A 144179-nucleotide genomic window follows, 5' to 3' on the forward strand; every position below is an offset into this window, starting at 1 on the left:
TTTCTTTCGTTAAAACATATGCTTGAAATAAATTTTTTTTCTTTTAAAGTTAATATACAATCGGTATAATATGTATTATATATATATTTTCTATTATTATGCAAATTCGACATTTTTCATTTTAACATATATTTTTCTTTCTTTTTTCTTACAAAAGAGAGAACATTTTCTTACAAGTAAATATATACAGTATATAAAAATTTAATAAAAATATCTTGAAATCGATTTGGATATGTAGACGAAGAATGAAGAAAATAAATTTAAAATAATAAATAAAATTCCACATATCTTCTATAGTTCATCTTCTTGATTATATTACTCACGATCTGGTATGTAGACCTTCCTCATCGTAAAATCGTAAATTTAAATGGAATATTTATTTAAAATAATAATAATAATAAGAATGTCATCTGTCTAGTATTAGAATAGCTTATTGAAAAAAATTAAATTTCAAATTATTCCTTTTTTTAATTAAATAAAAGCAAATTTCTACTTAAAAAAACACCTCTAAATAGCGCTTATTTTTTTATAAATGCATACAAAATATCCTTCAAACAATGGCCGTTGTTAACAGGTTTGACAGTAATTTAATTAAGAATTTAAGTACAATTTTTATATTTTATAAAGAATTAAAATACATATTTTAATTTGAATTAATTTTATAACTGTTTATTAATTTATTTTTAGTACGCGTATACATTTTTTTTTAAATTAAAAGTTATTTAAATTATCAAAATTAAACGTTAGTAAAAGATAGTCGACGTTACGAAAAGTTTCAATTAATATAAAAATAATAAATTAAGAAAATAAAAAAAATATTCCTTTTATTTTGAAGTTTTCAGCTATCTTCAAGAATTTGGTTTCGACATAAATCTATTTGAAGAAGGAGAACAGAAGAGAGAATATTTAATGAGAGAGTTACAAAAGTGCTTTGAATAATAAATATGCTTCGAAGCTATAGAGAATAGCTTAAATATTAAATTGTGAAATATTGATTATTCTCTCTAAATAAATTATTAATCACTAAAACTATCTTTCCGACAATAAAGAAAGTTTACATTCTAAATTGGCACGAAAGTTTAATTTAATTATTCTTTTGATAAATTCTTTTATAAATGGTTCGTTTAAATGTTTGTGTATCTGTTGATCGTTTTGATAAGTTTTCAGACAAATATTACAAAACTTTTATTGGTAAAATTTTATTAATAAACATGCCGAAAATATAGTTTATACTGTTAAGTATTAATTGTAACGATATTTTGTGTGATTTCTGTAAAAAAGAATGAAGAGAAATCGTGCTTCAGAGAATCTTTAATTTTCTATATACACTTGTGTTACAGACTTGATAACGTTAAGTATAAAATCAAAGAGAGAAAGCAGAGATATGAGAGCACCTGAAATATGCCGTCAAAGGTAGTAATCTCGGAATTCTCTGAAGTGCACATCAGAGTTCATTGCACAAAAAAGAATTCAGTTCCATTGAGATATAATCCTTATCCCTCTACCTGGTATCTTGGTTCCATTGCTTTCTTCGTCTCAAACACAGTTTTGGATGATTGCTGTTGAAAATTTATGACTATATTAGACTTTCAATCGCCTACACAACTTGTGGATAAATTTTTTTTTATTAGAATTTATTATAACGAAATATAATCCTATGACACGAAAATATCAAATTTAGATAAACAAGATAAATAAAACTACTACAGATTGGCTAAAAGTTCCATCTTAATTTTGAAAATGAATATTATAAAATCTGTTAAGATTATAGAAAAATATCTTGAAACTTATCTTCTAAGATCGTTGACTTTCAAAATTTATTAAAACTCAGATCAATTATAAAATGACAAATGAAAAATAATTAATCATAAATTGTTTAAATTAAAAGAAAACTGAACATGACTTTTGATGAAAGATAAACTTTTTGCTAGTTCAATAGGTTATACTCGATAACTGTTAGACAAAATAATTGAAAACCAAAGCAATATTGAACCATCTGTAAACAAAATGAAACCTAACTAACTTTTTCAATAAAATTTATTTGTTATTTTCTTGCCTTTGGATACTTTTTTCTTATACATCAAACCTCCGGAGACTATTTTTTAATTAACTTTTTCCACAAAAAGTTTCTAATTCCTCACCATATTCTAAATATTTTCATTTAAAACAAACTTTGTATTCATTTTCAAACAAAAGATAGATCCATCTTGTACATATAATTTTAATATAACTTACATAATTTTGTTAGTAAATTAAAAGATAATAATCTTACCTATACATGTATAAACCATCTACTAATTTAAACACATCTTATATTTATATTTTATAAATTAAATTACCTTATAAACAAAAAAAACAGGCAATTTTTATTTTATATCGTTCTATTTATTTTCCATTTATTCACCTTTCTAGAATCGAATTTTAAGTTATATATTAACCAATATAATTACTAAAGATCGTATCTAAAACTCCATTAAAAGCTAATTCACTCCAATAGAAAGAAAAAATTTGTTATTCCGATAAAATCACTAATCCTCTTGAAATATCCAGAAACAATTTCGGTAGAGAATAGATAAAATCTAGTGTTATTGGCACAATCTAAGATGATAGTGGAACCAGAAAATGACTAGTTTGAAAAACTCAATTTACTGACTAGAACTGGTATATCAGAAGAGAAAGTAAACCAAACCAGTTTCTTTCTTTTTTTTTTTTTAAATAAAATGAATAAATATAAAAACTTTTGGCATATATTCCCGTTAGAAACTGTACGGAAAACTCACGAGAGCCAAGAGAAAATTGAGCATTAATTCTCAAAACACGCTTCATTCCCGGTTTATTGTCTTCATTGCTAAAGTCGGAGTCTGTATGACGAAGGGAAACTTGTGAAAGATAATTTCTCTTCCCATTAACTGCTCTAATGTGCTGTGACCGACCACCCTTTTAGCCCAACACTTCGTATTTGGATGTCGTTTATCTTTTAGCTTCATTACATCCGCTAAGATGAGGAAACTACAGAAAGAATAACCAAATATTGTTAGCAAGATACCGTACTAGCATGGATGAATGGAAATGCACCACTCCCAACAATTGAGATGATTCAAAAATTAAAATAGAAGCACAAAATGAAACATTATACTTATCTTCATTCGTTCGGTTATTATTAAACCTTTTTTTTTTGTTTTTTAAATATTGTTACACACATTTTACAGAATTAAAAATCCATTCGTCGTAGCGATAAATGTTACTGGAACAACGGAATAATAGAGAGATAAAGAATAAAAAGTTTATCTTCAAAATTATTATTTTCTTTTTATAATAATGTTTTTGTATATTTTATTTTATTATTTTTTTCCGAAATTATTATAATAATAATACCCGTAATTTATTTCCAATCTTGCGTGTTGTAAAAATGTCTAACAATAGGAACTGTTAATTAAAGTTTTTATTTTCTTTCCGACAGAATATTTTCGCGTTGAAAGTTATTTAATTCCAATAGAAATAACGTCGATACTCTGTTACAACCGACACTCACAAAAGATTTACTAGTTTTAAAATAAATAAAAAATCCGCTATATAAATTCAGAAATGCATTTAAAATATAGAAAAGAACATTAATTAATGAATTTTTTTTGGAATTAATTCTGTATGCCTAATTACAATAAACGTTATTGTAATTAAGCATACAGAATTAATTACAATAAACGTTATTGTAATTAGTTTTGGATCGTTTTATAAAGAATTTCGAACGAGTTTTGTAAAGTCGCAGTGAAAGGAAATTTTCGAAGAATCAACCAAAATATCAGGTGAGATCTTTCAACACGGAATTTTTGCAGTTACGCCCACGAGATCGGTTTGAATTGATTTCGTACCGTGGAATGCCTTAAAGATAATAAACAGTATCAAAGAGATAAATTGTGAGACAATAGAGACAACCATCGGAATTTCCTCCGTTTTCCACGATCTGTCACCATTAGGATCTCGTCACCTCATAAAGGCACGATTGGCTTTCATCCAAAAAAAGAGATTATGGAGTCTTCCCACGACCAAAATCTCATTGTCAGTTATCGCAAGTTCTTCTGATAACATCCAAGTGTGAAATGAAATTTGGAGACTGGCAATAGAAAAAAGAAAAAACCCATACTCACTATTACAAAGACAATCTCCGCTGGCAGTGAAGATGTAACAAGGAAAAATCCAAGAATATCAGTAGCATGAGAAGCACTTTATACAAAGTTTGTTTTCCCATTTTCTTATGGGATAATTTTAGTACATTTATTTTCTTGCTAGAAATTTTCTGTTGAGTAATAATATGACAAACTGAAAGAAACAGATTTACAGTAATCGTCCACTTAACAACTGACTTCACATTTTGTTTGGGTCCCGATTTCATCACTTGGCGTAATTTGGCACGATCCAAACAGTAGGATGTTCCATCAGGGCACTTTGTTCCACGTATTAGCTGCAATAACGACGAGAAAAATTAATTAAGAAACTTTAAAAATAACAAACATTAAATTTAATTTTATATATTCTCTTGTTAACTTTTATAATGAATATTGAACGAGAAAAGTTAAGCCGTGAACAATGTTTAATCTTTTGTCGTAAAAATACCTAAAATAATTAAAGATAAAAAAGGAAAAAAAATGTCGAATTTAAAATTATCTCAAACACGAAATTCCAGGACATATTCATATTTATTTATTTAACATTTTTTAGTATATATATTTGAAATTTTTCTTAAAAATGCAGAAATTCTTTTAAGTGCTTGTTTGCTTTTTTATGTATATAAAAACACAAATATTTGCATAATTTAAATTCTATAGAATAAAAAAATATATATATATATTTTGTTCGGAAGCAAAACTTTTTCTTTTTTTTCTATATCAAAAAACTAAACATCGATATAATTAATATATTTTTGATAAAATTAAATTTCCTTTTTCTCTATACGTTTCGTAAACGTATTTACAAAACTTAATGCAGTTTTAAATGCGCAAAAATTATGTAATAGATTTTAATAGAAAAAGGAAGATGTATATCACATAATAATCTTTAAATTTTTATATTAGACACGTTGTATTTTTAAATTAAAAAAGTCGAAATTATAAGACTTTCTCAGATGTTTTTATATTTCAACTGTAACTCAGTTTAGATGAGAAAAATCGATTTTACATTGCTTTAGGATATTAAGTACAAAAGAAAAGAATGAAACAGTGGATATTATTTATAAAGAATCGATTTAATATAACTAAAAATCTTCATTTTTTTTTACATGTGGTATATTCATCATTAAGTAAGAGTTAAAAGTAGTTCAATGAAGTTATAGTTTAGTCTAAGAGATGCATTTCTGAAAGCACTGGTCTATCTTTTACTTATTTTTTTGAATCCACCCCTGACCGAGTGGATAAAATACTGTACTTAGTCGTGGGTTCGCATCCCACCAATGCGTGGTGTTTCCCTAGTTTTCGCCTGTCTAACACCTAAATATGAGTCAGTTTCCTATAGAAAATCTCTCATAAGGTCTTTCTACTGGCAGCTGGCTCATATTTAGGTTTGTTGGAAGATCGCCTAAGTGTTGAGTTGCATTATTCCATCAATCCAATCTTTTCTCTTATTTCTATAAAAACTTTTATCAATAATTATAATAAAAATATGTAGAAATGTCAAAATTAAACGTATTTTATTTTGTCATTTTACGTAGTAAACATGAAACAATGAGATGATCAACGCGTGACATCGTCCAGAAGTCACGCTAGTCATCGATCATCGATGTGTAGCTATATTTGGCTTGTAAGAGAAAGATCGTATGTCATACCACCTCCTATATATTTAACATTATGCTCAATACACAATGATAATTACACTAATAATATTTGTCATTCATTCATCATATTATTTGAATTATTGGATGAATAACTAAACCAATTCCGAGCATAACAAATTTAAAATATAATATTAAATAAATAAAATTCCGATAATATAAGACGAAATTTTTAGAAATAATACGATTTTTTTTAAAATATAACGTTAAAAGATTGCTCTAGTATGAATCTATATATCATAATTTTGAGCGAAAATGTCAAAATTTCCATTTGTTCGAGTTATATTCGATCTTTTGTGCGCTAAATAGCACAATCAAAGGAATGACAGATTTCTCGCGTCAAGATTTTCACATAAGAAATAAATTTATATATTTTAAAGTCGATAATTCAATTCTGGTTCAATTCTATTGAAAAGTCTTCTAAATATACGCTTAGAAAACGTACAGAATCAAGATTTAATTGCTTTAATTGGTTGCAGAAATCCGCAAGAAATCTGCCAATCTTGTGGATTTTAGATAACAAGAAGGCAGACGGAGCAATTTAAATATTTAATTTCCACTGAAAAGTGGAAATAAATTAACTTTAAAGCACCCTATTTTACTATTTATTTCTTTAAACTTAACGACAAGAATTAAATAAAAGTATTTCATTAAAGACTAAACGAGTATTAATGAACGAATTTAAGCTATCAACAGTTACAGTAAATAAAGATTTGGAAAGAAAATTTCGTGCAAACCTTATTAAAATACTCTTTAATACTCAAGTAGTCATGTTTGTAACATTTCATTAAAATTCCAGGTAAAAGCCAAAATGAACTAAGATGCTTTATAATTAAATTTCCTTTCATTTAATATTTCAAAAAGCAAATTCGTTGAAAGGAACGCCCTGGAGGTCGTTTTAATTTCAAAACAATGCATGAAGAATTGTAAATAGAAATGTTACTAAATTCAACATTCAATTATTTTGATTTATGATTTGCAAGTTCGTGGCAATCTCCAACGATAAAGTTTTGATTCATTCTTTATGTAACATTTAGTTATTTTTAGAATTATTTACAAGTATAATTTACGAATAATTATCGTTAATTGTTCTTCAAACATTACAGTAAGATATTCTAGACGTTTCAAGAATAATTCTCTCTTTTTAATTAAAATTACCATCATTTAATGCGATGGCTTTATGTAAATAAATGACAAATAACTCGCACAAAACATTATTATTTGCTCAAAAAAGGGGGAGAAAAATGTATTTAATTTAATCTTCGCATCTAATTTCTTGTATAATTTAAATTAATTAACAATTTTATATATTTATATATAAATATTAACAAATAATTACCTTGATATTGCATATCTTTATACAAAGTAGGACAGGTTTTGCCCTGTATAAAAAGAATTAAAAAAAGCGTTTGAAATTATTGAAAATGTTTTTAAAAAATGAATTTATCGATTTAACTTCATTAATTACAAATTTATTAGAGAAGAATTATTAATGTTTTAGGGTGTTGCAGGCGACTGCACACACATATATGTATATAGATAGATGAAGTAGTTCCTGAGTAATATCCACAAGAGAGCAAAATGTGTGACCTACATTCGGCCGGGAATCTGCGATGATCTGAAACTAAGAGATAAAGGACTTCTGCAGTTGAGTAAGAGTAATAAATAATACAAGAAAAATACTGAGAATCGAAAGTCGATTTGGTAGGCAGAGCAGGCACTGGATCGAAATAGCATCTTAGGTGGAAAGTTAAAATTGATAAGAAGATTTAAAAGAAAATTCTTTAATGATTGTCTAAGTTGGTCTCTGTGTTATTTTTAGGTAAATTTCGATTAGAGACTTTGTCTGTTTTCATCATTTTCATATTGGAAAGTCGATTAATAGCAGTTTCCTTGGTAATTTTATTATTGCACCAAGATTGAAAGTTAGGCATTTAACAAAAATATTGCCGTTCAAATTGTATAGCGTTGGAAATTTATCACTGAAAATAGTTTTTTGTAGTTCAATACGGGAAGAATATTTTAAAATGAATCAAAGGAGATATATTTTGTAGAAATGGCATCACATACCTCGCTCCTTCGAAAGTCTATGTTCGTCCTGATAACGCGTTGGTTTAGTGGTAAACTAGGTCGATAGTTGTTCCCTAATGGAGCTTTGGGATTTTTCTCATCACCTTGCATTAATTTCCGAAGTATGTGTAACTATATCAAAGAAAATTAATAAACTTTACATTAAATTATCGATCGGTAACTTATAATGAATTGCATTGTGTTAAAAACAATCAAATGAAATTTTACAGAAACTCATTTAAAATATAATTTATCCCATTCTTTTTCTCGGTTATAATACCTTTATTTTTTTTTCTTAAAGCTCGGTTTATATATGAAAACACAGTTTACATAATGATCTAATATATTTCTTCATTTCATACAATATAAGTTTATATGATAAAGAAGATACTTAATCGATTTAAAAATAAAATATTTATAGCTGATGCATCGGAATCCTTTTATTATTTTAGGAAAAAAAGTGTAGAGAGGATCATTTAGAAATTATTATAAAGCTGCTTCGTATCCTATGGGATATGACTTACTTTCTCATTATATGAGAATATAGGTCTATAATTTTTTAGGCCTTATGAAATTTGTGTTCAGAGTTGCAGAGATATTCTTTTTTGGAATTTCTATCAGAACCGACCGAAAAATAATACTATCGTAATTTGAATCAATGCTATGATGCCGCATAATTTTATCATTAATGGATAATCATCATATTGATGACTTTCCAATTTATTCGAAAATAGACTATTGATTTCTCATCAAATAATCTTTCCATATTTTATACAATTGAATAGAAGGGTTTCAATTTGTAAGTCAATTTTAACTATAATGATCAGTTTCGAATATATTAAAACTATACTTTTTACATTTTACTAGTTTTAATCTCTATTAAACTAGATTAAAATAAAAATTTCCTTCACTACTTTGCATGAAAAAATGATTAAAGATTTCTCTTTACTCTACTTTTATTTCTCATTAAATTTCTGTACAAAGCTCTGATGAGTTCTGAATCTATACATATGAAGTTACGTATAATAAATTTAAAATATTAACCGAATAGTTTGGCATTAATGCAATATAATATTAATGAAAATGGTAAGAAATCCGATTCTAGTTGATATAAATTGCAATTTATTACTCAAAGTTCAAACAATAATCAGCGTACAAGTTCTTATAAATGTTCGACTTTTGCATATTAGATGAGAGGATAGATTCTGTTTCATCTCAATATTCGTCAACTATGCAATCGACTTAGATAATTAATAATAATTATAGAAATCACCTGCAATTTAGCTTTGATGTCAGTAATTAGAATGGTGAAGAGTTGTTAGGTAGTTGCTTTAATGTTCGGTCATCTAATGCATTTATTTCGTTTATTATTATACTATAATCAATAAACTTATTATTGCTATAGCTGTAATCGGTGAGGACACGAATACTGATACTAAAATAAATTTATCGATAATATCTTTATAGAAAAGATTGAAATATTTATTACCTTAAGTTTAATTACTTCGTTAATTCGAAATTTTAGATGTAAATGATGGAGTTAAATGTATTTATTTAAATAATATAATTATATATTTATTAAGAACATTTTTAAGTTGACATATTTGTAAGGTTTTTTTTTAATGTCAAATTATTACTGGATTATGTGTGACATTAATGATAAAATTTTAGTTTTTATTTTAGTATAATTGACAGGACTATTCTTTTTTATTTTATTTTTTAAAAGAATTTACTATAAAGAATAAAGTTTTCTAGATAAAAAAAATGCAAGAATTTGTGTTAAAATTACATCTCTCTCTCCCTCTCTTATAAAATCTGCTTGAATTTAAATATTTTATATGAAAGTTAATTTCAGTCGGCTGAATTTTATAGTAGCATTAAATAAAATAATTTAAACATTAATTTAAAACATAATTATATGAAATATATTTTAATAAAAGTTGTAAATAGAATCCTGTTATTTAAAAATAACTTTTAAATTTATTCATTTTAAAAAGTAAATTAAAAGTTACTCCTCCTAACAAATATTTACTAAGCATATAAATCTTAGTGCTTTTATGCAGTGGAGTAGCGACAAAATTTAGGACCTATGACGAAAATTATTGCTTTTTTTTATTTATTTTTCGATATATCTATATGTATATATATCAAATTTAATATTAAATTATATATAATTATTATTGATTTAATGAATAAAATAAAAACTGTTGGAACTTCCGGTCAATTGACGTCAATGGCTGAAACCACGCTGAATATACCCTTGATTTTGTGGTTTAAAAGTAAAATTTATACTTATAAAACAAAATTGAATAAATATTGAATAAAAGCTATCCAAATTTAATCAACAAATACAAATGGATATAAAAAAAAATTGGTGAGAGTAAATATATTAATTTACTTATAGAAAGTAACTTTTTAAGTTTAAAAAAATACAAAGTTATCAAAATTTAATGAATAAAGAATAAAAATGAATGATTAAAATAGAAGGAGCTTTATGGTCACGAGTTACGCTCGATGTTAGTTTTAATCTAAAATGACACATCTTCTGCCGAAATCCTGCTGCGTACATCGATTGGTCTCCTGCAGAGTGACAACAATAACTCCTAAGAGACAAATTGCTTTGAATTTGGATTTATTTAACAGAAGCTGGTGACATCCGATCACATTAATAACTCAGTTATAGAATCATTATTGTACAAACCAACAAATAACAGTATTTGCCATGTGAAAGCTATTAATTTTCTCTATCTTCCCTAACAGAAATCATTCTTCCTTAATGAATTTCTACAGAATCTATTTCAAATTTTAATTACTTCTTTATAACTATAAATGATTTTTAAGTATCGTTTTTTTTTAAACAGTTATTTATTTATTTACTAAAAGAAGGGATGATTTCTACATAAAATTGAGTTGCCTCAAGTGCAAACTTCTTAATCAATGGTCCGTAACGTTAAATGAACATTTGCACACCACCAGATGAGCTGTTGGCTGTAAAACCAATTTCGCGCACCATCTTTCATGTTAATAAGATATTTTTATTATACTACTTTATATATATATCACTGATCCATGAAGCATAGAAAATATAACGGTCCAGTATTCCGGCTTCTTTGACCTGGTTAAAAATTACTGCGCCATTTTCTGACTGTGATATGGCTATCATATCTTATTGAGAATGAGAGATTTACCCCCAAAGGTACACTAGTGTGGTATATGAGATGGCACGTACTTAAAGAATGTGGTCTAATAAAAAAGAAAGTCTATGCCAAAATATATTTTATTCATGGTTTAATAGTTTTAAAAATGCCAAGTTTCTATCGATATGTTGAAAAATCACTTAAAATAAGAAAATAGAAAATAAATAATGCAATTTTATCAAGAAAAAACCGTATAAAATACTTTTAAAGTTTCGTAGAAAGAATTAAGGTTTGAAATTAAAATTAATTTTACTATTTTACTTAAACTCGAGTTGATTAACACGTTTGCTGCTGTAAATGAATATAATATTCAAATTTTAACACATAACTTCTTAAAATGTATAATTTAACGATAGCTACTGACGACGGTCGCTTTTATAAACTAAAAGAATATTTAATATATTAAGATTTGACGTCATATACAGTTAATATATGCCTAATTATTCTGATTTTAGAATCTAAACAGAATTTTTATTCATAAATGTTTTCGCATTTGCCCGATTTCACGAATTCGCTTTTATAACAAATGCAAAAATTTGTCTAAAATCGGAAAATTTGCTTCGATTAGCCGTAAAATAATTTGCATAATCGGGCGAAACACAAGAAACGAAAGATATAACGTTTGTTGACTCCTTGGTTTAATGGCTATTCCCCAAATTTGAATAGCTGTAGACATCATTTCATGAAACTATTTAGTATTAAACGTTCGAAGTCGTAAAGATTTTATATTTTACAATAGAAACATTTGGTATAAAAATATATAAGAAAAAGAAAAATACACTAACCTGCTGTCTGGTGATATAAATGGGCTTGTTCATTACTAACCATGTAACTGTTTCATAGCATCCAGGCATTGTTAGAGAACCATCATATGTCATGAAGAATTCCGTGTCTGGAAGCAATCCGTGGACGGACAAATGTTTCATTGGTACCTCCTGACCTAAAAATCGGGAAAAGTATTATGTATAATCCTAGATATTTTCTGGAATTCTGTACAAAAGAGAAGAAGAAAGGGGAGGGGAGGAAAATGAGTAAATTTATAGGAAGTTAAGTGAAGACAGCTTAAAAGAAAAGTTTACTGGTCGTTAGGAGACGAAATGCAGTGGAGACAAAAAGATTTTACTTTCTGGCTCAACTAACAATGCTTTAGTTATACTAACTGGGAGAAAGTCTATACTGTTCAAGATTCTAGTAATGGAAACAACACTGTCCATTAGAGTTACAATCTCTTTAGTACTCGTTCGACAGGATAGCATCTATTGATGTCGCAGTAACTATTGCTCTAGGAGAACGAGGGCATTTGTGACTCATAAGGAAGTCGAAATGGATAATGATCGACAAAACGTTAAGAAAGCAGAATAAAGTAAACACTTCAAACAGAATGCTTGTTAACGTTGGAAAATGGATTTTGATGTTATTATGAAAGAGTTCTTTTTCCCCCTTTCTTCTGCGAAGAAAAAATATTGCACTTATTAAATTACTTTTAACAATAAAATGAAATTCCAACAAATTTTTAACACTTCAACTATTAAATTATTATTATTAAAAAATATTTTTTAAAGGATAGAATATTTTCGAATTATATTAGTTTGCTAAAGTAAAATAATTTACTGGAGTTAGAACCGATTGTATTAATTATTTTCCCTTTGAATTGTTTAGTGTAATTGCTCTCCGGAGAGTTGTTAGAAAATCCAACTATACGTTATGTAAATGGTCGAGATATATTAATTAAAGAATATCGAGCAATTAGTAAAGTTTTCTAATTGTTTATTTTAATTTTACTTTATTGTTTTAGTTAATGAAGTTGCGTTCAGAACTCAGATACACGTCAATAATACCGTAAGGAATCAATGAAAAGTAAACTCTCAAAGGAAATAGTCTTGTCAAAGTGTTTCCTTTTTTCCTTTTCTTACAACGCGATATCTAAAGAATTTCCAGTCGGAATTACAGAAAGAGAAATCTTTTAATTTAAAGACCTTTTCTTTAGTTTATTAACAAAATTTTAATACTTGTAACAAATATTCAACCTTTTTTTACAATTACAATTCATGATTAATCGTTTAAGACCGAAGAAAATATTACATTTGAAATCATAAATTTCATATCGAGTTAAATTAAATGCCATCGAAACTACTGTTCCGTGCAATAAATGAAGAAAATGAAATTTATTTATTGGATTCTACTAATGTAGCACAGTAATCTTTTATGAAGAGTATAATTGTAGATCATAAACCTTTATATGATTAGTTAGCCGAAAGCTAATTGTAATTATCAAGAATCTAATTCAAACTTCTAAGGAGTACTCGAGTCAAGTATTAGAAATTTTCATGAAGTTTAATTGGTGATTAACTAAATACGGTTCTATAAGATTCTAAATTGAACTTCGAATGGACCAAATCTTAAAATATTGTAGGCGAATTACAATTTCATATTGTTTAGTAATTTCGATTGATTTTCAAAGAAGGATCGTCGAGTTTCGAATGATTGAAAGTAGCACCCGTATTGGATTTACCAAGTCATTTTCTTTATATCGACGATTTTCTGTATACAAATTTCTATTTATACAGCGGTCGCAAGAAGGTTGTAGACTGTGTATTTGGGTAAAAGTTTTTCTACGAACATCTGCGCTAGCACAAAACACAAAAGTAAAAAAAGATTCTATGTAAAAGGAACTTATCAATTCTTTCTACTACAACTATTTTTTTGTGTTAGACACAAGAATGGCTTTCAAGAACTTCCAAACAGGAATTGTATAGCTGGAATAAATTTTAAATAAGCGTAAAATATTCTTTTACCGAATTCAAAAGTATATAAAATTATTACTAATAATAGATTTTATAATAATTGATTCTCTTCGATTCATTTATATAATATGAATTTACATTTTAAGAAATTAGAAGATATTCTCCACAGATTTCGGTTTATAGATTAACATCGAAGTTAGCGAACCGTGCTAATCTGAGAAATTTCAAATCATCTGGAGAATTACTGGTTCCTCGATAGTAACGTACTAACCGTTACAATCAATGATGTCCATCTGGATGAGTATACATGGACTAATTATGGACGGAAGATATGTCATCCAAGATGGCTGCCATCCGTGACGATCTGTTCGGAAATGCTCGTTAATTATATGACTTCCTATTACCGAATCCGGTCTCTAATTAGGAAACGTTAGACAGGTAAAGAAGATCTCTTTACAGGTTTCCGAATAAATCAATTAGAAATACTGGTTAAAGTTTTCTCTAAACTTTAAGATTTATGAAAAGGAAGGACATACAGCAAGGTTAAATAAATCTACCTTTTAATGAATTTTTACTTATAAATGAGTTTGTTGGGAATTTATAATGTATTAAAACAAATCATCTCCAAAGAAACATTAAAATTAATTACCAGAATTTATTGATGTCAGTTTGCATTTGGAATTCAATGGATATCATTTCTAAACAGGGCATTGTTACAAAATTCAGGTGAGTTTAGTGCTAATTAAAATATGACATTTGAAATAAATCGCTTAAAATATCTTCTTTTAAATAAATATAAAACTTAATTAATAATGTTTACAAATTAAACTTTCATAAAATTTTTATCAGCTTACATATCGAATAGTCGTCTTCAATTTCTTGTAGATTAATAATATAAGACTTATTTAAAATATAAAATCATATGAATTTGGGTTTTATAGATTTAATGGGCTTTACACCTGAGATTATGTTGATGAATTTATGAAATCTGCTGATTATTTCTATACGAAATTAAGTTATTAGAATTTACAATAACATTTTTTTATATAAAACTGTATGATTTTTTGTAAATTAAAATAAATTAAAAACTATTTTGCTAAATAAAAGCATTTTACGGATAAAAATACAGCATAAAATTAATTATACAAATTTTAAGATGAGAGTTTTTACGTAGAAATCTATCATCAACAATTTCTGATAATTGGGTTTGATTTCTTAGAGATTAAATTCTAAAAAGATTACTTCGAGTAAAAAATATATCTTTTTCCCCTTAAAATTAAAAACATAAAATATTCAATTTACATATTATATTAGAAATGAATATACACGAATCGTTTCAAAAGTATTAGTTAATGTATATGTATAGTTTATAATAACAAATTTCTTTGCAAATGTTTAATTAAGCTAGACTTCAACAACAACTCCTTAATCCACATTAAGTTTAAATTAATTATTTATTGATTTTAAACACAAATTTTATATATATTTTCTGTCGTCAAACTTCTTAATCTTACCTTAATCTTCCATCTGTTGTTATATCTGCCTATTTAAATATGAATATTCTTAAATTATTCAATGCTTTACCTTTCCAAAATAGAAAATGCTATTTGTCTTTTGTTTATATAATTAAAGTAGATAGATTACATTTTAATTCTTCACTGAGAAGTTTGAAGTTATGATTACTTTTGCCTAATTTTAGACAAAATTAGCCTATACTTATATCAGTATATGGATAACTTCTATATATATATATATATATACATATAGAATTGCTAGAAGGAAAGAAATATTTTCATCAGAACTATAGAAATATGGATTTTTATTAACGCTTAACAGGTTAGAATGGTAATATATCGAAAAAGTTTAGTATTTTGATGACAACAAAACATACTCACTTCATTACTGGATTGATGAGGTTGTGTCAACAGGCAGCTGTTCTAACCACACATTGTTTTTTTGAGGTGGAAAAAAGCAATGTTATTACAGCAGGCGTCAATGACGTCATAAGGTCGTATAAATAACGGCTTTTGTTAGATCGATCCTTTTACAGGAAGAAAGTTGTATTTTCTAGAGCCAAGAGCTGATCAATTGCATCTACAGTTACTCTGCTACGATCAATAACGTCCCAAAGAGGAAAGTAGTCAATAGCTTCTGCTTCTGCACAGTAGATATTTGTATTCCATCTTTCTCTGATGCAAAGAAATCGACTGATATAATTTTTGTGGCAAAACTTTTTCTCTTTGGAATCGAGATACTTTATTGCTTTGTTCTTGCATTATTTCTACTGTTTTTTTTTTCTATAACGTATTTAATACATAAGTGAAAAATAGAAAACGTACTGTACATTCAAGCAAAACCTGTTGAAACGTCGCAATTAATTAAAATCGAGTGTAATCCAGAAGTAATTTTTACTAAAATGTGTAAATAAAAATTAGGAAGTGAACATTTTATTTAAAAAAATATATATTTTTTCGAGTTATTCTGAGTTGTTTATTGATACAAATATGTATTTAAGAGTGGAACATTACGAGAAGATGGGGTTATAAAATATCCATATAGAATTCTTAGGTGGTTCATCAATTTATACGTTCTGTCTTTTGCCGTAGCATTTATCAAGCAGACATTTTACACTAGTAGTAGACGTGGCGGATATCATACATGGCAAGTAAGATAGATAGCAGTGTACAGCTATTACCAGATACACACAGAGCTGCTAGAGTTGTGTCCTTTTTCAAAAATGATACCGCTTGATACGTAGATAGTCGCCGGACTTGTATGTTATCTTTATATTTGCGCGAATAATAATGAACTATCCTCGTAGTGATAACATCTTTTGCCGACACATTGCATTGTTATCGTCACATCAACAAGTTGTTTAATGAATTTGAGCCGCTGGCGCATTTTCCTGTCATAAAAATTGAATTATAGTGCCTCTGGTTGAGTTACTGCATTAATATTAGTCCAGAATTAAAATTTTAATGTATATATATAAATTTGTTTAAGAAACATATATTAACGATTGCTTAAAGCGGAATAATTTGATTTTTATACAATAAAGTATTTAAAAGGTTTAAATTAAGTCATATAATTTATAAGTTTCTTTTTTTTTTCATTGAAGATAACCAGCTTCCAGTATGAAGAACCTTAATAAAACGTATTATTCGATTATACAGGGAATAGAAGCCGCTATTAGAATGAAAATTGCATGTTTATAATTTGGTTCCATGCTTAAAAAGAAAGTTTCACTACCTAACAATTTTCGTTTGTAGAAGATAAGAGAAGTAGACAACGTCTTTAAATTATAACGACGAAGTTCCATTCCACTCTCAAAACATCTAATTATGATCGCAGTAGTCTTGTTTCTGTAAAATATAGTTGGCTAACAGTAAAGTGAGTTCCATACATCATTTGATATGTCATCTTATTAAGAAGTGGGATAAAATAATTCCTTCGAGATCAACATAAACTTCAAAAATGATAAGCATGCATTTCTCTACAAGTTCTTTTGTTCTAGAACAAGATTTAACGGCTTTGCTATTATGTTGAAAGTTATGCCATTTATCAAATAAAAATAATACATTATATTTAAGAGGATAGGAATCATTTTTAGAGGAAATTTTACAATTTTTACTTTCATCCATTCTACGAAATTAAATGAGTATAATTTAAGAGATTTTAATGAGTATTACAGCTATTGATTTTTCTAAAGAATATAATTATCCGTGTAACTGAGAATAATTATATCTCTACGAATATCTCAACGAATAATTTATCAAATTGAAATTAATTATGTAAATTAATGAATATATGTGTTTGTATGTAATCTTATACGTTTATAAATACGTTTAAAACTTTACGGCAATGTAATTTAATAATAATTAAATTCAATTTTTGAAGCAACTTTTATATTAAATTTATTATTGATTTATTAATTTTAATTTATAATTTAAATGCCACTTTATTCAAAGATTAAACGATGGTTATATTTTAAAATTCGTATCAATTTTAAGCGAAGTTTAGGAAAAAAAAATTAATATAATTTTTAATTTAATTTCATTTTTTAATCCAATAAAAAATTTTAAAAAATTATTTTATTATTACTTTAATAAATTCTATTTCATTAATTAATTTTTTTTAAATAAATTTAATTAATATTAATTTTAATTTTTAAAGAAAATTATATGCAAAAAAGCGATTTATGTAGTGAAATGCATTACAGAATAATTATTTTTATTATTATTATTTTCCAAATGGAGAGAAGAAAATTTAAAGCGAATTACAAAGATTTATTCTAAAAAAGTTTCTTTTCTTATTAAGGATTAACGAAAAAGTCATTTTCATTTTTATAATATTATGCATTAAATTATTAAAAAGTCTGTAGCACTGCACTAAAAATAATAACATACGTTTACATAAGATCAAAGAATTTAAATTAAAAAAAAAAATTATTTAAAATTTATCGAATGATGAATAAATAGGAAATGAAGTAAAGGAAATGATTAAAATTTTAACTGAGAAATTATTTTAAATAAATTTATATATCATTTAATATAATATTAAAATATTTATAGTTTAATAATTACTGAAACCAAAGATGCAAAATCAAATTAGTACTCTGAAAGGATATGCTAATGCCATTTATTATATACAGTAGGGTCAAGCCTCTGACAACAGCCATTGAGAGGAACCATTGTGACCATTGTTCGGAGGTTATTTTTGTCCAAAAAACAGAAAAAAATACTAAAAAATGACCGCTGTTTTAAGGTGGCCATTGCTGAGATAAGGTCGTTTTGACTGTATACTTATTATTTTCAGTAAAAATAGAATAAAAATAATAAGTGTAACTAACAATTTTGTTAAAAATATGCGTACTTATAGCTGTGTACTTCTATTTAAATACACATATTTAGTTTATATAACATCATTAAAAGCATATGCCATAATTATGAAAGGAAACCATAAAATTTAATGAATTATACAAAATTATTTTACTAGTCTGTTCAATTTTTAATTAAATGTACGGTACATATGTATAATTTTATCGGAGAAGAGCATATTTCAAAGTTATTCTAAGAGTTTATATAAAAATCTAAGGCTTGTTCTTTCGGATTGTAACGTGTAAACTGTAGTAAATTGTGGACCTGTTTGTTACTGCAAGACTACAAGCTTAAAGTAACAACCAGGTCTACAGTTTACACATTTTATTAGTAAAACAGAGTATATGGTTGGGTAAACATGCCATTCGCTGCATACAGCACCAGACTGCTAACAAATTTCGGGACGGGAATATAGCCTACGGCAAATATAGACCCGTGTGTATGTGTATATCGTCGGTCGGATGTCTGAGCGATAAACGGCTCAGGATCGTATCCAGGCGGTCGAAAAAACCCCAGAAATTTTTTGAGGATTGAATTAAATTAATAGGATAGGGAAATCGTAAGGGAAAATGCCTCTTGGAAGGGCTTTCTATGGGAAGTGGCCCTATTTAGATGTTACACATGTGAAGCAAACCCGGAAAACTCCATACGGCCAGATCGTTGGTGAGGCGCCAACCAACGTTCAGTGGTTTTATCCACTGGTAGGCGTTTTTTTTTTCGGAGTGGTCTGTCCTGGATATATGAACTCGTCTCTTGTCACTCGATCACCCTCGTAACGGGACTGACCGGTTGAACCTATGAAGAACTTGAAAAAAGGCTCTCTTAGTGTCCAAAGCGCTGAAAGAGTAAAAATTAAAAATCATGGAGGCCTGCGGTTCGAGTTGTGATCAGTTATTTGCAAAGTAGAAGTTACAAAATGCACATTGTGATGGGAGAATATCATTTTGTACGGGCCGTTCTACGGTGGCTCAATCAAACTTTCAAGTAATACATTGCGCTTGCCGTAAGCCAGATGTCGTTTTGTATGGGACGGTCTGAGTTAAAATAAAACTTTAAATATAATAAATAGACAGCGCTTGTATTTTGTCTGTTAATTTATTTTTCTAGCGTGAAATTTAATGTATATTCAAATAAGGTAAGACCGCAGAACAAGGGCTAGTTCATCATCGGTTACAAACAAATGTAAACCTAATATAGTCATTTTCCTATCAAGATATTTTCACTTTGCTTTATCAAAATTATTCTTTCAACCTAAAATAAATAAAGCTTGATATAAAGTTACAAAAGCACGCTACTTCATAAATTTTGATGTAATTTTATCGAGTCACAGCTGTTTATTTTATAATAATATTTTCTAAACTCCTTTATATACATTATTCCAGTCTTATGGAAGTTTCTAAATTTTATCAATTTACTTTAAGTTTAATATTTCTTTAAAAGTTAGAGACTTTATCGTAGAATTATTTATAAAATTCACATAAATCTGATAAAAAGTTAAACAATATTATATTAGAAACGTCGAAAGTTATATATATTTAAAATAAATAGAAATAAAAGAGATCAGGAAACAAAACAAAAAGTATAATTCCACTTTTTTACGGTGGATTTATTTTCTATTACCTTATGATTACATTATTGTAAATCGAAGGACAATGCATATCTCCTAGAGAGTTCCTTTCATCCTCAAAAGAAGATAGGAAAAAATACAGATATGTTTTCCAGAAATGTTTTGACGTTACAAATACCGAACAAGCTAAAGAACTATTGAATAAATGACAACCATTCAATATGACTGTCTCCGTTTAAGTGTAATGACGTTTTGTCTGAAGACATTTTGTTTGTCTAACACTTTGGACATTCATTGGATCTAAGGGATTGTCAAATCATCGCTATATCACTTCCCACTTGATCCTGCTCGTAATTTGTTGGAACTGTCAAAGACGGATCTATAAGAATCGCCAAATAGCTTAATGGGCCTATCTGTGTTTGGTGTAAGAAGGGTCATAACATCGAACAAACTACGAAGTCATTTGAAAGACAAGCAGTTTTTCATGTCTTTATTTATTTATTTTTTGTTTTTCTAGTTGTACCATCGAAGACGTACGATGATGTTTCTTGGCAAATAAAACTATCCATTGGAACTCACTAAGACTTAAAGGAGAATTAACTCTGATGCTTCTAATACTTCAACTTGATTACATTTTAAGGATATTGGATAATCGAATTTAATTTGATGAAGACAAGAAAAAACACGGTGTTACGGATGTTTGCACGCATCAATCGCATTTAGAGATACGGAATAAAAATAATAATGATTATTGAAGCTTAGAGGTTATGCAAATAAATTCACATTTACGTGCTTCGTGATCGTTTTATATGTGAGATCGAGGTGTGAATTAATCAGACGGCGATTGTTCGCCACCTAATTGCACATGATGGCAGACAAGTCATTACACGGTGCAATAATGAACAGTGCAAAATGGGTGTGAGAACTCCAACCGAACCAAGACGTTGGGAGGAGGTGGCCAATACCGTTTGATGACGATAATTAATGCTGCCTTTCAGCTGTATTACGACCCATTTACACTAAAGAAATCTATTTTATGTTTTTATACAAATATTTTATAAGATAAACCATGAAATGATTGCCTTCGTATGTTTATATTTTACACAAATTTCTGTTTGCATAACTAAATTAGTTAAGCGCTTAACTGTTTTTTTTAATTAAATGATCAAATTAAATATTCATTAAAATGAATTGAAAACAATTTTTATTTTATTTCAGAAGTTTAAAAATATTTACTCCATTTTATCACATAATTATCAAAGTCAATAAATAAATATTTAATTTTGAGAAATTTAATTCTTTATAAAAGTGAGGATTAAAACGTTCTCTTTTACAAATTAAAAATAAAATTATAGTAAAATATTTTCTAATAAATGAGCCGTAACTTAAACCAGAATCAATAAAAATGTTTTCGTTATTGTACATTACAATAAAGAATATTAATAAAAGAAATTGCTCATTGGACATCGACATGTATCTTTTGTAATTACACAGATAAATAAACAATAAATAAAACATCCAATTAATACGAAAAGATTATTGAAATAACAAGAAAAAAAAAGCTTTAATAGTTGTTTAATAAAGAAAAATTCCTTTCATTATTATTAATATTTATTTAAAACAAATTTTCTGATGTATTATAATACATTTGATTACGTTATTTGATATTTTTGATGATCTACAAAACGAAAAAAAAAGTATATATTTTTCCAGCTATTATTTAAATTTTATCTTAATGGATCTAACAAAGAAAACAGAAAGAAATTTAAAAAATAAATTTAAAAATTCTTATCAAGTTGCATTAAGCAAGTAATGTTAGTCAATGTTATAAAATCCCAGGTCATATAAGAATAAAAAAATTAATTCAAGAAATTTATATCGTTATATTGAAAAAAAAAAAGAAAATATACCGAATAAAATCCTTTATTTAATCTTTTAATATATATATATATATATATATATATATATATATATATATATTTCTTTTGTCTTTATTTAAAACTATTGTTTATAGAATTTAACTTGTTAGGAAAAAAAATTTCTAATCATTTTGCAACGTAAAATCAAGTGTTTTAGTTAGACTTTTAAAATTCCATTTTATTTATTTCTATTTAATCTTTAGTTTGAATACCTAATGGAAACTGATAGAGCAAACTTAAAGAATAAGAAATCCCATTAAAACAATCCTATTAAATGTAGAAGTACTTCCACTTTTATACAAGCAAAACATGAAATTTAATGCAATGACGAATGAACATGAAAAATTTCTTAATAAAAAGTAAGCAAAATAATTTGTAGAAGGATTGAAAAACTTTTTAATTATAAATGATATTTATTTATTTATTTTTTTCGATTTTTCAGTGAAAGAGTTTTGTGACATTATGCAGAGATTTTTTTTTTCGGAAGTTCATGGTTAAGATCTCTCTCTGCTTGAATTTCATTTAAAATCTGGAAATGTCTTAAGAGATCTTGTTTTAATTGAAATTCAATTTTAATGGTACAACTGTAATCCAAGCTATAGAAATCATTCATTGTGAGAAAATTCGAATTTTAATTAAAACAAATAACATCAAATACATTTCGAAAAAGAATTTTTAAAGGTTTGTAGAATTTTAATTGCGTGTTACGGTATTAACATTTATTTCATTGTATTGCCGAAGAAGTAAATTTAACGGAATATAACGGAAAAATAATTAATTAAAACTAATAAATCGGTTAAAAAATACGATCAGATTTTAATTTTTTTTCTACCTGATAATTTTTTAAATGAAATTTTAAATAAGAAAAAAAGGGTTTAGAAATATTGAATTTTTTCTACTAAAAGTAAAGCTCTAATTCATTTATATTGAATGGAAAATGAATTTATATAATATATTTAGAAGGATGTAAAAAAGACCAAATGAATATAACCTATGACCCCTCGAGCAGAATTTAAATAATAGAAAAAGGAAATGGACCTGAAACTCAAAATAAAGGATAATTTTTAAACAGTTATTTAATTAAATTAAATAAATGTTTATTTATTTTTTAAAAATATAAACCGGATAAGTAAATATTATAAATATAACTAGATTTATTAAAAACTTTTAAATTAATAATTATAAAATTAAAAATAAACATAAATATTAACAATTATTAACGTTTAATCTAAAAAGTTTTTCAGCTAAAAAAAAAAATTAATTAATTAACATTCGTGTTATGTTATTGTCCTACGAGACAATTATAACAATTATATTATTTGTACAAATATTCGTACAAATAAGGAAAATTAATATTATATTGTTTGTTTGATCAGTAAAACTATTAGATTGTGAGTTTCTTCCGATGGATTAAGACCTTAAGATAAGAGAGAAGAGAGTTTGTTTAGGTCTCTCTTATCACAGAAAATAAAAAAGAACAAGGGAAAAAACAAGATATTGGAACGAAAACAAAGCTTGATTCCCAAATTAAGAATCTTTCTGTCTATTTAGTTACCATCATATAAACAGAAAAATATTGATTAAAAACTCTTGGGCAGAATGTAAAATGACACAAGAGAATTCTTTTGGTTTTATTAGACTGCAATTTAAAAAAATTCTAGACCTATAAATTTGTACTGTCGTTCGTCTGTTTGTCTGTCCTTCCTTAATCTCGAGAATGGTGTTAAAAACATAGACTTCAAGACCAGATATGTAGATACTAGGAGTAGAAGTTCCTGATTAACTATGTATAAACTTCAGATTTAAACCGAAAGTCGCGTTATTTCAGTTCAAACTTTCCCTGGGAAGAGTTAGATAGATGACCTGCACGACTCTATTGTTAAAGGAAAAGTATGATGTACAGGGGCAAGACACTACTAATTTGAGATCGAGAGCATATATTTTAAATTAAATAAATTAAAAATATAATCACAAATTGCAGCATTATGACGATGTCACGATAATTTTTGCTCGTTCTTTATGATATTTTTATGTAAAAGTTCTTTCTTCATATAAAAACGAGCTTAAAATATTCCAAATCGTATTTTTATAGATTGTACCTTCGAAAATTTGATTTTAATTTTGTATAATTAACTTACAAATATCCAAATATACATTGTATCATTATAATTTCTCTTTATACATTACAATTAATATCTATGCTTTTGATAGATGATATTCGCTCATCAAATTTATTAGTCGAACAGTTTATATTCATTACTATTCATAATGTTGCTCGTTTATAGAAATAAATTGAAAGTCAAAGCGATGGAATTCAGATTAAATAATTAAATCACGCGAACTAGAATTACGATTAGTCTACTCCAAATGTAGAAAGCCGTCCTTTATCGGATAATCTTTCAGAAAATAGATTAATCATGAAAAATTTATAAAAATATTTATCCTTTTCATTAAGGAAACGATAAGATATACGAAAGCTTAAAGATAACTATTAAATATTTACTCTAGTCATTATTATGTTAAATCTTAAAAATATTTTTCGAGATAATTACATAAATAAAGTTATAATTAACTAAAGAAACTGCTGAATACTGAAATCTTCCACTTAAGGAAGCAGATAACTTAAAGTCACTAATCTAAATATATAAAACAGTTGATATATAACCCAACGAAACTTCTAGGAAAACTATTAAGTTGTCGAGATTTTCTGTGCCATTATATTTTTATGAATAATTTTCAAAATTATGTATTCTTTATCATATATTTTACTATTTGTTTAACGGTAACCGAAGCAGAAAGACGAAGATAATTAACATTCTTTTTACAGATACCAGAACGTTAATACAGCTTTAAACATATTGAAGGAAAAAAAATTAATGTTTTAAAAGTTGATTTGAGTAAATTACTAACAATAATTAATTAGGATTATTCAGAATATACAGAATTTCTACTCGGTCTCTCTATACGGGGTGGCCCATAAACGAAATAGATGGTTCAATTAAATAGTATTAAAAATATATCTCGGTTCACTGCCTTTTGGAACAACTTATATGAAAAGTCTAATAACGAAAAATATTGAAATTATGTTATTTTTACTATAAATTAGTATTTTTATGTAGTGGTATATAAGTTTTTCAGATAAATTAATACAAATATTTTAAGGTTTATAGGATTAGTGTTGTAAGGAAAAAATAAAAAAAAACATGTTCGACTTGCAACTGAGCTCCCTTTTTTTGCATGGAATTTTATGAAAAAAAAAAATTATTAAAAATTAAAGAATCTAACTTCATTACTGATCAAATTTATATCGCTGACGAAGCGGTTTGCTAGAGTATTTCATCATTAAAAAATCTTGATCAGTAGCAAGGAGAAAAAGTTTAAAAAAACGAATTGCATTTATGCTACGTTCAAACTATAATTATGATTGATTCCATGCATTAAATTAGTAGATATCGAAGAAGAAAATAACCAAAGGCTTTCGATAGTTCTCTATTTGTAACATACAAAAGAACAATCTATAGTTGGATGACAAGAGATTTATTTCTTGATTGGTTTCATCGAAATTTTATTCTGTTTGTGCAGAACTAAAGAAAATAAATGAATGAAAGTTGTCTAAAAAGATTCGTTTTTTTAAAAAAAATATATAAAATATTGAATAAAAGATAAGAAATTGATATAAAGTTTTATTCATATTTTTTCCTTATTCGTAATATGTTTAAAGACTAAAAACAAAATCATGCAGACGAAAATTAATTGTTAGAAAGCATTAATGAATATGGACAAGAGGATGAATTTTCTTCCATAAAAATTACTGACTATTTAATATATAATGAAATGACGAAAGAATGTTTTATAGCTCTACAGAAGAAGGTATAAAAAAAATAAATATTTCGAAATTTTAAATGATAATGAATTCATCGAATGCTTGCTAAATGAAGCGCAGGAAGAGAGAACGGATGTTATTACCGTTTCTTATAACTTATTATAATTGAACTTGACATGTAGCTATCTAGTTTCAACAGGCTCGAAGTTGTTTAGCCAGCGAAATTTTCGTGATATAAAAACATTCCACTTTCAATAAAAGAAATTTATTAAATCGAAAAATAGAATTAAGTAACGGTATTCCAAAGCAAACAGGAATATAAATAAAAGTAATATTTTATCATTTTAGATAAATTTTTATTTAAAAAAATAAGTGAAAAATATCAATAAAACTTTCTTGCGATTTGTAATCTTGCATTCCTTTAAAAATCTAAGTAAGGAGTTTTGGAAGGAAACATTCCATCTCCTGAAAAGTCAAAACGTGCGACGAATATATCGAAGCAAGGTTTCAACTTCACTCACAGAAAACTGCATATTCTGTTAGTATTTTGCCCACAGGCTGATAATTTGTCTTCTCTCAACTCGGGGCAACATGGTGACACATTTGCCTTCTCTCAATCTTTTTTACCAACTTTCTTATCAACTACGTCCTCGGTCTCTTTCTCTTTTCCTATACGAGTCTTATCTCATATATATTTTCTTTCTTTTTCTTCTTACCTTATCCCAGAAGTAGAATAACAGTACAATTCGTTATTCTAAAGAAGCCTAGTAACGAATCTGCTGCATTCATAAATCGACAATATAACTCTATTTGTATAACGTCTTATAAACAAAAATATAAAATATACATCACTAATCTGGCGTTTTTTGAAACAATATATTGCTTTGTTAAACAAAGATATCTCCAAAATATTATATAAACGAATAGCTTGAGGAAGTTTGTAGAGCTTCGCGGTTGCTGTAGGCTACAGTCAAATGCAGTTGTTGACACACAGTGGAGGGAGTATTAATATATAACAGAGTGACAGGATGCTGATGGATTTTTCTTTAAAAAAAACTGCGGAGTCTTAAGGATATCTGCCCACTATCCCTTACTAAACAAAATGGAAATTAATTCGGCGAATCGAAAGAAAATGCTGAGGTATCATTAAATAAGTCAATTAGTGTCATAAAGTTAAATTCCAGTTTGATACGTTAATGCTCAAAAGAGTGAAAAGTGCATCGGGAGAAATTATATTCGTACCATAATAGATATTATTTAATCGAAACTTGAGTAATAACTAAAATTCTAATTAATTTATTAATTTTCTAAGTTTGATAGTTTGCTTGAACTATTTTAAAAACCTTATTAAAAAGCAAAGTTAACGATTTCTGTTTTCTGTATATCTTTCATTACATCTCGGATGCATCCGGAAATGACAAGAGACAATTTCCTGCACGTCCTCTTCCACTGGATCGATTTAAAAAGTTACAACGTACGACTCGACGGCCGTTGTTACTGTTTACATGACTTTCTGTTTAATCACTTTAAAGTTTTCGTGTCTTTTCCTATACAGCTGATGCCAAGATAGCTGACAAGGTTAAAGAAAGGGATTTGCATTCCAATCTATACGACTTTTTCCTACTCAATAAGGAAAAAAAATGCTAAAACAACTTGTTTAGGAAATGACTATTTGATTGACTAGCAGAAAAAAGCAATCATTGTTTTTTTTTTTTTTTAAAGAATTATACATTAATTATTCATATGCATTTTTGATAGGTGAAAGAGAAAATAAAAAGACTAAGGTTTTATTTAAATTCCAGTAATTTAAACGCATAAATTATTAAAAATCTAATAAATCCAAAGCCTTAAATACTAAGGAATATGCTTACAATAATCTAAATCTGTAAAAAAAAAAAAAAATGACATTTGTAACAATTCTAACGCTTCGGACACACTTGTAATTAGAACTTTACCATCATTTACTGCTATTAACAAGTTTCTTAATAACAATAAATGATAACTTTTCTATAATTATAAGTAAATTTCTGTGATTATTACAGGCTTCCGTGCAAGTTTGTAAGGAGTATTTTTAATTATAACACTTGCCGCATAACGTATGCTTGCGTACAAGTGATCATTTAACACTTTTAATTGATTATAAATCATATATTTAACTACGTGATACTTGCAACTAGCAGTTGTAAACAATGTTCATTATTATAAAAACAGGATCAAGAAGCTGGCAATTAATTTAGCCATTTAATTTTCCTTACTAAATGCTTTAAACCTCTAAATTTCAACAGTAAAAAAAGAAATTCAATATTTATAAAGTGCGCTTACGACTATTTCACTTACGCTACATATCAAGTTAATATTTAATGTACACAAACAAATTTCGCATTTTTCACGTACATAATTTAGAATATTTCGAACTTATTCAATTAAACAACATTTACAATTACATTATTACCTTCAATGCGAGAATTGTAATCATTAACATTCAAGGAGCAAAACAATTACATTTATATACACGTTTAAGTTTGATTATAAAATATTGGAGAATAAGAAAAAAAAAATGTAAATTAATTTCATTCAATAAGATGAAAAATAAACATTTGCATGCAAACCGCGGAATATATTTGTGACATTTGCAAAAGAGGAAATTTCATTAGAAGGCACAAAGAGTCTAGACCGAAAATTAGTAAGTATACGTGCAATTAAATAGAATTAAAACTTAATAAGGAATAGTGCAGATGACAATTATTAGTTATATAATAAACTTGCTTTAGTGTAAATGGCATTTTCGTCGTAATGCAAAGTAAGAAAAATTATCTACGTGTTTTAAATATCAATTTGAATATTTAGAAGATGAAATTAGACGATAGTTATGAATAAACATTGCAGAATAATCAGTTTTCTTACTTTCTAATTCTTTAAATGTTTTAAAAATTAATTTACTACATTATTTTCACTTCATTCTTTTAATTACTTTTATGTATTTTTGTGAATAAATTCATTAAAATTTTACAATTAAAAGTAACATTAAATATTATTAAACCAAAGTAAAAATTATTTACTAATTTAAAAAAGTTAATTATTTTTAAAATTTACAATACAATCAAATTTTTGTAATACAATAAATTTTTGTAATTCCATATTTAGAAAATAAAATAAAATAAAATATTGACGAATAAATAATTAATTAAAATATATAAATAAATATATTTTAATGAGAAAAATGATACATTTTCATTATGTTCTGGATATTTTTACTAATTTTCCAGGCGATTTATTTTCATACTATCCACGGAAGATTTCCCAACCGTTAAACATTACATATTACTGTTATAGTAATGACAATTAAAAGAAAAAACGATAATAAAAATAATTAATTCAGAATTTTTCGTTGTTTTTTTCCCCTCTTTCTTCCGTATGCTAAATATATTATACACTTCAGAAACATTATTAATTATTGATTGGTAATTTAGAAATTTTATAGAGCTACACCCAAAGGATAAACTAGATGGATGATAACATCATGACATTTAGGTTAATAATTCAGTTAAAAACACAAATAATTCTAATTATAATTAAGTTTCTTTTCATTATAATTAAAGTTTTGAAACTGTTGATATTATTAAATTATCTGTAAATATGATTTACCTTTATAAATTATATGAGGGAGTTGACTTGTGAGAATTCTCAGTTCAGAATTTGATAAATCACCAGTCTATAAAAAAAAGAGAGTATATAAAATTAATTAATTCTGAATAAATATTTTTTACTCGTTTAAAGTCAATTTTAATGATAAATGAGTTATTTATCTAAGTTTAAATAACTGGAATTTATGTTATTAATCTACATTAAGCATCTATATTATTCATGTTTTAAAGTTAAAAAAATAAAAATAAAAAGGAAATAATGAAAAGAAAACTTTCCTTTTATCATTGATATTCTCCAATTATTGAGGTTCGAAAAGCTAACAGAGTAGAGTAAATTTATGAATTATAAAGTAATGATAAGAAGAGAATAAAAGCTTTCTTTATATAATTTTTTGTCGTAAAGAAAATGTATAAGAATATTCCGAACTTCAAAGAATTGCCCAGAAGCTAAAGACAATAAGAATTAAAAGGTGCACAGAAGAAATGAAAAGACCTTTTGTCACTATCTGAATATTCTTTTCTCAGTTTTCCGAATGTAATGTGAAGTTGATGCATAACTAATATAACCTTATGCCCTGGAGAAAAAAACGTGTCCACAATAATGGATGACTTCGATTTATATTCTTTGTGCAAAAACATAAAACACTGCTAAAATATCGCGTTCCAATCTCTATGGATGATGTTTTTTTTCTTCTTATGTATCATCTCTAAAGTGTTTTCTAGATAGAAAAGGTATTGACTATATTCTTTTTTCAACAAAGGAATCAAAAAATGTTATTCTTTCCATGGTTAAAAATATCTTGATACATATTTTTACATTAAACAAGAGTTTGAATTTCTTAATTAATAAAGAGATAATTCTAAAATTTTTTTTTCCTTATTCTTTTGCTTCTTAATCTAACTTGACTTTCGATATTTTTTAAATAATATTTTTGAACTTCTCATTAACCGGATTCCCATTCATTTTATGAAAAGAATTAAGTCAATGGTCTCACTAAGAGTAAGGACACGTGAAATATTGCTCGTTATTTTTCTCACTTTAATTAGTTTTATGCATTTCTGAAAGATTTTACTTTATTTTATTTTAGTCTTTTTAAGGTGCATGCAACCGAATCGAAGATGAAAAAAATAATGGGTATTTGTTTTACTAGCATTTGATATTACTTACACATTTGTATATATATATATATATTTATTTATTTATTTATTTATTTTATTTTTTTTTGCATCTTACTATTCACCTAAGGCGTTAATAATTCTTTTGTCTGCATCTTTTTTTTTTACAGAAGGATACATTGTACACATTGTTCTTCTTTGTCTTGAAAGAAAACAAAGAAGAGTATACTTTAACAATCGGACTGTCCATATTCTTAAAACTGAACGAACATGTTTACGCTGTAAATACCTCAGAAAATGATGTCTACCGTGCAATTTCAAACTCATTACTAAATCTTAACTACACCAATATTTCCAACTTTTCTTAAAATCGAATGATGTTTGGAATTTCTTTGTCTTCATTAAATTATAAAGAAATAACCGACTGTTCTCTGGCGTCATTTTCTTTTACTTGTAAAATAATGAGCATGATGCGGTATTCTCTTTTCATTTTGAAGGCAGAAAATAACAAGAAATTTAGGGAAAAAAATTGTCCTTTATATAATTCGATTGTAGAAAAAAAAGTAGAAATGTCTATAAATCAATTTTTAATATCTTTATTTTTACAGAAATGTCAGTAATAAGATAACTACGAAAAAATGTCAAAAGAGGAAAATTAAGATCAATGAAGCAAATGAAATATTTCTTTAAAAAAAAATTGCGAGTACTTTTTACATTAGTATCAAATTTGCGTAGAAAATTTAATTGAGATATTGTTAAGGTACTGTACCGTACAATGGTACAATTTTTTAAACGTCCGATTTACACTAATTGATGAGTAAATTTGTGAAAATTCGTATCTAATTTAGCCGTATTACTTACATTTTAATCAAAATCTCTAATGTTAAATGAACTTATCTCATAAATATCTGAAATATTAGGTCGCTAATATTGCATAATAAATATAACCGACGTAAAATATTTATAATGTCACCATCTGTTGGTAAAATTTAATGAAGTTGGTTCCTAAATCGATCGTTACTTCTCTCATCACGTGACTTTTTCCGGTTACTATCGTTAATTACCAAGTGATTGTGAACTATCCTCTTTTAAAGGGAGGGGGGTTGAAACGGGGATTAGTCCATCCGCATTCTAAAACCCGAAGAGAGACAAGATATTTATCAATTCTGTCTGACCACACCTTTTCGTTGTAAGGTATATGACGGTTTATAACCATTCTTGAAATATAAATTATGATGAAGATTGTTGAAATGTTTCGTGTAACTATTCAGTTAATAAAGAAACATTGGTCATTTGTCTTAAGTTTCTTCCGGATAAATTTTTCTTGTGTTAAAATTTTGATGGTGAAAAGTATAAAATTTCTTTTGATCTATTTATAACGTTGTATCCAACCAATTTTTTTTCGGGAAATAATCCCGGTTTTTAGACTTTTATTACCTGTAAGAGAACGGCAATACCAACAACACCTTCACTTCTCCTCAATGACAATGCTTCTGTTAGATTGTTGTACAGATCGCAATTGTAGCCGAGTATTTGAAGCTAGAAATAGAAGAAGAAGAAGACATAAAAAAAAGTAATTTTAAATATTTATAACATCATCTAAAGTTATATTCAAAATTTCTTATTTTAAACTTTCGTTTTGTAATTTATTAAATTTGGAACATTTCCATTAAAAAAATCAAAGTGAAAATTTATCGAAAAACTATTATACAAGATAAAGGAAAAATTTAATATTAAAAATTTTTATAAGATCAATTTCGAATGAACATCCGAGACACTATAATTTTTATTCAGTTTCATCAACTCTTAAAACCATTCTGTATTGATTTCGAGCTTTACCATTATCGGGTGGGATGGAGAATTGTCCACCAAAGGAAAGAGTTGAATCGATTTTGCACCTTCTGTTCGCAAATATTGTTTTCCTATATCACAGTGACCGTAAGTGCTACCCCTGAGAGTACTCTTTCATATACAAGCCGCACTTGATATCTTTATTTGTGCTCTGATAACATAATATGTAAAATTATACCATTATAGACATTTATAGAATGACGATTCGATTGAGAATAATCCTCTCTGATCCTATTTTATCCAATTCGCATTACGATCGTGGATAAGCAATAAGTTTCATTCTGAACCTACTGTAATGTTCTTATAGAGCCATACGAGTGAGTGTTAGTATCTATTTTAAGGAAAGAGATAAATTTGAATACCTGTTTTATGTATAATGGTATTAATAATGGCCCGGACGTTTAATATAATTAAACTTTTATTAAACGGGATATTCATTCGAGCGAATAGGAAGGTTTTTTTTTCCTCTTTTTTTTAAGCGTAGATGGGCCATCTTCCGAAATATATTATGTGATCCTATTGCTTTAAATTGAACCACGTCCAATTCTTCTTCTTCTTCTTCTTTCAATGTTCATTTCTTGGAGAAGATGAAAGGCTCGGGTCATTTCAGATTTTCCAATTCGGCAAAATGACTCGGGAAATTAAGATTTAATTTTCACTTGCCAATAAGACTCGAGGAAATAGATTTAGTTTGAATTGTCATTTTGACTGCTTACACCTCTTAAACAATCTTACAGAAAGAGGGCCGATCTTTGCTATCATCTTTAAACTTCAACACTCGACCTCATTCAATGGTAGAAGGTGGGGGATTCGGTAGAAGAAATCGTTCTCAAATGCTTTACCGTAAGGTGAATGGGGAATCGAATTCTCAAATTGTTTTCGGATATCTACGAAAATGCCTAAAAGATTTTTTTAGACAAAAAAAAAAATGTATCCATTCTATTCTTGCGGAAAATATAGAAACTCATTGTCCATCCGAAGTGCCCTCGTTTTCTAAAGATGTAGCATTCAATCGATAAAGAGCGGATACAGGATACTTATATAATCGATTAGAGATTCCTAAAAGAGAGTTTAATATAAGGAAAATTTCTTTGATACTTCTTACCATTGATAATTGTAAGATAAAGAAAGTTAACGAAGCATTATTATTAATTGAAGAATAATAAAAATTAATCAAAGAAAATTCGAAAAATTTTCATGCGAGAAATAGAGTCTCACGAAATTGTATTCTTTTAATATAAATTTCGTTACATTTTATCACGCAATTTTATTTTATTAGGCATCAAACAATTGGAAATCAATCGGAAAATGAATAAGAAATGAAAATATAAAAAAATAATTGAAAAATTTTTAATAATTTTTGAATGTTTCAATAATTCAAAAAAATTTTACATTTTCATTCATTTTCTGGATAAGTTTTTTCCCCTTTTCTTTTTGTTATTCATTTCTTTCAGAATTTAATTCTATGCATCGATAACGTAGAATTTAATTCTGAATGAATAATAAAATTGAAAATTTTAAATTTAATCAGTGGATGAATGAAAATTCGAAATTTTTGAATGATTGCCAATTTAAGCTGAACCAAAAAATGAATGAAAATTGAAAATTAAACCAATTTTTTAAAATTTAATTTATAAATGGACACGAAAAAAAAAATTTGAATAGTAAAAAGGTTAAAATTAACTAAAATATTAAGGAAACTTGACAATTACGACTAAAATTTCTAAATATTAATAGAATTTATCTTCAGTATGTATTAATAATTTACATTCTTTTATCTTTTCTAACGTCATAAATGCTAATTCATTCAAATTTCTGTGCATTTATTACTTTACTTTTAATTTTTATTCAGTTAAATTCAAAATTTATTTTATACATTTCAATTAAATTTTAAACTTTCAATTATTTAGGAAAAGAAAAAAAAATGATCAATTTCCATTCAGTTACTGATTAAATATTCGTTGAGTACATGCGAAGTACAATTTCTATTATTATATTATTTTTAATATTAGCAAAATAAAATTGCGTGGTGGAACGTAAGGAAAAATATTCAACACATTTGTATTTATATTTTTGAATTTTAAAGATGGCGTATGTAAGAAATTGTACTTGTAACACAAGAATACGAAAACGTGTAGGTATGTGTATATATTATATGGGATTTTTTAGTATAAATCAGATCTTGCACTTTGCTTTTTCTGATGTAGAAGAATTCGGTCGATTTGTTCTAGTATCTAGTTAGGTTCCCAACTCACGATGTCAGAACGTGGAAACACAACAAATATAAAACGGAAACACCACATCAACCCAACGCTATCCTTGTTAGAGGAGAAGTGCAACATTCGGTCTCAACGTGGCGCAGGTGTGTGATTCTCTAGGGGATAATTGGCTTCAAGAAAACGATATTATGTCCCAAGTGTACTTCCCTCCATCCCACAGATCCCGTAAATAAAGGGGATGGGGTAAGTTCTTTCCCTATTCACTTCACTCGGCTCTAGAATCCGTGTAATGGAAGGTGAATGAATCCCTGGAGAGTAGAGCAAGAGAAGGCTGCCGGTTGCCTGGCAACGGCAAGTTGGAAAATGACCGCAAATGGGGTCAGTTAATTAACCAAGTCCATCTTTTCTCTTTTTCAGAACCAATGGTCAGCAAGGTAAATAACTCAAGAAAAGATTCACTACCAAAAAAGGAAAGAAGTTTGATTTTTCTATTCTCTTAAAACTTTTTTCTGTACGGAAAAACATTACATATTTATTTATACCTTTTAAATTTACTCAAATTTAAATTAATAGCGATATCTAAAATTTCGGGTTTATTCTGTTTATTTGAATTACTATAATATATTGTAATTAAATTTGCAAGTTTTATGGGGAAAAAACCCGTCTTTTTACATCTCATTTTGGTAAAAGCACTTTAAAAACTTATTCTTTGGTTTATAAAGTAAATTTTTTAAAAATAAATAATAATATTTAATATATTTATAGAATCCAAAATTAATATATATTGCTTTAAATACTGTATAAAATAACAATGAATTAATTACATGAATTTAATACTCAAAAATTCTATTATAAACATTTTTAAAAAATTTTGTGTGTTTTCTCTTGGCAATTGACGGCCTTTTTAATCATCCCATTGTGGATTCGGACAATGAGGGTGGTGAGGGATGGGGCCCGATATATTCGGTACAACATATCGGGCCCCGCTTATAAAAACATTTTTGGAAGAGCTGGGATCGATCCTAAAGAGGAGCCAAATGGCCCCATTATAAATATTTCAAAAAAATTAAGATTTTAATGCTGTTCATTTACGTTCAATATTGGAGAAGTTTAACATATTATTTAACATTAATAAAGTGATGAATAGTTTAAGTTATATTCTCATTCCATCAAGTTTTAGTTTTATTGACGTTTAGTTCTGTTATGTTATATTATAATAAATTATAAATTACTGTGAATAGTGTTAATAAAGTTTATATGTGCCTATTGCAATTTTACCTCTGCGGGAAAGGCATGTCCAGCAATAATGTGTTCCGATCCTCGATCATCTGTCCGTCCATAATGTAAATGTAGTTCTTGAAATCGGTACCTGTAGGATAAAGGACCGCCAGTGATGTTTACTGTTGAAGTAGGTGCTAATGATCCCACTCGGAAGAGGACACCATGACCCGTGTTTGTGATCGTACCACTAACCTACAGATTAAATAAATTACTCTTAATATAAACAGTAATATATTTATTATATGTTTAAAAAATTTTTAAATACATTTATTATTTTTTTTTTAATTTATCAAATAAAAGCACACTTAATTAAGTTTCATTAACTAATATATAAAATGCACTTAATTATAATTTTCAAATTAAATTCTCAGTTTTACATATTAAATTATAATCAATCGATCTCTCGGTTAATAAATCAAATTTTATTAATTATTGCATATATTTTTAATGACAAAATTTCGGAAAAAGTATACAACGATTCATTAAAGAAATAGTGCACAATATTTCTTAAATGGTGCAATAAATATATAATTATAATTATTTTTTAAAAAATCCTTATAATTATTAATGTTCCTTGTAAAAATTGCTCTGTTGAGTATGAAGATTGTCTTACAATTTGTTTAAATTCCTATTCCTATTAATACGTCATGAGTTGGAAGTTGTATTGTTCTCGCTTGCTTGTCACCTGGGATACAGAATTTCGATTGAAAATGAATTAAACAATTTTCATTTCAATAAAATATCGAAATCTTTACAAAATTCATTTCCAATTACACGTAAACAAAATTGATGCATGCTGTAATTAAAAATAACGTCACGTTTTAAAATTGTATTAAAAAATAACACTTTATGAAGAATTTCTTTTTTTAATTTTATGAGTTAGAAAAACTTTCCTTCGTTAAATTAAAACTCTGTTTAGTCAAGTTAAGAGGAAAAAAATAGGAGAAAAAATATAAAATAATGTGGTAAGTACTTCCAATCCGAAATTAAGAACGGGACTTCATTTGAATCAACGTGATGTTAGGTACTGTAGATCTCACAGAAAAAGCAATTCTTTTCTCTTATTTCTTTTATATTTATTTAGTTTTTAAAGATTATGGCTTAGTGGAAGTAGTCGTTTAAGAGAAATGCCATAATAGATATATTAAATGGAGAAGGATTAAGGGAAACCGAAAAAGAGATAAACAGATAATGAGAGATAAACAAGATTTATTTACGGTCGAAAAACTATTTATATAAGAAATTACCTTCGCTGTCTTAGTGAAGAGAAAGCAGATTATTTAACACCATAACAACTACTGAACAATAGGAAAAAAATTAGAACATTTCGTCATTGTCTAATTGCTGAAAAATCAGTCAACTTTAATAAAATTTTATTGAATTTTTGATGTGATTGTTTCGACTACAATTACTTTAAAACGTAACTTAATCCACGCACTTAAAAGGTAACCATTCTTGTTTATTACCATAAATAAGAAAGAAATCATTGAAAATCAAGCAAGATTTATTTTATTCAAGTAGATTCAAATCCGAAGGCTATAACAGTCCATTTGACTAATGGTGTAACCATTCCGGACCTTACTACAGTCGCTGTAAACCAACATTAATGTTTGTAGTAAGGACACATGCCACCTTAAATCATCTCAAAGTAACCAAGTGCAATTCCCCGAGTGCTACCTGCGGAAAGGACCTCAATCCATTTCCGAATGGAGGAAAAAAAAAGACAGATAAACTTAGCTGTATTGTCACGCTTCCTACATTTAGACCTTTTTTCTTAGCTTTCTAGAAGTTGCTAAACTTTCCCTTTTTTTAAAGCCTTAACACCATTTATATACGTATATAAAGAAAAAAATATATATATATATTAAAAATACACAAAATTTAAAATTATTTTTAAAGTTTTACAGAATAATTTTATCGATAAATGTTTTAACAGTTGGAGTTTAAAATTTAAAAATTGCGATAACAAATTGTTTAAAAAAAATTGCTTGTTATGCATGGAGACATTGGTTTATTTTGAAAATAAATTTTCTAGAATTTCAGAGTTGACTCGGACTCCTATCGAGTGAGACATTTTGCATGGTTAGTGGGCCTAAGTTATCAAACTAACCTACTTTATATTCCGCTTTCATCTAGGATGAGTTCAAATCGTCGAATTATCCATCGGATGCACACTCGAAAAGTATTTCAAGTAAATTTATGTTATTTGCATAAGTAAATATATTTTATTCTGATTTAAAGTATATTTAATTCCTACATTACGCATTAACTTTCACGTCGTGTAACCTTATCAGCTCTTGATGTATATATTGCATGCCAGACTTTTACTCTCTGATTCATAACATTCTCTGGCATGAGTGGAATAATATATGATTTTATGCTACATATATATTTCAACAGTTAAAAATAGCATACTAACAACAAACATAAATATATTAATAGTTTACATTTTTATAATGAATTTTAAGCATTGTTTTTTTTATTAATAATTTACGATGTGTTATATTTAAATGCGTGCTCAAAATAACGAAAGATTTAATTGTTTAATCACGTTTTAATTCGAAGAAACTTGAAAAACTGGAGTAGAATTTAAAATATATATTCGTGGCATTGTAATTTTATTTTTTTTATTTCAGATAATTTTTTTTTAAATATAGAAATACAATTGTGGAATTTTTTAACTTGCTGAAAGAAGGATTCTTCATAAACACATGTGGATGAAGATTCAAACGGTTTAACATCGATTTAAAAAAAAATAAAAAAGAACTGTTCAATTCACATCAAGCAACCAGGCGTGTTCTTCAAAAACCTCTACGAATGTTCGTCTCTTTTTTTTCTTTTGTTACCACAAATCGCTTTTTTTCTTTACCTCGTCTCGACTTCTTGCAAGTTTTTTATATGATGGTCAATTTACAGCAAACCATTGTGATAAATACAACGATTCTGAAAATTGCTACTTAACTCACCTCCACGAATTACTATCTAAATTTATTCCCTTTTATATATTTTAGAAACAATTTTAACTTCGTGTAGCATAAACCCGAAACAATTTTGTTTATTCATAAGAATGATCTACATACAATAATAATAATAATAATGTTAAAATATTATATACATTTATAGCAATTTTATTTACTTTTAATATCATACAGTAATATATTATTAAAATTACATAAAATTGTTTAAAATATGTATTATATTTTTAAAGTTATCGAGTCTAGAGAACACGAAAATAATATTATTTATTCATAAAAATAAGCTAAACTCAATAATATGTTACACGATAACATTAAGAATAAATAAAATTACAATTCTAGTAAATAGAACTTTTTATTTATTTATTTTTATTTATATTCTTTTCTAAAGTCTAAACGATGGGATTTAGCAATATTCTTACAAGATATTATTTTGTCTTTAAAATTAATATTAATAAGTGAATTAAATCTATTTATTTTAATTGTTTTTTTTATTTATTTAAAAAGTTATCAAGTTATTCAATATACCAAGTATAAAACAAATTTTAAATGATTTTCTATAAAAGAATAAATTTTAATGTAACGTATAGTAAATATGCTCGTTCTTATATACTGTATTGAATTCTTGTTAGAGTCACGAAAGAGATTTCAAACATAATTTAATATAAAAGATAAATATATAATATAAATAACCTGAATATAATAGGAGCCATAAAAAATCCACTTATAATGCTACAAGTCTAATTTTATCATTTTATCTTCTTTCATTTTGAAAGGGTTCTCTCTACATTCAAGAATGGAACAATAGATTGTGTGTATAAAAACTACCGACTTTCAATCTAATATATTTTGCCAGAGGAAATATGTGAAAGTATAACGGAAAAGATAAAAGTTTATTCTATATATGACCCACTATTTTGATTTTTTAACCAAAAAAAAAAAAACTGTGACGGATTTAGGGGGCAAGTTTAAAAGTTCCATTTCGAGAAGCACTAACTAAAACATTTTTTTTTTTTTTTTTTATAGAAGCTATGCATTAAATATTCTTCGAAGAATATACGAATAAAAATCAGTGACCTGAAAAATAAGAAATCTTAATTTTGTTCTGGATAAATAGCAATGATCTTGTAAGCTATTTCTGCTGAAGTATTTTTAATACTTTGGGAGTAAACTCATTGATTTTTCTTATACAGTTATTTAAATTTTATTTTCTGGAAAAAATGAATAATAGTTCTTGTTCTTTATTCAAAATCCGTTCAACTTTTATCAATATTAACAATTTAAAACGTTGACAAATATTTGAAATGATTTATCAACAAAATTCTTAATTGCGGTTTTCTGTTTGTGTAATAACTTAATGCAAAAGCAAGAATATTAAATAGAATATTATAATTTTCATTTGTTTACTTAGCATTTTTCAATTTGAAATAACTAATTTGCTTATTTCGTTTAAAGTTTTGAAGTTGTAGAATAAAATTATTTGCTTTTCGAACATTTTAATGCAATTTAATATCAATGAATCGTAATGTTTCTGTTTTTCATTAAAAAAAATCATATAAGCATAATATACATAATTATTCTATAATTAATGAATTAAATATAAATTATTTTTTTTCATTTAATAGTAAAATATTAAATTTTCAAGTACACATTACATAGAAATAGTTAAAAATTACCTTAAATCAGGAGTTCTTATCCTGGTATCCACGAACCTCTTAGGGGTGGATTTAAGAAATCCGTGGATAAAGTTCAACTATTCTATTAACTTGGAGAAAAATTAGGTTTATTTTCACTAACATCTAACTATAATTTAGCATTTATTTCAATTATCTATGTAAACAACAAACCACAGTAGTGTTAGATAGAATATCTGTGATTTTGTCACCAACAGAAAGCATAATTATATTCATATGAAATTATAAATTCCACATCAATTATTATACCCTTTTATAACTGTATTTTAATATAATTGTTTCCTTTATGATCATACATACACATTTATTTTTATGCAGTTTTAAGTATTATTCTGAGAAATGGACCATGGGCCTTTCATCAGTTTGCCAAAGGAGTCCATAACACAAAAATACCACTCTTTAAACATAATAATTGAATAAAAATAGTTTATATCGTATTAATTAATAACTTTAGAAAAATATATTTTGTTTAATTTATACGTAGGTTTAAGTTATAAACATTGATAACATTGGTAGGATTTAAATATAAAAATAAATATTTTTTTGTTGAAATACAATCCGCTGTTTCTTCTATTTTCAAATCCACTTTTGTCTATATTCTTCGAAATAAAAATATCTTCCGAAAATTCCTTATATTATCATATTGAAAAGTATAAAACCGCATCAATATAAAAAGTGAGTATTCTATAAAAATTTTTATTTTAGATATTTCAAAAAATATTTACATATTTATATGGGATAGTGATAAAAATGTGAAAATATTATAGTAAATATGCGGCATATCTGATATATAAACAAATAATAAATAACACTAATATTAAAAGAAGGAAAAAATACAGAAATATTTAAGATTCTTTAAATCCTTCTTTTAATTTTAGAGTGACTTTTAAAATATTGAAAGAAACACTAAATATTCAAAAGAAATATTTGATTTTTAAAAAATAAAATTCAGATAAGTTTTTTTTTCCTTCTAAATTTAACTAAATTTTAAATTTGAATTTTTTTTTCCTCCTTTATTGATCTTATACAAAAATTCGCTCTAGTAAAACTAATTTTGTAATTCTGTATAAAATCAATTAGAGCGTAATAATAATAATAATATAAAAAAAAGATTTCTAGATTTATGTATAATGTATATTAATTAAATAGATCAAATCGCTTTAGTCGTGTTAATTCATGCATACATATTGTTGGTTAATATATAGGGGAAAAAATTAAATATCTGTATAGTTTAATTCATATAAATATAGGTTTTATAATTAAAAAAAATTATGTTTAGTATAATGGTTGGATTTTAAGATTTTAAGAGAAAGTTATTAAAAGGATGGAAATGTTTTATATAAGAGTGCATTACTGTAAAGAAGTATTTCGATTGATTTCAGCGTCTTTATTATTTGCTAACCCAAGAGTAATATCAACATGACGACAGTGTATACCTTTTCCCTTCATGCTAACCGAGAGCATATTGACTGCTTCCTGTGCAAAGACATAGACAGTGAGTCCAATAAGTCACAAAGAAGATTTCATATTCTAAAATTTCCAACCGAAAAAACTGTATAAGAAACAGGTGTATTAAAATTGAACCGATAAAATTTCTTTTGTAAAATAAAATAAAATATAGGAAGAATTATTTATCCAGCATTTTTCTTGTGGTCGATCCATACATCTGGTTCTGTTTTGACTAAGAAACGGATCTAAGGTTAATTAATTTTAAATCCCTGCCCTTCCATTAACTTCAATCGTAGAGATATATGTAACAATTATCTTAGAAGGTATGATTACTGCTCTAGCGTAGTATTAATCGTCCATTATCCAGACCACTATAGCAAATTGGCCGTTTGTTTTGATTTCCTGGAAGTCGGCTTCTCTGTTTAGAACATTATTATTATTATTACTGTTATAAACAGTATTTGTTTTCATATGCCGTAGAAACAATTTCCCGAAACAGTGTTAATAAAATAGAGTGCGAGTGAACGATGTTGTGACGACACGCCTTATTGGATGTCGAAAGACGAGGAAAAGAAGTTAACGTTTTGCTTATCCTGTATGCTGACGTTATGTCTATCAATCATTTCCGTGTTAAACAACTTCTCCTTTCGATTGTACGGCATACCACGTGATCGATGGTAGTCAAACAACTCTCTTTCCCCTTTTTGTCTGTGAAACCGCTAACGTTATCGCCGTTTCTTCAGTAACTGATTGAATGAGATCACGAAGAAAAATCGATGATGCCGCTCTTTGTCTTTACTATTTTTAGCTATTGTTTTTCGTCCGAGTTCTTAAAAGACTTCCTAATTTTCTCTTTTGTATTTAAAAAATTCAATGATTAAGATTAGCCGTGATAAATGAGCACTCATTGTGTTTCTTTGATCGTTTCTTTAAACATTTTATCCTCATTAAAAAAGAGTCGCTTGTAATTACGCCGGAGGACGTATGAACTTATTTATTCGGCGTGATTCTCGTGAAAAACAAATAAAACACGGTCTATGTAAAAATAATTTGCCGTGAGTTCTTCGGTATCTCAGCCTTTATAAATTATCTTAATAACACAAAAAATGCGTATAATTAAATATAAAAAATTTTATAGATGAAAGCTTACACAATGTTTAATCCAAGTTTCAGAAAATAGTTATTTTCTTTAATAAAATTATATTTAAAATTAGGAAACATTTAACTACATAAAAAAACAATTAAGTAATAAATTATACATATATAAAATATAGACTATAAGAGGAAAAAAACAACCCGAAATTGCCAAAAAAATGTCACCAAGAAAAATATTAAACTTATCAATAACAAAACTATTCCGTAATTATAATTATATAAATGTTATTTTCTATACAAAGAATATTGAATAAATATTATATAAGCTAATCGTAGATAAAAATAACTGGCAAGAACCTATCTGACACAATATAAATGAAGACAAACGGTATTAGAAATGTACGGTGCATCTTATGAAACAAACAAGTTAATACGTTATAAATAAAGCTTAGTAGAAAGATGATGTAAGAAGCAGCAGCAGCAGAATTCATACATTTCTGATAACTTATCTTATTTTGATCCAAATTTATAAAATATTAAAAAATGTAGAGTAAAGAAATAAACTGTTTATAAGTGAAAACTATGAAAAAATTACTTTTTATATTATTATTATAATAGACATTTGTGAGATACAAATGTATTTTGATCAAAGCAGAAACTTTTATTTGAAGGATCTTTCGCAAAGAATATGTTTTGTCGATCCCTATAGACACGCTTAGTTGATTCTTTTGACATCGATCCACAAATCACCAACTAAGGGAGCCAATTATCTAGGGCGCCTCTCTATATAATCAGATTATGGGTTCCAAACTCGACAATTTTCCCAATACTTCTTCCTCAGCAAAAGTTTCCTCGAATTTCTGAACTAGATTAAAAATTAAGGAAATTTAATTTTGTAAAATGATATCGTTACCCGTATACGGTTTGGAATTTTCATAAAGATTTCAATATACGGAATTGTCTTATGATCTAGTATATTTTTTCCTATTGTATTTTACAATATTCTCTTTCTTTCTTGTCTAAAGTTGTATAGCAAAAATAACACGACTATTGAATTTTTATTCTCGGAGGATAGTGAAGAAAACGTCATGGTTATCTTTCACTTATCCACTACTCGCGGATAATGCTTATTCCCAAGACTTTTTTGTGTGTAGAATCTCAATCGTTTCACCTATCGAATGAAACAAAAATAAAGGGAAAAAAAGGAGTTTTTCGTTTGTTAAGTTTTATTCAATTCATGTCACTTTAAATTGTCAATGAATAGTGAAACAAAAAGTACCCGTTTCTCTTCTAAATCTAAGCTGGAGGAAAACAAATTTACTATAAAAATATAAATAGAATTATTGATCAATTTAACTTTAAAATTTTTAAATCAATTTTAATATCGACTTTTTATCAGTAAAGATCTAGAAAACTAATGTCGAAAAATTTTTCCTGATATTCAAGATAATTATTATTATTATTATTTTTATCTTGGAAAAGTTATACTGCTGTATTTATTTTTAAAACAAGAACAAGAATTTCTATAATTTCTATAATGTTTCCCCCTTCGTACTTAACGATACAAACTATAAATATCGGATTTTTCAGTCTATTTTATTGTTAAAACTTTATATTTATTTTCTATAAAATTAAATTTCGAATACGTTATCTTATTATTATTTTTTTAAGATTTTTCTTTTAATTACACAGAGAAAGAATAGAAGATTGGACTAGAATTAAAAGCGATAGCGTTATCTTTAAACTATCTGAACATTTTCCATTATAGATCAAGCGGTAAATATTTATGAAACGAGCTGTCATAGCATGAAAACCAAGCAACTGTGATACATTGCTTAATTAAAATTACAGTAGTGAAATCCGACATTATTAAAGTAAATTACCTGGCAAATAAATATTAATTGAAGATCTCAAAATAAAATTTCTTAGCAAGATTTGACAAAATTTTTGTATTCTACACTCGTTTCAAAAGCTTGTTTTATAGAAATGAAGGGAGGTTGAGAAGTTTTAACTCACTTTATAAGAGTCAATTCAATATAAACAAGTTTTCGTATGCCAAATGAAATATATGTTTTGAAAGAAAAATTTTTCTGATATAACGTATATGAAGTGGGTCTAGTGTGGGAGCAACAACTTCTTGTATTGCCAACATATTCCCCAGAGACCGGCAGATCCAAGCCATAAAACCTAACTGCACAGAAGGTTCTACAGTAGAACGAGAGCAGCAGGTAAGTGAAGCAAGTCCAAGAGTACTTTTACGTCTTTAATTTCAGACTAGGTTTCCTTTCCCACGGGATCCAACGCCTAAAACAAACTAATAAACAACGTACAAGTGCAAAAGGTTCACATCTTTCTCCCTCGCTCGCTGATTGATTTCTTATTTTATTTTATTTTTTATTAAGATATTAAATTATAAATTAATTGTTTACATAAACTGTAGAATATTGTATTTTATATTGTGTAAATATGTAAAAATTGCGTGAAAAAATCCTCTATTTATCTAATTAACACTTCACAATCGTATAATAATTTATACGACATTACTGTATATTGTGTAAATTCTACAATTTCGTCTTAATGTATGATCTTCGTACTTTTTTTTTATTTCTTTTAAAATTCTGCATTTTTACTCATTTTTAATTTATAAAACTTTTTTTGTACAAAAAAACTTATGAATTTATCTAAAATATCGATTAGAAATTCACAAAAATGTATTCGCTTTTACAGTTTTTAAACTTTAAATTTTGTTTGATCAAATTCATTTTTTATTGCTTTAACCTATCCTCTGTACTAGCAAAAATATTGATAGATTTTTTTAAATATCCATTAAATCTTTATAACTGAATTTTTATATTGGAAAACAAGCACCCATAAAGCTCTCTGAGCGTTAGGCTTTAGCAGAGAATTGAATATTTAGGGAAATATTCTACGAATTTTCACTATGTGTCATGGGATAAATCAAAGTGAATGTTTTTATTTTTTATTTTTATTATTATTTTTTTTCATCTCGTACCCCTTAACATCTATTTTTCAGTTTAAAATTTCACGCATTGCAGAGAAGTTGCAAGTGTTTCTATTATCACTCCCGAAATAAGATTTACAGAGCGAGTAATTCTCGATAATTTCTTCAGCACTCAATAAAAATCGAATTAATTTACAGAATTGCATTTAAATTTTGATCAATATAAATCAGGCAAATTTAAATTTAAAAAAATTAATTAATAATAAAAGGCTTGAGATAAATTAAAACAAACAGAAAAGAATTACGAGAAGATATTTTTAACAATTAAAAAAGAAGGGAGAAAAAATCCAAAACTAAAATGAAACTTAAATATTTATTTTATTATATATTTTTTTAAAGAATTACGTTTAAAAACTGAAATAAATAAAAAAAATTATGATTAGAAAATAGTTATTATTTTAAAAGATATAAAAATAATTGCGATTTTAAACTTTTGTTAAGCAAACAGATAAAAATAAGTTTTATATAGTTTCTATTAAATTCAACAAGAAAAATAATAATAGAAAATTTCTAGATATTTGATACTTTCTATAATCTATTGTACAAAGTTTTGAATAGTTTTTTTTTTTTGTTTTTTTCATCCCTTTTTTGTTCTTTCATATTACTTTCCACGTGTAACTTATACGTTATTTTTATGTGGCCATAAAAATATCTGACGTATATCCATCAGGAAATAGGAAATCCAGCAATAGGGAAAAAAAAAGAAAAATAAAAAGAAACCCGAATAAAACCAAGCCAGTATTATCCAAATCTTACAGCTTATGGGAGTGTGAAGGTCACTATCGGGTTCAACTATGTTCTATCGCTCTTACGTCAACACGGGAACTATCGGAACGATATGAAAAGCGCGGACTTTGCACTCTCATCCATCAACACGGTATTGAATGCTTTTCTTTTAGAAATTTCTCTTATCCTAGAATTTCAAGATGAAACAATGCAAGTGGAAATAGATACAGTGGTAAACTTTACTCGGTTTCTACGAATACAAACAGGTAGAAGATATTTTTAGATCTGTACTTTGTCAAAGATTCGCAAAACATCAAAGTAATAGAAGAGAGTGATGCGACGGAATTTATTTTCTTGTTTTGAAGATGATAAAGTTTTGAATTAAAGAACATCCGGTATATAAATAGTTTGTTTATTTTCCTTCTTACTGTAAACAGCAGTATTGATAGAGTGATAAAAATCTGAATTCCATTCGGGAAAAACTTTTTATGTAAAATGTAAAAAAAAAATTGCATTAACGTCTTGAATAGTGTTATATACAGTAAAATCTGTGTAAACCGGAACGAATATTTTTCCAGTTTGGCAGATTTCCGCTTTAAACGGGGTTTTTTCCGGATGCAATTTAGACCTATAAATTCCTACTGTCTGTCCTTCTTTAATATTGAGAATGGTGTTAGATAAATGAAAGTCGAGACCGGATATGGACGGTTTAGGAGCAGGAGGCCTCGATTAACTGCAGTTACTTTATAGATATGATCCAGAAGTTACGTTATTTAAATTGAAAAATTTCTGTTTAAACAGTTAGATAAAATGACAGACATGACTCTATTGTTAACAGGAAAAGTATGATGCACAGGGGCAGGGAGAAGATACTACTAAAATCAAAGCCTATATTTTAAAAGTAAATAGATTAAAAATTGCACCCCCGCATTGTGCCGACGTAACAATAAGTAATTGCTCGTTTTAACAGAAAATCGCTCCGTTTCGAAAAATTTTTCCCCTTTTTATTCCGGTTTTACTGTGTATATATAGAATTTTATATTATAAGAATAGTAAGTTTAAATATTTTAACTTAAATTAAATATAAATTTTTTAAAATAATAATTTATAATTTTGATTCATTTTCTTGCATTTTAAAATATGAAAACAATTTATTTTTATTATATTGATAATTAATTACTGTTTACGTTAAAATTGCTACAAACGGTATAGAATAATTCATTTTGCGTCAACTGTGATATATTATTAGGGAAAAAATCTTTGTTTATTTATATAAATTATTCGTTAGATGTATAGTAACCAATGTATTATTTACTAAATTATAAAAAGTTAATAAAACAAAAACAATTATATGTCTCATCTTTGATATATTTTTAATAAAGCAAAGATAATCTTTTTATCGCAGCCAATAATTGATTTACAAATTAAATTAACGAGAATTCCGATTGAATAATTAATTCCCCTGTTTTCTAACGAAATTATTTAATAAAGAAAACGGAAATATTATATAATATTCATATGTATGCATCACCTCGTAGTATTTACAGTATATATATATATACAAATACTATGCGAAATATTGACGTTAGTAATACATTTCAAAGCTACTTTTGTCATTGGAAGTAAGTCCGAGAAAACAGAGGCTGCATGTTTTGCTTGTGTTTTCCCACTGTTTGACCACAGACAACCATTTCCCACATACACTGCTTAAGTCCACATAGTGACAGATGGTTGGCAGACACGGGAGATTGGAAAGATGCTTCGGTGTCCAATATCTTTCTATCTCATCGATACCTATCGAATCCGGAAACTTCTGCCTCTGGATATTGAACGTATGCAAGAATTTTGTAACAGCATCGACTCGTTCCAATCCCAAGATTATTTCATGTTTTTTTCGCAGTTTAAAAAAAAATGAAACCTTGAAATTAAGTTCGTATTTCTATTTTGTTTTTTCCCCCTCTTAAATTCGAAGATCCTTTGTTTAACATTTACTTACAATTTTTAATTATATTTAATTTAAAAATAAATTTCTATATGCGGTTTCGATTTTCATATATCTAAATCCGTTCTCGAGATCAACGAAAAACAGACACACAGACGGACGACAGTGGGAATCTATAGTCGGAAATTGAAAAATTGCAGCCAAATTAATTTATAAATCCAATTTTATAAAGAATTAAAGTATAAAAATTTATAAAACTAATTTAAAAAAAAACTGCATTATAAAGAATTCATACATTTCTATATATTATATTCTTCAGAAAAATATTTATAAAATATTCTATAATATATCATTTCCCGCTTTTATTTATTATTTGAAATTCAAAAACGGATACAACACATATATATCACCCTATAATAACAAAGAATATGTCTTGTTCTTTCGAATTTAACACTTATCCACAGTTTTAAAACAGAGTTTTGAAGAAAACATTGGATGATAATTAGAAGTGAATATAGTTTGGAAGAATTAATCAGAGATTAAATGTTGATTATGTTTTTAAAATTAAGTACAAAAATATATAAGGTAAACAGTGAAATACGATATACGAAGCCGAGTAGATTGGTCACTGACGTTGGTCGTGGTTTGCACCTCGCAAACGGGCTGGTCACGTGGAGTTTTTCGGGTTTACAGGCATAAATAGGGGCCCCACATACTGTACAGTGTTGACCAGACATTTTTCTTTGGGAAACTCTTTGGGGAAAATATTTTCTTATAAAAGATTAGTGTTGGTGGGGCTCGTAGTCTACCGCGCCACTGGAACCAGCTTCTAGTAACAGACCTCCTAGGAAGCATTTCCTTTCGGCATATCTCAACACGTGTCGAATTTTAAAAAAATATATATATGGAAGTACTATAGAATTTGCATTGCATACAAACTTTTAAAAATGATAAAGAACAGCCCGAATTTAAGAAGCATCTCAACTGAAGACTCATCCCAACTTGAAATTTGTAGGAAAAAGGTATCTTAAACTCGAATTTTCTAGCAACATCTCCATCTTAATTTACTTGTCATTACCAATATGCAGCAAAACGCTGTTTAATATTGATTACACGATAAAAGTTTCCGCTTATAGAATTCCAATTGTTAATACAGTATTTCGAAATAAATTTCGACTTATTTAAAATCGTATTTATAAAAAATTTATATATTTTTGATTGTATTCTTGAATAAATTTATAAATTTATTTAAAATAAAATATAAAAAAAAATAATAATAATAATTTTTCTCTTCGGGGAGGAGGAAAAAATTAATATTTTCATAAATAGCGATCCGAATAAGAAAAAAAATCTCATTAAGGATCATCAGTAGCTAGTAAGAAACTTCCATATTTTATGTGTTATTACTAGATTTATCTCATCTATTTAAAAGTATTGACTTTATAAAAATGATGGGGGAGGGGGAAGTTGCAATTTTCGTTTTCGTATAACAAATTGTCTTATTAAAGTTTGCTTTCTCAAATTATTTAAAGTGGTTTTTTCCCCTCCTGTTTGTTATTTTCTGTAACTTAATGAAGTAATATTAAATAAAAAAAATGTATGAAAAAAATAAAATAAATAAATAAAATAAGCTTCAATCTCGTAAGAATATTTTTGGATTGAAAAATATATTCTAGAATTTCAGCAAGAGCAGAAATGAAAATAATTACAACAATATTTTATGCAAAAAAAAAAATTCACATATCTTTTATAAATAGCGAGTATAAAATTAACGTTAAGTAGTTAATTGATATAAATGTAATGTTTGAGTTTGCTAACTAAATTAAAAAAAAAGAAAAAAATTGTATTTTTATCCAATTAAACAATGCGCTAATTTATTTTTAATGTCAAGGAACGAAATTAATAAAAATTTATTTTCTCATTTAAAAATTACTCTTTTTTCCCCTCCTTATTTTTTTTTCTGTTTTTAAAGAATAATTTTTACACGTAACTATTAACATTTTAATTATATATTCGTATTATATTTCCTTTATATTTCTCATATCGAAAAGTTTATGAATTTTTTTTTTATGATGATTTCTTTTCTTTTTAATTTAAGAAATTTCGTTTTGGAAGAAAATTTATTAATTTTTGTAAATTTGATTTTAAATAAGTCGAAATCAATTTGGAAATATTAACTATTTGAACTGTATAAAAGGAAACTTTTATCATGCAATCAACATTAAACTTGGTTTTGCTGTATATTGGCAATAACAAGTAAATTAAGCCGAAAATGTTGCTAGAAAATTGATTTTAGAGCTGTTGTCATAGGTTCACTCCGAATTGAAAATTTACAGTTGATGAGAACTGTTCATAGAGCTGTAAAGTGGAAATTTTTCCCAAAAATTTGACTAAACATTTGCCAATGTGAGAAACTGACAAATGTCGTAAATGTACTGCTCTTTTCTGATCAGTGTATTATATAAAATGTTTATTCCTTGGTAACTTATCGATTTTTTGGATCATTTTGTAGTGTAATTGATAAAAGCTTTCGTCATTAATTTTATTAATACAATATTTACTTAATTTAAAAATTAATACAGACAAAAATAATTCTTTTCAAGACTTCTTTTTTTAATTTTTCGAGCGCTAATTAAAAATTCTACTGATATATATTTTTATATCGATAATATGTAAAGTAGTAAACTAGGAAATTACACGTTTTTAGGAATTGTATTCTATAATGGAGATGTTGAATGGAAAGTAGTTTCAACGATTGTATATTATTCATACAGTAGTACAGATGCTAAATTTTGCAAAAGAAAAAATGGAAATGAAGATCATAACCTGCGAAAATCTAATCATAAATCATAAATCATGTATAGAATTTCCGAAATAACTAGACGCTATCAATTTTCCAGCAACGAATTGCAAATCACTCTAATTTCTTTATTCGAGTGCAACCGATTGTATTGAATCTGCAATGATCTTGTAATACCCAGATTACTTGATAGTCTATCGAATTCTATTCAAGCAAACCGCCAACAAATTAGTCTTATCAGCTTGTGTTCAGAGATAGAAAGACGAAAAGTTGGAGAAGGAATTTCTTCTCTTCCTCTCTCTCTCTCTCTCTCTCGCTCTCCTTCTCCATATTAGCCATGTTCGGCAATACCACCAAGATATGTAGCACTCGTAAAAACATCTAACGTCGTAAACTTATCGGACGAAATCCAGAAAGTTTTCAACGGAAATCTTGCTTCTTAGTAGAGGAGATCAGGATATTATTCCTCTAGCCTATTTACCAGTTTTTCAAATAAGATTATTGGAAGTATATGTAAGGAGCTACGAAATCGGAAATCCATTAACGATCGTTTCTTGCTTCCAGTGTGGTCGCGTTTAGGCGTCAACATACGTTATACTTTGCTCCAACCTCATAGGTACTCAGACAGGCACCCTTTTATTCTGCAACACTTGCAGCCGTTAATCCGAATTTTACAACGATAGGAACCGCTCTCTAAGCCGTTTTGTAAACATGATGTGGTAAGGTGCTAAATTGCTTCTCATTTGTGAGTTGCGAAATATACTCTTTTGTAGTAGTCTATCGTTCCTTCTACTATCTGGCTGTTAAACCTTGATAACTTGTATATCTGGTTTGGATCATTTAAGTTCCAGAATATTTTTTTTATTTTCTTTTTACTTTATCAAAATCGACAATTTAACGCTATCGTATTAACTATAAAAGAACCTTATCCTTATAAATATAAATATAGATTTACTGGATTATATCATTATATAATATCATAAAAGTTATATTGCACTATATATTAATGAGATATTTTATAACAGAATTATGAGCTATTTTATCTGATCGTTAATACAGCAGGAGTTTTTGTTTTCAGATAAATAAACTTAAAAGTTTTTTTTAATCTTGTATTAAATGTAATAACTTTATACAGCTAAATAATATCCTAATGTTTACTAATAATCGAATACTTTCAAGTGATGATAATAGTAAATTCAGAAGAAAAAAAATCTACATCTTTTACTGTATTATATTGATACTTTTAAGACATATATCTTAATGAAATATCTAGAAATGTGCATCAGTCTGAGCAGTTTTCATCACAGAAATATTATTTTTTTGCTAAAGTATTCTTCTTTTATAACGTTCTGATTTTCGACTGATGGTTCTATCAAATATTTGCATCTAAATTGTTGGAATAAACCTTTCCGATCATCTCATGTCATTCAAATCTGAATGTGGCGTTTTCAAATCGACAAATCGTCCACTATCAAATTTATCATAAAACCTATTTTTCATTTTATTTTTTATTTTTCCCCTTACGTTGATATCGAAACTGTCGTGGCACTTTGTCACCCAACTACAAAATTTATTTTCGTGTTTATTCATTATTTTAGAATTTCCTATTAAGTCTTAATTAAACCGCAAATGAAAATAAAAATGATTCCAGTTTAATTGCACAACTGATAACTGTAGCTATAATTTTTCGAGATGATTAAGATAACAACGTTGTAATTTATAATGTAAGAAATTTTTCTCTATTTCCTTATCGTCATTATTTTAATTGTTATTATTTACGAACGTCGAGTCAGAATTTTTCTTAATAATAAATATAAGAATTCTAACAGTGAAGACCAGAATCCGAATAAGATGAGGCCCAGACCAGTCATAAATGTGAGACCTACTCCTCTCCGAAAGCCATAAAAATATATAAACAAAACCGATAAAACAAATAAAAATAAAATTTTTTCAGCATTTATATTTTTAAAAAAAACCATGAATTTATATCAATTTTAATACAAGTCGTTTACGTAGAAGACTAAATTTTGGGACCCCTCTGCATGTGTGCACTTCTACCTGGTCCCGCTAATAGTTATTTTGTAAGGTAAAATTTTATAATTTTTTAAATAAAAATAGTAAAATTTAATCTAGAAAAAAACTGAATTCTAGAAAAGTAACATATATAAGTTCAACTATGGTCTAATTAATATAAAGCAAGCAACTTAACAAATAACTTCAAAAAACTAGAATAAGATCGATACAAATAAACAAATCAACTTTTATACTTCATTTATAATTTAGACTTTTTGCAAAAATTATTATTATTTTTTTTTAATTTTTAAATCATTCGCGACATTATAAACAATTTTTAGATAATTCACAAGAGAATTTTGTTACAGTAATATTATCTAAAATTTTTTAATATATAAAGGATTTAATTTTTTCTTATGAAATGTATACAAGCTTATATTTTACGTAGTATTTGATGTAGTGTTTTTTTATCTGAGAATATAAAGCAACGACAAAAACAAATTAGAATAAAATTTAAATTTGTAAAAAATTCTTCGTACTTCTTTTAAAAAAATGCTTATTTTCTATCCTTTTAAAAAAAGCTTTGTTGACGAAAAGTTTATTTTAATGTACTGTACTGTACATCTACACTCATATATACATATATACAGTGCGATTTAGGGTTATGAGTGCTGTTGGCTGCTAACATTTAGTGTACCCTTTACAAAAAATCATATTTCCGCTCCAACGTAAGTTTCTTTTTTTGCACTTTTGTAATAAGAAATTACACAGTTCTAGTGGAATTAATTCTGTGGTAAACTGTTGCAAAAACAGCTTTTCTACTACTTTATCAACACAATATTTTTTAATAGAGGAAAAGAAAAGAGAGAGAGAATAAATTATAAAAAATAAGGTAAAATCAAAAACCAAATATTAATAAATAATAATATTTATTTCTTTTTTATTATATTTTTAAATATAATAATTAAATGATTCCTAGTAACTCATCGAATTCCCAGATAAACCGGTTGACTCTTAGGAATCACTAGCGATCGGGTTGGAACTTTTGATACATATTATAGTTTATATATATATATACTGTATATAGTGTGTTTGTATATATATATGTACTATATATATATCTTTCTCAGCAATAAATATGAATTTTTAAAGAAATATTCAAACAAATATCTACATTTATAAAATATAATGTCTATTCTCTATACACTTGTAAATCCTTTGACTGATCTGTACCAAATTTTCCATGGTTATTCTCTAGGGCCCTACGGAAAATATAGGCTACCATAAAACATCGACACCCTAGTCCTCCTTTGATTTCATTCCTTTGACACTTCATGATAAACAAAAATGATAGGCTAAAATAACCAAACTTTTAATATATTTTTCATTTTTAATGACTATCCTTATTACTTCTCGCCCGGGCATATCTGCGAGTTCTTTAATAAAGGTTAGCTTCAGTCTATTTAGAATCTTTATCGAATTATTCTTCAGATATTAAACTCGTTAGATGAACTTAATGAAATTATTATTTTGAAAATGTTTTATAAAGAAAATTTTCTACGTTATATCTTTCAAAAATTGATAGAAGAATTGATGGAAATTTTTAATATATGTCTGTTACAAGACAATAAATGTCTACGTCTACAGTAAAATGAAATCAATGCGGAAATTATTAATTTTTTTCGAAGAAAAAATTAAAAATTTAATTATTTTATTATTCGTGCTTATGAATTTCGAAAACTTATATATTCTAATTCTAGATTTAGATATTTCGAAAATATTTTATTGAGAGAAACTAAATTGGTAGTTTATTATTTACGTGATCATTTGACTGATACATAGCAGTCAAACGATATTTACCAGTCTAAAATGGGGCGGAATATACCCGGATAATCGAAAATTACGAATAATAAATAGGATTTGCATTTACCACAGTATGTAAACGAGAATTTAATTCATTTTTATTCATGTGTAAACTCAAAATTAACAGAAATTCCTTTTAATATCCTTTCTTAACTTTATCCATGATTAATTAGAGATATTTCTTTTATTGAGTTAATACATATTTTTGTTTAGTAACCATTTTTTAAAACACGAAAACAAAACTGAAACCTGAAAATGCAGAAGAATGCGAGTGTACTGTACATTCCCTTACTATGAAACTAACGAAAAATGGCTACATTTTCTTATCCTGTAGGCCTGTTACTAAATTGCTTAAGGTTCATTTGAAAGTAATTTCCAAATTCTTTTTTTAACGACTTTGAATGAAAATAACTCAGTTGATCGAACACTGATTAATGGACTCTTTACTACATAATGTCAAAACACTTATAGGTTATATCTACAATTCTGTTTTAATTATTAAATTATTTACGCTAATTTAGTAGAATTTACATAAATCAAAATCCAATACAAATTTGCAATTTGAAACTCCTTATAAAAATGGAAATTAAATTATATTTTCTATTCTGAATTCAAAATTATGTTCAAATATTATTATTATTTTTATTTTTTTTATATTAAAAGTACTCTATAAGATTTATTGCCCATCTTTGTCTTAATATTTCTTTCAAACAATTTGTATTTACAATATATATATAGTCAAAATCGATTTAGAAAAATAATTTTATAAAGCAATATTGCGAAGTAAACATATTCATCTTTTGTATCTAACGTTTTGTGATTATAGGAATTATTTTATATACTTTTCATATAAATATTTCAAACTTTCTAATAAACAAAACACATTATAATAAATTTTTCAATCTGTAATCATCCATATAAAATTATCTAACAGATAAAATTGCCATTCTTTTATAAAATATAAAATATAAAATTAGAATTTTTCACTTTTACAAAAAAAAAGAAATTATTATTATTATTATTATTATTAACGTATAAAATTCATTTTTCTAAGTTTAGTTTTGTAGTAATTGCGAAGAGTTTCAATCTTTTATAAAAGAAATCCAATAACCTTTAAGAAATATTTATATTGTTTTATGGCAAAAAGTCGTAACTTTACCATCATTATTTATTAACCTAGTTATAAAAATATACTTTAAGAAAAATAATTCATTTATCTAATTTAAAAATAAAAGAAATTTAAGAATAAATATTTGAAATTTCATGCAGAAAAAAAAAATATTTTGTAATCTGACACTTATGTTGGCACAATTGTCTTTGAACGGCGGCTCCTACCATGTCAAAACGGATATAAATAATTTTTATTGAAAAGAAATATGATACGTAATTTATATCCTGTCTTTATATACCGACCAATCCTTCATGGATAATGGGGTCACAGTAATGCTGTTATGCAATATGTATAACTGAAATACATTTCTCTATCGTATAGATTTTTATCAAAGTGGCAATATATAGGTGATAACAAAAAGTGTTGATGCATAAGTTAAAATTTTCTTCCATGTTTTTATGGCTCATCTTTAATCGTTAGTAATTAAATTTTCCACGCATCCGAAGTGAAAATAACAGCTTCTAGAAGTGATTAGCTTCAGTTAAGGAACGAGTTACTTCCAGAAGGTTTTTTTGCTATAAAAATCATACAGCGAAAACTTTGATTATAGCAAACCGACCAATGAAAAAAAATCTTCTTATTCTTACATGTAATTTAAGCAGAAAAGCCAGATGACCTTTATTTCATTACACACAAAACCGACACCTGCTACTTCTTATACGAAGAGATTTTAATTAGTTTGACAAAAAAATAAAATAAAATTAGTGAAAAAAAATAATCGAATTTTTTCTTATATAAATAAAGAAAAAAAAATATACTATTTCAGATAAACAAATTAACAATTATTTTCAATTCGAAATCTCTAAAAATTTGAAAAATCTTACACAAAACTACTCCAAATAAAGCGATGTAATTGGAAATGACAGAATCGATCCGATAAAATTTTCTTGTCTGAAATTGTCTTGATCAAATTTATAAAACCTGTTTGCTTTTGTGTGTAATTTAATAAAAATTTAATTGAATAAAAATGTATTAGAAAAAAAAATTAATAATAAATAAATTTCCAAATGAAAATTGAAATTATAATAACTGAAGTGTGTATTAAGTGAGTTAATTTGGAAAAGTAATTCGTAAAACCACTAAAGGAGCAAACACAATTTTTGTTAATTGATTTAATAAATTGTACATTTAAAAATTTCTACTAACGACATTAAAAATGAAGTAAATCGAATTAATAAAAGTTAATAATAAACAAAACAATTAATATATTAATTTTTTTTTTGTATTGTCGATTTTTTAAAAATGTCGATTGATTTATTACAAGTAAAAATTGAATAAATATAAATAAAAAAAAATTACATCACATGTTTATTTTATTATTTATTTATGATTTTATTTTTTTGTCTACTCCATTATAAAAAATGAAATTTCATAAAATGTCAGGAAATTTTTGAAAGTGCAGTAAATTTGGGATTTACGAGACATTCCTTAAGATTACTCTAAAGGTGGGCATTTGTAATATTTAAAGGTAACAGCTGTTTCGATCGTACTTCCATTATGTAGATATGTATGTCCCTATGAATAAATGTAATAAATAAGAGAATTGCTGATGTTATATTTGTCTAGACGAAAAGAAAATAATGCAAATGAATTATTGTTGATTTTTAAATAATGATACAGTACATTTTCTCCTTAAAAAAGGGGGGATTATAAATTGATGAAAAACTTTCGCTGCTGAAAATTATCATTATTATTATTATTATTTTTTAAATTTATTTTAATGGAATTTTAGATAATAATAAATAAATAATTTTTTTAGCTTATAAAAGAAAGAAAATCTATATACGTTTTTTGTAGTAAAATTTCTTAAATATTTTAAAATCTATTCGAATTTGTTAGTTAATTAAAATTTTTTTTAAAAATAATAATTTTGTAATTAGATAATATTTAAAAAATTAGAAGAAATTTAAACAATTCTAGATGTATCTATTATATAAAACTTAATAAAATTTATAATTAAAAGTTTAACACAACAAATAATATTTATGCATTCTAGAGATATCATTTTTTTTTCGTTAGTAAAATTCTATCTAGTAATTAACAGTCGGATTCCAAGCAACATTAATGAATATTCTAGCTTATCTTCTATTTTAAAAAAGCTAGACACCATTCGCGTGTCAACCTACATTAAATGCAAGAATAAAATGTAAAAGAAGGAAGAAAAAAAAAATCGGCGATAAAGTACGTCATTCCAACAAAAATAGATTCAGAAAACAAATGGATATTTTCATATCGTAACAAAGATTATCCCAGCAATACGTATAAATAATTAAAATTCCTCAAGAGGCTATTTTAACCATACTTTCACTTTTTATCAACATTATTTTTCATCTTAGAGAGGATTTATATATCACCAACGTTATAATTTTTTTATTACGTAGAATGTTTAAGGTAGGGAATACTGTAGTATAGCTTTACGAATAGTAATAAATGTGGCAACCTTATCTTTATAGCGTATCAGTGTTGCTACTACTTTCCTACACCACTTTTATTGCCATTCTCATCTTAATTTTACTATCTTTATTAGCTTGATAGTTTTATTACTTGTGTTCAACCACTACTATAGTGAAAGACGAATTTATATTGATGTAATTGCCCCGAAGAAAGATTCGATAATGCACCAACGAGATGGGATAAAGTTTATTTTTGATATCGCTGTAAGTGATTGAGTTTTAACGCAAACCCCAATATCTCATTGACTTTGGAATAAATCAGGTGGACGATATTTTTCAATTTCTGATTACATCCTTACAATATTGAATGAAATTAGCATTAGATAACTCGTATATAACCGAGAGGAAGATTAGCATTTCATAGATGAATATTCAAGAGAATACGTTTAATTCTACAATTAGAAATGATAATTAATGATTTACCTTACGTAAATAACACGTAAGATGTAATATTGACCTTAAAATAATATCTTTAAACAATATATTTCTTTTTAAGAGTCTCTTTAGAAATCACATTTTAAGACGTCCGAAGAGACTCTTAAAAATCCCCAACCGGTATTATCAAGATTGTCGTAACATTATTATCAAAATTATCGGAAAGATCTCGTTTTAAGACTAAAGTTAAAGGTATAAAATTATCTTTAAAATGGTTCTTTAAACGTTATCGAATATTTTAACTCAAGAACAGTCAAAAATTCATTTTAAAGCTTAAACGCTTACACCATTCACACGAGTATAACTTGCGCATAATTAATCCTTGTAAAAATGATTTTATAGATGAAATTCCTTATGCACGTTAAAATTATAATTATTTTAGCATCGGTTAAACAAAGAAAAATCTTAATAAAGGTGGAATTATTTAAAATGAAAAAAATGCATGCATTTTAGGATAAGAATTGCAAACTTTTTAAACATATGATTGAATGAATTAGATTTTATTTTTTATTTTACAAATTAATAAATTTATATTTTACAATTCGAGCCTATCCAATATTTTCTCCACTTAATCATATTTAATTGTCATAATTCTTCGAACATTCTTATTTTTATAATTAATTTTATAATATAAATATTTAAACAATTATATATCTTTTCTTAAATAGAAAAATACTAATTAAAGTTTCATTGATACGTTATTTAATATTTTCAATCTATATCTTTCTGCTTCCTTTTTTTAAACTGTTGAAAACGTTCCGAGTTAACGATTTATGCTTTTAATTAGCTTTAATTATACATTAATGATAATATCAACGCTTCATCATAATTATTATTTCTCTGTATTTCTTTAAATGAAGGCATTAAAGAGTGAAAAAGAAGGTATAAATATGTTATAATGACTAGGAATGGAAACACGAATGTGCAATACGTAAAGTAAGGATATTAAATGTAAACAGAGAAACATGCTTAAAATTTTTTGAAATTATTAATTTACGCCATTCAAGATGCTAATGGAAATAGTTTAACGACATTTAAGATTCATAAATTATGCAAAAATATTTATTAAATATAACTTTACCATTTTACTGTTAAGATAATGTAATGGAGATATTTACATGTAATTTATTTATTTGCTTAATTATAATTTAAACTATAATTTTTCATCTCTCGCTGGCATTACTTTATTATAAATGGCGAAATTAATTTAAATAAATTAAATTGTTCTATTAATGAATTGTTAGAAAACCGATATATATATATATATTTTTTTTATTTAGTCAATTAAATATGAATTTATAGAGATATTTTCATAAATGTGCCGTTTTTATGCAGAAGAGAATGGTCCCAAAACGGTAAAACAAAGAAAAGAACGTGGATCATGTCCCGCGTAATGTTTCACGAACATGTTTTTACACTCGTCCAGATTTTTCCTATGGGAACTACTTACTCTGTGCTTGTCAATGTGAAGAGGTCGAAGATGTGGATCGTACAGCAACGCCGACGGCTCGATGCTCACTGGGGACTGTCTTCTTCCTTTACTACAAAGGCTCCATTCTGGATTGAGGAGACCCCAAAAATCTGGACCTAAAACAGAAAAAATGCCTACTGTTAGTGTCAAGATGAAAATTGTGATCGAGACACGGTGTAAGCAGAGTCTGAATTTTAAACGAGGGATTTTGGTCTCATTCCTGAGAGATATGCCAAGTAGCGATATCAAGCCAGTTCAAGTTAAACATTAGTTGCGGCTTGATACAGGATCCGTCTGCTTGTCTGTTGTAACAGTTCTCTAAGGGTTAACCTTAACATCTGACTTTCTTCCTTTTTTCCTCTCCACTTTTTTATATGAAAAGAAATCACTTTTGGGAGCAGGTATGTCCTTCCAAATACCAACTTTATAAACTAACTATAAAGTGTTGTATTTAAATTTCAATGATCTTATAAAATATTTATAATTAAATTTTTTATTAATAAAATATAAACGATTTTATATCATATCTTATAAAAAATTCTATACTAAAAAATGAAATTATATTTTTTTAAATATTTGAAATGACAAAATAAAATTTACGATTGGAAACAATAATTTAACCTAATTTTGTTAATAATTTTAGTTTTTACTTTTCGAAAATTTATGACTTTTGAGCAAAAAACAGGTAAAACAATAGAAGCGAAATTCATTTGTAGATATTTATAATGGCCACAATTAATAAGTGTCTTAAGATACTGTAAATAGAAACTCTTAAAATTAATCAATGAAGCAATTCTTAATTACGAAAAATTCTCCAAATGTATATATATATAAATGAAATAAAAATTTAAGTAAAATATTAAAACTGTTATTAAATAACAATATAAACAATTAATACATTTACTTGACTTTATAAAAAATTTCTAATATCTTTTAATGGTAAGATATTTATCAAATTTAGTGATAAGATGAGAAATTTCTCTAATTATTTTCTTTTAATATCATAGAAAGAAATATGATAATTGCTCTGAAAAATGGATACAAATATTAAAAACTATTAATTAAGTCGTTTTCTTCTAAACAATGTCTTTTCACTTTCATGCAGTAGTAATTTAAATGTTTATAAACAATAGAAATTTGAATAAAATTTTATTGTTATAAATACAGTTATTATATTTATAAAAATTATAACAATTAGACATGTTTACAACGATCCGAATCCTTGTAATATTTTGTGGATAATTCGTGTGGAAAATATCATTCTGTATCCTTCACTCAAGCTGGTAGCTTCCATTATGTATCAGATTTTGCTCGTAATAGGTGAAATTGTGGCTGATCTATGGCTCATATGCTGCTATCTTGCAAGTCAAACAAAATATTATAATGGATGATACGTTTATATATCCCTCTACAGTTTATTTTTAAACATGTAAAATGTTTAATTGTAATGTAAATACGACTTGTTATAAATGTTGTTTACATTTATATCAAGTCGTATTCACATTAGAATAAAATATTTATAAACATAAGTGTGTTATTTGTACGCTTTAATCATTAAATTCGTATATACAGGATACGACTTTGTATTAATTTACATGTACAAATATTCATTCATTAGTTAATTATATATTATATTTTCGTCCTATTCATTTATTGTTTTTCTTAATAAAAATATTTCGAAGGCTTTTCTTACATAAATATACTTTAATTCATTTTTAATTTATTAAGAGAATTTATTATTCAGTACACGTGTTATAAGAGGAAATAAAAATAAAAATAATCTATTAAAAATCCTTCTTAAACTTTTTTTTACTTCTATTAAGTTTTCAATATGTTTTATAGAGTTTCTTTCATACCGGAAAAAGTTTTATAAACTTATTTACAGTACTAAAATAACATTGAAAAATTGAATGAATTTAATATGACGGTCAACCGAGAAATAAAATAGTTTAGATTTTCTGGAAAGACGAGAATTTTTTCCCTAAAAAATCGTGTCCGAAATAGACACTAGCCATAAGACGAAGGAAGAAGTTTCCAATAGAAATGATCCCAAACCACCCACCATCAGCAAAAAACAAAACTGTTATTCGAATATAGTCTTTCCCTATTCGCCAAAACTCATCTTGCCAGAGCCTTATCTCTAACAGCCAGTGGACTGCTGACAACCAAGCTAGACTTTTCTTGGCAAGAACGTCACTATCGGATAATTTCGTGTCTGCCCGTTGAATTATTCAAAACCGGTCGAACAGTATTACCTGGTGTTGATGTCTCTTGTTCCTATTTCTCTTCTTTTGTTTCAGACTTCTTATATACACGACGAAACAGGTAAACTGCTTTTCTGACTGGATTACATTAAAGTAAAGGGTGTTTGACTGAAAGGTCAAAAGGTTATCTTTCTTTTTTTATCAGGATAAACTGTAACTATTAATCCATAAACATCGTCAATTATTATTATTATTTTTTTATGATTGTTTTCTCGGTTGATATCTTTTCAAAATATTATTTTAAAAAATTTGCCACGCTTGAAAGTATTAAAGTTTTTACTACGTAAAGAGGGTGGTTAAAAAACAAAATCTGAAAATCGCGAGTTATTTCAATAAAGATCTTTATATTACTTCCGCCTGAAGGTTACGAATTTTGGCAATAAGCCGAAATTCGATCTAGAATTCTACATAAAATATCGATATTATTTCACCTGGAATATTGCCCTATCGATATTACAATTGAAACATGAATACCTTATAAAAACATTCTGGAAACAACCCACTTCAAAAATTTTATACTTCTTACAGAACAGAACGTAGCTTTGCATCTCAAATACATTTTTTTTCTGACTAATCAATATTGCAAAATGTTTTTTTACGTGCTAACTTTATAATCTCTACGGCTACTTAAAAAACTCTGAATACATATATATTTTTATTCCCAGCGGATAAAAAGTACTTACATTTGATTAACCTCGAGCGTGTTCCATCAATAATCAAGCATCAAAAGCTTAAAAAGATTACGTTATTTTCGTCTGTAACATCACTACAGAAATTGTTTTCTTTACAGTACTTACCTAGACTCATGCTAATCCCTAGTACTTAATGAACCGTCCCATTTCATTCCCTAAATTTCCAATTTGTGTCGCTGTAGCAAATGAGACCACGTTCAGTTACTTCTGCAGTCATTATAGACGATGAAGGCTAATTAATTTGCACAAATAATTAACTGCTGTTAGTAGTTCGATGGACGTAGACTCAACACGTTCGATTCTCATTCATAAATGACACAATTCTTAAAAAATAACTCTTGACAACCATTTAATTGGCAACTCTTAACCATGATTACAAACACAGATAATTGGAAATGTCTTCCATTTTGTAATCAAGGATTTTAAAAAGTTTTCTATGAATTCTAGTCAAATAATATAATCGAGTTGTAATCAATCGATATTGTGTTTTTAATATAATATATTCATTCCTACTCTTACACACATTAGATGTACTGTACATCAAAGCAGAACAACCGGTCATGTATTACACATTAATGATATGTTCGACACGGATATAACATGTTTTCTCTTCCGTGGAAATGCCTGTTTTTTTTATATCAAGAAATAATTCTGTAATAAGGAAATTACAAGGAGTTAAATATATCTCCTTAATGATAAAAGTTTTATATAAAACATGGATAATGATGTTTATTAATATTACTTTTCATCATCTTATACTGATGCCATGTAATAATATAGTTATCATGATAATTTATGCATGCATAATGAATGAAAAAATGACTTAATATATTTAATTGCGTTGTAAACTTATACAAATTCGGTTATTTTTATTCCTTCATTAATGTAATAAATAAAATAGTTTTAAACATAATTTTAAATTCAGTAATTAGAGATTTCTTGTCGAAAATCAAACGAACAATGATAATTTATAGTCTTGTAACAGAAGAAAAAAAAAATATAAAATCAGCACTATAACTGTAAATTCCCGTCTTTCAACTCAAATTTTCTAAGTAATGTTTCACATCTTCAACGAACAGAGTAGGAGCAAGTGAAGAAAATAAATCAAATAATGTGTAGAATATAAATTAGTTATTTACTTTTTTTTGTTGGTTTTTTTTTTGTAAAAATTTCTTTAATTTTCTATTAAAAAATATTGAAAATTACGACAATTGAAAGAAAAATTTTACTGTAGTAATAGTCAGTTTCTGTTAGAAATTCAATTAATTTTCTCAGATAGTCGACTACAAAGTACTTTTCGCAGAATAATCTCTCAATCAATTCTTTATTTGCTTGTTTAGTAAGAAAAAAATCAATCATAAAATTTTCACTTATCGAAATAACATTACTTTTCACACTAAATTTTTTTCATATTTCAAACAATAAAATAATAGAAAATTAATTAAAAATAAAAATGAAAAATTGACGTTTTTTTACATCATTTTTTTTCACTTTACACGTGTATAGCAATAATATTTATTACAGATAGTATCGATTTCCGTGTTTTACACACATTAAACTTATAAAAAAACAGCAATATTTATCTGTAAATTTTAAAAATTGAATTGTATTAAATTAATATCATTCAGATAAAATCAGCAATTTAAAAAAGTTATTGTAACGAAGCTTTTCGAACATTAATTAGACTTATAACTAATAACTTCGAATAAGTTTAAAATGAATAAAGAGCTGAAAGGAAAAAAAGTATATATTTAACTATTTTTTTTTAAATTTATAAGTTGATTATCTTGGAAGGAATGATGAATAAAACACAAAAGCGGATTTGAAGAGTGTAAAGAAGGAGGAAAAAAAAGATATGTTGTGCATATTCATCAACGTGTAATTGAATCGATAACTAGCTTAAAGGAATTCGACGTTTTTACATTACTAAATTATATTAAATAACCGTTAAAAGTCTTTTTATATTAGTTAAAAATCGAGTAAAACAAAAATTATAAACAGATTTTCTTTCTTTTTTTTTAACTTTTAAAAGATATTCACAACGATGGCAACGATTCAAAATCCTAAATAAGTCAAAGGTTATAATGGTATATTTAAATATATTCATCTGCCTCAAAAATTCTTAAAAATTGAAAATCTATGATATAAAGAAAAAAGCTTAAGCATACTTTTCACATTAAAGAAGCATGAAAGGATAGATTTCTGTACAAAATTTCTCTTTCCAGAATTTCCATACGAGATCGATAGAGTGAAATGAAGATATTTCTAAAGGTCTTCCTTCCATTTCAAGATGTCTTTGCCAGTTAAAAAAAACCTTTTTTCAACCTTTAAAAAGTATTCGAAATGAGAAAAAATATATATGAACGGATATATATCATTAATAAAAATGCATGTAATTTTTTAATTGCTTTGTTGTAAAATAGATTAATAAATGAAAAAAAAAATTAAAATTAAAATATAAAAACATGATAAGTTAATGGAGTGAAAAAGTAATTATTTGAAGGAACCTTTAAAAAAATAAATAAATAAAATAAAATAAAAATTGATCTTTTTTCTTCCTTTAAAGTTCACTTTATGTTTTAAGAGAATATATTTATGAGCGCTACTAATAAAAATTAATCGAAATCTAAACCAAGAATTATACTTTTCTACTTTGTTACACTTTGGTAAAATAAATTCATTTAGGTTTATAACTTAATTGTAATTTTGTGAAAATTAATTGAGCTTAAAAATATTTGTTTGTTAAACAACCTTCAGTTGTTAAAGTTATAATTAAGCATTGTTTTTTCTTAATAATAAAAGGGAAAATGTGATGGAAGTAAAATCTAAATTAAGAAATGATTACTTCATTTCTCAAGAAAATGAACTAAAACTTTTTCCATAAAACAATTAAAGTCTCTGCTATGAATCAAAACAATTAACTACTGTACATTGTTTAATTTAATTATTTAAAGAAGTTATAACATAAATCAAACTTTACACAGTAAAGGTATTTTTGAGATAATTTCCCTCTAATGGAAATTGTTCATTAGAGAAAAATTATATCAAAAATTATAATTTATTTACACATAATTCTCACGAAATTATTAAAAACATTAAAATTTATACGCGTTTACTTGCAGTTGGGTTTAAGTTAACAACAGTTTTTAAAAAATCCTTAGCTATTAATCAATTTATATTTTAATAGAGACTAAAAGCTAATTTTAATAATTTAAAAAAAGTAGTTAAAATAAAAAAAAAATGTGTTCCCTCCACTTCGTCGGAAACTGCATTAAACGCGATTTGTAGAACATGAATAATGTGTACGATACGCATTGTGCACGTTAATTAAAAATGAATATCGCATTTAACTTTAAACACTTATTAAACCACAGCAATTATAATGAATTATAAAGGAGTTGTTTTCCCTTTATTCGACATGTGACACTCCATAGTTCCTGAATGATTTACGAGAAAATCTTAACCGACTGTATTATAATAGGGTAGGAAAAAGTGTACTAAATAAAATATACTTTTGGTTAGTTCATAAAAGAACTACGACTATTCTTTAAACAATAAATAATTTAAAAGAGATAAATTAGTTTCTAAGTAATAGAGATTAGAGGAAAGCACTCCATTATCCGGAAGCTCCTTTTTTTTATCAGAACTCGTTGTTAATTGGTATCATTTGTATGCAAAATCAATTTAAAAGAAGTAAAAGTTAGATTTAGAAAATAAAAGAAACCAGAATAAAAACAATATAACGAAATGCTGTATATATATTATCGAAGATGTATCTCGGGGTGACTTAATTGAGCCAGTCAAGGAACGACAGAAAAGTCAAGTATTGCTATTAATGGTGCTTCACTATCTTCTACTCTAGGCTAACCCCTGATGGAATACTACTACCGAACTCTATCGAATTAGTTGTATTAAGTGGATTCGTGTTTTCCTAATCCCAATTGGCCACTTTTTTGAATGCAAACATTCACCGAAAATGGCTTCTACTACAGACAAACCATTTTCGGTAAATGTTTGCATATCAAATTATCCAAAAACTCTTTTGTTTCCCTCAATGTCTCTAATCATCTTTTACATATATTTATTGTTTGCTTTTTAAACGACATTAATGCAATAAGAAACTTAATTACTTTCGAGTTTTGACTAAAGAAAACGAGAAAACTGAGAATAAATATAAGAAATTTATCTAAATCACGTTTCTAGCTTCGGATTGGTTCGAAAAAAAAAATTAAAGAATCTACTAAATTCGTGGATACTAATAATATAAGATTTAATATTATTATTAGTGAATTTAACAGAGCGTTGCTAACTCCTTTTGCTTTAAAAGTCATAAAAACTCATATTTTTACGAGACTTTTTAACTTTCTTGCTCTAAAGTTTGCTGGAAAAACACAGGCTTATATATTGGTTTATTCAAGAAAATATATAATATATATCACAGACTTTTCAGGACAGGAAAAATATTAACAGATTTTGAATTCTAGGCACCCTGAACCCAGTAGTCTTTAGTACCCCTCCGACCACATTGATATAGTTATATAACAATGTGATTAATACATTAATAAGAAAAATAAGGCATTAGTTCTAAAATTTGGGGGCTCGGGTCAGGGCAAAGCGGGCCTATTTTAAAATGTTACAAAGGTAACATTTAATTTTAAAGATTTACGGATAAATCAATTCAAATCTTTAACATTTTTTAAAATCATATTATAAAAATTTTTTATACTTAAAAGATTTCAATTATGATTACGATAACTTCAATCAATATTTTACAATACAATGTTTCATCTCGCAATTCAAAAAGTATGAAAAAAAAATTTGTCTTTGATCTCAATAGGTTCTTAGAAAATAAAGAAAAAAGTGCATATTTCAATTGTAAATTCTAAAATATTAGAAAAATCTGAAATATTTAGAGTTAAAAACTTACATTCTAAAAAAAAATCTAAGTGTACGACTTCACTTCTCAATCATAATTCTCAACAAGACAATTTTGAAATCAATATTTTTGAAAATAAAACTATTTTTTAAAGGATAAAAAATGAATTACAGATATATTTCAGCAAATATCATACCGAGATTGTAAGTTATTACAAATATTTAGGTATCGTTTATCTACTCTTTCAAAAGTAAATCTGATCTTTTCAAAATGGACAAGAATTTATCCTTCAGAATTTGTACGGTATTTATAGGTCTTATTCTCTGAAACCAAGTTAACTAAATATAAATATATATTTTAAAGTAATTTAGCTTTGTTATTTTATATTTATTGTATTAATTTAGTGGATAAATATCCTTAAAAATTCTATTAAAATGGTTATTATTCTGTCTTTAAGACGTATTTTAAAAACAATTTATATTACAATTATATCTCGAAAACAAAATAAACACAGATATTTATATTATTTAAATTAACATTCCCCTGTGGGAACTAAGAGAACCTTTTAATCATATCAATTGTGCATTCGGCCAGACCCACAACGGAGTAATAGTGCGCTATCCTGTGGACAAAAAGGTTAATCGGGGCCCACCAACAGGGGCCCAAAATCAATCTTTAAAAAAAAAAATAAATAAAATTTGCCTGGGTGCCCATGAAAATATAACGCACCACTGCAATGGGGGCGACAGGGTGGTGAAAAACCGAGCCTAACATATCCCGGATAGATCACCTATGATAAATTCGGGTGCGTTTAACTAATTTTAGAAAATATGTTAAACGTAAAAGATATGTTTAATATGTTATCATTATTTCATTACTTAAGTTTTCTCTTATTATCAGAGCCGTGAAAAGCGATCACAATTTAAAGCTAAGGTCTTCCTGACTCCTTTATATCTTCGGATATAACGTTCTCTGTTTATCGCAACTCCCCCTTTTATTATGTACAAACTTGAAGTTGTATCTTCTAGACTTTATAATTAAAATTTTATTATACAGATTCCGAACCGAGCCTCTATACAAACCCAAACTTTCCCTTCATCTCGTCAGCCTTGTTTGTTGTTGACAATTTGTACGACACTGTTTGTTACACTGAAATAAAAAAGTCACTACCTCCAATAACAGGATTTCTATTCTTATCACAACACGATAATGAAATAAATAATTTATATCTAAATATATAAAATCATTATTATGATTTTCTTTTCAGATTCTTAAACATTTAAAATTTAATTCTAAAAAATTTAAGATTATATATCTAGAAACTCTAATTATAGAATAAAAAGAGATACAAGACTAATGGTTCTTCCTTTCATGTACTTAATTGTAGTCATGTAGTTACTTTCCTTTCATGTAGAAAGGAAATTCTGATAATTTAATTGAGTATATTGATATTTTTAAAGAATATTATTTTCTATATTTTCAGAATTTGGAGATTTTCAAGAACCCATTAAACTTAACTAAGTAAAAGCTTACTTTTTAAATAAAATATTATTCCGAAATTAATAATAATGAAATAGTAAATATTAATTATATTTTCGTACTTCTACCGACTTACTTCGTTATAATAATAATAATAATAATAATAATAAATCATTCTTCAATTGATTATTCATATTTTGCTAATTTAAATTAATGATCTCCATGTCTTATATTCATTTAAATCTTCCTCGAATCATTTTATATTTGATACAAAAATTTATTTTTTATTTATTTTAAAAATAAAAAGAAGAAGCTAAATTCATTAAATTTTGTATTCGATATTTTTCTCTTCCGTAATTTAAACAATTTAAAGATTTAATTAAAGTCGGATCATTAGAATTTACATAACTGTTGCGACTAAGAATTCCGTCTTCTATATTTCTCATTTTTAATATTTTCGGATGACTTTAATGGGGTTGATTTGTAGTTTTGTAAAGAATTTATTATTATATAATTTCATTAGTAAGTAAATTTTTTTTGCTTTGTTTTCTTCGAACTAACGTTAAAACGTTATATCAAAGCATATAAAAAACGTTAAATAAATGAAGATAATATGACGTTTATACGTTATTATAATCCAGTTTTTAATTGTAAATATAGTGGTTTGAATTGATATAATATTTTAGAAATTAAATTAATTTAAATCCATGTTTCTTAATTATAAAATCTTAAATTTTAAAATAATTAATAGAAAATCTTCGATAAACTTTTATCTAATAGAATTTTTTATATTAAAACTCGAGAAAATGTATATTTATCCACGAATATATTAGGTTTTAAGATTTTTTTTTTTTCAATATCTCTAACAGTAATAGACAGATTCCATCGGTAAAAATGCTCACAAACAGAATGAACTTAATAGAATTAAATAATTTGTTAAATATATTTTAAAATAATTAATAGAAAAGAAATTAATACTTTCAATAGTTTACATATTTTATAAAATCAAATTTACTTCAGATGTTTTGAATAAATTTTTCTGTTAAGACAGCAGATTTCTTTTTGTTTTAGCAAGAGGAAAGAGAGGGAAAAAAATGTGCACAGTTTCATAAATTCTAGTTTTTCTATATTTTTTCCAGATATAAAAATAAAGAGTGATGGATTACAGATGCAACATCTAGATATAAAATGATTGCAAGATACAAACTTACATTGAAGAAAGTTTTTATCCAGAGCAGAGCAGAAATTTTCAATATATACGGGTATGAAAGCCATGACTCTACTTCTATTTATCTGTATGTTAGCTATAAATATCCCAATCATGTAATGTATACGCAAACCTGCGTAAGAAACATTACAATTCACTACGTTGCAGTATAGTGAATTAAATTTCTTAATAATGGAAGTTGAAATGCGAGTATTTCGATATACGTGAAATAAATAATATGCTTTAAAAGATGTAAAACATCATTGAAAATAAATGAAATATTTTGAAAAGTTATTTGATTATAACATCAGTTTTAAGGAAGTGAAAATGTCAATAAATCAATAGTAATTTTTTTTTTACCTGTATTGATTATCGCTAAAATGATTGTACATCTTTTCTCATTTTAACTAAGTTATTCAATTGAACTTAATATTCCAAGAAACACGCATTGCTGAAATGTAATTTTAGTAATTTAATTCTTAAATTATCGAGCTAAAACAAATGAGTTTCGTTTGTTTCATTTAAAAATATTGATCCTCGGAGCAACATTAAATCAAGTCCGAAATGAATCCTATCATTGCGAAGTAACGCAGCTGTTCAAAACACGAGCAATTCATTTCCATCTGAAATTTTTTCCTTCCTCTATTTATTATTTTTGTTTATTAAAATAGCCGAGTGTTCCATCAAAAGAAATTTTAACGTTAGAAATTAAGTAATCTCTAGCGATGTTTACACCGTTTTCTAGGGCAAAGTGAAAAGGAATTTTGATGATGAAATCTTGATTAAAAGCAATTATCAGTTCTAATAACAAACCAATATTTCATTAACAAGGATATAAAGAGAAAACGGTCGCTTTGGACTTGGCTTTGTCGATAAATCGAAGAAAGGATACATTACTGTCAACATACCGTCCTATTACATCTGTCTTTGTCTGGTTAGACATCTTCATTCATAGTCTGCATGCTTGGCATACTTCTCTCCAAAACAATTGGCCGACAACATATCAGCAATGGGGTAACCGAGGTGACAGATTTCATTTTAACATCATTGCTCGACAGACATCTGACTCTCTGTAGTCTTTCTAATTTCCTCTCGACACATTGTGTAATTAATTACTTCTATATAATTCTATATCTGTTAGACTTATATTAGCTGTTTCACTTCCGTCCATAAGTTACAGTCACATTTTATCTATTAAAACATAATTATGGCTTTAATTTCGCCAGTTATGATGGTATTTTCTCTTTAAAATTCCAGATATTTTCATCTCTACGGACTGATTAAAAATTAACAATTTTATTCATGTTAAAAGTGTAATTTCGAAACAATCAAATACGACTTTAAAATATATTTAAATTGCTAATGTTTACTTTTATACAATACGTTTTGTTCGAAAATTGTCTCGTATACTTTCTTTACGTTCTCGAAATTCAATTATCTTATTCTAATCCTGCCTACATTAAGCTTTCATCAACAGATTTACTTTTCTTTCGCAGCGATTTTCGTTCAGAATAATCGTTTAGGCGGAAAATTCATTATTTCGTTTTTAGTAATAGCTTCATAAATCACAATAATTCATTCTATAATATTGCTCGCTACATAACACTCCATTTACAAGACGTCGAGAAGATATTTATTCGCGACTTGACACGAAAATATTTTAAAACGCGATAATTTAATAATTTATAACTGGATAATAGCGAATTTTTTCCCCTCCTCTTTATTTATAGTTTAAAATCTATTTAAAACTTTAATAAAATTATACATTTGTTGCATTAAACTATCGATATTTTAACAAATACATTTAGAAAATTTAATTTTGTTTTTTTTTTTTTAATCTGAATCTGAATAGTTTGAAATATTTTCAAGTATATTGTATTTAAATAAGTTGAATAATACCTACTAATTACCATTAAAGTAATTGTTACATCAAAGCAAGTATGTACGAAATTAATTTTTTTTGTACATACTTTGACCTAAAAATATTAACATATTATTAAGAAACTGTAATAGTTTATTGTTTGCAATTTGGGGTTTGAATAAATAACAGGCGGATGAGTTTTTCGGAACAATTAAGTTATTTTGTAATTGTCTAGTAACTGCATTCTATTAAAGTAGTGATACCCAAAGTGGTAGATGCCCAAGGGGAGTTAGGGATGTTGGAGGACGAGAAAGATAAAGTTTCATTTTGAAACAAATAAAAAAAAATATAAGAAATGTATGTACTAAAAGGGAGTGATAGTCTGAAAAGTTTGGAAACACTGCATTAGAGTCACAATATTTAAGTATTCTAAGAGTAAAAACCTGTCCAAAACGGAACCTGAATAGAAAGGAAACCTGCCTAAACGGAAAAAATTCTTGGGAATGGAGAGATTTTTTAATGTTATAAATATCCTGTTCGAAGTAGAACCTGCCAAACCAGAAAAATATTTGGCACCGTGCGATTTCGTTTTACACAGGTTTCACTGTATGTAAAATATTTGGCATGGCCTGTATATAATTTATTAAACCAAATATAAAATAAATATTTAGAAAAGTAGCTGTAATTGCATTATTTTTTTTATAGTATTTTTCCCATTTTTGTTGCTACTTTATAAAAGAAAAATAAAAACACATTAATATTTCTCTATTTGGTATAAAACAAGATTTCTCTTAAATAAAGATCCATTATTGTGTAGACTACTGTATTTAAAATTTTAATAATTTCTAAGAGAATTCTTATTCCGAAAATTTGTTATATTATTTTCTTCCACTTAAGCTATTTTCTAAATAATATTTTCGCTAAAAAGTACATCGTTATCGTAAAACTATGTTAATTCCAAGCTATGTTTCGTTCCAAGCTACAAGAGAAGTAACCTTAAGTGCATAACAATAAGTTTGAAAAATGGAAAAGAAAGAAAATTAAATAAAAATGTTGTTATGAATATAAATTATCCCTTACAATGTACATGATAATGAACGTTTAAAAGATTTTAAGGAAGATTGGTTGAAGATGTTCTTGCCTTAACTACTTGTTGAGAAAGTAGAAATAAGCAGGAGTAGGTTATCTCCTTTTTATTTTTATTTTCCCAACAAATTAGATAACTATATCTTCAACTCAAAGCCTTTTAAGTTTTTATCTTACATATTTGACGAAGGGTAATCTATATTTATAGGGTTTTTTTTTCTTATTTATCTCTTTTGTTATCTTCTAAGACTATCTTATTGTTTATTCATTCTGTACAAGTTGAATTGTTAATTAACGTGGTATCCTTGGGACATCATAAAAGACAAAATTTTTAAAAAATAAGTCATTATAATTAGTTTTTTGCAAATGTCAATTATATATTAAAATATATTTTACAAGAAATTGATTGGATATGCTTAAAATAGAAGCAGATTCATCTCTATGCACGGGTTAATACAGTGATGTTTTAATATTACAAAAGTTCTACTGCTTAGTTATTAATCCATTATCATTGTTTCAACCAATACAGTTGAAATACAACGCTTTATTTGTTGTTAATTATCAAATTTTTCTTAATATAACTCTTTATTTTCAAATTCATTAACAGTTTTCCGATATAATAAACTTTCAAATCTAAATGATTAAATTTCAATTAATAAGTTTACGTAAGTTTGAATTCAGATCGAGCAAGAAAAGAAAAGCATTTTCTATCAAATTAAATCGTATATGTACTGTACTATCGTCGAATATAGTTAACTTACAGTTTAATTCGATATCAAATCTCTCTATGAATATAAATCAATGTTTTCAATTATGTAATGTATATAATTATCGTGTAGCATAAATTAATCTTTGATACATCTTTCGCACAAATTAATGAATTCTGTGCGGATAATACAAGTTGTGTAATCCTACAAGAGAATGACAATAATCCACAATATTATTATTCTGAGATTAACATTCGGTACTATCGAAACAAACCAGAAACAGGACAGAATGACAAGCCAGCCGACAAGTTGATAACATATATCCCTCTACCAACAATATATTTATCATCTATGCCGTTTCCATCTTAAGATAATCATTTTCTATCCAATTCTATATATGATTCCAGTAATTTTCATATAGAATATAATTAAACAATGTAAATCGTATCCTATTAATTGATATATAATCATCTCTCGTTTCATTCCATTAATTATATTAAGTTCGGAATGTATCAATTATCACATTTAGAGTAAAAATTTAAAAAGAAATCTTATACTTAAAAGTAAAAAATATATATATTTAAATTATTATTAAATTTATTTATTCATTGAACTCTCTATAATATATTCTGTATATATCGTAGCTTATCTTAAATTTAATATCTATTGTTGAGTTATTCCGAAGATTGAGATAAACCGGATTTAGTTGTTCCGAGAGATGATTCGCTTCTTGTTTATTTTATAAAGGAGATCGCTAAAATTCTATTGTAATGTGGATTTAGAATGAATCTTTTCGATTTTAAAATCTCTTCATCTCCGAAATCCTTGTTTATGTTATCAACATTTGAAAATAAAAGTAAGAAGAGGTGCATTATTTTTATGCAAATACTGTATTTCTACTAGCTTTTTAAACCAGTTTTGGTAGGAAATCCGTAAATTTTACGATTTTAATAATAGAAATTATGAATATAAATTTGTTATTTTCGTTTGACAAGAATTGTAGAGAAGTTTTGTTTGTCTCCTGGACGAAGCTGTTTGACAGAAGACACACATTGGAAGAGAGAGTTGAAATACTTTCTAACAATAAACAATACTTCAATTATTATACAAAAGAAACTGAAACCTATGTCTCAGTTTTCACAACATTTCAGGTGCGAGAAAAACAAATAAAAAATAAATTCCCCGAAGGGCTAAAAATAAGATAGAAGTCTCGAGAAGACTAAGAGAAACGAACAAGTCTCCAAGATCGATTTACTTCGCTTCAATTCTCAAAGTTGTGGACGAGAAAAACGAACGTTCTCAGAATAGCAAAGAGATTCGTCAAGAAAAAAAAAAAGAAAGAAAGAAGTGGAAATAAAAAAAGAGTTAAGCTTATAGTAAAAGAATATTTTTTACAAAGATCCGAATTCAGCATTCTTGTGGTTTGCTTATCCTGTTTCTACTTTGGCATTCGATTCTGTATATTTTTCCACTTCCTTAATCTTTCTATTTTTTTTTATATTTTGCTTCCGAGTTCTTAGTAACAAGATTAATGTAGTGGTCTCTAGTTTGATGCGAGAATTCAGACGCGAATTGTGACATAAATAAAGAAAAAGTTTCCGTCTGAAGACGATGCATCAATATGATATATGGCGAGAGATGAATTCTACCTGTTTTCTGAATAGATCGTTCGTTATTATCTAGAGGAGAATGTATAAATAATCGAGACATTGTAATACCTTCAGGAATTGTGCTCTATGCTTTAATCTAGAATGGACCAGGTGTGCTTGGTTTAATCAATACTTTCGCTAAGATGTCTACTTAATAACAATAAAGAAATTCACACAAAATAGTCTCGGGACAGAATAAAATTTGTAGACAGCTAAACGGATACAAAATAATCGATATTTCATATATTATATACAACTTTAAACTGTTCTGATGATGGTAACATTTAATTAAAACTGTCAAGTTTCTCTTTTTTTTTTATTCTTTTATTTTATTTTATTTTTTTATTTTTATTTTTTACTAGAAGGTTCTCCATTAAAGAATCTTGGAAGTTGTGTCAACATTTGATGTGACATATTTTCCGAGTGGGAGGGACTACGTTGAGTGCGACGACCACATTCATTCAAGCGTTTAGGTTTTCGCTCAGTCAGAAGCTTGCAAACTTTACTTTACGGTAAAAACTTTTCGTCTTACGAAACGTTACCAATATTTCCGAGTTAGATTGTATTTCAGGAAAGTTGTGCTTTTTTTCCTTCTTTCTCCTCTTTTTATTTGACAGAATTTCTAAATTTTTTAAATCTATTTCTCTTTATACAAACAAAGAACTGTAGGAAAATAATCAAAATATTTTAAAATAATTTTTTATAAACAAATATTTTTAAAAAGTACAGAAACAATTGCGCTTATGAAGCTTTTTGAGTTTACTTTCAAATGAATATTTCTGATGTAATTTCAGGACGAGGAATTCAACAATAACAAGGAATTTTCTATTGAAAAAAGACATTTCGAAAAATAACTACAGTTAACTAAATAATTGTCGAAATGTTTAAAAAATTGTCTATTGTTGTAAGTTCCGGTAATCTTCCAAACTAAAGTAAAGTATTTTACACGGAAAAGAAATAATGCTTGAGTAAGAATGGCAGAATGTCAGAAGAAAAGCCACCCAGATGTCATCTACAGTTAGCTAGACAATATTTCTCTTAGAAGTAATTTTTACAGATAAAAAGAAACTTCTCACTCAGTTGTACGTTTTGTTTCATCAGAACTTAGGTGGAACTTGTTTCAGACGTTGGTTTATCTCTAGATTTTTTTGATACTCGCTCATAATCAGCATTCGGCCCTGGATGCTGTCTTTAAGTCTTTATTGTTTGACTGTTAAGATAAGAAATTCGATAAGTTATACAACTTTTAATAAGACTTTGCAAGAATTTTTTGCATTATTTTCATCAACTGGAATGCGAAGAAACTTCTCTGGAAGTTAATAAATTTTGTCTTCAAGTCGTATTTATCAATTATAATGAAACATTGCTTGTATATTTAAATGAACGGTCTAATTTAAAATTCAGATACGACTGCGAGAAATTCGAATATTGCCTTGATCAATTGAAATAGAGAAAAATGAAAATGAAATCAATAAGTTGTATTGATAAGAGTTCTTGAATACGCACTTCAGAGAGACGTTTCTAAGTGTTCAGAGCTGCATACTGAATTATTGTGCCTTGTAAGAGACCAAGATGGATGGCTTCTGTCATAGGTTGACACCAAACGGCGCAAGGGACAGTCTTAATCCAATAAGCTGCCTCTAATTAGATGCAACCATGCGCAACGATCTGTTGCAGTTTATAATGAATAGAGCCACAATGACAACTTTAAGTAAAAGCCAAGACCCCTCGTTACAACAGCTGTCAAATATGAAAAGGGGAATTGCCTTACAATGCCAATGATTACTGTCCTTTTCCATGTTCGAGACTTGCACTATAATTGAGGAGAATCGGCAATAACTGTAATTAAGAATATATTTAATAACTTAGCACAAAAGATCTATTTATCGTGCAACATGACATCCTGTGAGAGAACTTTATCACGTGCTAGAATGAATCACTTTGCACTTTTCGAGTGTAAAGAACGTTAATAGGTTCGATAAGGTTTTTGTCGTTTCCACGAGAAAAGTAAAAAAATACAATATTAAAAAAACAGACAGAGTAGAAAGTTGAAGAGGAATGTACACAGAATACATTTTAATTTTTGAAACAAATTTTTTCCTTGTAGGAAAAAACTCCAGCAAGACAATTTGTCACGAAAACTGGGAAGACATAAGTTTACGAAAGGTAGCGTAATCAATGACACTTTATTCGAGTTAAGCAAGAATAAATGTTTGTTTCCCAAACTTCTGCAAAACTTTCCTAACTATAAACTAGTTAGTAAACATTCTGTGCCGGATATCTTTAAGAAGATACTATATTAAATTATCCGTATCTCATCGATATACTTTGTTTTTGTCGTTTTTCTTGCTTTACCTTCAGGTAAAATTGAACAGCATTTCCTATTCAAAAATCTGAATCAGCGTTAAAAATTATTTGTATATACATATATATACACACCTACTTTTCGGTGTTCCCATTTACAAATATTATTCGGTTAGAGTGGTAAACAATTAATGTAGAATCACGTGATGGTAAGTAGCCGATAGTAAACTGTTCATGTGACAATGTGATTAATCACAGCCAATGCTACGTAGAACTGCTCACCGGTCAAGCTGTAAATACAGGCTTGGCAGTAGAGAGGCTTTGATTACGTCCATGGAGTAACGTTAGAATGAGAGTTGCTATAACTCTTCTGTTGTGGTTCGATAGGTGATGGATGGTAAGGTCGTTAATTGCGTAGTTTCGCTTCTCTTTCTCTGCATGACCAACAGTTAATGTACTTCGATAGGGTTGACTGAATGAAGGGATCTAGGATACTTTTTATTAAATCAATACACCAATGGGATTTTGAAGGAGAAATAAAAAAAAATTGTGACAAACTATCTGTTTAACAAGTCATATAGAGAATTTCAGAGTCGATAAAAATTATACTAAAATTAATGATATAAAAGAAATCTATATTGTTGTAAGTAGATTTATGACGTGTCTTATACAACTTTTAAAGCTTTGTAATATAAAATTATATATCTATTTTTAAAATAACAGGCGATGGAAATTCAATAGAAAGTCGAATCGGGTTTGGAAATACAGAATATTGGATGACATTCCACTATCAACATTTTAATATTTGCAGTAAGTACTTGGCTTTTCAGGTTTGGAAAGAAGTATGAAGCGATAAAGAGAGCTTAGTCACGACTTATTCTAAGAGCATTTGGAAGTGTACTTGAAACATGTAATTGCTAGTCGGACAGCGACTAGCTCGTTTAAGAGAGACAAGTCAAGTCATTGTAAGTTTACGATGCAATAGAATTCCTACGATATATCGAAATTACAACCCGTAGTGGAAGCCATTGTGAACTGTTCCCAAATTGCTATACCGAAGTTGGGATATGTAAATAACAATGGCGATTTTTCTGCAATATCGAATTAATCTTTTTAACAACCTTTAACATTTTTACATTATAAATGCCATTAAAAATATATATATATATATATCTACATATCCCGGCAATCATTTAAATTAAGCTATTTTCTTCTTCGATGTTTTATGTATGCTAATCTTGTTGATTACTTTTAGTTTTATATCCGGGAGCGGTTACAGTAAAATTTCGAAATGTTTACCTTTATTGACCCCGATATTGCGATTAGATATACAAGTAGATTGTAAATATTTCGTTCATACATCTAAAATGCTACTTTACCGATAGCAATAATAATTATGTCTTATTACTTACATAACAATGAAGCACATTAGATTATGGTATGTTTGAATTTCTATTCAAATGATAGAATTAATGTATGCTCTGTTGAATTAGACTATTATGGGTTCTACCTACTGGAAATAAAGTTAATTAAAATATGCAGATCGCGTCGTTTCGAAATGTAATTTTATTTTAAATGTGCGAGTCATATACGCTTAAATGTATATAATACTCTCACGTCCATTTTAAATTAATAGAAAAAAACAAAAAGAAGTAAAAGTAATGTGAAATGTCTTTAAAAATTAGTTAAAATGTATAAAGTAAGATCAAATTTTTTCTTCTTCATAAATAATTATAATAAATATTTTATAAACGAAAGAATTGAAAAATTAATAATAAATATATTTATAAACTTAACATGTAATTTTTTATAATATATTCGTTGATCGGTAGATATTTTATAATATATTCAATAAAAAACACGCGAAAAAATTTTATTGAAAAGCATAAAAAATTAATTATAATAAGTATTTTAAAGTGTTTAAAATAAAAATTACGTTGTTTGCTTTAAATTTATAACGTATATATACATAAAAGTCGTATATAATCCGCACCAACAAATCAAATTTAATAAATAAAAAAATGAGAGTAGCCTAATTGAAAATTATGTAACAACTAATTAAAACATTTTAAAGGATTAAAAACAAATTATTAATATCACTTAATAAAAGACATGATTTATTATGTAATAATCCTTTTCTAGCAATTATTTTCTTATATAAAATAAAAGAAATATTGATTTATATAATTTCAATATCCAGTATTACTGAATGGAAAAATTGGTTTTGCTTTTACAAAATAAGTAAAGAGATTATATTTCCGGGACTTTACCAAAAGTAATCCTTTCTTCTTAAGTTGATGATTCCATGGAAAAACATAACATAATCGGATATATTTTCATGAAATGTTTTCTTTCTTCGATCTCCAAGAATCCAACTTAAAGCTATGCAACGTTCCTAAGAAACTAACTTATATTAAATCTGACAATTTGTAGTCGTTAAAGTATTACAAAAGAATTTTTTATTCTGTTCCAATGTTAAAGAGATATTGGACCCTAAATAACTACACGAGAAATTTCAATAATGCGAGTTATAAGATAACTCGATAGAAAAGTGTATGCTAAATAAAGAACGAAATGTTTTATTGTGTAAGGCTGATAGTTAAACTAAATTACCTGTTATATAAATAAGAGTTGATAGCATTGAATCTAATAAATATGAAATGTAGATCATAATCTGAATAAGTCGAAGGAGTAAAAGAAAAAAGAAATGGCCACCATTCAATAATAATCGGAACGAGAACATCATTACCGTATTGTTATATAAAGCGACGAGATTATGGCTCTAACGCTCTAGAGTTAAGTATATGTTTAAACAATTCAATTTAACATTTGACATATTCATGGCAGTCCGGGAGCCATCTTGATGCAATCACGTGACGGTCTCGGACCAGCGATCGAGAACGGAGAAGCGGAAGTTTGCCCATCGAATGTCGACGACAGGAGAATCCCCCCCTTTCCAAGCTGGGAATTGATAGAGAATCGATATAAACACTCCGTCTACTTGTATATTAAAGCTAGGTGCGATAGATAAATTCTAGCTTTTTATATCCGGCATAAGAAGAAAAGGAAGCGGAACAGGAAACAAAATTAATGCACTTTCTTGATTAATAATTGGTAACAGCTGCTATATTTGAATTGAAAAGACTTGTTTATACATGAAATTTTGCAAGGAGATTCGCCAATGATTGGCATCTTTATCTCCCTTCTCGTCTACACGTTATAAAACAGGCGCAAGAAAATAAATAACATCGAACTTCTATTGTTTATATTCTCTAAAGTAGAAAAATAACAGTAAATTATCTGACGAAAAGCGATTTGCGAGATTTTAAATCAATGCGATAAACCTTCTTGCGATTTTCTTTTTATTATATCTTTTAATATCGAAAAGCTTTCAACGTTGTAGAACACGAAACAGTTAAATGCCAAGAAGTATAGGATACACCTTTTTAATACGATCGTTTTCAATTCTCCCTTTTTGCTTGCAACAGAAAGAAATAAAAATCAATTTTACAAAACTTATCGAAATAGGAGGAAGAATTCCGTGCGAGTCTTTCTGTCGTAATCAGAGAGCAATAATTCCGTCAGCCACAGCTTTCAAACATGCACCATGAATTTTTCCCCCTCTTCGTTTCGCTCCATTCCGATTCTTGTCATGCTTGCTAAACGAATGAAAAAAAAGAAGAAGAAGAAGGAAAAAAAGAAAGACAGATTTCTTTCCATTTGAAATAACTACGGTGAGGTCGTTTGGAAGTGATTTCAATTACCACACACAAAAATAAAATTTATGAAATTGAAAAATACTTCTTTAGAATAAGACTTTTTATACGTGTTTGTTGTTTATATTCGATAATGAATGTGAGAAAATAAATAAATAAATAAATAATCTACTTTCTTCTTGCGAATTCTTTTATATTTAATTAATAAAATGAAAATTTATGGATCCTAGAATATGCAAATTTCTATAGTTACTCCATATACTAGTATATATAATTGCTTACACTTATAGAAATAATATAAAAATAGTAAACATATTTATAAGTGCATTTTTATTATCTCGTACTTTTAATAAAGGTTAATATCAGAGTGAAGAAGACTTGTAGAGGATAAGAAATTGATAAAACAAAGTGAATTGCAGTGATGTAAATAGGAGAATATCTCGTTTGGACAGGTATCTTGTGCAAAAAATAAAAATGATCAAATGATGCGTAAAAGCTGCCTGCAATATTTTTCATTCCGCTAGTCTGTAGCAGAATTTTTATTAAATTTTTGTGCAGCAGTAGAACGCGAATAACCCGATATTGTCACTTAGGAGCACGGAAGAGAAGCGAGGGACGAATTGCCTTGTTTTAACTCATTACACCAGTTAATACGCGATGTAACTTCGATACGTGATAAAAGTTTTGTTTAAGGAGTAGAATAAAAGACGATAAAGTACGGCTATTAAAGTTTGATCAGATATTTGGGGAGAAAATAGTTTATGCCAGCTGGAAAACATAAATATAAATAGTTAAAATGCAAATGAGTAGATTTTGTATCGATCAATTATTTTCTTTATTAGAATTATAAAAGATTTAAACAGAAACTAGAATGCTAACGGCACAATTCACCGGTGCCCCTTCGACTATTTTCGACACAGGGTATCCAGTAACAGCTGACACACGATGCCCAAATCGATGACGAAACGAGTTATCCCACAAGTCAATGCGACATAATAGTCACGTGACAGATTGATGGGATTGATATATGACGTTAGAGGCGATTGAGGGTCACTGATTAAATCTGTTCTTTCATTCCTCTAAGCAGTTTAATACCCGTTCCTTAACCCGATCGAAAACTGTAATATCTGATAATGACATCTGACGAAAATTTCCTAATTCGGAATAACAAACAAAAAGAAATCGAACAGAGTAAAATAAGAAATTTACTCAGAAATTTTAACGCTTCGATGGCAAAATATCGAATTTCTTCCATCGATAAGTAATTTTAAAAGCAAGTTTCGAGGAAACATTTAATACTCGGCTCGGATATAATTTATAAAAAAACTTTCCTAAGAAAAATATCGGAGTCAAAATAGCGGATAAATCAAACTTATTTGATTTGTATAAAATATTAAATCTCTCTCTCTCTCCCCTTAACTTATCACGTCCGACGAAATAGGGAAATTTCTCTGCTTATTCAATCAGCGGATATCTATGAAAGAAATACCAACACGTCCAAATCTGCGTTCATTAAATTCACGGCCCACTCTTTCCTTACACCGATAACACATTACAATCCTCTGGCATCCTTCCAAATTCGAGAGTCAAATCTATTTACCGTGTTTAAAATCCTTGCTTCACGTCGACAGAATATGTCGCCTTATATCGAATCTATCTATATCTGTAACCCATATAGTATAACTCGTTATTTGTAGCCAGCGGGGACTGGTCGTCTTCGCAACACAAGAAAAGTACTTCAAGTGATGGATGGCTCCGAGGTGTCTACTCTGACTCAATTGCCCGGCATCGACAAAACGGTAATGTTTTTGATCGCAGTTTTTCAGGTAATTTATTGGTCTCGGCCACTTATCGACTTTGCCCGAAAGTGTTGTGAAACAGCGCCCTGTTTATCATATCCTTTAATACAATTTCTGTTCCGCATTCATTCTACCCTGGTTCGTGTGAGGTGCAAAATTAAAAATTCTTCTCAAAGCTTTTCTTATTCATTTTTATTTACCAATAAAGAAAAAAATCTAATTCGGATTGATGGCTCCGTGTGGTTTATCCACAGTTTCCTTCGTAAATTTCATTGATTTTTTTAAAAAATTATACATGTTAACTGGCTTTTTTATATAAATATTCGAATGCTAATTACTTAGCACAATAAAGAATCTTAATTTGCCGTTTTTTTAATAGTTAATTATTTGGTATCAGGTGAAAGAGGACAAAGAATTAAAGATTTTATTCTTTATTTTAGCAATTTTCTTATCTATGAAGCAATGTATGCGGCTTTTCTTCCCGTCTATCATTTTTATTGTCTATGATTTTGGCATTGGCACTCAGGGTCTAACAGAAGTAAGTGAGGTCCATCCCTGTTTCATGTTAAAAAAAAATATGAATTCCTATTTAAAAGCCATTAAAACATATTATTTGTTTTACTGGTTCTTAATTATAACAGATTTTCCATCACTTAACAAAAGATATTTACTTTATATCACTTTTACGTCGGATATTTTGCAAAAAGAATTAAATATTTGGACCCATTCCCGAATTAACATTCGTTCTCCCAAAGTTTTTTATGGATCTAGAATCTTCAATTCTATTTTAATTAATAATTTTATTTATTATTTATTAAAAGAATCCAAAATAATCGACGTTTTTAGCAAATATTAACAAATATACATCGTTGAAAATACGTTTGGCGAACGATCTATTTTGAATTTAGTCAGATGTATTACACTAGAGAAATAGAGTAGAGTTGAAGATATTCTCAGTTATAAATTGTGAATTCAACTGACTTCTTGTGTATCTGAATTCATCTTATTTCTCTTTGTATTCATAGAAAAAATTCAGTATTCTGAAAAATATCGTAGAAGAACTCTTTTGCTATTATAGTAGCATAAAGAAGAAAATGTTTTTATCATATCTAATGTTCCACAGTTGTAAGAATAAGCCTAAAAAATGAATACTTCATAAAATGTAATTTAAAAATTCATGTAATAATAAAAAGAATAGTATTAAATTCTTAATACTATTCTTAAACCAAATGTAAATTTAACTTAGTAAATGATACAATAAATAAATAAAAAGCACGCTTTATACCTTAACATCAGTATGTAACAGCATATTACATATCATTATGTCAGCTCCAATTGATACCAATTGAACTTCTTGATATCACTTTGATCTAATTCGCTCAATTACCGAATCAGCATCGTTCTAATTGTGAGACATTTCTCAACTATTTCATTCACTTTTATTTGAATATTTAATTGATAAAATCAAATTATATTTTCGAGCACTTTTCTGTTGTATAGATGTAATTTTTCAGGGAGTAAATTAATATATTACGAAAGAATATATATATTTTTTAATACTGATTTGTAATTTTCTAAATTTATTAAATCATTTAATTTCAAATTTTCTAATAGACGAGACATTACTTCTGCAGATGTTTATAAAGGATGAGTTTTTAAACTTTTTATTATTTTTATTCAGTTAAAAAACATCTTTTTCCTGCTGTAATTCATTCGGCTTGTCAGTTTTATTACAACATATAAATTTTTATATCAGTATTGGGTTCTTTTTGGATTCTCTACAGATGTCAATTGTCTCATGTGGGCGTAGAAAAAAAAACACACACACAAAAATGTGCATGAATAGGTATTCTGATATATAAAAAAAGAAGAAAGAACTGTTCCTGAGGGGTGCATTGATGTCTTTCTCAAACTACAAAAGAAAGTTGACTGAACAAACGGGCTTCTTTATTTTCATTAACGAAAAAGATGAGTTCTTATGTGTAATCTAACATTGATGACATTTTTTGTTTTCGCTTTCTCAAAGGAAATGACTTAGTTTTTTTTAATGTATAAATAAAATTTCGTATTTTATGATTAAAGTATGACTTTTTTATTACTCTTTAATTAAAAACTTCGATATTTATTATTTATAATAACGTTTCAATTTATTCTTGTTATAAACTTTGCAGAATCTCTTCAAAAAGATGGAGAGAAAGTTTATTATTGTATAATGTTTATTAATACGAATCTGAATACGAACTCTTTTATTCTTTTTTTTTCTTAGAAAATAAATTATCGACATTATTATTATTTTTTTTTTTTAAATTTCTATCATAAAAATCTATTACAATGTTAACATGGTAAATTCGACACTTCGGATCGAAGAAGTAACTTTTATTTATGTTCCATTTTCAAACTATAATTATTTTTGGCCTCAAATTTCTCAACAACGCGCTTAGCGATTTATCAAATAAAGTTTTGAATATTATTAACTATTGGAATATGCGTAAATGGAAAAATTTCAAGAAAGTTTATTTAAAAAAAAAATCGTTACAAACAAATTGTTAATCATCATATAAAAAGCTTCGTAACAACGACTTTTTTTTTAGCTAATAACATTTTTCCTATTTATTAAAGTATTCCTCTTAAATTATCTAAACGTAAAGAAGTCATACAAATTGCATTATTTACAATATATTTGCAGAAATTATTTTTTTATCACGTATCTTTGATATATTATTGTCACGTCTCCTGTGTTACGTGAGCGGTCAGGTAACTGCGGGTGTTATGTTTAAATGTTAATTTAAGTACAGATGTTAGGTATGAGTCCGGTTATGAACTCGAGTAACGTTGTTTCGACTAAAAACATTTTTAGAAGTTCTATAAATAAAAGAAAAAAAAAAGCGCAAGAAACACGGCTTTAAAATATTCTAAACTCTCCTCCCGTCTCTAAATGATTAGAGTCGGGACCAAAGGGATAAAGTTCGTATAAATGAGATTTATGTGCTGTCTCAAATACTACTAGAAAATGTCTCTGCATCAATATTTTATGTTTATCTTTGTTTGCTCATTAAATATTCATTTGCATGAACAAAATTTAGACAAATAAGTTTATTTGCCTATTTTCCCCATTCAAATATAGAAAGTTAAGAAAATAAAAATATGACCTTTAATAAAGGTGTTAATCCGACTAAACATTATGCGATGTTTAGTTTGTAATCCCCTGTTTAAGCTCCGGTTGGTCATTGTTGTTACGAACTATGTTAGTAAACTTGGTGAAACATAAATGGGTGTAGTCGACAAAACTTCATTAACCGTGATGATGGCAATGGAAATTTAGAAATTGTTTAACTGTTTAACAAAAGATGTAAAAATGCTGAATTGGGGTTTCATATTCTTTAATTTATTAATACATTTGTAAAGAGATAAATCGTAGAAGGAACTTAGACGTAAGGGGAGAACGAGTTGTTCAATCGTTAAAAGACTAAAGACTACGTGTTGGTCCCTTCTACGATTAGGAATTTTTATAAGTTCTGTGTAAATGTCTCAATAAAACTTTTTAATATATATAATAATAGTAAGTTATTATTTTAAAGAAGATTCAAAATACATATCATATATCTTCATGATCGCTTTTATGACTTTTTAAAAGTTTGTCGTCGATTCTTGTAATGAAAATCGATTTTACTGGCGAGAAATCTCATCGTAGGATAAAATAAAAAAATGTTAACGCACATGACTGGTTTATTAAATCACGAGAGAATCAATTTCTTAAAATGGTGATCATGTGACTTAACTAAACAATCATGAGAAGGCGAAGGTTTTACGACTTTTGGATCTCTGCTAACTTTGATAAAATTATTTTTTTCCCCCTACAAAACCATCGTAAAATGATTTTTACGGAATAAAACTTAAAAAAATAAAAAAGCAATAATTATAGTTACATTTTTTTTATTTAAAATCTTAACGCTATTATTAAATTACACTTGTTTTTTTAGTTGTTTCATTAAGAATTCCCCACTTACCTTATAAATGTTACTTATTAATGAAATATTGCAGGCGTTGTAGAATATTAAAATAGGAACCATTGGTCCAAACTCCATTCAATTTTAACCTTTCGGAGCAATTTTATTAAAGCTAAGTAATAAAATGTTTGTTTTTCGTGCATCTCATGCAAAGTTACAGTCGTAAAAGTAGATAATTAGAGTTTAGTACTTTAGGAGATTTAACTGTTGTGGTCGAAATTTTTCCCTATTGTTTCGCGTAGAATAAATAGTTCCTGAAGTGTTAATATCGGAGATTAATACTTCAAAAGATTACGATTTTAAATTTTGATTCAATTAACTATGAACGTAGAATTTTTCTATTAAACTTTTTCTTTGTAAAATTTGAATTTTCAAGAAGTTAAAAAAAAGTGTAAGACATAGAATAATTACATAAAATATTTCAAAAATTAAGTAATAAACCTTACTCTGTAATTTTCTTCAAATTATCGCCGATGGCATTCATTAAGAAGAAAAATACCAATATCAAAGTATTCCTAAATTTCACTTAAAAGAATACCTTACTTCTAGCGCATTCTTCTAAATTAAATTACACTTTGCTGTCTAACATTAAAGAATTTGAATAAAAAAAATCAGTTTAGTTAAGCTACAATATTTTCCAAACATTTGCTTGTAACTTAGAGAATCTGTTGACTTTGAGTAATCCCTCATCTTGTCAGACACAAAATTAATGACTCGAAAATTCTTACGCAAAAAATCTATTTTTAATGGATTTATATAGAAGGTCTACAATTTGCAAGTCTTGACTGAAGCTTCTGAAGTCGTTAAACACCTGACCGGAATGCATGCCCTGTGACTAGAAACGTGGCATTTTTTTTTTTTTTTTTTCTTTTCTTTTTCTTGATTAACAACATCTTGATAACTGAAACAATATTCGGTCATATTTTATCACTAAAATATGACTTAGCCAATTTTTCAAATACGTGTCCATTTACTTTTTGATTTGTGTCTACAATTATAGATGCCAAATTAGTTACAATTATAGATAGTTTTTGATGAGAATCTACCACTACAGATACATATAACGATATAAAGCGCACAAATATACTTAATTAATTATTTATAACCCGAAATTTATGTCCTCCGATGTACTATCTTGTGTTTTAAGGGTAATTTCAAAGGAGATAGAATATTTTTTTAATAAAATATTTTATTCCGTTTCAATACTAACTAATCTTTACTAGTAAAACTAAATATGAAATCTACTTTTCTACATATATATATATATATATTTATGAATGTTACAATATATAAATTAAAGCAAACTTGCCTGATATTCCATCGTATGTCCACCATTCTTCCCAACTCGCTCTAACCCCTAGAGAAAGAAAACGAGGAAAAAATATATAAAAATTTGAGATTTTTAAAATAAATTTATGTTAGAACGTTTAAAAGTTTATAATATATAATAGTATCTAGAGATATGAAATTATAAAAATTAACCCCCCAAAATAGCTCTTTGGTTGTTCGTTTTAACATTGTTGTGGTTGCAAAATCGAAAGTCATAAAGGAGATGCTCGGTTATCCTAAATAATGTCTTTGTTGATCGTAAACCTCATCATAATTGTTTAATTTAAACATGTTCAGATTTTTATTACTCTCATTTAAAAATTTTTAAATTGAATTTTGTCAACAATTACAAAGAATCCAGTTCCAAATCTACGTACTGTACACTACACATTTGTTACGAAAACAGACTAATTTGCTGGCAGAAATCATAAATGAGAATATTTAATAAAATAAGTTTCTTAGCAAACAGCAATTAACATAACATAATTATTAAATTTATTATATATAAAATGCATGCGTATATATGTATATATTTATATATGCAAAGTTATTTTATTAAAGAATAATTAGTTATTTAATAGTGTTGTGAAGTAGAGAATATTCTTTTTAAATTTAAGAAAATTTATTCATCGAACCATCGACGTTACTCGCATAATTATAGATAATGATAAATTAAAAATTGGGTATGGTCTAGTGGTCAAACATGTTAATTAAAATCATTTATCACTATTTCATTCGATAGTTATAATCGATTTTAATATATAAATCTGTAAATTTTGCGTGACCAAAAAAATACATTTTATAAATTTTGCTTTCTGGGACTATTGACAAACATAATAAAATTTCTTCTACTGTTCGCTTGAATAGCTTCAAAATATTCATGAAACTTGCCTTGAATAGTCTTCAACTATATCAATATTAATATTGATCGATGCATTAAAAAAATCAACAAATCTATTCCCAAAACGATTCGTTTTCATTATGAAATCGCTATGTTTGTTTGATTTTCGACTTTCACTCATTTACATCACGCTTCTTCCTTTCATAATAGGGATTTTAATATATGGAGATAGGAAAATAATCTACTAAATCAATATTAATCTCATCTAAACAGTAACAAAAATTGTTTTGGTAAATATTCAAACTTTGTTAAGTAGATTAAAAAAACCAGCTAAAAATATATATATATATATATATAAGGCCTATATATGTAATAATAAATTACAAGATTATAAATATATTTACTATATTATTTATTACTTTACTTTATAAATATTATATATATTATTGAAAAATACATTTTTGTAAATGGTTTTTCAAAGCTTTGGTAGATTTAAAAAGTCGAATCACGAACAATTTTATCGAGAACTTTAATATTGAACTTGTAACAAATTTATAAAAAATTGAAGTTCTCTGATAGAGATGAAATTTGAAACTTCGTGATATCTGAAATTCTTTTTTGGTCGATTTTTTTTTTCTTTCTTCCTTTTTCCTAGTTTCGTATAATGGAATGTTTCCAATAATAAAACATATATACCATTGATCAGATAAAATTCAATATGCTTGTATTTTGCGGAAACGCAGTACAAACAAGCAAGAAAGAATGCAAAAAAGAGCTTAAAGAATTGTATAAAGGGAATTTACAACGACATCCATTCTGAAATGATTTTTTCATTCGAGAAGATCGACACTTCTTCTCTCGAGTCCCATCTTTCAACACCTTTCACATCTTAAAAAATGGCACCTCCAAGGAGAATGTTGATATCTTTCAAACAGAAGTGTATAGAGACAGTGCATTCTTCTACATTTCGCTTAAATTCTTCGCTTACTTTGTTGACTTGCAAATTCGATTGTAAAGCGTGCGAAGAATATCGAGTCCATTATTAATTTTGTATAGATTTATAAATATATAACGTATTTTTTTTGTGTGTGTTTGTGTGTCTTTAACTTTACATTATAATAAAAAATAAATGAAATTTAACGGAAAATATCGGCTGGAAATAAAAAAAAACAATTGTTTTATTTATAAGCCATCAACATATAAGCAAAGTAATTCGACTCCATTTTTTTTTTCCTTCAAAGCTTGTTTCTAGTTACAGAATAATTTAATTCAAAAAATATAATGTTAACTGATCCCGCTTTTAAATGATTATAAATTTCGTTTTTATCTATTTTTTTTCTATTGTTCTTTTAGTTTTCTTGGACAATTTTTATTCATTTTTACTTTATTCTCACTCAATTTTCGTTTCTTCTAACATTTTATAAAGATTGGAAAAAGAAATTTGTAAAAGGAAACTTTTATTTACACAAAATTGCTTTATTTATTTAGTTAAAATATTCAATTCAATGAAAGTAAATTTATTTATGCTTTTAACGATGAATAATTTATTAAATAGTTATAACTTTGAATTTTAAATGCACTAAATATCTGAAGATAACCAACAACTTCAATAAGAAAATGTATACAGTATATTTATTATAATAAAATTTTAATTTAAAAAAAAAAAAAAATAGGTAAAAAGTTAATTTTTAACTTATTATTATTAATTATTATATTACCAATTAAAAATAATTGGAAAATTTTATTTTTATTTTACATAAGAACAATTAGAAGAGGATTAACTTAATAAGTTAATGACCACTTATTCTATAAGAAGTAAAAAAAAATTATTTAAAAAAAGAAATTAAACATATTTAAAAATTTAATTTTTTAAATAATTTATTAATTAAAAATGAATAATATTTAAAATTTATTATTTAGTAATGTTTTTAGTGTATTTTTCTAGCCATTTAAATGCAGAATATAACTTAAGATGCTTATGTATAAATTTGTTTTCCTTTTAAGTATTTGGAAACCACTCGTAGAAAATCACTAAATTATAGAGATCATAAAAGCAATAACAGGTATAAAAACGTAGAATTTTATAATATTAAACAGAGATTTCAACAATAATTCTATTCAATAGAATCAAACTATTAACTTTTGCAGTAGTTTTTTTTCGCTTTTATATAATTTCAACATGCAAATTATTAATAAGACATTAATTTAAACGAAGTAAATAAATTATACATGAATATTCTAAACTATTTACTCGATTTCTTTACGCTATTCATTCGCATTATTCACGAATGTCTACGATACATAAATTAAATGATGAAATTAACTAAATTATCATTTTATTCTAGGGAATTATATTGAATATACTTAAAACATTTGAAAAAGTAAACAACAAAATTATAATCGTGCCAACAAAGCAAAAGCGTAAACAACATTTTCATATTAATTAGCATATTATCACAAATTATTTCCCTCCCATTTCGTAAGCAAACTATTTCCTTTCTGTGAAATAACTACTCTTATATAGTATTAGAGTTAACGATGTATTAAAGTTGAACGTTTGTATTGTATAAAGCCGGATACATTTACTGAATGGTGTTTCCCATCATTGTTGTATCACTTCAACATGATGAATTGCAGATTCGACTTTCACACTTAGAGACCCACTCCAAATGAATATGCATTATTCTGCTACTTATGCATTACTTTCTACAGTGGTATGTTGTTCATATAGAAACCGTTATTTAGCCAAGTAAGTTAAGTTTCTTTTTCTTTTGTATTTTTTAAATAGCTAGGATATAAAGAAGTATTGGGTTTAATGCATTTTCCAGGATAAAGTCAATATAAGAATATCAACGCCAAAAGACTGACAAAATAGCACTTGGAATGCTTGGAGAGAATCACATTTCTGAAATTTTCAGGTTATGGAAAGACGTTGAAGGCACAATATAGTGTTGTCATGCAGTTTGATCGAAATAGTTCTCCTCTATGTTAGTTTGCCATCTTTTATGTCGTGACAGCCAATCCGAAGTTCGTATGATGAAATCTCCGGTCTATTGATAAATTATAGTCTCTCTTTTGTAAGCTAACACTCTAGGCTATTCTAGAAAACTATAAATATGCAAATTCAAAACAAAATTTATTCTTGTAAACCTTCCAAAAAGATTTTTAAAAAATGGTGAAATTTTAATTTTACTTTACCGAGATGTATAACTTTAAAAATATTGTAAAGATAATAAACGACAGATATCAAATTAAATAAGGATGTATAGCGGGGAGGAACGGCTTTTGTCGTGAAGTTCTTTTTTTCCTCCGTTTTCACGTCAAATTCCCACGTTTACTGGCAATTTAATATATCTGAATTAAATTGTCCATTTTCCTTCTTCTCATGCATTGTAAACTGCGTGCTTAACATCCTTTCTAATCAATAGACTTGTCCATCTCAGAAACCGTTTAGTTCCTTAATGGTTTTACCTCACGACACGGCTTTTAAAACACCCTAGTGGATGTTCTTAACCTGTAGTGGTCGATTAGCTCGAAATCTCGGTTGCTTCCATTCAAACATGACGTCATTTTTCTCTTAACATTCTTCTTTTCCTCGTGTTAATCTGTTGCGTGAGTGCATTGTTCGTCCATTGACCTAACCTATCTCTAATGCTATCGTGATTCTTTGAAACTTCCATAGGAAATAGTTTACGGGACAAGATAGCAACGGAGATGAACTATATACAAGAATTTAACAACGTTTCGGATAAAAGCATCAAAATCAAATTTGCCTAAAGTAAAATTTAAAACTTAATCAATAAATGGAACAAAGAAAAACGAAAAAAAAAGAAAGAAAACGTAATAAATAATGTTATTAGTGTAAAAATGCCAGGTACGAAAGTTATTCTAGTGTAACCCTAGATAATTAAATATCTATTAGTAGTATATTCCTGTACGATGAAACCGATAATATTAAATGATAGTTCCTATTTAAAAAGGAAAAAAAGCCGTGTTCCATTTTGATGGTTAATTTTCATTCAACGCCATTCACAAGATTCCATCACGTTAGTAAGATAATTGTTGGCAGCACATTGCTAACTCTCGTGTGTGAATCTAATCGTATGATACATATGTATGAAGTTACGCATGAGGATAGAATAGTTGAAATTTTTTAAGTCCATTTAATAGCCACAGAAAACATTCTTAGGTTGGTCACGACGCTAGAAATACATTTATAGTTGATTTTAATAGCTTATTGCGCCGTGAGATATTTTTATAAAATTTGTCTTCGCTACATATTTTTATAAAAGAATTATTTAAATAATATTCACAGTTTTATTCTTTTATAATTTAATTTTGTAATTCAAACACATTTACATTACTGACATTTTTCTACCGAACATTGTATTTGCTCTATCGAAAAAAAAGCCGGGAGAGATTGATGAAAAAGAATTACACTATCCTTTAATTAATAATAATTATTGATTTTACTTTCAAACCGTGTAACGAAATAAGTTATGTTCCAGGTTTGGGTGTAACCTCAATAATATCTTAGGGTGACAAAATTACAAGGATTTGACATCTTACATTTTTTTATATCTTATATCCCGCTCTGTATTTCCCTGTAACTAATATATCATTGAGATCGTGTTCTGACGCCTTTCGATACTTTTTTTTTAACGTAGAACTGTATCGACATAAGTTATGATAATAAAGTAACACCCTTAATCCGGATCAAACTCTGTAATGAATTATTCTTGCATAAATTTAAGAGTATTCTGTATTATAAATGATTAGCTGCCGTGCATGTAACGGTTTTTATAATGTTCCCCTATTAATTTTATCATTCTATAAATGTTATCGCTGGTTAAATTTACACAAAATCGAATCTGGGAAAGAAAAATTTGTAAATCTTCGTAGACTGGCTGCGGTGTTAGTTTATGTTTCGCAATTGATAACGAATTATCTTCAAACTATTTCTATCAAATACTTTATACCAAACGTTTTCTAGAAAATAAAAATAAAGCAAAAGATCCACGTAAGTAACTCGGGAGTGGTTTATAGAATAATATTGCTACCCAAGGAGTAACAAAGCCATCGAAAAAGCAGATTTACGATCTCTGAATTAAATTTGTTTTGAAAGTTTCCTTGTCAACCTAACCGTTCATAGGAAAGTATCAAGATTTCATCTTTAGTTTTTCAGCTTTAAAGAAATCTCGAGAGTATTTTCCAAGAGCTTCACTTAACAAGACTGCCTTCGGGGATGACTCCATTAATCGTCTCCAAAGGGGAAGGATTAACTAAGAATGTTTACAGTCTGTGGATGAGTAAACATCTCAGTAAAGTCACCGTTCTCAAGCCAAATAACACGTTGTAACTTTCGACAGTTTTTAATAAATACAAATCATTTTTTTAAGAACCCAAAGCTATCGATATAAATGTGATATTTTCACCTACGTAAAATTTTAATAATTTTGTATAGGTTTTAAGTATTAATAGGAGAAAGTTTGTAATATAAAAGTAAGAATAATTTATGATCATCTACCCAGCTAAATTATCATAATAATTTACAATGCAATCATTCCATTTGCTACTGTAATTAAATCTTTCAAAATACAAGAAAGTGTAGATAATCATTCGACTGAATATTCTAAGCACGTCCTCACTCTTATTTTTTAAATCACTATCATTATCAAATCACAATTTTATATACTTGAATATTCAATATACTCTAAAGAATTTTATTTTTATAAAAATATATTTAATATGATAATCTCTTAATTTAAGGAAAAATTAAATTTTAAATAAAAATCATTCTACTTTAAAGAGAGAAAAACACAAAAATGTTCTGTACAACGGTGCAGTCGACTCGCTCGATAATAGCTTAATACAATTTATTTTTCTCACGAATTGTTATTTATAGCAGTCGAATGTTACAGAGATTTTTAATGTTTGGTAAGAAAAATTACAGTTTTTTTTTTTTGTATAATAAACAATTTATTCAGTAATACATTAAGAGAATTTCTTATTAATTTTCCTCTGCATTTACTTTTTATGTTCGCTATAATTAATTTATAAAGTGTAACTGCAAAGTTCGCTGTTAACAAGAAGACCAAAATGATCAAAATTCAATATTTAAAAAAGTAAGCGAATGTTCCTCCATCTGTCGGACAAAACAGCATGCTTTTCATGAAATACTACTCATTTTAATGTTCGGTATTTACTTGGCATTGTACATAATACCATTAAATCACTTACTCTACAATTCATACTACACGTAAACAATTTCCTCTGTTTTTCGTATAGAAACAACGTATACCACGTGTAGATTAATAGTCAATTTTAATAAATTTTATACTGAAAATTTGAAGTTAAAATGTAATATCTGTTATTTATTTTGAGTGAGAGAGGGAGAGAGTAGTCAATATTTACATTGTTCCGTTGATATAACTCTATAATTTATTAATCCGTTTATTGAAATGGCCGATGTTTTAGATTTTAGTGCATTTAAGATAAGGTTTGAATTTATATAATAAATTTATAATATTTAGACGTTTTACATTTAATTTTCTTTTAGTTAATTCATAATGTGAATATCAAATTAGCTTGTAAATTTATAATTTTTTTTTTTGTATGCTGATCAATACGGAATTTACAAGAAATAGCTTTCATTTCTAGTAGATAAAACTAAGTAATTTTTTCAAAATAAAAATGTTAATATTTAATTATAAATAAGTATTAAAAACACTGCAAAGTATATACAAACAATTAAATTATATATTTTGTTTTGAAACCGTTGGTTTAAAGTAGCTAAAAACTAAAAAATAAGAAAGAAAAATTAGATATAAATTTATAAAATACATAAATAGTAATAAGTGTAATGAATTTGTACATTACACTTTAAAATTTTCTGTAATAAAATTTTAAATATTCGTAATTTTATGACGATTCTACATTGTCGATATCAATGCTACAGAAAGTGAAAAGACGTATTGAAAAGCGAGTTAGAAAGATCAATTTATTGCTTAACAAACTGACATTTTTGTCGGAAATTGTGTATAATATATTCAGCTTATATATATTGCGAAGAACGAAATCGTTATCCGAAAGGGAAAATTCGAGCAGCATGAAAAGAGAGTGGTACAAATCCTTAATAAACTGCATAATTACGTGTCTTGGAATATTCAAAGCGCAAATAGATACAAATCCTTTATCGTCGTAATATTAACGAAGTGCATGTAATAAAATTAGAAAATAATTTTTGATAATAACAAAATTATTATTTGAACTCAAAAATTATATTAAATTACTGATTTGAATAGCTACTGATAGCTATTTCACTGCTCTAATTGTCGAGAATATATATAAAGTCTTAAAACTTGGAGGTAATATTAAAGTTATCTAAAATTGTATCTTAAGTGAATTTATAAGGTAAGATTATGTGGATTAAATAAGGTTTTTTGAGAAACATTAGGATGATGCTATCACGCGCTTTATCATCTAGTAATGAATGAAGAATGGAGATCAAGGTACGTCGAATTGCCCATGAAAATACAAAGATCCGAATCGAATGTACTAAAACCTCTATATTATCTCACTATCCCCTTTCTGAGAACTGTAATTTGCAGAAATAATGTCTGTAATTGTGTTGTTTTACTTTATCTATTACAATCTTTCGAGCTGATTTAAATATATAAGTATTATTTCTATACTTCTACAACTTTTACACTTTACACTTCTAATTATTCTATACATGTTAATAGATTTTTATTGACGAAAATTTTATCGGATGATCTCGTGTATTAAGTAGGCCTAATACATTTATAAACATTGTAATAAATACTCTTCTTGAGAATGGTCAAGTAATGAAAAGCTATCTTCCCACTTTAATTATCTAAAGATAATATAAACATTTTCAACATAATTATAACCATAGAAAAACAACTCTAGCCGTTTAACAGCTATAAAAAGACATTGGCCGATGATAAAACTAAACTCCAAGCTATAAACAAATGATTGATGAGTTTTATAGGAAAGAAATTAAAATATCAAGGTTAATATATTGTCAAAATTCATTTTTTTCAAGGTTATTAAATTGATAAAAGAAGTATTTTGTTATACAAAATAAATATAAATATTTTAAAAATTATTTTATGGAATATGTTATTAATTAACGATGATAGCATTATGTAATAAAGCTTATCTATAGGCCTATATTAAATGACTTATTTATATAATGTCGGTTATATAAATTGTAATTTAAATTTATTTGTGAAACAAACCACATTTCGCTGTAATTTTTCTACTAGAATATTTAGTCCGTGAACCAATTCCATAAGTTTTCCATCTGTCAACGTCGACCCCATATACATGGGATGCAAAACGTGCAACTTGCGTAAAGAATTTATAGAAATATTCTAACCGCAACGACGTCAAAATTTCATTACAAAAATAAAGGAATGTTTTAAAAAAAATACATTTAATTTACGCAAACATTGATTAATTAACTCTCTGAGCTGTTTTAAATATTAATTTACATTATTCATTTCATCATAATTAATAAGTAAGAAAAAAACTTATTAATCTCACCGAGAAAAAATAACTTAAATTCAAGCATTCGTAATAATAATTTATCTACAATGCCATAATCCGCATTGTGAAACTTGTTTTAAATCGTTTTATTTTCTTGTTTCTTGCCCCCCTTTCCGTTGTCAGAGAAAAGAAAAAAGGGAGAACTAGAGCTACTACAGATTACCTGATGTAGAAAGAAAGAAACATCGAGGCTTTATAAAAAGGCTTTGAAAATGTAATGAAGTCAGTTCAATAAGTATCTAGTTATAAGGATTGAATGCGTAAAATAAAGAAGAAAAAAAGCGAACATTCAATTTAATAAGATTTACGATTGTTCTAAATCAATTCGAGCAATTTAATTCTATAAATTATTCAAGTTTAAATGCACGTAATAACTACAAAAGTACAACCAGTTTAATTCCCGACGTTGTACCAAACAAGCGAACAAGAGATATAAAGTTACAATCGTGGTAGATCACGACAATTGGAGATGTTACGGTATTTGAAATTCTCAATAATGCAATTATTTGTTCATCTGTATCGAGACGGGGCATAATGTTATCTTGAATCGATATGGTTCCTCCAGTAAATTGTTTAAAATATCCAAATAAACGCTTCCCCGAAGATAACCGAATGGAAACTCGTATGACAGATAAATCTGAATTAAGTTCCTTAGAAAGGAAGATAAAAAAAATTACATTTATAAATGATCAATTTGGAGAAACACGAGAAACAATTTAGACCAGAAAGTCTAAAGTCTAGACTAACTTAGCTATAAATTTTTCTAACCGAGAGTGCAGTGAACTCACCAACACATTAGTACAAGTTTTAAAAAGAGTTTTATACTTTCGTTTTCCTTCGACCTGTTCTAGTTTTTGTCATTTGGACATTTTCAAGTGTACATAGTGCAAAATGTAGTGTGCACTTCTGGCATATTGCCAAAGACGCCCAAAGCGACCAAAAATGCACAGTATGGGCGAATTAACGCATTTTTCTATCTTATTCCACGTAGTTTGTGTAAGTGGTGACTAAAAAAAAATCAGATTCACGTTTAATACAACGTGAGAAAGTCGCTTTCGGATAACGTAACTGGTCGATAAAGAACCATCATCGTATAGACACGTCAATGTTGGCTAACGGTACGATAGGTCATCCGTATACTCTTCTATTATATTTATCGAAAATAATGCAATATGATATTTAAATCATTTATTGTTGATTACTTATTGCTTTTATTATAGCAAAGTAAGGTAGATTCGATATGGTCACGTGTGCGGAACATGCAATTTTAATTTCTTTTTCGAATGTTTCATTTCGTGAAGCGTCATGAACTAAGTGAATGATTAATTTGAAATTTACGAAAGCTACAAAACTTTGCTTTTTAATAATATAAAATAACCTATATTTTATACTAAACAACACAGAGAAGTAATTTATGCGAGGCGTTCCAATATATCCATTTATAAAATTGAAAAGAAACTTTTAAATTGAAGAAACTGTATTATATATAGGAAAAAAATGTTACAACAATATTATGTAAAAGAGATTATATCTGAGAAATAAAAGTATTAAAGAAACGATATCAAAAAGCCTTCTCTTGATTATGTATTATACTTATCACAAACACATTATTCGTTCTTAACGCTTATGAATTTGTACAAAGCACTTTTTCTGGCTTTTTCATACAATTTCTATAAGATATATTCTGCTTATAACTCCTCACGTATATACAAAATGTATCAACGGAGGCGGTGCAGGCAGATAATTGAATATAAGAAAGAAAATACATGAAATATCAGAATTGGAGAAACTTCTATCTCTGAAACTATTGTCCTCGGGCATGCCTTTCATTTTCGAGTCTGTTGCGTGCCTCCGAGTGTACTTCTAGAAATACCATATCATCAGAAAAAAAAAGAAAGCACACACACCATATATATACACTATATATATATATATATATATATATATACTATATATATATATATACTGGCCAGATACGAATTGATTTTCGAAAATGGAGTTGTTCATGTGTTAATCCCCAAACTGTTACAAAACAAAAAAAAAGAAAACTTTTTGAAACTGGAGAAATATGGCATCCTTAAGGAGAAACATAATGGAAAAAGTAATTGTTTCCTAAAAGCATAAAAGTAACATACTATAGAAATCCAAAACAATACACTTCATTTAATATTCTTACATAAAACTTACAATAAATGATAATTAAAAGAAGCAAAAACTTACCTTCGGAGAATAAAACGGTGTGCCAAACCAAGCGAATGAAATTCACACAAAATCTACAGAGCTTCATGTAAAAACGTCTTTATGATCCTTCTTACTAATTTCCGAGGGGTTGGAATGTTTACGTCCAATTGATTTTTGATATCTCACTTCGAAGTCATCGCCTTCTCCAACCGAGAAAATTATTGAACAAATCCAAAACTCATTCGAGTTTAATTATATATATATATATATGTATATATATAATTTTTACTTTAGTAAATTATTATTATTATTATTATTATTTTCGGTTTACTTAAGCAAGCGTCCGAACTTAGGAGCCGGGACAAGAGACGTTGTCACCGCATGGTTCTCACCAAAGCAGAACAACTGGCAGACACGTCCGCTTTTCTAGATGCAACGTCCGAGCGCCCTCTCGTATCTGAAATTTTACCAGTGACAGCGCATGTTCTAATATTTTTGCTAAACTACAAATTTTCTCAATGCACTCGGACAAATTTATAGTTATTTACATTAGAATACTTTCTAGTCTCATTGCACCGGCAGATTTAAAGATAACAATGACTGTTGTCTTTAAATTTGTTCGTTAATGGAATTTTCTTCCTCTTTCTCTGTTCAATCTCATCTTCCTTTAATGAATAAATCTGATTAAAATAATTAGTCTGGCTTATAACTAAAACAGTACTTATTAATAAAGGAATGAGAAGCGTGTGCATAATAATGACTCTCTCTTTTTTCCCTCCCTGCAAAAGTAATGAAATATTTAACGATTTAATATGGTACAATTATATTTATAGACCATTTGCCAATGTATTTTCTAATATTTTTTTATTTGTATTTTAAATTGCAGTTGTATACCGAAAAAAATAATAATGTAATTTGTAAACTGACATAAAATATTATTCTTTCTTTCTTATTTTTTATCTGTAACTGGCGGTACGAAAGAAGAATTATGATTTTAAAAATTGGCACTCTTTTTTTTGTGTGTGTAACTTAACAACTTAAGAGCATATTTTTAATAGAATAATTTTGATAATAATCAAAGATTATTTTCTTTGTTTATTTTTTGCTTCATTAACATATATCAATGCAGTTCTGATGGACGGAAATCTGAACATCCCGCTAAATCAGCTGAAAATAAAAAAGAAAATGGTGGACACGGGACCTCTCCTATCGAAATTTCTAATCACCGGAAGAAGGCTTTTCGTGTCAGGTTTTGTAATTTAAGGTCTCTTGGTTTTTCATAAGACGTCTGGAAAATTAAAGAGGTTCGACTAATTTCGTAAAGTGTACGATAACAGGAGGATTTCTACACAAGTTGGAAAATTTCTCGCAACTTTTATCACTTCTAATTTTAAAGAATTTATAGTAAAAGACAATGATTTATTCTACCTTTTTTTAATCTTAAACTTCATATTTTCAAATAAATTATTAATTTTAAAGAATTGCTAAAGTAGACAGTATTGACTATATCCTAAAGCTAATTGTTGTGTGACATTTTAAAATTGAAAAAAAAGAATTTAAATTATAATTAATTAATTTTAAAATACAAGAAATAGTAAATACATATAAAATTATTAAATCGTTTAATTATACTAAATAATGTTAATTTATTAAAGTTTTAACGTAAAATTAATGCGTTATAATAAATAATTATAGCAAATGATCTGTTGATAAATGACTCTACATTCCGCAATAAACAGCAAAAATAAAAGAAGTAAATGGAGAGAAGAAAAGCTACAAAGGAAAAGAATTAGACAGAGAATAGATTGACGTATCCTTCTAAATCTTGATTTTTTGTCTTCGTTTGTCGCATAACCTCTACTTTCACTTTCTTGCACGACAAGAAGTAAAAGATTTCCCGGTGCTTCTGCTCTTCGTCATTCGGTAGTGTTGACTCGGCTTCTTCCTCCAACTTTCAGCAGAGTCAGCAGGTATAAAGGCTTGGCCCTGGGCAAACAATGACACTTCTTAGGCAAATATAGGTGGAAGAGAAAGAGACAGATCGCTAGTTAGTGTACGATTCCAGGCATAAATAGGAGTTGTTATCAGATCTCATTAAAAGTGCTATTGAAACTTCATTTATGCGTATAATGGATTATCTTCTTCTTTTTTTCTGCTAAATGTATACAAGTTAAGTCAAAATAATTATTAGTAATTAATTTGCTACGAATTTTTTCTTTGTTAAATTTTTCTTTCTGTGGTTGATGTATATTTAAATTTTATATTTATCGTTTAACCACACACGTTCACGGATGATGAACTTCGTACAAAGACACTAGGTGTGGGCATAAAAAAAAATAAAATCTATAATTAAAATTACGTTAAATATTGGCTTCATTTTAAATATCCAGGTAGTAAAAAGTAGAGCATCTTGATAATTACATGCAGAGGAATTTTTTCGTATAAGATTATCTCTGATGTATAGCTTGGCCATACGTTTATAGCAACATATTGTATTTCACGAAATATATGTTCCAATGTCGTCTGTAAGTCGAATCCCTCAATGACAAATACACTTCACAAATCCTGAACGTGATTCTCAAAAAGAAAATCAAACTTTGGATTCGAAGAGAAAATCTCTCTCATAAATAACTAAACAGATCAAGCGGTTCTGTCGCCGAAAAGTGATAACCTGTAGCTTTTCTTCCATCACTTGTCACCTCCGCCTTGTCGTTTTGTTCGTTAAATATACTGTATCTTAAGAAAAAGGGCCACGTAGTCACATTAGTTCTCTTTTTTTCCTATATTTCAACACGAAAAAACGATACCTTCAGTGGCCTCAATACAAATCTCTACGTGAGACAGGCAAGATTAGGTGAAGGTTTGACTACGGTGGCCGCCGATACCAAGAATCTTTAAATATTAAACACATTTTAATAAATATTAAAACGGGAAAAATTATTTGAATAATTAGAATACAAAAGGATTACTAAGAAAACGATACATTTTACATTATTCATCTTTTTTATTACATTCTATCATTAAATGTATACATGTTGATTTATAGGAAATATTTATCTATATAATTGCATTTTAAAGCTTTAAATAATTTACATTCATTTGTATAGCCATAAATCAGTCGAATAAAGCTTTGTAAATATACATTTAATCTGTAAAAATCCTTATACTCAACATATTACATCCCTATATCATTTTATTATAATAAAATATCTTGCAAACAAATAAAGTAAAGATTACAGAATATACAATATATACTGTGTATGTTTATACGAGCTACATAAAATCCCTCTTACCAATTTCAAAATGGATTTTCTAAAAACATGATACAGCGACTGTTATAATGGTTTATAATATGGATTTAAAGAATGTAAAAAAAAAAAAAAATGATTTTCTAGTTTCTAGAACTTTTCTATTATAAGAAATATTTCTGTTAAATTTCCGAATATGTAATAGTAAATGGGATATCCTCTACTAGAAAAATCAAAAATAAAAAAAACCTTCAAAATATTTTAATTTAGATAAAAAAAAAATAATAAATATTACAAAATATAATGACGTGTAATAAATTGTTTTCGAATTTTTATTTTTATTTTGAACTTAATGACGATTTTATTTTCTTATTTAATTACTTATAAAATTCTTTTAAAAAATTAATCAAATCTGTTCGAATATTAATTTAAAATATGTTACAATTTAAAAATCTAAAGTTTCCAATTTTTTTTTTTAAATTATTGATGTTTATTTTAATTAGTTATTAAAATTGATACTAGTTAAAATGCATCCTCAATTAATTTTCAAGACTTAATTATAATTGTTCACTAATAAAAAAAAGTAAAAAATAAAAAAGTTGTTGACGAAAAAATTTAATAATGGTGAAATACTCGGTTGTTAAAGTTAAGAAAACGAAAAATAAAAATCAGATAAAACTGTTGAGAATAAAAATAATTTGATGAGAAACCAATTACAGCGTTCAAAAATAAATTTCGTATCATAATTAATTTTTTATATTATTATTACTAAACAAAAGAATAACGCTTTTACAATGAAATCGAACTTATGCAATGAGATTTACTGGGATCGACTTTTTTTTCCCCAGCATCAAAATGAACAAAGAGCAAGCATTGTTTGAGAAATTTTATACATCAAGAATTATGAAATTAAAAAAAATTAATGTTTTTTTTTTAAATTTAAATGTTAAATATAACAAGACGGATCGTAAAAATAAAATATTGTTTAAATCGTAAATGGAGGCGATTAAAAGATTTTCTCAAAGTAAAGGAGATTTTTTCTTTCTTTAATCTTTGTTAACTTTCGAATTTAGTATACATTTTTCAAATTATTGTTGTAAAATTTAAGTATTTATTTTCATTTATTTTTTAATTATGTAATAGTTATATTTTACAAATTTTCTTCGTAGTTGGTATATAAATAATTTCTCTATTTCTCCGACTTCGTATAGTTTTATCTTTTACCAAATCCCATTTAAAATGAAAGACTCTATATGCAGTTGAGATTCAATAATATTTTTTTTGTTGTTTTTTTGAAGATAAAGAATTACACGTGTAAAAAATGTCAAGGTCGATTTCCTATTTTTCATTTAGGTTGTGAATGTAAAGATTTAGTAGAAGAACTCGGGAGGAAGTGTGACATTGCAATTTTGAGTGATTGTAACTCGATGGAAGATTTATATTCTACGTTATTTCAAGATTTTCTACCGTGATTTTGAGATTATATAAATCCTTTTCTGGCTATTTTATTGTGAAAGAATTATTGGCATCGTTGTTAACATGCTGTGTTCATTTAGTTTAATGGTAAAAAAGTAAACATTTTCAATTTGTGTTATCTTCAAATTTAGAGAAATAAAGACAATGTATTCTCCTGTAAAGTGAATTTAATCTCTATTAAGATAAACAAACTGTTTGATTTGATTATATTTTACAAATTTTGGCTACTTTTTCTGCTTATAAAACACAACTTTTCTAAGAATTAAACTTAAAATTATTGGTGAAAATTAAATAAAATTTATATTAACTTAATAAGAATATAATTAGAATTATATTGATTTTTGTCTAGTTGTTTCATAATGAAAGTAATATGAGAATAATACATAATAAATTAAGCGAGAAAATTAAACAAAACAGATAAATTTTGTAGTAAAAAATACAGATAAATTTAAAAAAAAACAATTTATTCTTTCTCTTATAATATATCCAATTTGAATTTATCTGTTCTGCAATTTCAAACGACGCTTTTAAAATTTTAATTTATTTTTTTGATTAAATAATTTCTTTTTTTTAAGATATTATCTTTCTTATTATGTCATCTGTACTTTAAAATTTATTATCTGACATTTTCTATTTTTAAACTGATAGAAATCAATTACATTCGATGAACGTCTACAACTTGATGAATGAATCTGTGTGTGCTGCATATTCTTGCAATTAAAAAGTTTTAATGTTGGAGTTAATGGCCGAAAATTTTATTTTTCTATTACGTAAAGATTAATGCTTGATAATGGAAAAATTCTCTATTCTTTTCTTTTATTTTTCTGCATAGAAACACACAAAACAGAGAATGCGATCACAGTTTAATACGATCCAAAAGAAGCGATCGATCAGCAATGTTCCATTTAAGATTCAACAATTTCTTTTGCGTCACTGTCCATATTGAGATTCCATGAGAATTTTTCAAGCAAATAGACCAAATATTACTTCGGTTTATGGCAATCATTTATTATTGTGTTTGGGGAAAAAGAGATTACATCGTTCAATGACTGATTGCCTAATTCCCAATTGGAAGAGAAGAGACGATCAATCATTATAATAACATGACCTTGTTGCCAAGATCAATAATACAAACTGTATATAAGGGGGATATTATATAATCTTTTATTTTATATACGTTATTCTTTATAATTATCCTTTCTTCCATTTTTGCCTCGCCATCTTCTATTGAATATAGCTTATGGGTTTATTTTTTGCCTATCAATTTTCTTCTTTCCTCTTATTTTATTATTATTTTTATTAGTATCTAAGTTGATTTTTTTTCTTTTAACGTGACTAAAATAGAATTTTCTTAAGATTATAGTGTATAAAAATATATTTGATTTTATATCTATTCACCCCAAAAGAAAAAAAAAATCAATATTACATTAGTTTTATTTCCTTGAAATTTTTCTATGCTAGCTATTCAGTAATTATCCGTTTTTTATTAGATAAAAAGTAAAATAAAAAAATCATTTGCAGTGCAGATAACTCCATTAATTGTTAAGATAGGAAATTAAATCAAGAAAATAAAACTAATTGGAATTTCCCATGCTGATCCATGATGTAAACATTGGAAGGTAATTCTAAATAAATTAAACATGAATTAATTTTTTTGCTATTATTTTTACTTTTTGTTATTGCATTTAACTGAATAACTAATTCACTCCATTAACTGACCTGGATTCAATTTTCTTATTCATTTTTTTAACGTTACTCATTATCTGTCTAATCCTTTTATTTGTAGAAAGGGAGTCATCTTACCTGGACTTTTACATCTTGGTAATCCTCTTATAGCAGATCCTTTCTTTGAAGAACAACATGGTACAAAAGAGATGAGTTAATGGAGCGAAGAACTAAATGTAGAACGTTGAAGACTTTCGACAATTTAATTCAAAAATTTTGATAGAGTTGTAATTTACACCTTTTGCTCCACGCGTTGCATTTTACAAGGTTTTTGATAGGTTTTACCCAATGAAATTATCGATTTTAAAAAGTCAAAAATGAGAGAGAAATGGCAATTTAGATGAGAAATTTAAATATTTAAAGTGTTCTGTATGGTAAATAACTAGTCACGCAATAACTAAACGTACTATTAACTATGTTTTATGCATATCATCCATCATGAAATTATAATCCAATATTATCTGAGACAATGTACTTGTTCGGTTGTATATCTATACAGCTTTGAAGGGTATTGATTTGGACAGTTTTTCCTTTATAAAATCAAATACTATAAGCTTATAGTGAACGTCATGATTCAACAGAAGCCGTCAAATATTATTTAGTAACATGTTTTGCTTTGAAACGATGACAGTTTGAAGCATAAATACAAAACATGCCCCACTTGATTCTGGCGTAAAAACACTAAAAGATGATATATAGATTTTGCTTACTGAAATCTCGTATACTTCAATATCTTTTTTATATTTGTGTGGTGAAAAAATTTTCTATTTCTATAATATAGTTATAGTATATTTTTTATATTTTAAATGCATAACTACAAAATACTTTGTTAGCAATTTTTCTGTAATTTATTTATTTTTATATATTCTTTTTTATCTGAAACTTCTGACTTTTTTTTTCTTCTTATATATTTACAGTAAGTGAATTTTAGTTTATATTCCTTTTTTTAAACATCAAATTCAATCGTCGTCATAAAATATAAGAAGGAAATCTGGTTATTATAACTTAGTTTTGTTGGTGGATTACACAATATAACTGAAACTTAAAATATTGTCAGGTATTTAATCACTCAACCGCAATATTTTGATCCAATTTTTATAAATTTTATTTAAACTTGACAAAATTCAATTTAACTATCTGTAACCATTTATACGATTTCGTACAATTTTATAAAGAAAATTATTGAGATTAATATTTAAATATCACTATTTTTAAACGTCGTTTTTTGCAGTGTAAAAATCGTGATCTGAGTGAGAAAAGTTTCTGTATTCGAGAAACAAAATTGGAGTATACAAAATATAGAAGAGCCATTTAAAAGAAGAATATGATTCAGAGAAGAAAATAAAGATGTAAGTCGATATTAGACGTTCTCCTTTTTTTTTTGTTTTTAGCTCCTTTCTTTCTATATATTTGACCTGTCACCTGTAAATTATCACCAAACTTCTAAGGAAAGACTTATTAGTAGAACCATCTTAATAAACGAATACCAAGTCAATCATATTCACTTCACGTTATCAACTTATGCCTCAATGTCCATCATTTACTTCGTATTTAATAATATGCTAGAAATTAAAATAATAATAATAATTATTATTATTATTATACTTTAAAACGTTTTTCGATTTTGATATTGGATTTTTTTATTTATTTATTTTTTTTATTTTTAAATTGAAATTCTGGTTAGTTACGTTGATAAAGCGATTGCATTTTTGGATGATCTATAATTCACCTGAAGTAATCTCTCAATCTTGTAAGATCTATAGGAAATACTTCAGAAATTTTTTTCCATTCTACGTTTTCTGAGTGTAAAAAGCATCTATTCAACTGATAAGAGCTGCATGGAAATTGTGTAAAATGAAAACTTGTATCTTGAAGGAAGCTAGGTCCTTTGCTGATATTACGGTATAGTTCGTAACTTTTGTAAGAAATTTATTTTGTTGAACGCATTATCGCTACTATATCATCTGTTCACATTTTGGAAAGTTATGTACAGTTTGAGTTTTCAAGAAAGATTGCAGTTGCGGCTAACAGTTGACCTCGCTATCTTCTCTCCACTACTCTTCATTCTTTGTTGCAAGGCAACACGCAGTCTACAGTAATGGAGCGAAAATGCTTCGATAATGGATGATACTAGATTTATATGACTGTACTTTAATGTGCACTTATTTGGATGTCTGCGTGTTTTTCCTATTTAAATGAATGATACATTACGACCCTATTTTTATACGAATCTAACGTTGTATATTTAATAATTACTCTGACGTTAATTATTAAATATACAACGGAAATCAGAATACAATTAATTTAAAAATTTGAATATGTATATATTTTTTTAAACACAATTGATAAATATGCTAATTTACATTTCTTAAATAAAATTAATTACCGATGAACATTTAATTAGTGTAAATCAATTTATGAAAGTAAATAAGTGTGTAATTTAGAATGTCTAATTTATTTAACACGTATTTAGTAAGAAAATATAATGGATAAAATAAAATTTGTTACAAATTTATGTTTCTTTAGTAATAAATTTGAATTTATGAATGAATCTATCCATTGTACTTTCGTTTTTTTTCCCGTTGCTTGTTCACTTATTTAGAAATTTATGAAATGTGTTTTTGTAAGAACTTATTTAATAATAATTATTAATCCAATTCTATTAAATTTACTAATTTCTAAATTGTTAACAATGAAAAACCTCACAGTATAGGTTTATATATCATTTGCAATAATCAATTATCACTTCTCTGCTTAATTTTATCTCAATATTTCTCAATAACAACTCAAAATATTTATAAAATTATGTTTAAATATCTTTAAAGCTAAATTCAATGTTACATTTAACTTTGCAATCTTTTCAAATAAACTAATATTTTAATAAATGTATCAAGTTTATCATTAAATCTTAGCCTGTTGGCGGTAGGATAATGTGAAAGAATACTTCTAAAGTATCCAATCAATTCATTTTAAAATCTCTCCCCTCCCTTTTTTTTTTCTTTTCGTTCTCACTCAGCGATTGTTAGATCGTGAATTGCGGTAGTGCTACACAGCTCATTAACGAGATTAGTAATTTTCTGGTCAATTGCTTAAAGTTTTAATAAATTTGTGAACTCGGTGTATTTTAATAGAGTTGAAATTGTTAATTATCTACATATAATAGTTAATATAAGTTTATTAAACAAGATAAAAATTGCAGGTACTAAACAATGCGAATATGTCGTTTAAAGAAGTTTGAATATTGCAAGAACATAATTTTTAGGTTATTTGACTTTTGATATTTTCATACAGAAATAACAGATATTGCAAAAAAACGACTAGAGATCAACTAGTGACCGAAAATACTTTGTCGTCACTTTGATCGCTTGTTGTTCCGGTCGAAGCTTGTTAGTCGCCTGGAGTCAAAAGTGATCATTGAAGCTAAAGTCACGTGATTATATGGAAGGAACATTTTTTTTGGGTAAGCTGATATCAGTGGAAATAGGAAATGCTGAAGTGACACTTCACTCGATTGTCTTCTGATTTCTGATGAGTCCACATAACGTATTTTCTTTTGTATAATCTTTGATGATTCTTAATAATCTCGAATTATCTTACTCTCTATGATAAATTTTTATATTTAAAAATAAAAAGAAAATCGTTTTTTTTTTCTTATTTATATCAAACGAGAAGATTCTTTAGATTAATGACGAGGGTAACTTTAATAAAGACTCGTTTTCTTTTTCTCAATAGATTTTTTTTAATCTAGTACTTAATTTTTTCTTCTTTTTTTAAATATCACATATAATTGGAGAAAGCTTTTTTTAAAAAAAATATTAACAAAGAGATGAGAGTATCATTACATTGTTTATTGTGAATGTACGGGAAGATTTTTAAATATTTTATCCTTATCAAAATAAAAACATGTTCGCTACTCTTAGTTTATTTAAACTGAATTTTAATAAACTAGACATTCACTAAAGAAAAATGTTCTTTTATAAAATTACATTTTTCATACGAGTGGGTTAAATTCCACTTTATCTGCAATGCCGAATTTACACATGAACATATATAACTAGAAGGTAAAGTAAGTGGAGAGAGTTCCTTTAAATATAATCTTACGAAGATTTAATTTAATAATATGTACGATTTTCTTCAAATTTATAAGATTATGGATAGAAATGTATACAAATTTCTAGTTTATATATTAGTTAAATTATTTAAAGTGTTTGAAAATGTCTTTTAATGTTTACAATTTTATAAAATAAACACGTATATTTTCAATATAAAGCATCTCATAATTCAAACAGCTTGAAGCGAAACTGATAAAAACAAATTCAATTCTTTTTTTTTATATATTCTTTAAATCTTGAAGTAAATTTTTAAGTAATAAATATTGATTTAGTATTTAACACCTCTTCTGCAAATAATAAAATTGAATTAACTATTCAATTAACTGATCTAGATTTTAATTTTTAATGTTTTGTATTAATCTTAATACGTGAATTTTTCTGTAAATATACTTAATGTTAATTAATTCAAATATTATTATTATTATTAATATATATTTTAATAGCCTCTATAGTAGAATACATTGTATAATTTTAAGAATTAACAGAATTTTTATTGAATTTTTTTTTTTACACCTTCTCTCCGAAATGTGCAATTCTCATTCTTCAGTATGCTTTCTTCTATTTTCTTTCTTACATAAAAGCAATGTCACATTCTTTCTAAATTCTTGACATGCCTCTCGCTCATAAACTGTCTCCCAGTAGAAGTTTTCCATTCTAGACAACACTCTCCTCTCCATTAAATTCTCCCTTTCTCACTTCTTACTGGAGACCTACATACCACTGAGGTGGTTACATTTCATTCGTTCTCATTGAAGAAATTTTACTCCTGATCATAGGTTGTGAAAAGAAGCATTTCAACAAGATCTTCACTTCTTTAATATCTTAAATTTATTTAAGATTATCGACCTGCTTTACTTATTCAAAAAACCTTTCCCGGTGTATATAACTCGAGGTACAAATAAGGTATATTCTATCATTAAAAATAATTTTTTATTTCAGATTTATTGATTCATAATACGCGAGTCTACTTTATAGAAAATGTGTGCTTGCTTTTTTTATTAATATTATTTATAAAACGCAATGTCTATATTTCAAAAACGGGATACGTAAACTATACAAAGAAACTGATTATAAAGAACATATCAAAACAGAAAATGTAAACTACACAACGGAAGCAGAAAACATTAATCAAAGAAATAAGATACAGAAAATAATAAATTACATATCAGAAAAAGAAACTGTATGTTATTCTTATAATATAAAACATAAATCATACAAAGAAGATGCTAAAATATATAACATATATTAAAACAATTTTCTTATTTTTATTTTCTTCATTTATAATTGGAAAAACATAAGTCGAATAGGCTCATTAAATTAATATATTATTTAATTAAAATTTGAAATTAACGTAACTCTTTGTAGTTAGTGTTTTTTTCTTTTTAATCCTTTATATTTATTGTTTCATATTCAGATAAAGAAGGTATCAGTTTACAACGTTATTTTTAATTACGTTTAGGAAATTTGACTTGTAGATATGCTATAAGTTAGAAAATAATTTGTTAGTAGTTCGTAGTTATTCCGATATTTATGTTAGTGTAAAAGACTTCATTAATATTGTTTATGCCACTGCTATCAACGGTGTTAACGAGTCAAGCTTGGACCGAAGTAAACTTTGCACTCCTCCTTTCAAAGCTAACATGTTTTAATATCATTAATTTTTATGATAAATTATCTAATTTAGGTGACTACTTCAAAATTATTTTCAAAGATTATTATCTTAAATAACATCAGCATCTAATTAAAGTTTTATAGGATTTATTAAATACGAAAAAAAAAGAAATTAAAGAAAACTGAATTAACTACATCTAAAAGAAGTATATTTACGTGAACATTAGTCTTTTACAACGACTTAAAAAAAGGAGGAAACAGTTATGGACTTGCCAAACAATAATCCTGAAGTCGCTCTTATTTCTTTTTCTTTTATAGAATCTTCTTCCCAGTCACGTATCTAGTAGTTTCCGCTTTACCAGCAAAGGAATAAATTAATTCCAGCACGGAAAGACGAAATAAATTCCATGAGATAAAATGGAACAACGTCTCATGAGTTTGTACACAGGGAGAATATTGTGACATCTATTAACGAGTATTACACTCTACTGTGCATTCGATTTCTTTTCTTTTTATCCTCTCTTCCAAGAATGACTTTCAAAAACATTCTTTAAGACGTCGAAATGAAATTGTAATATTACAGCATTCACTCTTTCTACTTTAATTGAAGTCTGTAGCAGCGGAAGAACTGCTTTTTTATCACCAGGAAAAAAAAAACAGGATAACCATTAGATCTGTTAAAGTTGTACAGAGTGGATATATCTTGATGGGTCGTAAAGTTTACCGCAAAACGACGTTTCCAACAGTATATATACGGCATAATGTGTATCGGAAAGTGTTACAGTCGACTGCTCTAGTGAGGGATTAGGCAAAGGCTTAACGGTTCGATAGAACTTTACCTGGAAGTCTGTCTATAGAAGATAGGAATTCTTCCTTCTTATATAGCGCCATCATTTCTTGATTCCTGGTAAAGGCATCTCCGTATGCCTTACAGATATAAAAAATTGTTCTCATATTAAGCTGTTAAATCGCCCTTCTTTTAACATAAAATTTCAACACCGAAGAGATTTAAATACTTAATTTTATAATACGTAATATTTAAAACTACGAAAGTATTTAAGGCTAAAGTTCATTGTAGCGAAACTAAAGAGGAGGAATTCAATTTCTCGGAATGTTAAGCGTTTGAAAAGAAGAGAATAATGGAGCAACAACAATTCGAATGGCTCGAAAAGAGGAGATTGGCACATCAGCCGCTGTTCTTTGTGAAAATAACTATGAATCTTTCTACAAGTGTATAAAGTATTGGACAGAAAAGTGTCACAATGAAACGACTGGAACAGAGGAAATGAATGCAAAATGAGGAGAAAGAAGGTTTTAAAATGAACCGAATGAATGGTTGTAAAGAGAAAACGCAAAAAGATGAAAATTCTATATAAATGCGCGTGCAGATAAGCGAAAAATTTCATTCAGAATGAGACGAAAATTCTAAAGTACACAATAAATAATAGCTTTAAATATAATTATCTAACAATAACTTTGAAAATTGAACTTTTTAATATTAATAAGAATACATATATTAATATTTTAAACGATTCTTATTGCCAAAACGTTTCCTATTAATTTCCAACAAGACTGTTAAATTTTAATAGAAACACTGATAATACCGCAATTGTTAGCTGCGAGTAATGCCTCTGTTCGTTTTTGGATATCAAAGTGTTTCTATTAACACAACACGTCTTCATTTTTAAACAAAGGAAGATAGGCTAACGTATATAAACCCTATTTTAAATCAAATATTTAAAACTTTTTAAACTTATACATCGCATTTTAAACAATTTGAAGAATTCTGTAACTAATAGAAAATCTTGAATTTGCAAGAATAAAATGCTCTTTACGTAACATTTATTTATTTTTAAAAGCTTATAACTAGGTAATAAATATAATAATAATGTCCATGTAAACAATTTAAAACTCATTTACTTAAATATATGTAATTTAAAAAGCTATAAAGATTGATAATATTCATTTGTTCTGAAAATCTACATTAGTAAAATGGAAGAAAAAACTAAAATTCGTACGCATTTGTTTGATATTAACAACGTTTAAAAGGCGCAAATATTTAATGAATAATCTTCTACGTTATTTTTTCTTCTATCTTATATAAAATAGATCATTCCAACAAATAAATGGATCGTTGAAGGTGTTTTTTTTAAATTACAAACTTTGCGTGTAGAAGAAACAGCACCTGTCACTCCCAGATAAATATTTCCTACTCTGTTTTGTTTCTTTTTTGCGTTTTATCGAACGAACATCAGCGCGCGAAATTTCTCTTCCAAAGTTTTCGATAAAATATCTCTCCTTTCGTTCAAAATGGTTTTCAGGCTGGAAATAACATCACCAACAGATGGCGAGAGAGTCCAGGAAACCAACAGATGTAAACACTTGGAACACTTTTTACCTCCCGAATCTTACGACTTAAGATAGTAATAGTGTTCCAGTGAACTGACATCCTTCTCGCGACGCTTTGCCCATTACTTAAAATATAAAACTACCGATATACGGTATCCGTGAAATATGCTCGCTTTAGAGTCTATTTTTACTTTCAATCTTAAACTGTTGGTCTGTATATGACGCTCATTACCTCCAGATTTTTCTTAAGTGATGCGCGGTCATTTACATAATGCCTTGGCATAAATTTCTTTCCGTGATTTTTCTTTATCTACTAAACAAGAGTATAAGCGAGAATACTAAATAGACGTGTATAAAAAACTTAATCGAATATAAACAGTTGTAATCTGCTTCAAGTTTTCTTGGAAAAATGGTAGAATATTAAGATCCTCTGGAGAGGGGGATGTGGATGACTCCAAGCGATCCTTAGTCAAAATGGACAGAAACACTTGACCAACTAATCTGTAAAGCAGCGAGCAAGTTTTTCGAGGTATTCGGGAACAAAGTGGGTGGAATCAGGAAGTTGGACTCCTCTTCTAGAGGCTTGAACGAAAATTCTTATTTATATCTGCCAAGAAAAGAACAAATAACAACGGAATGCCAATGGCATTGAGGGAATGGCATTCGATAAAAGCAAATGAAGGTTTTTGTTTCTCTCACTTCAACCATTTGTTGATCGGAAAGGGATTTTTATTATTAAAAATTTAATTATTACTTCATAAATTTTAATATATTTGTTTTTTTTAGTAAAATATATATTTTATAACAAACGTTTTGTGATTAAATATAAAACTTTTAACGGATTTCATCAGATGAAATAAGAAAAAGTTATTTGAAATTCTTTGTTTTACAGTACAGTTGAATAAACCACAAAACAAAATTTTCGAAGATATATATTTGAATTTCAAAGTATATATATTCGTGAAAGTAAAAGTTTCTTCATAACTAAATAATTCTTGTTACTACATATGCAAAATCTTAAACCAGAAGCGTAACAGATTTTTTCTCTCTCTATTTTTTATTTTGTAGGTACCGTACGTGTTTGTTTCGAGTTAATACACCCTTTCAGTTTAAAGAAAAATTCTAAAATAAGAAGCGATATTTATATTTAAGAAAAATTTTACTTTGTGAAACAAATTAAGAATGACAGTTAATAAATATTTTCAGTTTTTTACAACGATTTTTTTTTTTTTTTTGCTTTAAATCCTATTTCTTCTTCCTAATTATAACACACGTATCTAAATTACTTGCAAGTAATGGAAACAGGAAAAAAATATTTTTAATGATTTCTATCTAAATAGGATACCAACGATATATTATTTACATTTTTCCTTACAAAATTAAATAAAACTCAATTTAAAAAAATTAAAAAATGACGTTTTTAAGTGATTACATATATTATTAATTTGATCTGTTTGGGTTTTTGAAAATATAATATAATTTTCCTTTTCGTTTTAAAGGTAAATCTGTCAAATAAAACTGCGAGAAAAATATAAATGATATTACGTCAACATTTTTATATACAGCATATTGTATTTTCTTATGGATTTTTTTTATTTTTTGTGGGTAAGACTGTAACAATTGGAGCAGTGCCAGCAATGTAACAGATCTGGAAACTAACATCTACTTACTTACTGCAATCATCAATATGTATCTAAATATTTTACCCAATTTCTTAATTATATTCCTATAATTAAAATGTATAACAACTTAAAAAGTTAAATATATATTTAGAATCTTGAAATTTACTATTACAATTTGTTAATTGATAATCGAAGGTAACAAGTTTACTTCACGGTTTTAAAAACGATGACGTAAATGATAATATATATTGTTTGTTAGACAACTAAATATGAAAGGAAACATTGTTCGAAATAAGTATCGATTTTAAAAAAGGCAACAACAAAAGATGACATTATTAAATTTAATTGATATGAAGCGAACAATGCTGAATGTGTTTAAAGTAAATTGAGCCGAAATGTGGAATGGATATCTGAATAATTTACCTTCATTGGTAAAACTAAATATTTCTAGGTTATTGTTTAGAATGGCATTCCATACACATCATTTAATACGCTGTTAAATGTATTAATTAGTTAGCTATTACAAAGCAATACACATAATGTACCGTTTAAACCATCTTCCGACATACCTTTACACTTTGTATTTGGACAGAAATCGTGATTAGAAATTAATATAGCTGTTACTTTCTGTTACTCGCCTTCCTAAGCTTATTCCTCGTTATAAGTTATTGATAACCATACCAAATTGAATCGCGAGTCAATCTGAAAGCTGAAAATAAATCTACAATTAATCTACTTTTATATATAATCCATTTCTTATTTATTTTAAATGTTGTCAAATCTGTTTTAATTATTAAAAAAAACGGCGTTTTTCCTTAGTTCTTCAGTTAGTTAACGTTAATTTTCATTAATGCACTGCACATTTTAACTGATTTTCTAAGTTCGTATCTGTTAGAGCATTAAGGCATTTATTTAAATATCATTTTCGAATGAAAAGGGTCCACATAAATATGCTGACAAATGCACTTTCGAATTTTGATAATGTGCATTGGCTGTAAACTTACTAAAAAAGGTTCATTTTTTTATTCCAATTGAAAATATTTGCAAATGCAGTTGAAGCTAACTAAATTAATTTACTTTTTTATTTTTTAGTATGATTTCTTCAGGGAGCAAAATTGATCATTCTTGTTGGAAGCTTATATATCGCACTTTTTAATGGTTTACAAGACGGTAAATTTAATATAATTAATCTAATATATTATATTAATTTTCTCTTATTTAAGCAAATATATATATATATATAAATGAAATAAAATTTTCATTTACTTTCATTTATAATATAAAATTTGATAAATAATAAAGCAAGCGAGTTATTAAATCTTAATAAACCTATTTTGTACGATATTAATAAATATTTAAAAGTTTATATAATATTCCTCGTTAAGATAATTATAAATTTAATAATTAATTCATTTGAATTATGGCAATCAATGAAATATGTGTTGATCTGATCTGATAGGTTGTATTAATCTATACACAAATTTAAGAAGAACGTCACTAATTAAGAATTTAAAAAATATTTAATATACTTTACAACGAAAGTTTTTGTAGAAGCAAGAAAATAATAGTAAAAGTATCAATAGTCCAAAATCAGATTTTTCTCTTTTTCTTGGATTCTTCTTAATCGAGATATTTCATGACGAACCAGGAACAGTTGAAAAGTCTTAAGGAATTCTGATACAACGTAGTTTGAGTCATAAATTGGGCACAGAATCTCCGATATCGATCAGCAATGAAGGAGTAAGTGCGCATTCGACTGATTTATGGTCGCCTTCGACCTAACTCTTGTCCTCTCTTAGAGTTTCTTGCTTGCCACTTGTGTCTCGGTCCGACTTTACAAAATTGAAAAAATATATATTATTCAATGTTGCCTCGAATCTATAAAATATAAATTTGCCTCCGATATACAGCTATATATCCTGGTTATATTGACTTTTTGTGTATTTCATTTAATGCGGTACCATTTTTATGTTTTCGAGCAATTTGTTACATTTTTGATGATTATTCTCACTTCCAATCTTTATTCGACGATTCTTTTTGAAAATTTGAAGAAGTTTTTTTATCATTCGATAGAAATATTATTTTACGATTTTTATTTAGAAATAAAGCAAATCTACATCATTTATTGTTAACTTAATGTAATAGAATTAATCTCACAGTCACTCCTCTAAAAATATGTAATAGGCTTATCCACAATTTTGAATAGGCGCAATAACTATCATAAATAGCTTAAATAAGCATAATTGTAATAAATCATTTTAAAATCCTTCCATCGTTTAATTTCTCTCGTTAAGCTATGCTGATCCAGAAAATGGCATTCAATTAATTGAAGGAAATCAATTCGGGTTATAAAATATCTCGAGTAAAAGATTCTTTGAATTTCTAAATGATATTAATCATACGAAAATGAACCCGTTTTATAAATATTGTAAAACGTTTATTTACCAAAAATCCTTATTCGTAAATAATGACTCTTAAGAATTTTTCACGAGATACTTAATCCTTTGCAGTTCTTTTTTTTTAATTTTTTTTTCCATATATATTTTTTCTTCTTTCCGTGATCCTTTTCTATTCTTTGGAAGCAATTTATCGCAAACGTAAATCATATCAAAAGACGGTGATTTTATGGATTTCACAAATCATATCATCAGCAAACGTTTTAACGGCCTAGCCATTAGTAAAGTTAAAACTTGGTGGAGAGATTTATGCGTTAGAAAGTATCCGAGCGTTAGGAAAAATGTTTTCTTTTTTCCTTAAAGTTGAGAAGCTCTTAAAACGTCAATCTTTATGATCTAAGATTTCGATTTTAAACTGTTTCTAATTGTATGTTTCGTAGAATTACACGTTTCTTGAAATTCTTACCGCAAACTTCTAAATAACATATTTATATAATTAAACTTAGAAATACAACTTATTATGCTGATGTATAACTTTCATCATGCATAATATATGAAGGAAGGATTGATGGTTCTTTAATATACCACGCATGATGTAAATTTCTAGCATATTATATCTAATCCGATTTGTTGTCTAACAAGCATGTTAAGCATAATCTTCTCCATTGAAGTTTCCTATATATATATATATATATATATATATTATTACATAATGGAGAATTATGTTTAGTTAAATAATGTTATTTTATATAAAAATCGAAGAAATTTCTACGTGACTTATAGATTAAGTCCGCGAGAAGCCATCTTTTAAATATTATAACTGTGTGATAAAGCTGGTGATTAAAAAAGTAAATTTTAATATGTTTTTAATGTAAAACACGTTAAAACAATTTTTTAATCGAATTATAATTATTTTCTCAACAGCTTTTCTTTGTTGTAATTTCCAAATTTTAAAACATCAGATAATAAATTTTCTCATGAAGTTTTTAAAATGAACCTATTATTCTTTAGTGGAAATTTCTTTTCTTATTGCTGTCATCTTTCTTGAAAATAAAGTAAATTTCATAAAATCTAATTTTCTTCATTTTTTATATATTTTTTTCATTTGCAAAAAGGGAAATTATTCTTAATGTTTCTATTTTATCTACCTTCAATTTTTGTCTTGTTAATTTTTTCTTGATATATTTTTATATAGATTTTATCGGTTACATCAAAATTTCTATTCAACATTTTCTCAATTTTCATGCGTAAGTTGTTAAAGATAAGGAAATTTAAATCTTCCTATAAACATTACCCTTTCCCCGTTGCACGATATTAAAATATATTATAATATTTTCAAGGTGAATCGAGAATATTTAAATTCAGAAATATTTTGAATTTCATCGTGCGATAAGTAAACAAATTCATGTTTATATATTCACAATTTAAATATTTTTTAAAAATTATTCTGTATTTATTTAGAATTTATTTAAAGATAAAGTTTTTCAAATTCCAAAACGCAAACTTCCGATTTTTCAGATGATTTTTGAACATTTATGATAGGTTATAAACAATATTACGACTTTAAACACTTACTTTCTATTATAACTTATATATAAGTTATAATAGAGAAAGAAATGTCTTTTGCTATATGAAAAAAAAATTTCTTCGAATCATATAAGACATAAACAGAGATTCATCCGAAAGAATTCCCATTAAAATAAAAGATCAATGGAAACTAAGATCTAAATTGCATTGTCATTAAATGATATACGATCAGAAAAACTTTAATGTCCGTATATTTTTAGAAAGGAAAATGTTGGAAATACTGACGAGTTAATCGAGATAAAAGATCAAAAAAGTAGCTTCAGATCATGAGCATACTTTCGAAGTTCTATGCAATCAGCAACAACTAATACCGTCTTTATAGTGCAATAACCGGCATTAATGACATTGATTTATATTAATCGATGACGATTTTGTTCAAATGTTAGAATTTTTGCATGTTATTTTAACATTTAAAGTTGTCAAGAAGAGAATGTGATGGTATTTTTTGCTCGGAAATTAATTATAAAAATACGTTTAAATTTTAAATTTATTTTAAATTAATTCATTAAGATTTTATAAATATTTTGAAAATTTTTAGTGTGCTCGTGTACTTTGTATAAAATAAAAGTGAAAGCTTCAACTTTTATATATATTTATAACATTAAACATTTCTAAATCTTCTACAATTGTTTATTGTAAACAACTAAAATCTATATAATAAGAAATTTATTTTAATCTACTTTATTCAGTTATGAATTTTTTCAATTTTAGTTAAATCTATAATATATACATAAATGTATAGTCAAAGTTCGATATGATGCCTTCTAAAATAACGCCACACTCATAAAGAGCCAACGAATACTCGTGAATGGATCTTCCCCATTAATATTAAATAGAAATCCTTCAGTATCTATGAATTATTAAATGCACGACTTTGCATTGCAAACTACATTGTTATCACAAAATCACATGACTTTCAAACTCCCAAACTCAAACTTGTGTGTAGCCCTCGTACTTGTTATTGCATGTAATTATTATTGTTTGAAATACTTGTTTTGCGCCAGACTTAATTTTAGTGCTAATTTTAGACAAAGAAATAATGGCGCCAAATCGAAATTTGATTGTATATTTATAAATACATATAAAAATTTAGATATAATAAAATATATGCTCTCCACCTCAAGCTGCAGTATCTTTCCCCTGTACATCATACTTCTCCTTTAGCACTCGAGTCGTGCTGGTCATCTATTGATAGCTAACTCATTCAGGAGAAAAGTTTTGAATTGAAATAATTAAAATTTTATTAAATAATTTATTAATGAAGATAATTTATTTTCATTATATATATTTTATAGAAAACACGCGTATAGGAAGCATTTTAAAAGAAATTTACATTATACAAATAGATTTTTTTATGTGTTTTACTAATTAATACAATTATAATGTAAGTAAAACATAATTAATATACATTATACGATCTGATAGTCTTAAATATTTGTGTAGAACTTTATGTAAATTCTATATAAGTTTATAATCTTATTCTATTAGCTATACGTAAATTTAATATGTACATAATTTTACTTGTCGTAGTTACTTCAACAGGCAAGGCTTAATCTGAGAATACGGGTTTTTGTATATATAATAACAACCCTCTAGAAATATTCATCATATAATTTTTACTGTCCTACGTACTGCATGGGTAGACTAAATCTGCAACTAGAACTTCAAGATCTGAATTATATAACTGGCCTTACTCTAATCTAGCAAAAACATTTTACCAATATTATTGAACTTTATAAAAGCTGTCTTCAGGAGTAAATGCACAATCATTAGATCTGTTATAAAGCTGTAACTGAATTCTATTATATTGTTATTCATTGTATTCTTATTCCATTTTATGTATTCTTGTGTAACCATACTGAGTAGTGCTCCGCATCAATCATCATCATGGCAAAGAATAGATTGTATTTACACCTTTTTAATTAGAGTGGAATTTGAAAAACTGTAGACATAAATTAAATTCCCACTGTTGTCCGTCCGCTGTCCATCTGTTTCTCTGCTGTCTGTCTTTCCTTAATCTCGATAACGTAGATAAATGTAAGCCGAGACAAGATATGGAAACTTTAGGAGCTGGAAGCCCCGATTTAATATATAAGAACGTCCTCTTTGGACCGGAAATCACGTTATTTCAATTCAAAAATTTATCTTTAAAAGAAGCCAGATAGACGATCGACACGACTCTATTGTTAAAAGGAAAAGTACGATGTACAGGGGCAAGCCACTATTAATTTGAGGTGGAGAGCATATATTTTAAATTAAATAATTAAAAATAAGATTAAAAAATTTGCAGCCAGGCATTATGACGATGTCACAATAGATAATCGCTCGTTTATAGTAGTATTATATAGTTATTCTAAACGGCATTAATTATTATTTGTAAACTTGGTTTGATCAAAATATGTTCTTAAATAAACAATAATCTTTGTATTGATAGATTGATTAAAACCTACAATCAATAATACTTTTTCTATTTAACTTTTATAAAACTGTTTCTGGTAAAAATTGGCGGAAAAATATTGATTTATTTAAAATTCAAAAAAGCAATAGTTTATTTAAAAACTTTAATCTTCAGTCTTTTCTATTGATCCAAGATATTATCATGAGTTCAAATTTGTGTTATAAATGGTAATTAATAAAAGACTATTTAAATAAAAATTTCAATTTTAGTCGAACATGTTCCTACTATAACAAAAATTCAAAAAGTACATATGAGCTTTATGTTAATTATAACACGAGAATTGCAATAAACTAATGAAAGAGAGAAGAGCAAAAATATTCAAAATTCATATTTACATTAGATTTAATAGAATTAAGAAAATTTTGCAAGATCTTATTATAAACTTTACTTGTAAATTACGTAGAAAAAATGTTAAGAATGAGTAAAGAAGCATTAAACAAGGAAATTCATGTAAAAAATAACAAGATCTCTAAAGATGGAAGATATGCGTTTCAGTCTGACAAAGTTGTTCAAACTAATCCACCAATTACCTCGACATTACGACAAAGACCTAAGCTACGACTAAGCTAATCGATGGACCACATGAGACCTTTTCTTATCATTGTCACGCGCCACCGAATTTTCTTGCTCACTAGGGAGGATAAAATGTAATGGTGTATCTCCTGATTCGACTTTCCATCCAATTCTACGAATTTCTTATCCTATGTTTTGCTTCTTTAACTTCCACGTCCTGAAAGAACTAACCTATAACCACGTTGAAACGACCGGGAATTTTTATTTTCTTCTAACTCTTAATTATTATTATACGCCCCTGTTTGCATTAAACTAATTAAGAAGTAGCTAAAAATTATAATTTTATCCCTTTTGTAATTTTTCTCAATTATTTTCCACATTTTAACATCCCTCGGGGGATTTCTGGTTTCCGTGCCTAACTTTCTATTTATTTTAAAACCACTTTTCGTTATAAACGAAGAGTAACAGAAGGAGAAAGAAAAAAATGACTAAACTTTGATAAATAAAAGAACCAATCATAGATACGAACTTATTTGTACTCTGAAAGAACTGGCTGAAAACTGAATCGGTCCGAAAGTAATGAACAAATCCCTAGGCTAAATTTTAATGAAAGTAGAAAATGTAACGATCGTTGAGATCATTAAGAATATGTGAGTGAGTGTGTGTGTGTGTGTGTGCGTGTGTTGTGGATATGTCATAGTAGTTACATGAGAATTAGTCTTTCCTCGGATAGGGTGACAGAAGAAAAAATGGAATGCCAAGAGTAATCAACGCCAGTAACGTAAAACTTGCATATCCTGGGGTCAAGAGGGTTACATTTGTAACTTTCAATGATTTCTAGTTGAGGAATAAAAAGTTGGATTGTTTGAAGATCGTCTTCAATCATCCTAAACAATAATTCAGTTCATTTTTACGATCGATCGTTTATAGAGTGATTTTTTTTAATACATTTTTTGCAATGATTTCACTTTTTGTAGCGGTTTGATCTAATAGTTCTTTTAAAGAAAAGACTCCCAAATGACTCTTCAGAATAAGAAATTGGAATTTTACGACTTGAAGGAGTAATATTACACTACTGCATAGAAATCGAGTGTTAAACTTGCGTAGAATATCTCTTAGTATTAGCAATTAACCAATTCTTTTTTTTTCGTGTTTTCTACCGTTAAAATTAACATAAGACTTATTTAACTTGAGCATTTTTATTTGAGAAAATAGTTTTTAAGTTTCTTAATAAACTCAACTTATCTTTTCTGCTTACATTTTTTTTTACTTTTGATTTACGATTTCATATATTTAAGAGATGCTTTAGGCAAATTGCATGTTTTAAAATAAATTTTTGTTTTTGGTAATAGTAAAAATGGATTTCTTCTTTCCTTTTCTATTTTGTTTTGTGTTTTTCCCCTACTAAAATAACAAGAAAAAAAAATCAAAAATGATAAATTGTTTAGTTTAAAAAACAGCCTATTCTCTTCCTATAACCAAGATCGTTCGACAAATTACAAAGAAGATAAAATGGAAAATCATGCTTTACTACATTCAACTATTTTTTGTTTGTTTTTTTGTTTTCATCTTGTTTAAAAAAATAATTCAAAAATATTAGAAACAAATTGTTGCAGTTTGTTTTTCTTGTTAACCTTTTATTAAATTGTATTTTTAGTAACATTTTTAGTAGAATATTCAAAGGAAAAATAGTCATTTAAGCAAAGTTTTCAAAAGAGCGGCAACAGAGAACATAACACGTTATCTCTGGATATACAGCCTGAAGGACAATGGACACTTTGTCTTCTTTAATCCACAAATTATCTCTTCGTTTTATCTCTAGTACTGCTACATTTCATTGGTAAGTTGGGTGGGTCTTCAGTTAAGCCACGAGTTCCTAGTTGATATCTTCTTAAACTGTCGACAGACAATGATTTGCGAAGATAATTCTTCAAAGGAATGTTTGCTTGTTCTTTTAATGTGCTTACTAAAACACGTTTCTCTACTGTTTTCTCCTTTCATATTTAACTATAAACGTAACGTTTCTAGAAATTAATTGTTACTTTAATATATTTATATATTTCTTATTAAACAGAATAAAAAATATAATACGATAAAAAGAATTTGATTTTTATTTGATTTTATTTTTATTGAGGAAAGAATCGCTTGCAATTAAAGCCAAACTTGTGCAATAATATAAAGTTCTGATAAAATTGATTCCTCGAACACTCTGGATTCTTTCTGCTAGAATAAATTTAGAGGAAACACTATTCGATGAAAGTGGAAAAGTGAAAGAAAGATGAAATTTGGCGGAAGGAAGTCGAAAATTTGACAAATATTGCAATAAAATAAAAGCAACAATTTTTATATATTTTCGAAATTTTGTTGTTTAATACCTTTCGGAAACTGTAGATAAATTTTCTATTTTATTTGTTTATTTTTTTCTTATTATTAAAGTTTAAATATATTTTTTTCCCTATAAAAATAAGATGTAAATTGAGATAATTAATGATTTATGAAATGCAAACATTGATTTAATCGTCCTTCACTGAACTGAAGTTCTAAAAATGTTATTACTAAAAGTTCCATTCTTTAAAATATTTATTTAAACAATTTTAAATGAATTTATTATGCGAGTCTATGAATAAACGTGTGTTTCTTTTAAAGAGCGATATAATAGAATTAAATGTTTTATAAAAGAATTTTTAGAAACTTTGAATTTTTTTTTAAATAAAAACTGTTTAATTTTATTAGAAGAACAGAGAAAATTTTTAATTAAATTAATATAATAGGATATTTAATTGTATTTTAAAACGCTTTGAAAAATTCTTTTTAAATAAATACGCTAAAATATAATTAAACTAGCAGGTAGGCCCGGCGTTGCTCGGGCAAAAGTAACGATAGCGAAGATTAAGATTATTACGTTATAGTCACAAAAGAAAGAGAGTAATTTCATCAACAAACTAAGTATTTCTAAAGAAAGATCGAATTTTAAAATCGAATGTTCTAATATTGTTCGATTTTCACGACGTGTTCTGATTATATCGTTCGATTTTCATCGATTGTTCTAAAAAAGAAAAATCGAGAAAAACCGAACTAATCTGTTTAAATTTGAAAATCGAATATACTCTAACATATTACTCTATTTCTTTTTTTTTTCTCCAGCGCTCGTTTCTTCTCCATCTGCGTCTTGCACGTCTCTTTCTCTTAACAATTTTATTGTTACGTAACACTTTCATTGTTGATGGAAGTGTTTAGCCTTAATCCTGTCCCTCTCCCCGTGGGGAGGAATTTCGAAAAATCCCTTCATAGTGTGCGTTCTCGTGACGTAACCTAACTAAGTACCAAATTTCAACTTTCAACTCTTAACCGTTTGGGCTCTTAACATTTCTATTGTTACGTAACACCTCCATTATTAACACTTCCATTGTTGGCACTTCCATTATTACTTCACACTTCCATTGTTACTTAACACTTCCATCAACAATGGAAGTGTTAAGATTTAATCCTGTCCCTCTCCCCAGTGGGGAGGAATTTCGAAAAATTCCTTCTTAGTGTGCGTTCTCGTGACGAATCCTAACTATGTACCAAATTTCAGCTTTCGACTCATAACCGTTTAAGCACGTCTCGATAATGTATATAGAAGCTTTAATCCTGTCCCTCTCCCCCGTGGGGAGGAATTTCTAAAGAGCGAGGACAGGGGAGCGAGACAGGGGAGCTCACAGGGGAGCGAGACAGAATTAAGGCTTAACACTTCCATTGTTGATGGAAGTGTTAAGCCTTAATTCTGTCTCGCTCCCCTGTGAGGAGGAATTTCGAAAAATCCCTTCTTAGTGTGCGTCCTCGTAACGTACCCTAACTGTGTACCAAATTTCAACTTTCAACTCTTAACCGTTATTATTATTATTATTATTATTATCAACTCGTCTCGATTATATATATAGACTAGCGGGTGGGCCCGGCGTTGCTCGGGCAAAAGTAACGATAGCGAAGATTAAGATTATTACGTCATAGTCAACCTTGCCCGTTTTCACAGAATGCAAGAATTGGGTTTCCCTGTTTCCGGACTAATTAGAGAATTTTTAGATGGGTCTAAAAATATGTTCGATTTTCCGCAAAAACGAAAAAAACTCCATCTGCGTCTTTGCACGTCACTTTCTCTTAACAATTCCATTGTTACGTAACACTCCCATTGTTGACACTTCCATTGTTACTTAACACTTCCATTGTTACTTAACACTTCCATCGTTACTTAACACTTCCATTGTTGATGGAAGTGTTAAGCCTTAATTCTGTCTCGCTCCCCTGTGAGGAGGAATTTCGAAAAATCCCTTCTTAGTGTGCGTCCTCGTAACGTACCCTAACTATGTATCAAATTTCAACTTTCAACTCCTTACCGTTATTTATTATTATTATTATCAACTCGATTATTATTATTATCAACTCGTCTCGATTATATATACAGATAATTCAAAATTATTATTATTTTATTATGATGTATCATATATTTTTTATAATAAACGATGAATTTTATTATTGTTATTATTATTTTTATTATAATTGAATATTTTCTTTTATAAATCATAAATTTCTTCCAACAAATATTCAAATTCTATTATTATAATTGAATGAATTTCTTCATTCAATTTCAATAGTAATTTCTCATAATAAATATTTAAATTCATTATTATAATCGAAACTTTTATTTTTATTTATAATGACTTTTATTATTATTATTATTATTATAAGCATTTTTGTATGCAATTATTCCTAAATTACATTAATTATTTCATTACAATTGTTAAATTGTATTATAATTATAATACGAGGTGATCCAAAAGTAACCGTTAACCGTTGTAAAGCCTGTCTCTTTAAATACTTAAATTGTATTTTTTTAATTATGTTTTAGCTAACTTTTAAAAGATAAACACGCTGAATTAGTTTAAGATTCGTATTGAAAAGTGTACTGCACTTTTAATATACAAAAAACACGCCCTGTAGGATATTAATTTAATCTATATAAAAAACTATGTAAAAATTTTAAGATTGTGATTACAATTAAGCAGTTTAATTGGCTTTTTTATAAACGTAATACTGTTAAAACGTGAGGAAGTTATGAAGTTTAAATAATGCAGATTGGGAGTCTTGATCAAAAAATTCACTAATAAATAATCATTTAGATAAAAGGCTTTTATGGAAGTAAAGAAAAACAGTTCTTAACTTAAAATTTAAGTCTCTTTATTCAAAAAAAACTAAAGCGAAAAACAAATCTCCAAAAACTCACTCTAAAAAAATATACTGAATACAACAAGAAATGCTCCTTTGTTAACAGAATGAAAGAGAAAATTAAAAAAAAAAGACGACTCATTTACTACTTTACTGTTATAAAAATCATATTATTACTCGTATTAAACATTACTATCTGATGCAACTTTGATTTAGAGCTTATAAAAATTTATCAAATTTTTCTATATTATTATTTGATGTAGGAAATGTATTTATTATAACTTCCGTCGATCTGAAGAAGCAATTATTTTGTATCAAGCACAATCAATAATAAAGACAGAATATTTTAATACGATTTTCTCAAAGGTCGTCTGATAGTAAAATTACATTTTATTCTCCAAAGGAATAACTATTGATTAAAAAATGAAGAAGAAGAAGAAGAAAAAGAAGAAGAACGGGAAGAAGAAGAAGAAGAAGAAGAAGAAAATTCATTTCTTTTTCAAGTTTAATTACCCGACATAAAAGTAATTTTAAAAATCATTTTTTAAATATTGTCTTTTTTTATATAGGCTATGATTAGTGTACAATTATATTCGTTTAAATAGGCAAAACTTTCTTTTAATGGATTTCGTATTCTATCCTTTATAAATGCCATTAAGAATATTAACATTATTTATCTCTTCCTCCATCTTATAACTAAATTGAGATGAATATGTCTCAGTTTCATAATTAATAATGGTTCCTTTGTATCGCGAATAAGTTAAGGAAGATTTATGATTAATAGCAAAACTTGCTTATTGTTATCTGCTTAGACAGACACAATTGAGGTCAAATTATTGTGTAATTGTTGAACCACACAAACAAGCAATAAACAAATATTTAATGCTACTCCTTTTACGAGGAAACTTTTTAATGTAAGAATATGAATTTAATAAATGACGTTTACCAAAAAAAAAAAAAAAAATACAAAAATGACATTTTCACATCGTTAAAATGTGCATCTAGTTTTAATTAATTTTAATGAATTGGTTGATTTTAAAATATTCGTTGGAGCGTCAAGCATTTCGGCATTTTTTGTTAATTTTCTCAACGTTTATTTTATTTATTTTTTTTTTCTTGTGTAATTTTCTTCTTTCGAAAATTTCTAATTATTTTATTTTAGTTTTTTTTTAAATTTTATATCGATTTTTAATTTTATTTAAAGCCTTAAAAATCTTCCTACTTGTATACGATAAAATTATATGTATTTTTTTAAAATTCTTAATAATACAAAAATATACAATATATATATATATATATATATATATATATATATATATATATATATAACAAAAAAAAATGTACTAAATTAACATTAAAGAATTCAGATATTATTTGTATCCTGTAAGGTATGGAATCGCCAAGACGCGCGATTCCCACCTGTTTGTTATAACGAACTGTCATAACGGAAAAGTCGTTAGGATCGGCCGTTGGAAACGACCGTTAGGAACTTCCGTGGGAAGAACCGTTAAGTTTCGAATCGTCAACCATCGGACGATTGGCCGGCGGGAAGTGACCGTTGGCGGCCGTTGCGGGAACATTCAAATTTGATTGGAGCAGGGTTCGAACGCCGTCGACTATTTAAGTTCGTATCGCGATCGGCTGGAATGGTGTGATCGTATCGGAGGTGATCGGATCGGATCGGATCAAGGGAGATCGTCGTTATCGAGGTGCTAACTAACTCTCTCGTGGGAAGTTACGTGTTTGTGTATGAACTTGTTCCTGACTCGGAGGTTTTGTTAATTACAAGTCTGTTTGTTCGTAAGGAGTTCTTTCGACGAATTTGTACGGGAATAGTCGGTTGTTGTTGGAATTAGTGTTGTGCATATTTAATTGTAACTCTAAAGTGGATTATTTTGTACATTACTGTAAATATAAAATTTGTGTTTTCGTCAAACCGACTGAGTGGTTATTTTGAACATTACTGGCGCAGTCGGCAGGATATTTTGGATACATTGGATTACGTTGGACTATCCTGGATTATACTCCAAAGAATCGGAAGAACTGAGCTACGACAGAGAAGCAGACGTACGTACAGAGCATCACCAGCAATTAGACCCAGGTAAATTATTTGTTTCTCGCTAGCACACAGAGATGCCTAGACGCGCGAAATCGCGGCAGCTAGAGGCTAGAGATTGGGAGGATGACGAGCCGAGGTCATCACGTAGGACAAGCGGGTCGGGAGACGACCTCGAAGCGCTTAAGATACAGCTCGAGATCGAGAAAATCAAAGCTGGAGCAGAGGCGGAAGTGACAAAAAGAGCAGAGATCGAATCCGAGGTGAGGAGAGCAGAAATAGAATTAGAACGGGAAAGGTTAGCACAGGGGTCCCGGAATAGTGAGGACGGTCTCGGCAAAGCGAGTTTTGACGATTACGCCCGTAGAGTAAGGGGGGCTCTACCAAAGATGCCGGAGGAAGAAGAGGCGGTACCTTCGTGGTTCCGCTTGGTAGAGGTAATCTTAGAGACTTACGAGGTTCCAGCAGAAGCACAGGGGCAGATAGTGATGGGCGCATTGTCCGAAAAGTGTAGAGCGTCGCTGGCTAGATTGTCAGCGGAGAAAATTAAACATTACCCTTCCCTGAAGGAATTTGTCCTTGAGGAGCTGAGGCTTTCCCCCGCGGAATACTTAAAGGGGTTTAGGCGGGCAGTGCGCTTCCCAGAAGAAAACGTGGCCGCAGTTTGCGTCGCGCCTGAGGGATTTATACGGTTACTACGTAGACAGTAGGGAGGTGCGGACGGTAGAGGACCTTGTAGAATTGACCGTGGCGGACCATCTAAAGACGTTATTGCCCCCCGAGGCGAGGAAATACGTCATACTACAGGAAGGGAGCGGGTGGAACAAACCCGCGGAGTTAGCGAAACACATAGAGAAATTTTCGGAAGCGACGGGCGGCGAACTAACGTTAGACGGGAAAACGGGACGACAGCGGGAACAGCAGAGGGAACTGCCAAGGGAATTGAAGCCCGTGACACGGGGCGCGCCCGAGCAACACACGAGGAATAGTTGTCACGTTTGCGGTAAAATGGGGCACTGGAGGAGGGACTGCCCCAAGCGGAAGCGGTCCAGCGAGCCGGACCGGGCGAGGTTGGCACCTGCAAACGAGCCATCCCGATCGAACGAACGTTTAGTGGCAAGAGTGACAGCATACGACCAACCGGAAGCCGACGATTCGCTACGCAGAGTTAAGTTGGCCTGTGGCGGAAGTTGCTTGTCAGCTATAGTCGACTCGGGAGCCGAAATTTCAGTTTTAAGGAAGTCAAGGGTACCAACGGCGACAGAAACGAGGGGGAAGACACGGCTAGTGGGAGCCTTCGGTCACCGGGTAGAGGCAGGCTTAGCGTCAGTACCGCTTGAATTGTGGGAGGAAGGACATGAAGAAACGCCAGGATCGGCACGGGTGACGTGTGCGATCACCAATAGGTTAGGGAAAGCGACAGACGCCCTCTTAACGGAAAGGGACTTCCGAGCGCTGGTAGAAGCGAAAGAGAAAGCGGATTCCGAGGCAAGAAAAAGGGAATTAGCTGAGGAGCAGAGTATATTAAGTGCGGTAGCGGGGATGCTCGTGGAAGCGAGCGAGGGGGTTAAACGAGAGCCGCCCGACGACAAAAACCGGGGGATGGTCATAGGACCGCTTGACCAGACACTAGGGCGGCAGCGCACGGCCCAGTGTGAGCGGAGGGCGCAGTCTGAGCAAAATAAAGCAGGGGACGCGACTCCTATTGCGAGGAGATATTCCGGTAGCGAATCGGATAGCCAAAGCGAACGACCCGCCGCGAACAGGAAACTGGAGGGCGAGGACGCTGATGAAGGGAGGCCGGGAGTCAGAGCAGTAAAGAATGGGGTAGCTGGGACGCCTCAGGGTCAAAATTGTGGCGTCGGGGAAATAATCGACTTGGGAGATATCGGCCGGGAACCCGCGACTCAGTTGGCGCAACACGCCGATGACCAAAGACGAGCGATCGGGGAAACTAGCGAACCGCTGCTGGGGTTACCGAATACGACACGGGATGAGCCTCTGGATGCTACGAAGGAGTGCCATTCCATGGACGACTTGGCCGGATTGATTGGGCAACAGGCGAACGTGATCTTGGCGACCGTCACTCGGGTTCAAAGAAAACACAGCGGTGAAGAGACCCGGAGGTCTCGGGCCACGGCGGGCGCGGCCAGTGGCCAATCGGAACCACCCACACACGTGCTAAATCCGGAGGGAGGCATATCGCCGGTCCGGAAAACGACGGACAACGGTCACAACCGAGCTCGCGGTAAGAAACCCAAATTCCGTGAGAAGGGCCGAGCGACATCTGGTGACCAACAAAACCGGATGACGCGCCGAAGGCGACGGGGACGACCTCCTCGTAGGGGGACCCGCGCGGATAGGTCTCGGGGATCCAAGGGGTCCTACACTATCGCGAGGCATCTCTGTGCGCGGGTTATAGCGAGTTTGCCCGGTTGTACCGGAGGTAAGGGTCAGTCCGCACGAACGGACATTTGTAAAATTGCTGAGTGTTGTTGGATCAAACAGGCTTGGGCTAAGCTCAGTTTGATCCTTGGCCGCGGAGGTGTAAGGTATGGAATCGCCAAGACGCGCGATTCCCACCTGTTTGTTATAACGAACTGTCATAACGGAAAAGTCGTTAGGATCGGCCGTTGGAAACGACCGTTAGGAACTTCCGTGGGAAGAACCGTTAAGTTTCGAATCGTCAACCATCGGACGATTGGCCGGCGGGAAGTGACCGTTGGCGGCCGTTGCGGGAACATTCAAATTTGATTGGAGCAGGGTTCGAACGCCGTCGACTATTTAAGTTCGTATCGCGATCGGCTGGAATGGTGTGATCGTATCGGATCGGATCAAGGGAGATCGTCGTTATCGAGGTGCTAACTAACTCTCTCGTGGGAAGTTACGTGTTTGTGTATGAACTTGTTCCTGACTCGGAGGTTTTGTTAATTACAAGTCTGTTTGTTCGTAAGGAGTTCTTTCGACGAATTTGTACGGGAATAGTCGGTTGTTGTTGGAATTAGTGTTGTGCATATTTAATTGTAACTCTAAAGTGGATTATTTTGTACATTACTGTAAATATAAAATTTGTGTTTTCGTCAAACCGACTGAGTGGTTATTTTGAACATTACTTATCCTATCCTTTACATACAGTTAATTTCATAAGCTAAATTACTCTTTCCAATTACAGATAAATTGTATTTTTTCTCTTTGAAGAAATATAATAAAGCTTATCGATTTTTTACTTGAAAAGTTTCGTAAAATTTAAACTCTTAATTAATTAAAATTGTATATAATGTTTAAATAGTTCCACCAAAATAATTTTAACATATTTTTACTTTTATAATTAATTGTACAATGCTCATACTATATTAATATTGATCTGTAGGTGTATTTATATTTATATTTTTTAATAATAAAACTCTTTTTTTAATTAAAAAATACTTTCAACAGATCTTAATTAAAAATTTTTTAAAGGAGAAAAAAATCTATTTTAAAATTATACCGTAATTTACATAAAAAACTTCAACTAATATGAATATAATTAAATATGTATGCCGTTAACAGATAATTGGAATCCATTCTACCATAATCTTCTTACATTTAAGCTTACTTAATGCAAAATATATTTTTAAATTCATTTTCATGATAAAGTTTATTCAAAAAATTATTCTATTTCTTTAAGAAATAATCACACAATTCTTTAATAAGAAAAATAAAAAACATTCCATAAAATTTTACCATTAATTTCGGAAAAAATCATTAAAGAAAATCATACAATCATTGAAAAAAGAGACATTCTTTTATATAAGGAGACGATCAATACCGCTTATCATTTGAAATTCAATATTTATCAATGTCATATTGTTTTCAGATACTAGTAATTCACTTATACTTAAATATAACATAAGTATTTTGTCTTACTCTCTAATTTTCTTCCTTTTAACTACAAACTAAATGAATAAATTATCTGGTTACAAAATATTTCTCCATTAATTTTCATATCTTGACTTTATCTTTTTGTGGGATGAAATGTTGAAAGAGAGAACACTTTTGCAAGATTTATTTTCCAGAACACACTTAGAAAAGATAATTTGTAGAATTAACTACGAATCCATTATTTGTGCTTGCAATGTTTGAAATGTCACAATTACATATTTTTTACAGGTTATTGTACTCGATTCATTCTAAATTATAAAATAGGTTGCTAAAAATTTTAAAAGAAAAAAATATGGTGTAATATTTTCAACTACATTACGTTTATAAATGCTGTCAAAATCGTAAAATTAATTAGTAATTTTCATATATTCTGCAAAATTTAATAAAATATTCTCTAATGGAAACACATATACTTTAGTAAACAAATGAAACGTGTTCAAATTATCTTACTATAAGAGAATATATATGCAATAATGGGTTACAGATAGAGGAAACTTACTTCTGTTTATTTTCAAATGATATTTTAGGCCAATTACATGCTTTCGAGACAATTTGTGGATTAATTTTATTGGTAGTTAAAAGCAATTAGATAATGTAATCACCAATGATGGATAGTGTCACGAGATAATGATCCTATTAAGTTAATCCTTTTGGATTATGAGTGTTCTATGAGTGTTCTATGAGTGTTATAAAGATCTCTTGATATCATCTCTATCAAATAGCTACCTTGAATATATCAGATATTCAACTTTTTTAAAATTTCAATTTCTATTAAAGTATCAGCTATAAGAACTTACAGACTCTATATATAAAATATATTTAGACCTATATAATTTCCTGAAATGAAAACAATAATAAATGTTCCTAAATAAATTTATTATATAATTAATATCGTCATAAATTAAGGTTTATTGAAATATTTTCCTCTCTTTAATAGCATTTTAATTATAATTAAATTTATAACCAGGTCTAATGTATGTTGCAAAATTCTTCATATTATCAACTAGAATATATTTAAAGTTGCATTAAAGTTTATTTTATTTAATTAAGAGAAATGCTTAAACTATACAAAATGCTAGCTATATACTTTTATTAGTCTCTTGGCTTAAATAAAATCATATAAAATTATTAAATGTTTAAATTTTTCTATTGTTTTTCAGCCTATTTCTAAATTTTAATGTATGTATCTACGTCTAGTGGAAAGTTATTATAATAGATAAATATAATGGATAACGTACGGTAAATGACCTTTATGTAAAGAAACAGTACAGGTGCGATAATTTATCATTGGTTAGGAGTTGAAATTTTGTCGAAATTATTATTTAATAAATGTAATGTGTGGCACGTTACATAACGTATGAGTTAGACATTGGGAATTATGCAAATTGAGAAATTTTAATATAAATCAAATTATTTGAGCAAATTGTAAAATAATTCAGCTTACAATAAAACTAGTAAGATTTTAAATTCTTAACATGTAGAGAGAGAGAGAGAGAGAGAAACATTTTCAAATTATTACAAACAAAATGAAATTGCATAATAAATCATTACGTTGCAAATTATGTATGATGACTTTTTCCTTAATAGTTTCAAGAAAGTTTTTCTTATTAACTTCTTAAATTGTTCTAGTTCAATTATAAAAATATTAAATCTATGTCGACGTAATTCTGTACTAATCATAGGTTAAATAAAATTATTATACATTATTAATCACAATTTAAAGTTGGTAGAGAATTTTATAATTAAAAAAAAGAAGTAATAAATGATAGAAATATGAAGTCGTTAGAAAATAGTGTAAGCTACTCAGGCAACATTCAAAATTACTAATTGCATCTACACTTTTCAAAATTTGAATTATTACAGCACGAAAACGCGCAATTTGATACAGGCTAATTATATATTATTTATTTTAATGTAAAACTGTCCGCATTATATTTATAATAATATATTTCAAAGTAAAAATTAGTTGTAATAACATGTATCATCTCTACAGGTTTATACATAAATTATGTTTTCGTTTAATTTATTTAAGATATAATAATATCGCGAGATACCATAAAAATATATAAATTTATGAATATTTTAAAATGTTTTCGTTGGAAAAAAACGCTTGAATTGTGTCATTAAGATCATTTTGGATCGATATTTATTTAATTATAAAATTTTTTTAATGAATCAGAACATATTTAAATAAATTATTATATTATCGACATTAAATAAATTAGAATTTTGTATCTTCTTCTTGAGATTCTGTCGATTAAATTGAAGCAATTTTTGAAGATTTTTAAATTTAATTTGTAAAAGTTAAAGATTTAAAAATTATTTTAATACTTTCATTAAAATCTCTATGTTAATAATGGTTCCGTATTAAAAATAATAATTTATATTTATCGATAACTAAGTAATTAAAGATTTAATTAAATCAAACATTAATTATTTTTGATAAGATTTAATGGTGGCTTCACAATAATAACACAGCAAAGTATTCAAAGATTAATTTTTAGCTAATTTTCCTTGCATCAAATTGCATGTTATTTATATTATTGCAAAATTGTTTTCGGTATTTTCTCTCTTGTTTATATTTATTGTAGCTAATGCACTACATGAAATATATATAAAATACATCGAATATAACATTTTATACACTCATACAATACAATTTTTACATTTTTTATTCATTATCCATTACCTAAAAAGCAAATAATCTATACGTGAGAAGTAAAAATAATTTTTAAAAAACATTTTTTTTAATAATTTATTATTATGTTTAAAATTTAATAAATAATATAAAATTTCTAGTCATGAAAAATAATTTTTAACAAAATCGATATACCTTGCTTATTTACTCACTTTGTATTTAATTATATTAAATATAATATAATGAATTACTTGAAATAAAGATATCGAATATGTTGTTTCTACTCCCCTTTTTTCTTTTTTTTTAATCAGATTTTATTCTAGAGAAAGACTTTCTTTTTTTGTTTTTTTTATCTAACTTTGATAATTAGTTATCTTCGAAAAGACTGCTTTAATTAATAACTCCTAACAAACGTTCTTTGTGTCAAAAGGCCATCCTTTGACCTGTTCGATTCTCTAACCCATCCTCCATTAACTTACTTCTAAAGAAGAGAAAACATAAACAGATTAAAGAACGGAGGAAAAAAAAACCTTATAGTTTGGGAAGGAGTCACCAAATTAATGCTGGATTTTCACAAACGTAAGGAAATCTAACTGAATAAAAACTAAAAACAAAACAAAAAAAAGAATACATGACATTAATCAGCTACGTTTCGAGGAGGATGTTTCCTCGTAATCTTACCTGTTCTAATGGATTCTTTGCGTTCTTGATGATATTTTGCGGACTTTTTACGATGTCGATACTTTTTCTTCTTCATGGTTGTTAGTTGCCGTTATTGATTCTGTACGTAAAAAAAAAAGAAAAATAAAAAATGTCGAAGAGAGAATATTGGGCTTGAGAACCGACATAACTGCTATGAAGGCAGAAAAGCCATTCAATTTTATTGGTATAGACATTTTCTTGACCATATTTATATTGTTGCATCTTCTCTAAGGCAGTTTTCTTACAATTGAAACTTATTTTGATGCTTATAATGTAAAAAGAAATTAACAAATAACATTGTATTGTATAGTAATCTTGAATTCAATTTGCGTTATTAAATATAAAAATAAATTTAATTTTTAAAATTCTAAACTGAAATAAAATATAAAAATATTATTCGCTTATTATTATTATTATTATTTTTAAATATAATCTTGTAACTTATATATCTCGAACTGTAATCTTATTTTCCTTTAGAATATAAAGCTATAAAAAATTAAAAAATTCTGAAATGATAATTTTATTTCTGATTTTTAAAAAAAATAATAATTATTATATAGATATAATGAAAAGAATAGATTTAAAATTTTCTGAAGAATTTTTCTAAGTTTTCTTCTTTTGTAATAAATATAAAACAAAGTTTAAATTATAAAAAATATATTCTATTTTAACAATTTATGAAATTTAAAATTTAAATAAAGATACGAGCTGCGAAAGAAAAAGGTTCGGAAATTGCATTTTATATTGAATTGCTTCTGTATTTAATTAAAGAGAAATTTAATACTTGGCTTGAATAATTGACAAATTAGTCTTTAATGGAATAATTATAAAACAATTAATTATTATAAATAAAATGAACTTCAAGTTTACTAATATAAAATATTCAAATAATGTTCAAAATTAAATTTTCCATGGTAAGAAGTTTTATACGAAAAATCGAGACTTCATTTCGAAAATATGTGCATTAAAAGATGCTATGCGCTCCTTTAAACGAAATTTTAAATTTTATAAAGATTTCTACATAATTATTTTGTCATAGACAATAAAAGTTCAAGCTGCAACTTTCCTTTCTTATAAAAAATAAATTATTTATATGTTGGCATCTTATTGTGATTAAGTATAACATTTACATAAGGGGAATTAGACAATATCAAAACAATAAGATATTGATTTACAAAGTTTATTAATTACTGTCTCAGACAAGCTATCATTTTATTATAACTTACATTTATCAATGTCAGGAAATAGAGAAGATTTCTCTCTTTCTGTTACAATACAATAGCTTACAAGATCCATCTGATATCATCATTTCAAATTAAACAAAGATGAATAAATATTTAGAGTAAGAATATATATTATAACTTATAGTTTAAAGTATTATGTATCTATACAGTAATAAATACAATATTCATAACATAGAATAGTGTAAATTTAAACTTAATTAATAAAAGGAATTCTTCCAGAAAGAGTTCAGTTAATTCTCTACCACATTATTTTGGTTTATCTTCGAAAAAATAAATAAAAGAACATCAAACCATCAGAATGAAACTGCATTAACTTTGATAATTCGCATTCGATTAAATACACAAATTAAGCTTTGCATTAAATAGTCTATATGATTCATTTTACATATCTATATATATAATCGAGACGAGTTGATAATAATAATAATAATAATAATAATAATAATAATAATAATCAGCGCAGAGCCCAAACTGTTAGGAGTTGATAGTTGAAATTTGGTACACAGTTAGGGTACGTCATGAGAACGCACACTAAGGAGGGATTTTTCGAAATATCTCCCCACGGGAGTGAGGGACAGGATTAAGTCTTAACACTTTTATCAACAATATAAGTGTCAAGTAACAATGGAAGTGTTACGTAACAATGGAATTGTTAAGAGAAAGCGACGTGCAAGACGTTTTTTTCGTTTTTGCGAGAAATCAAACATATTTTTAGACCCATCTAAAAATTCTGTAGTTAGTCTGGAAATAGGGGGACCCAATTCATGCATTCTGTGAAAACGGGTAAGGTTGACTGTAACGTAATAATCTTAATTTTCGCTAAAACGGTTAGGAGTTGAAAGTTGAAATTTAGTACACAGTTAGGGTACCAAATTTAAGTACTAAAGTGTTAAGTAACAATGAAAGTGTCAACAATGGAAGTGTTAAGTAACAATGGAGAACAAGAGAAAGCGACGTGCAAGATTTATGGGCTCTGGAAAAAAAAAAGGGTAATATGTTAGAACACATTCGATTTTCAAATTTAAACACATTAGTTCGGTTTTTCTCGAACTTTCTTCTTTAGAACATTCGATGAAAATCGAACGATATAATCAGAACACGTCGTGAAAATCGAACAATATTAGAATATTCGATTTTCAAATTCGACCTTTGTTTAGAAATATTTAGTTTGTTGATGAAATTACTCTTTTTCTTTTGTGACGATAACGTAATCTCAATCTTCGCTATCGTTACTTTGCCCGAGCAACGCCGGGCCTACCTGCTAGTATTTAAATAAGTTTGATTATTAAATCATTTCACAAGTAATGCTTAATAATGAATTGGCATGTCTAACTCTTATAATTGTTTATTCCCTTTTATTTTTACTGTAATGTAACTAATGGATATTCCAGAATTAAAATCATTCAAACAACCATTTGAAAATTTACATCAATTACTAAAGATACGTTTCAAATGGAATAATAAACTTATAAAACTTTATTTAAGAGTAAATTTCTAATTTGTGATGTCTTGAAGGTACTATATTTAATTTTTAATTCATTAGTTTGCATTCAAAAGCCATTATTTCTTCTTTTAAGCGGTTTTATTCAAAACATTCATTACTATGTCTCATTTTCCAAAAGATTATATAATGAACTGCACGTAGCAGTCATTAAAAATATATAAATACTTGTGGAATTATATAATAGTTGAAAAAACTGAATTTGGATTAAAACAATTAAAAATCTTTATTCATCTCTAATAAAAACTATTCATCCATCATGACCATGTATAAAGAGTTGAATAAAGAGATACGAAATACAAAAAAGCCGGTGAGGACTCTTGCTCGACTTTCCTGGCACTCGAACAGGAGGTTAAGGAGACCCTTAGGAAGTCTGATAATTTTCAATTATACTAAGATACAAAATTTAAGTAATAACAAAAGTTTAAAAAGGAGTAATTTTGTTGAATTATGATAAATATCTCCATTAAAAAAATATTTAAGTTTAAAAAAACACTATGACACTAGTTCAAACATAAAATTGTGTGACGCCAACTCTTATAGATGCTATTAAAAATAATTTCTATATTATTAATTATTACACCACAAAAATTCTTAATTTTAAGAGTAGAGACGAGTTTTTATAATATTGTAAATGCCAACAACGTGTAACATTTTTATTAAGTCCGACCTCACTGGAGATGCGATACATGAACCCCTCTATCTTCCCACCCAACTGAGTTCCTTATTCCAAAATTTAATAGCAGTAGTGTCTTTTCTATACAAGTTTTCATGTCAAATTTTGATTCTTAATCTCTATCCATTCTGAGTTATTAAACAAAATAGACGCCAACAAACACAAATACATCCACGGAATTTTTTTTTTCGTTTTTTGACTAATTTGGGGTGTTTCAGAACATGTATATTTGCAAAAACCCAAAGGATCAAATTTGAAACAATTACAGTAGTTTCCCGTGTAATGTTATAACACCCGGCAATATAAAATGAACGATCAAAAACTCTTAAAAAATAATTTCGAAAATTTAAAATAAAATGAAATATTTAAATTTATTTTTTAAATAAAAATCTGAAAGATTATTTTTATTTCTCTTACGTTTGTTAGTTGTAATGTAATTTCGATGTCATCATTAAGTATACGACAATTGTAAAATATTAATATGTCGGTTTTTAACATTATAAAGTTTTTCTTACTTAATATAAGATCAGAAATCAAAAGCATTTCGTAAAATAAATAAATAAATAAAGCAGCATTATTGTGATATAATTCGTTAAAAATAATTTCGATTTCCTTTTCAATATGTCTGTTTTCTATCCAATGAAGATCTTTTTAATCTAATGAATTTACTTGCATTTTGTATATCTCCGGGAGTTCTTTTGCTTCTATTACAGACTTAAAATATGTATTCTTAGCATTTATAATAATGATAATAACTTTATTTAATGTAAAGAAAGTACATGGTTATTATATACATTGACATTAAGTATAAACAGAAAAAAATGATTAAATTTTAATAAATTATAGTTCTTTGCAAGCAATTACAGATAAAAAATAATCTCGTTTATATAGTAAGAAATAATAGCCTACAGAATAAATATTTATTTTCTTTAAATTAAAGAATTAAAAGAAAAATGCAATTACATTTAATAATTATTTTCATGTTACATAGAAGAAAATTGGATAATATTTAAGAAAAACTTTTACGAGAATAGTTAATAGAAGTAAAACAAACTTCGAAGCATTAAAAATCTGATTTTAATATGTAATATATTGACCACGATTAAATATTTGCACAGTATAGAAAAATATCTATCAATAGATAATCTATATTTATATTTGCACAGTATAATACGGTGTATAACAATACGAATAAAATATAAAAATTTGTTATTTTTTTAACAAAGAAGCGGATAGATTTAGTTTGAATTCCATTTTTAGTAAATTCATTTGTTATTACGAGTAGCTCCTTCCGGCCACCCACGTTTAAAACTTCATATCTTAATAATT

The 144179-nt window shown here is 27.5% G+C and overlaps 1 protein-coding gene across 1 annotated transcript; it reads right to left on the bottom strand.

Moving 5' to 3' along the window:
* Window positions 1–1293: 1293 nt before the first annotated feature.
* LOC136975151 (carbonic anhydrase-related protein 10-like) lies at window positions 1294–102206 on the bottom strand. Its single transcript, XM_067270179.1, has 11 exons — window positions 101850–102206; window positions 90195–90242; window positions 61218–61354; window positions 36127–36321; window positions 32216–32317; window positions 29664–29730; window positions 11874–12028; window positions 7892–8023; window positions 7161–7203; window positions 4146–4459; window positions 1294–1559 (listed from the first exon to the last, which is right to left on the bottom strand). The coding sequence occupies exons 1-10, from the start codon at window positions 101914–101916 to the stop codon at window positions 4434–4436; spliced, it is 972 nt and encodes a 323-aa protein (XP_067126280.1). The 5' UTR covers window positions 101917–102206; the 3' UTR covers window positions 1294–1559; window positions 4146–4433.
* Window positions 102207–144179: the final 41973 nt, after the last annotated feature.

This window comes from Centruroides vittatus, unplaced genomic scaffold, assembly GCF_030686945.1.
Source record: "Centruroides vittatus isolate TY-2023 unplaced genomic scaffold, ASM3068694v2 contig_364, whole genome shotgun sequence".
Classification (NCBI taxonomy): Eukaryota; Metazoa; Arthropoda; class Arachnida; order Scorpiones; family Buthidae; genus Centruroides; species Centruroides vittatus.

Bases quoted from the DNA above. Each gene is read 5' to 3' on its own strand.
- LOC136975151 (XM_067270179.1), bottom strand. From the start codon at position 101,916: ATGAAGCTCTGTAGATTTTGTGTGAATTTCATTCGCTTGGTTTGGCAC. The intron at 61,355-90,194 runs GCAAGTTTGCTT...TTTCTGTTTTAG, and splicing joins GACATACGATGGAATATCAG to GTCCAGATTTTTGGGGTCTC. The intron at 32,318-36,126 runs GTAAAATTGCAA...TTCTATTTCTAG, and splicing joins GACATGCCTTTCCCGCAGAG to CTTCAAATACTCGGCTACAA.